General features: G+C 33.4%; 18 protein-coding genes, 1 long non-coding RNA gene and 1 pseudogene across 31 annotated transcripts; 8 read left to right on the forward strand and 12 right to left on the reverse strand.

Annotated features, from left to right (window-relative positions):
• Positions 1–12266: 12266 nt before the first annotated feature.
• Positions 12267–14493, reverse strand: LOC107911243 (homeobox-leucine zipper protein ATHB-40). Its single transcript, XM_016839116.2, has 3 exons — positions 14326–14493; positions 13873–14183; positions 12267–12574 (listed from the first exon to the last, which is right to left on the reverse strand). Exons 1-3 carry the CDS (start codon positions 14402–14404, stop codon positions 12344–12346), a joined length of 621 nt encoding a protein of 206 aa, XP_016694605.1. The 5' UTR covers positions 14405–14493; the 3' UTR covers positions 12267–12343.
• Positions 14494–25738: 11245 nt separating this feature from the next.
• LOC107912004 (NEDD8-conjugating enzyme Ubc12) lies at positions 25739–28035 on the reverse strand. Of its 3 annotated transcripts, none has more exons than XM_016840033.2 (6): positions 27593–28035; positions 26880–26993; positions 26570–26678; positions 26376–26454; positions 26168–26284; positions 25739–26087 (listed from the first exon to the last, which is right to left on the reverse strand). In XM_016840033.2, exons 2-6 carry the CDS (start codon positions 26986–26988, stop codon positions 25950–25952), a joined length of 552 nt encoding a protein of 183 aa, XP_016695522.1. In that variant the 5' UTR covers positions 26989–26993; positions 27593–28035; the 3' UTR covers positions 25739–25949. The 3 variants fall into 3 exon arrangements, with proteins under 3 accessions (XP_016695522.1, XP_040961510.1, XP_040961511.1); XM_041105576.1 differs by having other exon boundaries at positions 27583–27887; XM_041105577.1 differs by lacking the exon at positions 27593–28035 and adding an exon at positions 27093–27588.
• A 15395-nt stretch (positions 28036–43430) lies between these two features.
• On the forward strand, positions 43431–45179 carry LOC107912003 (geranylgeranyl pyrophosphate synthase, chloroplastic). The gene has a single exon (XM_016840032.2). It carries the CDS (start codon positions 43794–43796, stop codon positions 44910–44912), a length of 1119 nt encoding a protein of 372 aa, XP_016695521.1. The 5' UTR covers positions 43431–43793; the 3' UTR covers positions 44913–45179.
• Positions 45180–47427: 2248 nt separating this feature from the next.
• LOC107912002 (pentatricopeptide repeat-containing protein At2g01390) lies at positions 47428–50487 on the forward strand. Its single transcript, XM_016840030.2, has 2 exons — positions 47428–48358; positions 49103–50487. Exons 1-2 carry the CDS (start codon positions 47629–47631, stop codon positions 50107–50109), a joined length of 1737 nt encoding a protein of 578 aa, XP_016695519.2. The 5' UTR covers positions 47428–47628; the 3' UTR covers positions 50110–50487.
• A 959-nt stretch (positions 50488–51446) lies between these two features.
• On the forward strand, positions 51447–53418 carry LOC107912001 (cold-regulated 413 plasma membrane protein 1). 2 transcript variants are annotated; one of them, XM_016840026.2, is made up of 4 exons: positions 51447–51987; positions 52723–52830; positions 52916–52986; positions 53072–53418. In XM_016840026.2, exons 1-4 carry the CDS (start codon positions 51896–51898, stop codon positions 53296–53298), a joined length of 498 nt encoding a protein of 165 aa, XP_016695515.1. In that variant the 5' UTR covers positions 51447–51895; the 3' UTR covers positions 53299–53418. The 2 variants fall into 2 exon arrangements, with proteins under 2 accessions (XP_016695515.1, XP_016695518.1); XM_016840029.2 differs by having other exon boundaries at positions 51456–51987; positions 52723–52825; positions 53072–53396.
• Positions 53419–53551: 133 nt separating this feature from the next.
• Positions 53552–56014, forward strand: LOC107912000 (lysM domain receptor-like kinase 4; annotated as a pseudogene).
• A 600-nt stretch (positions 56015–56614) lies between these two features.
• Positions 56615–59285, forward strand: LOC107911995 (lysM domain receptor-like kinase 4). The gene has a single exon (XM_041105578.1). It carries the CDS (start codon positions 57155–57157, stop codon positions 59045–59047), a length of 1893 nt encoding a protein of 630 aa, XP_040961512.1. The 5' UTR covers positions 56615–57154; the 3' UTR covers positions 59048–59285.
• Positions 59261–61765, reverse strand: LOC121223643 (serine/threonine receptor-like kinase NFP). Its single transcript, XM_041105579.1, has one exon. The coding sequence runs from the start codon at positions 61253–61255 to the stop codon at positions 59408–59410; it is 1848 nt and encodes a 615-aa protein (XP_040961513.1). The 5' UTR covers positions 61256–61765; the 3' UTR covers positions 59261–59407.
• Positions 61766–61899: 134 nt separating this feature from the next.
• On the reverse strand, positions 61900–64313 carry LOC107911998 (cold-regulated 413 plasma membrane protein 2). The gene is made up of 4 exons (XM_016840023.2): positions 63845–64313; positions 62785–62892; positions 62632–62702; positions 61900–62511 (listed from the first exon to the last, which is right to left on the reverse strand). The coding sequence occupies exons 1-4, from the start codon at positions 64021–64023 to the stop codon at positions 62258–62260; spliced, it is 612 nt and encodes a 203-aa protein (XP_016695512.2). The 5' UTR covers positions 64024–64313; the 3' UTR covers positions 61900–62257.
• A 2561-nt stretch (positions 64314–66874) lies between these two features.
• LOC121223644 (nuclear autoantigenic sperm protein) lies at positions 66875–69845 on the reverse strand. The gene is made up of 6 exons (XM_041105580.1): positions 69370–69845; positions 68723–68943; positions 68280–68477; positions 68045–68135; positions 67574–67847; positions 66875–67493 (listed from the first exon to the last, which is right to left on the reverse strand). The coding sequence occupies exons 1-6, from the start codon at positions 69693–69695 to the stop codon at positions 67158–67160; spliced, it is 1446 nt and encodes a 481-aa protein (XP_040961514.1). The 5' UTR covers positions 69696–69845; the 3' UTR covers positions 66875–67157.
• A 116-nt stretch (positions 69846–69961) lies between these two features.
• LOC121223645 (uncharacterized) lies at positions 69962–70548 on the forward strand. The gene has a single exon (XM_041105581.1). It carries the CDS (start codon positions 69962–69964, stop codon positions 70466–70468), a length of 507 nt encoding a protein of 168 aa, XP_040961515.1. The 3' UTR covers positions 70469–70548.
• A 2322-nt stretch (positions 70549–72870) lies between these two features.
• Positions 72871–73476, reverse strand: LOC107911994 (uncharacterized). The gene has a single exon (XM_016840018.2). The coding sequence runs from the start codon at positions 73312–73314 to the stop codon at positions 73012–73014; it is 303 nt and encodes a 100-aa protein (XP_016695507.1). The 5' UTR covers positions 73315–73476; the 3' UTR covers positions 72871–73011.
• Positions 73477–77046: 3570 nt separating this feature from the next.
• Positions 77047–81697, forward strand: LOC121223646 (dipeptidyl aminopeptidase BI). The gene is made up of 11 exons (XM_041105582.1): positions 77047–77480; positions 77726–77904; positions 77991–78213; positions 78320–78461; positions 78551–78751; positions 78942–79073; positions 79199–79327; positions 79881–80296; positions 80432–80648; positions 80951–81141; positions 81454–81697. Exons 1-11 carry the CDS (start codon positions 77101–77103, stop codon positions 81629–81631), a joined length of 2388 nt encoding a protein of 795 aa, XP_040961516.1. The 5' UTR covers positions 77047–77100; the 3' UTR covers positions 81632–81697.
• Positions 81698–82161: 464 nt separating this feature from the next.
• Positions 82162–83571, reverse strand: LOC121223647 (methylesterase 10). Its single transcript, XM_041105583.1, has 3 exons — positions 82923–83571; positions 82675–82812; positions 82162–82584 (listed from the first exon to the last, which is right to left on the reverse strand). The coding sequence occupies exons 1-3, from the start codon at positions 83274–83276 to the stop codon at positions 82303–82305; spliced, it is 774 nt and encodes a 257-aa protein (XP_040961517.1). The 5' UTR covers positions 83277–83571; the 3' UTR covers positions 82162–82302.
• A 459-nt stretch (positions 83572–84030) lies between these two features.
• On the reverse strand, positions 84031–85685 carry LOC107911993 (methylesterase 10). Of its 2 annotated transcripts, XM_041105584.1 has the most exons (4): positions 85524–85685; positions 85008–85451; positions 84781–84918; positions 84031–84441 (listed from the first exon to the last, which is right to left on the reverse strand). In XM_041105584.1, the coding sequence occupies exons 2-4, from the start codon at positions 85359–85361 to the stop codon at positions 84160–84162; spliced, it is 774 nt and encodes a 257-aa protein (XP_040961518.1). In that variant the 5' UTR covers positions 85362–85451; positions 85524–85685; the 3' UTR covers positions 84031–84159. The 2 variants fall into 2 exon arrangements, with proteins under 2 accessions (XP_040961518.1, XP_016695506.1); XM_016840017.2 differs by having other exon boundaries at positions 85008–85684.
• A 7796-nt stretch (positions 85686–93481) lies between these two features.
• Positions 93482–94852, reverse strand: LOC107911990 (methylesterase 10). The gene is made up of 3 exons (XM_016840014.2): positions 94200–94852; positions 93952–94089; positions 93482–93861 (listed from the first exon to the last, which is right to left on the reverse strand). The coding sequence occupies exons 1-3, from the start codon at positions 94551–94553 to the stop codon at positions 93580–93582; spliced, it is 774 nt and encodes a 257-aa protein (XP_016695503.1). The 5' UTR covers positions 94554–94852; the 3' UTR covers positions 93482–93579.
• A 9403-nt stretch (positions 94853–104255) lies between these two features.
• LOC121223648 (serine/threonine-protein kinase SRK2I) lies at positions 104256–107940 on the reverse strand. 2 transcript variants are annotated; one of them, XM_041105585.1, is made up of 9 exons: positions 107305–107940; positions 106953–107027; positions 106764–106865; positions 106623–106676; positions 106043–106135; positions 105665–105757; positions 105094–105198; positions 104907–105005; positions 104256–104827 (listed from the first exon to the last, which is right to left on the reverse strand). In XM_041105585.1, the coding sequence occupies exons 1-9, from the start codon at positions 107479–107481 to the stop codon at positions 104543–104545; spliced, it is 1083 nt and encodes a 360-aa protein (XP_040961519.1). In that variant the 5' UTR covers positions 107482–107940; the 3' UTR covers positions 104256–104542. The 2 variants fall into 2 exon arrangements, with proteins under 2 accessions (XP_040961519.1, XP_040961520.1); XM_041105586.1 differs by lacking the exon at positions 105094–105198.
• Positions 107941–112907: 4967 nt separating this feature from the next.
• Positions 112908–118658, reverse strand: LOC121223649 (uncharacterized). Of its 8 annotated transcripts, none has more exons than XR_005920939.1 (6): positions 117919–118658; positions 117704–117810; positions 117260–117621; positions 113670–113728; positions 113302–113536; positions 112908–113192 (listed from the first exon to the last, which is right to left on the reverse strand). It is a non-coding gene; the product is annotated as an uncharacterized lncRNA (long non-coding RNA). The 8 variants fall into 8 exon arrangements; XR_005920940.1 differs by having other exon boundaries at positions 113666–113728; XR_005920942.1 differs by having other exon boundaries at positions 113302–113728; positions 117919–118092; positions 118332–118559.
• Positions 118659–120655: 1997 nt separating this feature from the next.
• On the forward strand, positions 120656–122567 carry LOC107911988 (transcription factor HHO5). The gene is made up of 5 exons (XM_016840010.2): positions 120656–121092; positions 121171–121349; positions 121446–121791; positions 121902–121978; positions 122075–122567. The coding sequence occupies exons 1-5, from the start codon at positions 120894–120896 to the stop codon at positions 122309–122311; spliced, it is 1038 nt and encodes a 345-aa protein (XP_016695499.1). The 5' UTR covers positions 120656–120893; the 3' UTR covers positions 122312–122567.
• Positions 122568–123790: 1223 nt separating this feature from the next.
• Positions 123791–125650, reverse strand: LOC107910899 (uncharacterized). Its single transcript, XM_016838823.2, has 2 exons — positions 125283–125650; positions 123791–124646 (listed from the first exon to the last, which is right to left on the reverse strand). The coding sequence occupies exons 1-2, from the start codon at positions 125648–125650 to the stop codon at positions 123791–123793; spliced, it is 1224 nt and encodes a 407-aa protein (XP_016694312.2).
• Between the last annotated feature and the right edge of the window lie 4672 nt (positions 125651–130322).

Below are 130322 nucleotides of genomic sequence, written 5' to 3' on the forward strand. Positions count from 1 at the left end.
TCTCCAATGGATGTATTTTCTAAAGTTGTAAAAGAACCTATTTATAGGCTAAATTAGTAAGTCAAATAAACTATGCTAATAAATGCTAAATATATTATACTTATAAATACTAAATCTTTTAGAAAGAAAATATATTTTATTTAACTTGACTTGCAAGCAATCTCTTAGAATTTGGGTCACACAACTCTAACAATCTCCACCTTAACATGAATTTTTACAATTCCATCTTTGCCAAAGCCCGCCATGGGCCTATCTTGAACTATGCAGGGAATTAACTAAGTCGAATATGTGCTTAGAAGTCGGAAGACTTCTAGCCTTCAACTTGTGCACTACTAAATCAAAACTAACTCGGGTCTGATTTTCACGAACACAGTGCCCTAACTTTTCAAAACCTGCATCCAAAAGAGAATCCCTCTTCAACGAAAACGGTCATACATTTTTCCCTCCTATGACCAAGTAGCCTCCGCTCCAAACGAGTTGATTTCGACTCCATAACGGATGAGGGACGTCCAATTTCATCGGTTACTATAGAACCTTTCAGAATATAAAGATTGCCAGTTATGTTACCTTTTAACAAAACGAGAGCTCTACGAGATACTTTAATATCGCTCGACTCGATAGTGATTCCGCATCCTTTCAAGTCTAAAATACTCAAGGAGATGAGATTCTTTCGTAAATCAAGTACATACCTAACATCTGAGAGTGTCTTAATCATCCCATCGTGTATCCTAATTTTAACTGTATCAATACCAATTACCTTACAAGATGAATCATTTCTCATGCGCACAACTCCACCTTCAACCGAACTGTATGTGGAGAACCGTTCTCTATTGGGACACATGTGGAAAGAACATCCTGAATCTAGGATCCATTCGGACGTGAGCTTGGAGTTATCGCTCGTGACACTAACAAGAAATCATCAACGCTTTCATTCGACCAAATTAGCACCAGCAATGTAACACCCCTTACCCACATTTGGGTCACACAACTCTAACAATCTCCACCTTAACATGAATTCTTACAATTCCATCTTTGCCAAAGCCCGCCATGGACCTATCTTGAACTATGCAGGGAGTTAACTAAGTCGAATATGTGCTTAGAAGTCGGAAGACTTCTAGCCTTCAACTTGTGCACTACTAAATCAAAACTAACTCGGGTCTGATTTTCACGAACACAGTGCCCTAACTTTTCAAAACCTGCATCCAAAAGAAAATCCCTCTTCAACGAAAACGGTCATACATTTTTTCCTCCTATGACCAAGTAGCCTCCGCTCCAAACGAGTTGATTTCGACTCCGTAACGGATGAGGGACGTCCAATTTCATCGGTCACTATAGAACCTTTCAGAATATAAAGATTGCCAGTTATGTTACCTTTTAACAAAACGAGAGCTCTACGAGATACTTTAATATCGCTCGACTCGATATTGATTCCGCATCCTTTCAAGTCTAAAATACTCAAGGAGATGAGATTCTTTCGTAAATCAAGTACATACCTAACATCTGAGAGTGTCTTAATCATCCCATCGTGTATCCTAATTTTAACTGTATCAATACCAATTACCTTACAAGATGAATCATTTCTCATGCACACAACTCCACCTTCAACCGAACTGTATGTGGAGAACCGTTCTCTATTGGGACACATGTGGAAAGAACATCCTGAATCTAGGATCCATTCGGACGTGAGCTTGGAGTTATCGCTCGTGACACTAACAAGAAATCATCAACGCTTTCATTCGACCAAATTAGCACCAGCAATGTAACACCCCTTACCCGCATTTGGGTCACACAACTCTAACAATCTCTACCTTAACATGAATTCTTACAATTCCATCTTTGCCAAAGCCCGCCATGGGCCTATCTTGAACTATGCAGGGAATTAACTAAGTCGAATATGTGCTTAGAAGTCGGAAGACTTCTAGCCTTCAACTTGTGCACTACTAAATCAAAACTAACTCGGGTCTGATTTTCACGAACACAGTGCCCTAACTTTTCAAAACCTGCATCCAAAAGAGAATCCCTCTTCAACGAAAACGGTCATACATTTTTCCCTCCTATGACCAATTAGCCTCCGCTCCAAACGAGTTGATTTCGACTCCGTAACGGATGAGGGACGTACAATTTCATCGGTCACTATAGAACCTTTCAGAATATAAAGATTGCCAGTTATGTTACCTTTTAACAAAACGAGAGCTCTACGAGATACTTTAATATCGCTCGACTCGATATTGATTCCGCATCCTTTCAAGTCTAAAATACTCAAGAAGATGAGATTCTTTCGTAAATCAAGTACATACCTAACATCTGAGAGTGTTTTAATCATCCCATCGTGTATCCTAATTTTAACTGTATCAATACCAATTACCTTACAAGATGAATCATTTCTCATGTGCACAACTCCACCTTCAACCGAACTGTATGTGGAGAACCGTTCTCTATTGGGACACATGTGGAAAGAACATCCTGAATCTAGGATCCATTCGGACGTGAGCTTGGAGTTATCGCTCGTGACACTAACAAGAAATCATCAACGCTTTCATTCGACCAAATTAGCACCAGCTATGTAACACCCCTTACCCGCATTCCCGATCGGAACAGGGTATGAGGTATTACTAAATTTTTAAAAATTTCGACAACATTTCTGCTTATTTTTGCTTAAACCTGCTGCAAGTTTTCAAACACAATTCAATATTCCAACCAAGTTCAGTTGTATAAACATATACAATTTAACCATTAATAAACACTACATTTTAAATCGAACCATAACATATATTTACATGGTCACGCTCCATTACATAAGTCGTCTATACATGCCATAATTTCCGAAATACTAGTAGCAAAATACCCAAACGTGGATGATAGTGTAGATGATTGTCTGACTCCGTCCCAATTCCGAGTTGATGGAAATCACTATAATCAAGGGAAAAATAAAAACGATTAAGCATATAGCTTAGTAAGTAAACATATGACAAATAAATAAATTTCTCACATGACTACACCATAGTATAAATTTATTCACAAATAAATTTCATTGTTTGTGTAATTTCCAGCAAGCTAGTTTTCTGCATCATGACCACTAATTTATTTTTATCCGGAGCTACAAGGCTCCAAATTGAATTCCGTAAAATTTCCCTGAAACTAGACCCATATATCTTTCTATCATAAAATTTTCAGAATTTTTGGTTGAGCCAATTAGTACAGTTTATTCTTTAAATCTTCCCCTGTTTCACTGCCCGATAGTCCTGACCTCCCCTTACAAAAATTCACATAACTCTTTGTAAAAGTTTCAAAAAATGTTCTAGTTTGTTTCTATTAAAAATAGACTCAAAAAGGAATCCAGGAATATAGATTTCAAGCCATAATTATTTTTTTATAATTTTTGGTGATTTTCCAAAGTTGGAATAGGGGATTTCGAAATCAATCCATCCCTGTCTCAGTAAAATTCAAATATCTCCAAAAATACAACTCTTTTGCTTGCTCTATTTCTTTCATATGAAAATAGACTCATTCAGATTCAATTTCATATATTATTTAACCTCTAATTCATTTTCCACCATTTATGGTGATTTTTCATAGTTGCCCAACTGCTGCCATTCAAAACATTTTTGCATTCAAATTGTCTCTTTTTGTATTTTTTATTTTCCTCCCATCTTATACATGGGTTGATTAAGTATCAAACCCAATATTCCTCCCATAAACTTATCCACCACATATATGACTATTCACCTTCCCAATTTACTCGTTGAACACTCGGAATGTTAACCGTTATCGGTGGATTCCGCACTTAGCAACCACCAATAAATCGGGGAATCAGCACACAGCAACCCCTTGGGGGAATCAGCACTTAGCAACCCCCTTCACATTTCAGATGCGGTGGAATCAGCACTTGGCAACCACCAATTAATAGGGGAATCAGCACTTAGCAACCCCTCGGGGGAATCAGCACTTAGCAACCCCCTTTCACATTTAAAATACGGTGGAATCAGCACTTAGCAACCACCAATAAATCGGGGAATCAGCACATAGCAATCCCTTGGAGGAATCAGCACTTAGCAACCCCCTTTCACATTTAAAATACGGTGGAATCAACACTTAGCAACCACCAATGAATCGGGGAATCAGCACACAGCAACCCCTTTATATGCAATATGCTCCGGCCTATTCCGAGTGTTCAACCAAAAACCGTGTTTTGCAACCCCTTACCACCTTTCCCAATTTAACAACATTTTTGGAATCTTGCCAAACATTTATTTTATATTCAAATAAATCTCAACACATATCAAATAATATCAAAATAATACATTAAGTCACATGTTTACTTACCTCGGTGCAAAATATTGTAATTTTGCAATTCACTCCACTATCTTTTCTTTTCCTCGTTTGAGATAATCTTCCCATCTCTCTTGATCTATAATAGGAAATTTAACTCGTTTAATGTTCACATTTATTAAAATAATCCTCCACCCAACTTTTTGAAAATTTACAATTTTGCCCCCAAACTTTACATATTTACACTTTTGTCCCTAAGCTCGGAAATTAAACTTCATCACTTATTCTTAGGTTTTATGACATGCTGAACATTTTTCCCTTCTATGGCAACATCAAATTCTCACTCTAACACATACTTTTGAACATTAACTATTTTTACCGATTATGTTAATTTACCTGTTTTCGTTTAAAATCGCTTAGCAAAAGTTGTTTAACATAATTTCTAGCTTCATATTCCACCATAAAGCAGAAAAATAAACACATTTCACCTATGAGTATTTTTCCAAATATGAACCCTAACACGAATTATTGATAGAATAAGCTAAATTAAGTTACCGGGACTCCAAAAATGTAAAGAACATTAAAAACGGGGCTTGGAATCACTTACTATTGAGCTTGGAAGCTTAAAAACCCTAACTATGGCTTCCCCCTTGCTGATTTCGTTCACCATGAAGAAGATGAGCACATTTTGCCATCTTTTTCCCTTTTTAATTCTTTTTATTACTAAATGACTAAAATGCCCCCATTTAAAAAAATCTATTTCACCCATTTCTTATGTCTATTTTTGTCCATCAATTAACTAATGGTCTAATTACCATATAAGGACCCCCAATTTATAATTTCATAACAATTAGACACTTCTAACATGTAGAACTCAACTTTTGCACTTTTTACAATTTAGTCCTTTTGACTAAATTGAGTGCCCAAACGTCGAAATTTTCGAACGAAATTTTTACGAAATTTGTCTGTAAAATTGTAGACCATGAAAATATAATAATAATCATATTTTCTCTCGTCAGATTTGTGGTCCCAAAACCACTATTCCGACTAGACCCAGAATCGGGCTGTTACAAGCTACATCTTCCGCGTTACTCTCAACAACTCTTTTATTTCGCAGTTTATAACAATCTGCTTTGACATGACCTAAATTTTTACAATAGCGACATATTTTGTCTCGTTTCTTTGATGCTACCAAAATGAAAGCTTGCCTATCTGCCTTACTATCCAAACCAAACTCATTGTCGAGTTTGTCTCTATTCAACAAATGACCCTTCACATCTTCAAACGAAAGTTTGTATCTGCCATAAATCAAGATCTCCCTAAAAGACTTGTATGAATAGGGTAAAGAGCACAATAATAGCATAGCCTGATCTTCATCGTAAATATGAACCTCAACGCTATTTAAATTATTTAAAAGAGTAATGAATTGACTGATGTGATCTCTAAGAAGCTCACCTTCGTTCATGCGAAATGTAAATAGATGTTGTTTTAACACTAAATGGTTAGTCAAAGATTTAGTCGCATAAAGAGTTTCTAACATTTTCCACAAGGCAAATGAGGTCTTTCTCCATCAATACCTTTTGCAATACCGTATTCACGAGGCACAACTAGATTGCAGACAATGTCTTTTCATCAAGCTCTTCCTATTCTGTTTAATTTAAATTCTCAAGCTTTTTCCTGGTAACAACCTTTTCAAGCCGGTTTGAACTAGAATTGTCATTATCCGAATTTGCCACAAATTAAAATTTGTCTCACCATCGAACTTCTCAATTTCAAACATTGTTGTTGTCATCTCTGAACGGGCTGATCTATGAAAATTGAACTAGCTCTGATACCACTTGTTAATATCAACCCTTCAAAAAGGATAAAAAAACCACGAGCAAAGATAATTTTACTATAATGCCAAAAGATGGAGATAAAAACTAAACCCCAAAAATCCGAAAATAAAGAACTCTCAAAACGTAAACACAAAATTTTCTAAATGTGTTATGAGTTCTAATATCTAATGGGTGTATTTTCTAAGGTTGTAAAAGAACCTATTTATAGGCTAAATTAGTAAGTCAAAATAAACTATGTTAATAAATGCTAAATATATTATACTAATAAATACTAAATCTTCTAGATAAAAATTATATTTTGTTTAACTTGACTTGCAAGCAATCTCTTAAAATTTGGATCACACAACTTTAACATTATATATTTTAATTTTAAGTGTCACATCATCATATTTTTACACGATTCAAGTTCAAGTATTAAAGTAGATTTTATTGTCAAATTACGTATGTCAAAGTAAATCTAGTTGTTGAGTTCATCATAGTTGATCCAATGAGGTTTTTGGTCCTAGAATACTTCTAGGGGTGAATCCAAAATTTTTTTTAGCAAAGATTGGAATTTAATTATAATTTTTTTTATAGTTCAAAATAAAAGATTACATATTAATTTATGTTTTCATCACTTTTTAATAGACTAAACATAAATTATGTTAGTTTTATGAGGTTAAAGTGTAATTTTACTATATATTAATTTATAATTTCCTTATTTATAAGAGGAATGAATTGAAAGTTTTTCATTTTGAGGGGTCAAAGTGCAATTTTTCTATATTAATTTATAGTTTCTTTGTTTATAATAAGACTAAATTGAAAATTTTCATTTTTGGGGGCTAAAAGTCTCTACCTGCCTCCTTCATATTCGTCTTTGAGTACTTCCATTCCCACCAAGTGATGTTGTCATGTGTGTTAGTCTGATCGGTCGGTTTTAGTTCAGATTGTCCTAATTCTTAATTTGTTTGTGGTTAATATTGGTTTGATTTTCTACTTGTAATTGCACATATAGGTTTTTGTGATTGTACTATATATAATTGTATTGTATCTGTACTTATGATTTTTGAAAAAAAAAATCAATTATGTTTTTTTAAGTTTTATAATATATATTTCAAATTTTTATATCAAATTTTTATAATATAAAACACTAACTTTTTTTAATAGAGAAAGGGTCATTTGAGGCCACAGTAATGGATTTCAATGGGTCAATTTCATCCCATTTTCACTTAAATACTGCGGCACTGAGTGAAACAAATTAAGAAGCAGGCAGGGATTATTGTGGACCTTCGAGAATGGTTAAATAATAAAAGTGTTTTATTACACATGAGCTCTATTTTGACCTTATTAATTAATTTTAAAACACGATTGTCCCCTTAATATGATTTATTATTTCGTCTTCTTTATGATATTTCTGGTTTCAACTCTTTCATGGGACTACTGGTTTTGTTTGCTTTAAAGTGTCTCAATTGATATCACCTCTCATATGATCCAAAGGACAAATAGTAGAAGTTAAGCCAAATCTAAAAGCAATTAGCAAGCTACGTTGTCTGTCTTTCCAATGTGCCAACTTGCTTATTTGGTTCCACTACATCATATCTTTCTTACTTTACATCAGATAATTAACGATAAGACACCCAAAACACCTACTGGTATTTCACAATCTCTCCTACCATTATTTTAGATGATAATTTAATTAAAATTGCATGAAAATATCAGAGACCAGAACAGGCTCTACCAATATGGTGCGAGAAATATGTCTCGGTTTGTTTTTTTGTTGGTCAACATGAGTGTACGAAGTAGGCAACAAAAGACCTAAACTTATCTGAAAAAGACATGGTAAATTGTACCTTTCAACATTCAAGTAGTACGGGCAAGATTTAGCGTATTTTGCCAATATTTGCCAATAAGATTTACAGTCACAATCTTAGCTGATCTTCTGAATGTTTTGTAGCGTAAAATGAGTACCAAGTACCAACTCCGATACCAGCCTGCAATCTGATAACTTTTTTGGTGAAGGTAACATGAAGGTTTCTCTATGTTAAAAAAAGTTGTAAATTGATCAATCTGTTAAAAATTTACTGTTAAAAATAATGATGTGGAAGATAATATCATTTAAATTTGGACAATTATTTGTCGATATTCAAATCCAGGTTTATCATGGACACTTGCTAACATTGGTATTTGCCATGTCAGTATAAGATACTTGTAGCACATTTTGTACCAGTATTTAGTTACTCCGTCAATCACATTATCACTTGGCAGTAGATATGGATGAAATATTTAACCGAATGATCAATTTGCTATTTGATCTAATGTATAATGACTAATTTACCCATTTTTTAAGTAGGGGATAAAATACAATTCGACTTCTACTATAAGAGCATCCATAGTACTTTTAACTGATCGGCTCATCCTTTAACTCCAGTCACTAGCATTTAAAAATTTTGAAAAAGTCAAATAACTACTTAAGAACACAAATTGATAAAATTTTTAAAAGAAGAATCAATTTGCACTTTTTTTTAATATACAAGGATTAATTTACTCATTTTTTAGTAGAATGAGAAAAATATAATTAAACTTCTAATATGGAGACCTCCATGATACGTTTACCTTACTTCTTTAAATTTTGATTATTTGACTAAGAACTCAATTAAAGAACTTTAATATCGGTTAAATTATGATGCCTCTCGTTAGTGCTCATAAATCATAAAAGCAGAATAACTTATTTGGCTCTCCAATTTTATAAAAAAAATCATTTTAGCTATTTATTTGATTTTTTATCTTTTTTATCTCTTAAACCTGTGTTTTTTTATCAAATCTCCCAAAAATGGATGGAAAAGATAATATTTTTTTTATTTTTTTTGACGTGACATATACATAGATGTCACGTGGATGACACATCATCATTTAATTAATTTTAAAAAATTATAAAATATTTAAAAACATATTTTTTATATTTTATAAAATTTTAATTAAATGTTGACATGTAATTTACGTGGCAATCCACGTGTATGTCACATCAACAAAGTTAAAATACATTAATGTTTCCATCCATTTTGGGAGTAATTTAACCAAAATAAATAAATTTAAGGGTTAAAAAAAACCAAAAATTAAATAAAAATATAAAATAACTTCTTCTTTTTTAAATTAAAAGGTAAAATAAACCATTATACCAACCATAAAAATTTCTTTTTTTTGGGTAGAATCACGAACTACCTTCATTGTTTGAGAAAAATCATCCCACTCATTCAGAATGAATTACGGTACAATTGATAATCAAATTGAAGTGCAATCTATTTATGGAGCCTGAAGTTGCCAGTTTCTAGTAAAGAAGAAATGGATGGATCAAACAGTGTAGCATCGGCAGAAAAGATCAGCCCATGTGTAGGAAACTATCGCACAATCTGGAGCGGACCCAATGATCACTCGAACCCAGTGTTGGTGAGACTTGAAGCCTTTGGACCATTCAAACTATTAGACCTGCTGCAAATGGCAACCCCGTGCTTGCCATCAGAAAATTATTACATTGAACTATAAATTTATAAAGTAGGTAATATAATTAAGTTCATTTCAGTGTTTATATTTTTTTCGGTTCACTTTGACGCATGAACTTGGTTATTCGATCCATTTTAATCACTAAACTTGGATTTTGTTTAGATATAATAATGTGTTCAGTGTTATTGACATAAGATTGAATTAGACGATTTGACCAATTGAACTAAGAATTTATCAATATAACAGTCCAAACAAAGAGATTGAATTGAAAACTACTAGAAAATGATAAAAATCCTAAATTAGGATAAAAATCTACTGTTGAATCGATTTAATATTTTTTTAGATTTTTATGATTTTTTAATTAATTAATTATTGTTAGTTTAGCGGTCAAACTGATGGCCTAATTGATTAAACCATCAATCCGGTTATTAAAACATTAAATAAGACACTTGGAGACTATACTATATTATTACCTGAAAATTTTTACAATTTTTTTATATTTCAATCAATGATGTGAGATAATCTCATAATATTACATCATCAAATTTTTATATTTTTTAAGTTTGGGACAGCGATGAAGAGGAGTCCAAAAAACGTTAAAATATCAAAATAAATCTAATTGTAAATTTAAAAGACAATAAATATATTATTATTTTTATATTAATTTATAATCTCATAAATTCTTTAAAAAAATCACAAATTTATATTTTTGGGTGGAAGTATCTCCGCCGTGGCGCTCATGTTTGTAGGCCATCTCGGCGCCTGACCAGCAACCTTAAATATGCAAATCCTGGTGTGCCACGTAACTTCATTATGGGCAATACAAAGCATAGGTCCATAATCAGGGTTCACGTATTCCCTTACGACATGAATATTTGCGTCACTTCCGTGGTGACATGGACAAAGTTGGATCGTTCACCCAACTTTATCGATTGTTCTAATTTGATGTTGTGCTTCATCCTAAATATCTTTGGTCTTTTCTTTCCTTTTTGTCACCAAACAAATCATGATCTTAACGGTCATCCTCATTATCTTTCTATAAACGTTTCATTTTATCGTCCTTTTTTTTTTCTTTTTGGTGTTATCAAGATTAGGAAAGGGGAATTAATGTTCCTCCCATACCCTCTTAATTAGGCATTGCAGAATCTTCTTTATATAACCCTAAATTAATTGGAGTCTTAAAAGAAAGAAAATACAATAAATCACTGTAAAAGTCATCTCTTCTACTGTCGACACGTTGAAAGGTTTTTTAATGTATATATATATTATCTTAATTTTAATTTTAAGTAATATATTTAAAGTTATGAGTTCAAATATTAACTTTAAGATTCACATTTGATCATATATATATTTTTTATACAATGTTTAGAATTATCAATAGTCCCTCCTCAACCTATAAATTAGAGGATAATGCGTTTCAGTAAACTCGAACTCACATCCTCCTAATTTTGAATGATGTATTTAAATGATCTACTTGCTTAATTAACAATCTCTCTCTCAATATATTATTTTAAGGGTAAATTATCAAAATAGTCAATTTTGTTTACTTCATATTACATATTAATTAGTCACTGATGTTTGAAATGTTACATTTTAGTCACTGAGTCGTTAATTACCATTAACGGTGTAACAATTAGTTGACATAGCACGTTAAATCATCATTTCAAACAAAATTTTTTAGGTTAAATTATACAATTGATCCCCATATTCTTTTGTTTTGAACAATTTAATTTTTTCTTTTATGTTCTTTTTACCCTTTTTTTCTTTATTTTCTATTCTCTTCTACTTCTCCCTTTGTTTTCCTTCCTTCTCCATCTCTTTTAACATAGTTTTTTTATGTTTTTCATTTGTTAAAACTAGTCTCTATACTTTTATTTTTTTTGAACAATTTAATTTTTTTCTTTTTTTCCTTTATTTTCCTTTTCTTATTTCCTTTTAGTTTTAACAAATGAAAAATATAAAAAAATTACGTTAAAAAGAGATGGAGAAGGGAGGAAACAAGAGGAAGAAGCATAAGAGAATGAAAAAGAAAAAGAAAAAAAAGTTAAAAGAACATAAAAGCAAAAAATTAAATTGCTCAAAAAAATATGGGGATCAATTGTATAATTTAACCTAAAATTTTTGGTTGAAATGATGATTTAACGTGTTACATCAACTTACCGTTACACCGTTAACGGAAACTAACGGCTTAGTAACTAAAATATTACAATACGTTAACGCAAGTGACTAAAACATAATATTTTAAACAAAAGTGATTAAAAGATAACCCGAGGTAAATAAAACTGACTATTTTGATAGTTTACTCTTATTTTAAACTATTCATATAAAATGGACGTTCCATAAAATAATTTATTGTATAGGTAGTCAATATTATCTAATAAAATTTTATTTTTCAAGCAAAAAAGAATGTAGTCTATATTAAACTATTATATAAAAAACAAAATAATTTGTCATCATGTTGGACACAAATTCAAACTGTGTTACCTTTTCTCCTACTCTAATATTATATAAAAAATAATGAAACACAAAAATATAGCTATGGAAAATTATGAAACTGTAGGACCAAAACGGGTAAGGTCTTAGGTTTGAGTTAATTTACCTGACTCAACCCTCGTAATAGTTACTGATTAGTAATTAATAACAATTTAAAAAAGAAAATTGGGGTCAACAATAAAGCATGAGTTGAGAAAGAGAAAGGAGTAATTTGCACTAGATGTCATAATTATGTACAAATACTAAAGATGAACCTGCTACTTAATTTACATATACATATTCATCCACTCCATGCCAGGGATATTATTGTAACTATTCTCTGCTATGTAGAAAACATTATCATATCCTTCTAATCCAAATTCACCTAAAAAAGGTGTATCCATGGCTTCCATTGTCAGAGATGAGCTTGGGCTATTACTCGAACCCCTATCTACTCGCTCCCCTAGCCGTTGGATTTCCTTCTTTGCTTCACAAAGTTTCTCTTTAAGCTTCGTAACCTACAATTAAATATATACATACATATGTGACATTATGAATTTATATTCTATAGAACTAAATTAAAATTATTAAAAACTCGTAACGAGTCTCCAAGTGGGCCTTGGCTAAGCCCAACCTCAGCCACCTCAAACATGGCCGTACGGACCCTTGTCGTCTTACGAGGTGGCAGTTTTCTGTTCACTGTTCATTGGCAAGATTTTGACGCCTAACAACATGGCATGGATTTCTTCGAGCCCAGAGCTCATGCACGTTCTAAAATGGATCACTTTTTTTTTTTTCAAAAGGATGAAGGTTTAAAAAAAGGGCAGACATTTGCTTCATTAATTTTATTTTTTTTCAGACCAACAATTAATCAGTTTATTTAAAAAAATTAACTAAGTTTTAAAAATGTTAATCTATACTTCTTATAAAAAAATAGTGAATCTACATATATATATTTATATATAAGGAAGGAAGGTCTGCATGATACTTTTCTAAGTTTTATTTTGTTCTCTTTCTAACCATGATAAAATAATGGTTAAATTTAAATGTTAATCTCTTTGTCATATTTTTGAGATTTAATTATTATATTTTAATTTAATATAATTTAATTATCTACTTTTACAATGCACTGGATAGTTTAAATAATATTCATCTTTAACTATTCCAATTAAAATGATGACATGAATTTTTATTAAAAAAAGATTGTTAACACAAAAGAATAAGTCAGAATAGATATTTAAAAAAAAATCAGCCCAACATTACTACTTAGGGTAATGATAATATTTCAAAAGTGCAAGATTGAAATTATGTTAAATCGAATTATAAATAATAAAACCTAAATTTAAATCTAATAGAGATACCATCACTGTGAATTTAACTTAAAACAATGTAAGCCGAAGCATGTGGGGATAAAAAAAAAAAAAGCTCTCACCGTAATTTTTTTAAAATAAAATAAAACGGTTCCATGTTGAATAAAATATTACTTTTTTACTGTAAAAAGAAACAATACTAACAATAAAAAACGAAAACATATTATTTCCAAAAAAAAAAAAAAAGAAAACATATTTGTCGACCCCATGAGACCCTGAGGAAAAGAATGTGCAGAAGACAACACCCTGATAATATAATTAGCTTCTGTTTGGTTCCCGGGAAACCAGAATAGAAAATTAAAAAAAAAAAAAGGGGATGAATTTGTATTTCAAGTTTAGACATCCAACTAAACTTAATCAATTAATCACGTAACCTTAAACATGGTCTTTTTAGATGACTTTGAATTATTTTCCTTAGTGAAACTAAAAGAGAGAGAGATTTATACCTCGGATTCAAGGCGACATTTCTCAAGAACAACTTCGTCATGGTCAGACTTCAACTTGCTAAACCCTTCCTCGAGCTTCTTGTTCTTCCAACGAGCTCGTCTGTTTTGGAACCAAACAGCAACCTGACGAGGATCCAGTCCCAGTTCGGAAGCAAGCCTGTCTTTCCTTTCAGACTCAAGTTTATGTTCATTGCCAAAATGATGTTCAAGAAGATCAACTTGTTCTTGGCTGAGCTTCCTTTTTTTAGTCATTGAAAGGTTGTTTTCTCCTCCTTTGTTCTTATTCCGCCGCCGTCGAGGCTTTGATTCCGCTGCTCATCACCAAAAGAAACTCCGGTTAACTTAACCTACAACTTTCAATTACGTATCGTACACAAATATTTTCAAACTTTTTACGTGCATAATGCATTTGAGTATAAAATATAATTATTTCAAAAGAAGTAAACAAAATACCTTGTTGTGGTGCAACTTGAGGGTATCCACCAAGATATATTTGGGAGATAAGAGCCATTTGATCTTCAAGTTTATTCATTTGATCTCTTTGTTTTGTTTTTGTTTTTGAATTTAGTAATGGGTGATGAATGCAAGGAAGTAAGGCTGTTTATTTATAGGGTTGAGTAGGAGTTAAGCAGTTTGTTTTAGTTTACTTTTAAAAGACCTTTAATAAAAAATTGGACTTACTTGTGCAATGAAATAACATCAATGCCCTTCATGTGTTACAATTTGGTATAATTAATGGGAGACAAAATATAATAATAACAATAATAAAATGAAATGTGACATCTAAATTATATGATAGAACTAACCCATCTTGTTCACATATTCGACTTCCTTTTTGATATTTTAATAGTAAAGTTTTTAAACCTCATAACACTGTTACAGCGCACATCTCGCAGTACTATTAAAGCACATGTCTCCTTGTCATTTTCAAATTATACTGTAAGAGAGTTTTTGCACTTAATATAATAATTTTTTTATTGAATTAAATATATAGAATGAAATTAAAAAGACCGAAATTAACATACAATTTTTTTTTTATAAAGAAAATGACAGTAACCTAACCCTATTTTTGCTTCTTTCAAATTCCAGTAGATTCTTTTAATTGATTGTGATCCCCCAGATGAAACTAGGTTTTGGGGGTAGGGTTTCCTAGGTAATTAATTAAGACAAAAGTTGAAGCTTGATGATGCTGGTGGAGATGGTGACTGGTGAGTTGGAAATTGAATTTTTTTTTTTAAGTGTTTAGGGATCAGAACCTGACCCACCTTGAAGTCAATACACAATGAATGGCCTTGGATTTTTTGATGCAAGTCACCTTTGTTGTCCAATTAGGTAGGGGTATTTTCATCCATGCCTGTTATATCAGCCGAGCCATATTCTCCTTGCCTTAGCCAATAACCATAGTTATTCACTAGATGTTCCCAAAAAAATATTATCCCTTCGTTAACATTGTTGATGTTACATATGTGGATGTCACATAATTATATAATGAATTTTTTAAATTTTAAAAAATTCAAAAAAAATTAAAAATTAAAAAAATTAAATAATTGTTAATGTGACATACACATAAATTGTCATGTGAATGTCATATAAGCAAAGTTAACAAATGTTGACTTTTCCATCAATTTTGAGGTGATTTAATAAATATTGCAAGTTCAAAGGCTAAAATAAGCGAAAAAATAAATGGAGGACTAAAAGGACTTTTTTTTGTAAAGTTGGAGTTGCCAAATAAGACATTTTCCCAAAAAGAGATATCATTTTGATTCTTGAGTTTGATTTAATGTTTAATTTGATATATGAGTTTTTTTTGTCTTAATTTGTTATCTATATTTAACTTCAATGTTCAATTTAATATCAAAACCATATATAAAAATATGAATTATCAATATGTAGGGTGTGTGAAATATTCTCATACTTGATTAATCTATGTTTTTTTTGTCGATGAATTCTATTAATCTATCATCGATCACGTTTCCATATATCGTCATTGATGACGTCTTCAAGTGATTACTATTGCAATGCATTTCCATGTGGTTTTCTGTTTTTTTTTCTTATTAGTTTATATAAAAAATTTGAGATGTTTATAAATATAAATTTTGTGATATTCGAGCATGTAATATGAAAAAGATGAAAAGGCATTACATGCAAGAGTTTTTGGACAATTTAGGAAAAAAATAAAAAATATTGATGGTTTGAAGACCACTTCACTTAAAAGATGTAATATGTTTGTTATCTCTGTTGTTTTATATTTGACTTTGAGCTTAATTACACTTAATTCTGTAATGAAAAATAACGCCGCATTTCTAAAATCTATTAAAATCGAAATATTTGGATTTTTTATATTTTATTTTATTTTATATGATGTAAAATAAATCGAATATATTTTAAATAAATTGATTTTTATTTATATGTTTGAAAATAGTCTATTTTCTTAAAATAAATCAAAAAATTTAAACCCAAAATTAATATAAAAAACTAAATTATTATTAAAGGTTCAAAAAATGCAGATATATGATTGAATTAAACTAAAATTTCTTAAGAAATAGTTATTAAATATATTTATATAAAAAATTATTTTATGATATAATTATCATTTTTCTTTTCACGTCATTTATACATAATAAAATTTCTAAGTCATCATCTTTACAGCTCCATCAAACTTTTTCCATCGTTATATTCCCTACAAACCCAACATCAAATTTATCTAACATTTCCGAGTAAAAATTATATCTAGCACTTTTATTTTAATGGGGCTGAAAATTTGAAATGAAAAATATTTTAATTTTTTATTTTATTCGATAATGTTGGATAAATTTGATGGTAGATTTACAATAAATATTGGGATGGAAACAGCATAATAAATTACTTTGAAATTGTATAAATAAGATGAAAAGAATAATAATATGGTTTTTTTTAATTGGTAAGTATCATAAATGATATGGAGGAATATCCATAAAAAGGGGTGTGTGGAATGTGGAGTGTGTAGATGAGAGAGGAGTGGTGGTGGGAATCTAATATGGGTCACTCACACTGTAGCCATTCAAGTTAATAAGAAAAGACCCAATATCAGACAAACCAAGATAAAGTGTTTTTGAGAGAGGCAAAGGGTGACAAAGTCTGCTTTACGTGGCTTTGGAACGCACATGGGTGCCTCTCTTACATTTAAATTCGTGTCACCACCCCAACTAAAGCACCTCTTCTCGAGAGGGACCACCTCTCTTTTATATTATCTTATTTAAAATAAAAACATGCATATATAAAAATTTATATTTAATTTATCTAATATTCGAAAGATACTTAAAATGATGAATTGATATGAGTTATTTATTAGATACAGACGTAGGCAGTTTTCTAACCTGCCACCAATGAGGACTTTCATCTGTTTTACATTTTCATATTCGCCATGCACCCGAGCCGCCATACCCATAGCTCAATTGTCAATAGCTATCGATTTAATCAATATAGCCCTCCTCTCATTCATGCATTATAAAGCAGAAGCTTGATTTTGATTCTCTAAAACCTCATCACCCAGAAACGCCATTACAATAAATGGAATTTTCGGGAAAAAAAAGGAAGATAACTTTAGGTGCATGTTGCTCATTTATCTTTTTTCATTATATACCTTATCTAAACGAATCCCCTTACACATTTCATAAGGAAAATGCTTTCGGCTTTGTATCCATTAAAGCAAATTCAGAAACAACTTAGGTGTCGACCATTGATGCACAACTACTAATGTTTGTCGAAATAAAGTATGTGTATGTATATATATGTCAGTATTGGGTCCCTTTGGAGCGCAAATGGGATTAGATTTGTCGATGTTGGAAAGGGTATGTCGATGAATGATAAGGTTGTCTGTCGAGAAAGCATTGATTGGGGGATTTTGATATTCACGAGTTAAGTCATTGGATCAGATAAAGCCCTTCTGTTTTTTATTTTTACTATATACATTGGTTTCTTATTTGTTAAGTGAAAAAAAAGGGTTTCTTCATCTTAAAACAAGCTGGTGATTATTTTAAGCAATATATATAATATGTATATAATTTGCAAACCAAGGTTAAACTTGGATTAAGCAAAGCCGAAAGATGGTCAGAATAGGATAAGGATGAAACATTGTCATAATAAGAGAGAAGGTGAGGTTACATGTACGGATTTAAAATTTTATATTATTAGATTATGAATTTATAAATTATTCTAAAAGTAGATCATGTGATATTTTTAAAAGTAAAAGAAAAAGTATTTATATATTTTTTAAAAAATTGTAATTATGTGGCATGATTTGGTTCCCTCAATATCTTAATTTACTCATACTTTCTAGAGTTTATATATTTAATACACTGGAACTATATAATTATACATTCAACCAGATCATGCCTCTTCAAATAATAATTCAAAAATCTATATTATTATTTAAGTTTTTAACTGAATTAATATCACGAGTTAATTGGACACCAGTTTAATTAGGGAATAATTAAAATAAGTTATATTATTTAGATGTACTTTAGTAATTTTACTAAAAAAAATTAATATATATACAGTAGGATTTGAACTCACATAAATTGTATTAGTAAAGACTTTAATTTACCACTAAACTAGAGATGAATACCAAAAGTATACATGAATTATGGTTTAATGTGCAACTGTATAGTGAATTTTGATTTGATCCAATTCTTGTAAATTATTAACACAATTATTGATATAACATCATTTTATATTTATATATTGCATACGTAAATAATTATATTTACCTAATATAAAAATAAATTGATGTACTTATTTCTTTAAATGTGTATGATTAAATCAAACTTAAAGTTTCAAGTATACATTTGAGCCACAATTAGAGTTTCATGTGTATAATTGCACCAAATTAAAGTTCATGTATGCAATTTCACATTAAATCAAAGTTCATGTATAATTTTTAGATTTATCCCATAAAACTTTATCTTGATAGTTTTCTACATTTTAATTTTATTACTCACACTTTATTACCTTAATCAACTGGATATATATGTAATATTGTTGATTGAATTGATATCATAAGTTAACTCGACACCGACTCAAGATTGATTACAACACCATGATAAACAATTGTATTCATTTAATATTCTTAACTTGATGTATTTATGTGTCTTAATTTTTTTCTCATTTTAATATCGTACGTATTTCATGTATCTTTACTAATTAGTTTCAAACCATATGTGTCATTTTATTTAGATTTTTTTTAATTGGGGGGATGTGGTTGCTTGGGATCGAACCCATTTGGATGTTATTTTTAAACACACATTTATATTATAAATTGATGGTTTTCGCACTCATATGCATGTGATAGGATTTATAGTAAATATTAAGAATTTTATTTATATTAATTTCTAGTACATCAAATACAAATATATTTTTCAAATGGATTAGCTTATTATTATCTACGAAAATAGATTATTTAAGAAAAATTATTGAATAAACAAAATTAAAATATTTAAAAGAAAAAAGAAAGGTTAGGCTAATGAAGGGCGATGCGCATGGGATGGGAAGGGAAGGATTCCATTGTATGCTTTTTGAGTTGTTTAATAATCATTTAAACCCTAAATAATGAAGTGAAACTGTTTACATTAATGCTTGTCATGTTTCTCCCGACATTTCCAACTCTTGTTTCCCCATATTCCAACTTTCATTACATGCTAACCAGCTATGGGCAACTAGATTTTACAATCTTTTTTTTCCATTTCTTAACTAATTAAACCTTAGTTTATAATAACCCTAAAGAATTAGATCTTATAGTTTCAAAACTTGAAGAGAATATGCAGTGGTCCATTCCCTCTGGTCTCTTGTTTTCATACAGGTATATATTTTACTCTCTTTTTTCCAGGCTTAAATGTATTAAAGCTCCATCAATATTTTACTCTTAACACTTTTTCAACTGTACATTCTCTTTTGTTTTCAACAAATGTTTAGAAAAAATAATAGATTTCCTTCTTCCCATCCAATATTTTAAGCTATTATTTAATAGTAAAATAGTTTTGTTTATACATTTCCTTCCTCGCTCTTTCCTTTGGTATATTGACAATTTTGGATTAGTTTTTAGAGACCGTGGTGCCATCGGATTAGTGTGAGCGCTTATCAATGTCCATCTTTTGTTTTTGTTTTAATAAAGTCAAATTTGTTTGTGTTGTATATGACAGAAACAGTACACTTCCATGTTTCCCTCTTCCCATACTAGAAATCCCCTTAACGCCTTGTCTTATAAGGTCTCTTGCACATGTCTCAGTTCAATGCACCAAATTAAATAAAATTCAGGCCATTAGATTCCTTTTTAATTTACCCTACGTTTTCAAACAAACCCTTGAATCGTGCCTACATTTAAGCCATCATCTAAGTAGGGTTATGAATTTTTTTAAAACTTGTACAACATAGTAATTTTATTGTAAAAACGTAGTACAATGCCTTTGTCCCTCATTGGGTTCGTGGTGTCAAGACGAGAGCGCGTGTGGCATGTTAAAAAGAAAAAAAAAGGAGAGAAGATAATTAACCCATTAACTAAAGAAACCTAAACCACAAAATACACATATATAATGAAAGCTAAGGCAAACCCTTGGCCTGTCATTTTCACTTTCTTTAAAGTCTACACAAAAAAACATTAGATAAAGTAAGGATTATATTCCCCATGTTTAAAAGCAACAAATCTTTAAAAACAGCTAGGTTTATATCTTTTGGAGGGGGGTATTTAATAATGATTAAAAGATTCCACATTACTCGATTCACTCCTTAATTAAATCCCATAATTTATTACCCAACATTTAAAATAAAATCGTACAAAAATGAAACGTGTATGGAGGACAAGTGGATTTGTGGCAACGTTTGGTCCATGTTAGTGAATATATATATTTTGTTCCCAAACTTTTACGAATCCCAAGCTGTCTTTGTTTCCCTTGATCAATGGATGCCCCCCTCCCCCTCTCTCTTGCTTGGTCACATGATAACCATTTATTCACTTAGACTCAAATATAAAGGTAAATTATTTTACATATTTAAATCATATTCTCATATTCATCGTGATAGTAAGGAATGGTTTTCCTGGTTTTAAGTTCGATTATGTTTGGTTAGTACGTGTTGGGCAAGGTGTGTGGTGTGGGATCGGGTAGGGAATCTGGGTATATAGTAAGAGCTAAAAGGCTGCCTTGCCTAGATTGCTCTTATCAGATGGTCCTAGATCCGAAGACAATGGTATATGGCGACCATTTTTTGTTTCAGAAATTTTGGAGCATCATTTTTGGTTGGCAAGCCCTTCACCATGGCATTGCCACCTACTTGTTATCTTTATAAGAAATTTATTTGTTTCTGATTTATGAAAAAAAAAAGAAGTTTCCCTTATATTGTGTAATTTTTTTACACCTCAAAGTTGAAAAGTTCGTATGATGTTGGGATTGAAGTGTGTTGGGGATAAAACTGTATAAGTAACGAATAAGTAAAATAATGAGAAAATTGAAAAGATTAAACATACAAATTTTACATGAAAAAAACTCTTCCGAATAAGATAAAAAACCACAGGTAAAAGGAAATTGAACTAATAAGATAAAAATACAATATGGAGAGAATCAAAACAAACAAAACTCATAACCTCAAAAAAATTCCCTTCAAATTGAAACACAAAATTATCTTTTAACTGCGTTAGTTTCTGTATTTAGGTCTAACTCACACACTAATCCTGATGGTTCTAGGGTGACTTATATAGGCTGTTACTTGGAGCCCACTTACTCTAGATACACTTTAGATACTAATTGATACAATATAATATTAAATGCTTAGGGTCTAATTAGAAAATAATCCCAAAATTGTCGTCCAAGAAATTAGTTGCATATTTTCATATCGCATCGTGACATTAGCTACTCTTCACGATGTCGTGTTATCCGACGTTGCGACGTCACTCTCTGTCTTAACTTGAAATACGAAGCATATACTTCACAAAATATTAAAATTTTATGGTTAAGTTGAACATAAAACAATATTGATATATGATGGTGATCAAAACATCAAGTAAAGAATTTTCTAAGAAAGACATTATTTTATGAGAGCATTGCACCAAAACTTGTGTATTTTATAGACCCATGTTCTAGAAAATTTACGACATTTTATAGTATTAATCTTTAAAAACTCAATAAGTTTTGCACATGAATGATTAACAGGTTGCCACAAAATGTGGATATGGTTCTTGCCTAACCAAAGAGATTAGTGGAGTAATCAATTGGATTCTTATGTCATGATTATATTATGATATTCTGATGGATTTAATCAATTTCATATATGTTATTTATGGGACGACCAACTATAGTCTCATTACAAGAAACTATGAGAACGACAAACATGCCATATCCATGGCTTACATGTTAGAACCAACAAAATCAGTGGTTAAAGGAAATTAATTAAAATTGTTTAACTTGTTGAAATACTAAACTATTAAGTTTTGGTCAAATTATCTTTAGTAGATTCGATTCAATATAAGTTGAACTTAAATTGATCCAACCTATAATACAATTGATATTTTTTATTTAAATTTTATTATAAAAATATTAATATGAAATAATTTTAAACAGTAAGTTAGTAACCATGACCTCGCCTAACCTAAATACTTTGATCCTTATAACTTTGGATATTCGATTGAGGAAAGGAAAATCTTGTGACAGACAGTATTAACGCAAATGATAGGGGCCATTTGTCTTACAGGTCTTATCATTTTTCCTACCAACATGGTTTTGGAGGCCCATTCCTCACTTTATTATGATTCAAACTCGATCCGCTGGACCCTTTCCTCTGCCCCACTCCAGCATTCAAGAAGCAAAATTCTTTTACCTGTATCATAGGCCAAGCCCAATTTAACATGCTTTGACCGACAACACTTACGTGTTTTCCAAGCTAAATCATGATTTCAAGTACGGATGAACAATACCCAAGATTTTAACTTAAATTTGTAACTTCTCACTTTTCTATGATTAATTTAGATGTCAAATTTTAAATTTTCTCTTCATTTATATAAATTTTAAATATAATTTGCATATTAAAATTAATATATACAAATAGTTTATATTATTAACTTAAATGCATTTTATGTATTATAATATTAACAAATTATCGTAAGTTATTTTATTATTTTATATTACAATTTAAAATAAACATTTATTAATATCAAAATCATAAGAATAGCATGACATCACGATAATAATGACATGAAAAAAATTTTATATGTAATTTTAATATCTAAAATATAATTTATATTCAAAAAATAATTTATATTAATTACTTAAAAAATATTTAAATTTTATATTTCATATATATATTAATAATATTAACAAATTTAAAAATCTTTTAAAATATCTTATTTTTTACTTTAGCAAGCTTATATGCAAAAAAAACACCTTAAGAAAATACCAAAATAATAATAATAATTAAGCTCTTATATTAAATTTGCAACCAATTAACTCCCTGCTAGACCTGTCCATGGGCCGGGCAGCCCGGCCCGACCCGACGGCCCGCCCGAAATATAGGAGGGTTCGGATAAAAATATAGACTCGAAATATGGGCTTGGACAAAAAAATAAGGCTCGTTTAAAAAAATGGGTCGGGCCTCGGGCACCACTTTTTTTGCCTGGGCCCAGCCCGACCAGAATATAATAAATATATATTTTTATTTTTATTTTTATTTTTTAATTTTAAAATACTTTTAAAATATTTTTATTTATTTTTAAAATAATTTTTTAATATTTATTAAAAAATAGGCCGGACCGGACCGGGCTCGGGCTTATGATATTTTTCCCGGGCCGGGCATGGGCAAAATTTCAGGCCCATATTTTGGGCCGGGCTCGCGGGCCAAAAATTTTTCTCGGGCCCGGCCCATGGACAGGTCTACTCCCTGCCGTTAATTTAAATAACCAATTATGCCTCTCTGTTAATGATTTTCGTCATTGACCACGTTCACCATTAAAATAAATTGGGAAACTAATCAATGGTAACATGTGATAGCTTATACTTTAATCTAATATTTTCTCCCCTAAAAAATTTTTAAAAAATCATTAAAAAATCAAATATTAAAAAATACTAAAAATGAAAAAATGATTTAAACTTAAAAATTTATTAAAAAAATAACATCTAATAAATTATAAAATCTAATAAATTAATAAAATAATCAGTTGGACCGATTAGATAGAAATTGGTAAGGCTATCGATCCGGAGAGCCATCGGACCAATTGACTTAGGAATCGGATGGTTTAACCGATCTTTTTTAATTTTAAATGTTTTATTTAATTGAATAGAATGAATCAATTGAATTGGCAAACTGGTGACCTGACCAGTTCGACCACCGGTCTAGTTTTGAAAATCTTGGTTAGAGTATTTCATTCTAATATATGTAAATAGTTGAATAATGGAATTTTGGTTTGATAAAAATATTTTTTTAAAAATCAGTTCAACCGCTCGATTCTCAGGTCAACTGGTTTAATGGCTTTCTCCAGACTTGTACCCTTGCCAATCTCAAGCTAATAAGTGCAGTTAAAGTTTTTATGAACTTTCTTTTGTAATTTTTAAAAATTTATAGCAATTTTAATATTTTAATTATATTTTAATTTATTATTATTTTTAAAGAATTCTAATACTTTTTTATTTTAAATGAGTTTTCTTAATTATATATATTTATAATGTATTAGATTTTTTTATGTTCGTATAATATTTATAAGTTTTATAATTTTTAATACCTTTTTATAAGTTTAATAAGATTATATAAATTTTAATATTTTTTAAATATATATTTTAATTTTCTATTTTTATGATTTTTAATATTTTTATGAAAAAAATTAGATTAAACCATAAGCTGTCACGTGTCACTATATGATTGATCCATCAAGTTATTTCAACAATGAATGTGGTCAATGACAGAAATCATTAGCGAAATGGTTTAATTGGTTATTTTAACTAATTGCAGGAGCTTAACTGGATGAGCATTTAATACAAAGGCTTAATTGTCTTTCTTTTTTTTTTTGCATTTTCTTAATTTTTTTGATTAAACACATAAATTCTTAAATCAAACTTTCAAATAGGAATGGCAACGAGGTGGATTTTTTCCTGTCCCGACTCCGACCCGAAGCTTGACCAATCCGCCTCAACTCCACCCAACCTTGATTCTTAAGAAAAAAATTCGTTTTGAACTCAAACTCGAAATTTTATAGAGGATCTAATTCCGCCCAATCTGATCCGACCCAAATTTATTTGTTTATTTTTTTAATTTTGAAGCAAATAAGATTATATATTTTAACTATTTTATTTTTATTTTGAAGCAAGTTCAATTTTTTTGAGTTTAAACTTAAAAGTTTAATATATTTATTTATATATGAAATTGAAAGAAAAAATTAATATATGTACATATATTAAGAGCATTTTTATAAATATCTCAAAACGAGATAGATTTACTTCAAACCCGATCTCGACCGAATTATTTTTCTAATTTCATCCAACCCGATCTACCCCGAACTAAATTTTTCAAAAAAAAAAATCCGATCCACACAGATCAGGTAGAGGCTGAACCCATCGGATTCAAAATTTTTTGTCATCCTTACTTCCAAAAAAACACTTTTAGCCTTAAATCGCCCAATCCAAACCAGAAATAACTTTATCCCGAAAAAACTAAAACATGAAATTACCTGAACTCAAAAAAAATCCCAATCCATTGTTCAACAAGCACATCGGATATCATATCATAAATAAAGATAGGTGCAAGAAACAAAGACAACATCTTGATTTTCAGATTGAGAGGCATTAAGGAAGAATATTATATTCTAAGCCGGTGCATAAAATTCAGTCTATCCTAATTCCACATTTAAGATGATAAATGCCATGCCAACATACAATATAGCATTAGGAAAGCTAAAGTAAAACACAAATAGAATTTCAGCTGCTTGGTCTTGCAGAAAATATTTCCCTCAGGTTCACTGAGAAAATCAAAGGGGATGACAAAGGGTAATTTCCAGACAAATTATACAACCCACAGAAACCAACTGTCCATAACATAGTGAGTTTGCGCTTTCAGCTACATCGTAAAAGCTACATACACCGCGGGAAATAGGTTTGCCCCACATACCCACCATACATAGCCCTTTTCACATTTGATTCAAACATCTTTGGATTATCCCTCAACACTGCAGCAGCATCATGATTGAGGGGATCCTCATAATTTGGCTCCTGCACACAATATGGAAAGATTCGAGTATCAGATAGCTGAGAAATCATAGAATTGTTGCCATAAATTCACTAGGCATTACCGTGAAAAGATGGTATAATCCGTAGATTACAGTGTTTATATTTAGCACTGGTTTCCAGTCTTCACGCAAGATGTTTAAGCAAACATTTCCTTCCAAGTCAATATTTGGATGGTAGACCTTGGTTTATAACCAAAAAGCAAATAAGACCATAACATGAATGCAGTAAAGGAAAAAGAGGACTAGAAGTGAATAAGATGAGCCAGTCTACCTTGGTCTTGCATTTAACTTTTGGTGCCTCGTGCGGATAGATGGGAGAAACTTGGAAGGAGAACAAAAATGTGCCACCGCTACAAAAACGGAAGCCAGTCAGTTGAATACTTGTTTGTGTTATTAGGAAGAGAAATGAATGTATATAGAATAGCATCTCTTTCCCTGTAATTTGGAATGAAAAAAGTTCCTTACAAATAATATCCTTCATCAGGTCGAATTGAAACCTCGAAATTCATCAGGTCTTCCTTTCCATTTGGAAATGATATGGAACATGATTTAGGCAGGTTCAGCTCAGAAATGTCTGCAAGTAACATGAAGCTCACATTTACTAAGTACTAATTCAATCCTAGATCAAACACGGATCTTCTTAAACCCAGTAAAATTTCAGTGCTTGAGCAAACTACATTAACCTCATTTAACATCTCTCTCCTTCATAAAGGTAAATCAACTAGCAATACATATTTATAAACTGAATCAAATTCATTAAACAGGGCATGCAAACCTTTGTGTAAACGCAACTCCCCTGCAGATTGCTTTTTGATAGGTGATCCGCCATTTGCGTTTTCAGCAAGTTCTCTCTGCTTTTCCTTTACTTTGAACAGCCGTATCATAGCTCCTGCACAAGTATTTTAAAATTGCAAAACACACCCATTAATTTCAATAGTGGACAGCAGAATTTAAAACAAAGCCATTAATTACATCACCAAAGTATTACCATTTCAAAATCTAAAATAAACCACAAAAAACGAGATCTTGTTCTTCATAAACCCTAACTGAAAATTTTGATTAGTACCAAGTCAAAATCTAAAATAAACCCTAATAGAAAAACCTTGTTTTTGTTATATAATTTGATTTCATACTTTTTCAACTGTTGTATGCAAAAAGGAACAAAACAGAGCACTCTTTTAACCGATTTCAGAAATGGAATCAGTATCACTCAATAGAATTCGAGCAGACCACTTCTAATCTACTTTATATATAAAAAAAATCTTTTTTCTTCATCTTTGCAATATAAATTTGGAAGGGCAAAAAAGATTCAGAATTGAATTAATTTGAAACAGATCGTATTTCAAGATAAAGCTAAATGGAAACAAATAAATCTTAAAATATTAGAGCAACTTAACAGATTTAAGTAAATAAACTTAACAAACAGATGAAAATCGATTAATAGAAATGTGAAAAATAGTGTTTTGGTTTTATCAGACCGTGACGAACCTGCTCGATGAAAAGCCTGAGAGAAATTTGATGATTGTAGAATCCAAAAGAAAAAATGGAAATGAATTATGAGAGAGAGGGGGCTGCTTTGGATTTTATGGATGTGGCAATGAAAGTAGAAGAAAGAGTTGCTTTTTTTCAACGCTATATTGTGGAATGAATGAACCCTTTTTGTTTAAGAATAAAAAATCAAATTTCAAATCTATTTTTTGTTAATCCAAGTAATTTTCTTTGATATTCTCAATTTTTTGTACTTGATTTGAAGATTTTTTAATTTTTTGGGGTTCTTTTCTAAAGAATGATGAAGAATACTAAGTACCAACTAATTGCATATAAAGGTCTAATCCGAGTTTTATCTAAACCGTGTGCAGCAGCGTAGTAATAACCTTATGTCTATAGCTTCATTTATCAAGAGATGGACAATACAAGATCCTGAACAGTCACCTTCAAAAGACAAATCTTGAAAAAGTAAAAACCCATCTTTTTTTTAACTATTTAAAGTGCACAAATAGCTGCCCTGGCTTCCACATGAAAAAGGGTCCTACATTCTCTACTTCAATCAGCTTGCCGGCTAGCCCTCAATGGCTCCTTTAGATTCCCTTGTACACCTATTGCTGCTATTTTTGTATTGACGTTAAGAAAAATCGAATTTGAAAAATGTAATTAAAAATAAATTTAGAGAAAAATTAGAGTTTTATTTTTTTTAAATAAATATTTAATTGTGATATCTAAGAGTTTTTTTACAGAAATAGGTTTAAAAAATTTAGTACTGAAATAGGTTGACAGATAGATTATTTACAAAAATGATACATTTTTTGTAATGGCGCCTATCTCAGAAGTGCCAATGAATTAAAAAATATTAAATTTTTTTAATAGCGTCTATCTAATAGGCGCCAATTTATATTTTATATTAAAATTTTTTAATAAAATATAATTAATTTTTTCCCGGGTCAATGTATGACCCGGTATAATACAAAGTAGTGGTGCCTATCTTAGAGGCGCCAATGGTGGTGCCTATCTGGCAGGCGCCATTAGTTGTGCCATGTTGAGAGGCGACAATGGTCTTATTTTCCCCTATATATACCCTCGAAACACAAACATAACTTTTAGTAGAAGAACGAAAATAAGAAGGAAGGGAGAAGGAAAAAAGGAAGGAAAAAAAGAAGAAGGATAATGTATTTTGGTTTATTTCTTTTTAAATAAAATGTAGAGTCTTGTTAGTAATTTTATTATTTGAAAGTTATTTTGTTAGGTTATTAATTTTGTTAGCTTCTGAGTGAAAAATTTTGCATTAAAAATTTTATGTAATTTTTTTACATTTCGAAACTATTTTAAAAAATTTGAAATTTTTTTAACAGATTTAGTGTTGAAGATGGAGAATCAGTTTTTTGTATGCGTTTATTTCGATGGAAAAATTTTGACAACAATCGTGGAATGTATATTTGAATGTCGCAAACAAGTAGCAATAATATTTAATAGAAATATCTCGTTTGATGATATGAAGGAAAAAATTAGTGAAAAAATTTATAGACGTTGTGGGAGAATGATATCAAAAGTTTTCTACAAGTTTCCAGTTTTGACAGATCCAGTAAAATTTACCGAAATGGAACTTGTAGACAATGAAGATATGGAGACAATGGTCGCTCTTTATTGTGGGACTCGGAGCAACCAAAATGCACCGATTCAATTATTTATTGAGTTAGCTGGTGTGGAGGCAACTGAAGATCCCACTCCATTAGGTGAAGAAGATGGAGTTCAAACGTCGTGTATGGTGATTCCGGTATCGTATGTTGATAGTCAATCAACTATACACGGGATCGATATTTATCTTAATGCTGCACCCGAGACTAATGTGATTGGTGATGATGTATACTATAGTAGTGATCCTGTTGATTACGAAGTTGATAGTGAGAGTGATCCCGACGTGGATGAGGTCCCAGATGATATTGACGACGAATGCGTGAATGAGGATGGAAACGTTAACGCGTATTCAGTCGGAAACCAGATTCGTCGTATTGTGATACATAATAATCCTAGGGCACACATGTCTCGGATAGACCCCGATGCGGCACAGGCAGCTGAGTTTCCGGTGTAATGGCCCAAATTTAAGATTATCGGAACAGTGGTTTCGGGACCACAAATTCGATGAGGAAATTTTTATTTTTCTTATATTTTTATGGTCTACAATTTCACAAAATGATTTCATGAAAATTTCGTTCGAAAATTTTGACGTTTGGGCACTCAATTTAGTCAAAATGACTAAATTGTAAAAAGTGCAAAAATTGAGTTCTACATGTTAGAGGTGCCCAATTGTTATGAAACTTTAAATTGGAGGTCCTTATGTGGTAATTAGACCATTGGTAACTTGGTAGACAAAAATGGACATGAGATAAGTGAAATAGAAAATTTTTAAGTTAGGGGCAATTTGGTAATCTAGTAATAAAAGAATTAAAAAGGGAAAAAGATGGCAAAAATCACCATCTTCTTCATTAGGACGAAATCAGCAAAGGGGGAAGCCATAGTTAGGGTTTTCAAGCTTCCGAGCTCCATAGTAAGTGATCCCAAGCCCCGTTTTTAATGTTCTTTACGTTTTTGAGATCTCGGTAGCTTAATTTAGCTTATTTTAGCAATAATTTAACCTAGGGTTTTTATTTGGTGAAATACCCATAGGTGAAAAGTGTTTATTTTGATGTTTTATGATAGAATATGAAGCTAGAAATTATGTTAAACAACTTTTGCTAGCCGATTTTAAGCGAAAACGAGTAAAATGACATAATCGGTAAAAATACCTAATGTTCATAAGTACATGTTAATGTGTGAAATTGTAGACCATAAAAATATAAGAAAAATAAAATTTTCCTCATCGGATTTGTGGTCCCGAAACCACTGTTCCGATAATATTAAATTTGGGCCATTACAACTCTCCCCCATTTTAGGATTTTCGTCCTCGAAAATCTTACTAGTAAAGAGGTTTGGGTACTGTTTTCTCATTGCCTCTTCCGGTTCCCATGTCGCTTCCTCAATCCCGTGCTTTTGCCATGATACTTTCACCAAATTTATCTTTTTGTTTCTAAGCTCCTTAGTTTCTTGTGCTAATATCTTAACTGGTTCTTCATTATAAGTCATATCCGGCTAAATCTCCACTTCTGTCGAAGTAATAACATGTGAAGGATCTGACCGATATCGTCGTAGCATAGATACATGAAAAACATTATGGATTCTATCGAGTTCCGGTGGTAAAGCCAATCGATAAGCAACCGGTCCAATTCTTTCTATTATTTCATATGGTCCGATAAAATCTTGGACTCAATTTACCTTTTCGACCGAACCAGAGAACTTTCTTCCTAGGAGACACTTTTAAGAATACTTTATCACCCACCTGAAATTCAATCTCCCTTCGTTTAAGATCGGCATATGACTTCTGACGATCGGAAGCTACTTTTAGACTATCTCGAATCAGCCTTACTTTTTCGTCTGTTTCCCGGATCAAATCAACCCCGTGTATCTTCTTTTCACTGAGCTCTGTCCAATATAACGGTGTTCTACATTTTCTACCATATAAAGCTTCATATGGAGCCATTTTAATACTGGACTGATAACTGTTATTGTAAGCAAATTCAATCAAAGGTAGATACCTTTCCCAATTACCTTGAAACTCTAATAGAAAACATCGTAGCATATCTTCCAATACTTGAATTACACGCTCAGATTGGCCATCTGTCTGAGGATGAAATGCAGTACTGAAATACAACTGAGTACCCAAAGCTTCTTGCAATTTGTCCTAGAAACGAGATGTAAATCGGGGATCTCTATCTGATATAATGGAGACAGGCACTCCATGTAGTCTAACAATCTCAGATATGTACAATTCAGCCAATTTATCTAAAGAATAATCCATACGTACCGGGATAAAGTGTGCGAACTTCGTCAATCGGTCGGAAATTACCCAAATGGTATCTTTCTTCCTCGGAGATAATGGTAATCCAGATACAAAGTCCATAGTAATTCTTTCTCATTTCCATTCCGGTATAGTGATTGGCTGAAGTAACCCTGAAGGTACCTGATGTTCTGCTTTAACCTGCTGACATACTAAACATTTTGATACAAACTCGGAGATATCACGTTTCATACCTGGCCACCAATACATCTTTTTCATATCATTATACATTTTATTACTCCCTGGATGTACAGACATAGTACCACTATGGGCTTCATGTAGGATCTTCTGTATAAGCTCAGAATTCTTCGGTACACATACTCTGCCTCTGAATAATAAACAACCATCAGTCTCAATCTGAAATTCTGAATCATTACCGGACTCATAATATGCCCGTTTAGCCTGTAACTTCTCATCATTTTTCTGAGCTTCACAAATTTGTTCACGAAATATTGATTTAGCTCTCATTTCAGCTATGATTGAACCATCATCAGTCAGTGACAACCGGACATTCATATCTCGTAAAGCAAATAGAGATTTTCGGCTCAACGCATCAGCTACTACGTTAGCCTTACCCGGATGGTAATCAATAACCAAATCATAATCATTTATCAATTTAAGCCACCTACGTTGTCTCAAATTCAAATCTTTCTGTGTCATCAAATATTTTAAGCTTTTGTGACCAGTATAAATATGACATTTTTCACCATACAAATAATGCCGCCATATTTTCAATGCAAATACAATAGCAGCTAGTTCGAGATCATGTACCGGGTAGTTTCTTTCATGTGGCTTAAGTTGTCTTGAAGCATAGGCTATTACTTTATCTTCTTGCATCAAGAGACAACCTAAACCATTTAATGATGCATCACTATAAATAATAAATTCCTTACCCGATTCAGGTTGTACTAACACAGGTGCTTTCGTCAACAACTCCTTCAATCGATCAAAACTTTGCTGGCATTTATCTGTCCATTCAAATTTAACATCTTTCTGTAATAAACGAGTCATCGGAGAAGCTATCATAGAAAACCCCTGTACAAATCTCCGATAATAACCCGCTAAACCCAAGAAACTTCTAACTTCAGATACATTATTCGGTGGACTCCAATTGACAATAGCTGAAATTTTACTCGGATCTACCCTAATGCCTTCTGCGGATACAATATGTCCGAGAAAACCTACCTCTCGAAGCCAAAATTCACATTTACTGAATTTAGCATAAAGTTTCTTTTCACGCAAAATTTGCAACACCATTCTCAAATGTTCTGCATGCTCGTTTTCATCTCGGGAATAAACTAGAATGTCATCAATGAAAACTACTACAAACCTGTCTAGATACGATCTGAATATCTGGTTCATCAAATCCATGAATACTGCAGGTGTATTAGTCAACCCAAACGGCATAACCAGAAACTCATAATGCTCATACCTGGTTCTGAAAGCTGTCTTTGGCACATCTGGCTCTTTTACCCGTAACTGGTAATAACCCGATCGGAGATCAATCTTCGAAAATACTGTGGCACCTTTCAGCTGATCAAATAAGTCATCAATTTGAGGCAACGGGTACTTATTCTTTATAGTTACCTTATTAAGCTGCCGATAGTCAATACACAATCTCAAAGACCCGTATTTCTTTTTCACAAATAGAACTGGAGCACCCCAAGGTGAATGACTTGGACGAACAAAACCTCTGTCAACAAGTTCCTGTAACTGTGCCTTTAACTCTTTTAATTCTGTAGGAGCCATACGATACGGAGCTATGGAAATTGGGGCAGTTCCCGGAATCAGATCTATAGAAAATTCCACTTCTCTTTCAGGTGGCAACCCTGGTAACTCTTCTGGAAACACATTAGAAAATTCACATACAACTGGCACTGCCTGTATCTTTGACTCAGATACCTTAGTATCCAACACATACGCCAAATAAACATCACACCCTTTTCTGACACACCTCTGAGCTGTCATAACTGAAATCATATCGGATAATCCTTCTGTCTGAGCAGATTTAACCCGAAGTAATTCTCCATTCTGGCATTTCAACACAACATATTTTTGTCTACAGTTTACTACTGCATCATGCTGAGTTAACCAATCCATGCCCAATATCACATCAAACTCATCAAAAGGCAATAACATCAAGTCAACCGGGAAACAAATACCTTTTACCATCAGTGGACAATTTTTACAAACTTTATCCACTATCACAAACTGGCCCAGGGGGTTCGAGACTTTAACCATAAATTCAGTAGGTTCAACAGACAAATTTTTAACAAATGCTAATTTTGTGCATATATATGAATGTGTAGAGCCAGGATCAATTAATGCAATAACATTAGTATCATAAAGAGAAAATGTACCCGTAATTATATCAGGAGAGGACGCCTCTTCACGAGCTCGAATAGCATATGTTCTAGCGGGTGCTCTAACATCTGATCTCGCTGCTGAATCTTTGGATGCACTCCTATTACTCGCTCCCACTCTTGGGTTTCTCTGTAGTCTACCTCTGGTAGGAACATTTCCTGATCTCACACTCGTTATCTCTTCTCTTTTAGCTGTTTCAGGACAATCCCGAATAAAGTGATCATACGCTCTACATCTAAAACAAACATTTTCACCTGCTCTACACTCTCCGGGATGGCGTCTCCCACATTGAGGACATTCCGGCCTAGGAGGTCGAGTACTGCCAGTACTTGCAACTGTAGTGGTTTGAGCTCTAGAACCCTCGAATCTTCTACCCCTGCTTTGGCCAGAATATCTAGCTGGTAAATTTGATCCGCTAGAGAACTCTCTAGGCCTCTTAGACGTAGACTGAAATGATTTACTCATTTGCCTTTTCTTTGTATCCTGTGCTCCAGCTTCAGCTTTGCTCTTCTCTTTTTCTTTTAACAAGTCATCTACTTTACAAGCTCTTTCTACCAAAACAACAAACTCTCTGATTTCTAATACACCCACTGATAGTCGAATGTCATCATTAAGCCCATATTCAAATCTCTTGCACATGTTGGCTTCGGTGGATACAAATTCCCGGGCATACTTACTAAGTCTGACAAATTCGCGTTCATATTCAGTCACGGACATCTTACCTTGTTTTAGCTCAAGAAACTCTTTCCTTTTTTGATCTATAAATCTCTGGCTGATATACTTCTTTCGGAACTCCTCTTGAAAGAAATCCCAAGTAACCTTCTCACTCGGTACTACTGACACGAGGGTCTTCCACCAATGATAAGCTGAATCTCGAAGAAGTGAAACAACACACTTTATACATTCTTCCGGTGTACAAGATAATTCTTCAAAAACTCTGATGGTATTCTCAAGCCAGAATTCTACTTTTTCTGCATCATCATCTTTGGTAGCCCGAAATTCTTCAGCCTTTTGCTTCCTAATCTTGTCAACAGGTGGTCTCTCCCTGATAACTATACCTGCAGCTGGGGAAGCTACATGGGGAACCTGTGAATCATGAGGGGGTGGAGGTCTTACAGCCAGATTCATACGAACGAACTCGGCAAACCAATCATTCATGGCTTGGAAGAAGGCTTCTCTAGCTCTTCCTCCCTGTCTAACTGATGTAGGCCTTTCACTAACATTAACATCTAGATGCGCCATCCCTTCTGCAGAAGCAGGCGCATTACTCTCTACTTCATTTGTACCAGCTCGTTCAGTATCCATAACTATAAAAGAAAATATTTTAAAATCGTCAGGAGTCGTCACACTATCAAAATATATAAGTATGGCATGTATAGGTAGACTCTTATTCATACTGCATATTTCTGAGAACCGACTAAACCTGCTCTGATACCAATAAAATGTATAATGATCTGAAAAAGATGTATTGGTGGCTAGGTATGAAACATGATATCTCTGAGTTTGTATCAAAATGTTTAGTATGTCAGTAGGTTAAAGCAGAACATCAAGTACCTTCGGGGTTACTTCAGCCAATCACTATACCGGAATAGAAATGGGAAAGAATCATTTTGTGGAATTAGTATTGTTATTTTCCAGCAATTATGCATTTATTTTATGAATTTATTTAATGTTGATCCAAGCATGAAATGATAGAGAATTAAAATTAAAAAGTCTCATTGGTACATAAGGATGGTACTGGATACAAATATCATGACATTTGGGTAAAGAGGTCCCATGTAAGACCATGTCTGGGACATGGCATTGGCACCGAGATGAGAGGTCCCATGTAAGACCATGTCTGGGACATGGCGTTGGTATCGAGATGAGAGGTCCCATATAAGACCATGTCTGGGACATGTCGTTGGCACCGAGATGAGAGGTCCCCTATAAGACCATGTTTGGGACATGGCATGGGCACCGAGATGAGAACATCCCATGTAAGACCATGTCTGGAACATGGCTTTGGCATGTTATTATCAGAAGAGACCCGAGTATCCTTATTGTTCCAATGTAGCTCAACAGGCTAATAAGCGAATCATATTCATGAAAGTTCAGTTTAAAGCATAAATGGCAAGCTCAGGTAAGTTATAAGAGTTAAGAACTTATTATACTATCAATTGATGTTCAACGATGCAACAAGAGATGAGTAAGTTATGCACACAAGTATTCTAAGTAAATAAGCAAGAGAACTAGAATGAGATTAACTAAAGAGTAAAGTAGAGATATAGTCATTTGAGTTTAATTATTTGTATTAAAATATTGTATTTATTTACCGTAAACTTACCTCGGTATCAAATATAGCCCAATTCACCAACTTAGTCTTCAACTTTATTCTTCCCTTTGTCTAACCTCGAGTTTCGTTTCACAAAATGATTTTATGAAAATTTCATTCGAAAATTTTGACGTTTGGGCACTCAATTTAGTCAAAAGGACTAAATTGTAAAAAGTGCAAAAGTTGAGTTCTACATGTTAAAGGTGCCCAATTGTTATGAAACTTTAAATTGGAGGTCCTTATGTGGTAATTAGACCATTGGTAACTTGGTAGACAAAAATAGACATGAGATAAGTGAAATAGAAAATTTTTAAGTTAGGGGCAATTTGGTAATCTAGTAATAAAAGAATAAAAAAGGGAAAAAGATGGCAAAAATCATCATCTTCTTCATTAGGACGAAATCAGCAAAGGGGGAAGCCATAGTTAGGGTTTTCAAGATTCCAAGCTCCATAGTAAGTGATCCCAAGCCCCATTTTTAATGTTCTTTACGTTTTTGAGATCTCGGTAGCTTAATTTAGCTTATTTTAGCAATAATTTAACCTAGGGTTTTTATTTGGTGAAATACCCATAGGTGAAAAGTGTTTATTTTGATGTTTTATGATAGAATTTGAAGCTAGAAATTATGTTAAACAACTTTTGCTAGCCGATTTTAAGCGAAAACGAGTAAAATGACATAATCGGTAAAAATTCATAATGTTCATAAGTACATGTTAGTGTGGGAATTTGATGTTGCCATAGAAGGGAAAATTTTCAGCATGTCATAAAACATAAGAATAAGGGATGAAGTTTAATTTCCGAGCCTTGGGGAAAAATGTAATTATGTAAAAGTTTAGGGGCAAAATCATAATTTTGAAAAAGTTAGAGTCGAGGGCTGTTTTGATGAATGTGAGTATTAAATAAGTTAAATTTGCTATTTTAGATCAAGAAGAACGAAACTCGAGGTTAGACAAAGGGAAGAATAAAGTTGAAGACTAAGTTGGTGAATTGGACTATATTTGATACCGAGGTAAGTTTACAGTAAATAAATACAATATTTTAATAATTATTATTAATATTTTTATTTTCCAGCAATTATGCATTTATTTTATGAATTTATTTAATGTTGATCCAAGCATGAAATGATAGAGAATTAAAATTAAAAAGTCTCATTGATACATAAGGATGGTACTGGATACAAATGTCATGACATTTGGGTAAAGAGGTCCCATGTAAGACCATGTCTGGGACATGGCATTGGCACCGAGATGAGAGGTCCCATGTAAGACCATGTCTGGAACATGGCGTTTGCATCGACATGGCGTTGGCATCGAGATGAGAGGTCCCATGTAAGACCATGTCTGGGATATGGCGTTGGCACCGAGATGAGAGGTCCCCTATAAGACCATGTCTGGGACATGGCATGGGCACCGAGATGAGAACATCCCATGTAAGACCATGTTTGGGACATGGCTTTGGCATGTTATTATCAGAAGAGACCCGAGTATCCTTATTGTTCCAATGTAGCTCAACGGGCTAATAAGCGAATCATATTCATGAAAGTTCAGTTTAAAGCATAAATGGCAAGCTCAGGTAAGTTATAAGAGTTAATAACTTATTATACTATCAATTGATATTCAACGATGCAGCAAGAGATGAGTAAGTTATGCACACAAGTATTCTAAGTAAATAAGCAAGAGAACTAGAATGAGATTAACTAAAGAGTAAACTAGAGATAGAGTCACTTGAGTTTAATTATTTGTGTTTAATGTTGTTATTTATTTGCTAGTAAACTTACTAAGCTTTATGCTTACTTATTTTATTTCTCTTTCTCTTATAGTATTGCAAAACTACTTCAAGGATCCTAAAGAAGTCGGAGATCGTCCACACTATCAACCACAACTGCTCGGTTTTTTATGTCAAAACACGTTTGAGTTATGGCATGTATAGGGATTTAGTTATTTTTTATGTTTGTAATGATGTTTTTGCTAATGAATGATGTGTAAGCATTTGATGATGTATGGTCATTAAAATGGTTAAGTATGAAGGTGTTTGTTGTTATGAAAGATTAGGTGATAAATTATGCATGGAAATCATGAAAGGATAAAATTTTGCAAAGAAACAGAATTCAGGCAGCACAGTGACGTGAATTTGAAAAATCACCTAGGATGGTATAAAATGAATTAGAGGGTGAATGATATATGGAATTAAATTTTGTTGAGTCTATTTTCATGGAAAAATAACAGTGTAGCAAAAGAAAATTTATATTTTAAGATATGTGAATTTTAGTGAGACAAGGTCAGAACTATTTTTAGAGTCCCCTATTCTGAGTTTAGAAAATAATTAAAAATTGTATAAAAATGCTTATGAGTTAGAGTTTATATGTATAGATTCCTTATTGAGTCTATTTTCTGTAAAAACAAGTAAGAACTTCATATGAAAATCCTACAGTGAGAAAATTTATTTTTAGTGACAAGAGGTCAGGGCAGTTGATTGGTGAAACAGGGGAGACTTTAACTAATAAACTGTATTAATTGGCTAAGCCAAAAATTCTAAAAATTTTATGGTATGAATATATATGAGTCTGGTTTCAGGGAAAATTTACGGAATTAAATTTTGAGTCCCGTATCTCGAGTTATAATTAATTTAGTAACTTATGTGCGATTGGACAAGTTTGCTGTAAATAGTGAAATTAATTTTCAAAGTAAATTTTTAAGCTCCGAATTAGTAAGATAAGCTAAGTAATGCCTCGTGCTTGACTCCGGCAACGGTCTCGAGTAAGGGGTGTTACATCCGGAGTACCCTGAAATACTACCTGCTCACCGAATGGCCGTATATTCTGATCAAGAGGAGTTGTTCATGGGCTAGAGATTTGAAAGTAAGGAAGAATGCATATTTGCCATTAAACGGTATAGCATGAATATATCAGTAGATTACAAAGTTATCGTGTCTAAACTAACATTATATATTGGAAAGTGTTGGAGGTCGGCAGAAGGCTGCAATTGGCGGATACGAGCTGCATTTATCCAGAAGTCGCAGATGTGGGAGATACGAAAATTTGTTGGGCCTCACACATGCACTTCAACACGTATGACAAAAGATCATCGAAAACTTGACTCCAAAACTATCTGTATGTGCATCATGCCAATGGTGAAAGACATGCAGACCATTAAGGTTTCGGTACTGATTTTCGAAATACAAGCACGATTCCAGTATCGAGTATTATATCGGAAGGCATGGATAGCTAAACAGATGACAATGGAGCAATTGTACGGAGATTTCGATACATTGTACAATGAGTTACAGGGATGGATAGTCGCTATGAGAGAACACATGCCGAGTATTGTCATTGAGTTGCAGACACAATCTTATTGCGGGCTGGATGACCAACTACAATCGAGAAAAAGAATTTTCCATCGGATGTTTCTGGACGTTTGATCAATGTGTGCTCGCATTTCCCCATTGCAAACCGTTTGTGCAAGTAGATGGAACCTGGCTATATGGAAAATACACACAGATCCTACTTCTTGCGATTGCTCAAGACGGCAACAGGAACGTGCTCCCGATAGCATTTGCCATCGTCGATAAAGAGAACATGGAATCGTGGCAGTTCTTCCTTACCAATCTACGGAGGTATGTTATTAGCAACGATAATATTTGCATCATCTCTGATAGAGGGAAATGATTAATTGTAGCCATTAGGCGTTCTGGTGTACCATGGAGATCTGTTTACTGCATTCGGCATATCGCGGCTAACTTCCAGCGAGATTATAAGAATGCAGACTGGAATAGACAAGTTGTGAGAATGGGTAAAGAATTACCTTATCTTTTCAATATAAGTTTTAATGTTTTAGAGCAATATTGTAACTTATATTTTCTTAATAAATATGCAATGTACGAGCTAGAGCCACACATTTTTCGTCAAAGAATGACCCGACTTGAGAGTGACATGGAGAGTTTAACTAACACATCTTTTCGACAGTGGTTGGGTACCATGGAGCCGTGGCAATAGACTCAAAGTTTTGACGAAGGCTTTCGTTATGGTGAAATGACCACAAACTTGGTGGAGGGGATCAACGCTGTGTTATTAAAAACACGGCATATTCCAATTTCATCTGTCTTCTCTGCTATGTTCTACAGGTTGGCTACCTTGATGCCAAGAATGGGTTAGCAACAAGTGAACCAGATGGAGGCGGGACACGTCTTTGTCGAAGATGTTAGGGATGCAATGGTTGCAAATCATCGGATGGCGAGGTCGATGACAGTGGAAGTATATTCACAACATAATGAAACGTTTCGAGTTACAGAGACCATCGGTCGTGACCGTGACCGCATTTCCGTCTATTCATCGGCCTAGAGATTGAACTTACGCCCGTGACCGCATTCCTAACATCTTCGACAAAGACGTGTACACTCTCCGCACGGCAAATAAAATGTGTGGGTCTCCGGACGCCATCGCTCGACTAAGGCGAAAATCAAGTCGTATCGCAGATCAAAAGTCCAGATCAATGCCGCTGATCCGAACTCGACTAACTCTAAGTATGGTATTAGGCGTTCATCTGGCAAAAACCCTAAACTATTAACACAGCCCCTCAATACGCGGTACGGACCCTGACATTATTAAAAATTAGCAAAATAGTTAATACAATATAATTTAATTCAGCAAATAACATGAGTATCAAATAAAAATTTTATTACCATCTCATTAATAGTACTTGATATGTGATTATTATTAATCAGAGAACCCATTTCCTACAAATCTGCAATTAAAAAAATGAATTCATTTAATTTGTTTCAAAAAATCAATAAATACTGTTAAATAAATAAAAAATCAAATAAAATTACATTATATAAAAATAAAATGAGTTAACAACAACTATATGATTAAAAAAGTCAGTTATAATTAAACTTTTAATAAAATGATTTTTATTTTTATTTTATAAACTTACATGTTAAACTCACCAAATACTAAACTAAACACAACAATTTATAAATTAATCCTAAATTACTAATAAATTAATTTTAAAATAATTACAAACACAAAAATTTATAACATAATCCTAAATTACTAACAAATTAATTATAAGATAATTACAATATTCATACAAAAAATTACAATATTCATACAAAATACTAATCCAAAACTATAAACACTAAACATAAATAATTTATAATTAATAATTAATAACAAAAAATTCACAATATCTTAATTAAACTCTTTAAATTATAAACAAAATTATTTACTAAAATAATACATTACATTTTTTCTTTCTTTCTTTCTTTCTTTCTTTCTTCTTCTTCTTCTTCTCATATTCTCCTTTCTCTCTTTTTTTTTCTCTCTACCGTCCATGCAAGGACTTGGGGACCATTTACTTATAGGCTGGAAAATTGTGGTTTTGAAGAGACAACACCATGCTACTTTTGCAGCGGTGCAGCGGTAGGCAGAAGGCGGTGCTGCCATGCCATTGGCGCCTCCCTATGAGGCTCAATTAGTGGCGCCTACCTGACAGGCGCCACCCGAAAACCCATTTTCCTCCCGTATTTTGACTCGATGACCGTATTTTAACCCGTATTTATATTTAAATATTTTTTAAAAAAATAAAAAAATAATATTTTATTAAAAATTTTAATATTTTTTAATTCATTGGCGCCTCTGAGATAGGCACCATTACAAAAAAATGTACTATTTCCGTAAATAATATATCTGACAACCTATTTCAATACTAATTTTTTAACCTATTTCAGTAAAAAACTTGATATCTAAAGTAATAAACACTTAATCAAAATTGTACCTTTTTCGATTTGTTTAGGATAAACGTTTCGACCAAGTAATCTTTTTCGTTATCCTCAAGCTCACATGTACAGAGTGTGGATTCATTTGGAATCAAAAAACATTTAACAAAAATTACCAGTGAGGTAATTTTACAATTTCTCTAAACTTTTAAACTGAGTTGTAAATAAGAAAAATATCTCTAAAAAGAGAATTTTGTCTGACCTGGCACTGTCTTTTATATAGGGAGAGTTAAATTATTATTAAACTTAATTACTTTAATATTAAATATTATTAAATTAATAAAATACTATTAACATAGATATTAAATTAAATTAAATATTAAATCTATTAAAATAATATCATTTTTGAAATAATTAATTTAAAATCAAATTTTCTGATAGAGTCTTAATATGAGTGTAATTCTTCCACTGGTCAACCATCGAAAACTCACCGTTGTGACTATTTTCCGGCCATTGGAATGCCGCAGTCGCGGTCGCCGGTATCTTGAGCTGGTACGATTTTTGCTGATTCGGTCCGGTCCAGCCATCAGTTGGACCGTTCGACTGATTTCACATACTATGCCCGGTTCGATTAGTTTTTGAGTTTTGCTCTCGATTTTTGGACTCTTGCGTCCTTTCCGGTAAATAATTAAAAAATTAATCCATTTCCATAAATAAAGTTGGAAACGGGCCTTTATTGATAAAATGTTATGATTTTAGTCTTAAAATCCAAAAAATTTAATCTAAAACATTAAATTAAAATTTACAATGCATTAAAAAAAATTGTTCCGATGCTAAAGAGACTATTAATATGGAGCTTTCAGTAGATTTATCCTTAAAGCATTAAAATTTTATAAATTTAGATAAAGGGCCACAACAATAAATTTAATTTAAGCGAGAATATAAAAATAGGGTAAATTAAGAAAAAAAAGAAGCAAATTTCTTTTAGTAAAATATGTCATTTTTTTAATATATAGGAAACTAAGTCAATTTTAAAAATAGAAATAAAAAATATTTTCTGTTGATGTATTTAAAAACACGTTTTATAAAACACATTTTCTTTAATAACTCGACAAATCAATTCATTTATTCAAATGATTAAATGTTTGTGATTTTCTCTTTTAATCATATTTTTATTTTTCGTTTCAAGTTATTTTAAACTTTTTTTTTTAATTTTTAATTAATGTTTAACATAATGTTAAATATAAAAAATATAATTTTATATTTAAAATCAACTTATTTCTTTAAATAGGAGAAAAAACTACTTACTCTGCTAAATATTTTTAAAAATTTACCTTTTTATCTAATTTACTCTTAAAAAATATGCAATATTATAAATTTTTTAAAAGAATCTGTTAAGAAACAATAAGAATCCTCGGAGTTGCAAGGGATAAAAGAACTCCCATTTATGTACGGCTGGGATTGCAAAAGAAGCCAACGTTACACGAAGCTTTAAAACCTAATCTCCATATCCTATATTTGTCGGCTTCTCTTTCCACCTCCATTTCCATATAATGCTCAATACTCATCCGTTTCCATTCACGTATACTGCTCATCCACTTCCCCCACTTCCCCCACTTCCCCCCACATATCCTTCATTTCCCAGATCTGTGCCACTTTTTACTTCTTTTTATTATTATTCGTTTTATGCTATTTTCCAATGTCCCAACTCCCCATACCCATTGCTTGACTTCATGATCGGTTTTTGTGTTTTCATAGTGGAATTTGCATTGCAAAGATTTTGGTTTTTTTAGCTTTCATTGTAATTAGCTTGTTTTTGCTTCTACATCAAACAAAGATCCCATCTTTTAAATACCCAAAGAGAGGAAAAGAAAAATATGGCTTCGGTGAATCTGTGTTCTTGGGTTCAATCTTACTCCATTTTCAACCAAGCTTCTAGATCCAAATATTCTCTTTTGCCCAGATCCCTTCCATTCAACCCCCTCATGAATCTGTCATCTTCAACCTCCAAAACACGCGGCTTTGCATCTATTCCTTCAATTTGCTCGGTCATTACCAAAGGAGACGCGGTCAAGGAAGAAGAAGAACAACAGCAGCCTCAAAACCCAAGCTTTGATTTCAAAACTTACATGGTTCAAAAGGCCACTATGATTAACCAAGCCCTGGACTCTGCTGTTTCACTCCGTGAACCTGTTAAAATCCATGAAGCAATGCGTTACTCTCTTTTGGCAGGTGGCAAAAGGGTACGACCGGTGCTTTGTTTAGCTGCTTGTGAGCTTGTTGGTGGCCAAGAATCCATGGCTATGCCAGCAGCTTGTGCTGTTGAAATGATTCATACTATGTCTTTAATCCACGATGATCTTCCTTGCATGGACAACGATGATCTTCGGAGAGGGAAACCAACTAATCACAAAGTTTTTGGTGAGGATATCGCTGTCTTAGCTGGGGATGCTCTTTTAGCTTTTGCTTTTGAACATGTAGCTGTTTCTACAGTTGGTGTTACGCCTGGTAGGATTGTAAGGGCAATTGGAGAATTAGCTAAATCTATTGGGGCTGAAGGGTTGGTGGCTGGTCAAGTTGTGGATATAAATAGTGAGGGACTAACAGATGTGGGGTTGGATCATTTAGAATTCATTCATGTTCATAAAACTGCTGCTTTGCTTGAAGCTGCTGTAGTTTTGGGGGCAATTCTTGGAGGTGGATGTGATGAAGATGTGGAAAGGTTGAGGAAATTTGCAAGGTATATTGGGCTTTTGTTTCAGGTTGTGGATGACATTCTCGATGTGACAAAATCATCTAAGGAATTAGGGAAGACTGCAGGAAAAGATTTGTTGGCTGATAAAGTCACTTATCCAAAGTTGATTGGAATAGAGAAGTCAAAGGAGTTTGCAGAGAAATTGAGAAGTGATTCATTAGAGTTGCTCCAAGGATTTGATTCTGAGAAAGCTGCCCCTTTGATTGCTTTGGCTAATTACATAGCTTACAGGCAAAACTAACTCTTTTGTTTTTGTTGGTGTATAATTCTTATTCTTGTTGGTTTAGATGAGGTTGAATTGTCTAAAACATTTGTTTAGACGAAAAGGCCTTGATTTGATGCTTCTTGTTATGTTTGATACAAAAGGCTTTGTGAAAGAAGCAGGAGAAATAGTTCTAATGTTGGATATATTCTTCTACGAGGATGATAATGATAGAATTTCGTTTTTCTCTTTGTTGCCGTAATTTATATTATATAAAATTCCCATTAAATTGGGATTTAATTGTTAGTTCTTCCTCAATTGATGGTCTTATGAGTTCTTACATGTATGGTGATCTCTATAAAGAATAGTTGTATGGAATTGGGTGTTTGAATTTGGAAAATTTTCATTACTATCCACGGCTTATGTATGGTACTGCAGATTTTAGTTTATCAAGGGACAGATTAGGCATATTTTGTGACAAATTGCCTGCTGTAACACTGCCTCTGCTGATCCTTCCCCATTTATTTGTAGGATACTATCAAGTTAACAAATGCACATCTTGATCGATGCAGTTCAATGAAATGAAAATTTTCAGGACAAAGCTTGTACTGCTCTAATGTTATATTCAAATTACTTATTGGATATATTTTTGAAATGTTTATTACCTGGTAATGGTATTTTCTGGCTTGTATGCATATATAAGCTAGAACATGATCCGTGTAGGTTAAAGTGGAATCTCGAGGTAAGCAATGGAAAACGAGATGTTTGTGAATCAACTGAAGCCAAGTGGTTGGAAGCTGCAGAATCAAGCTGCAGTAAAGTTGAAACTTGATGCTAATATGGTATTTATGTTCAGTATGGTAGTTTTGCTTGGTTACTTGATGCTGTATTGCTTAATTTGAGGGCCAAAAGTGCTCTGATCCTTGGCAGCTATGTTACTTGGATTTAGGTGCACGTGTCGTAAACAGGTATGTTCAATGTTTTAAAGTTCGTTTCTGTTAAATTTAAAGGGTTCTTGGAAGATCATATCCCATACTTATATGCTGGGTATCGGACTAGGACATTTTCAAGAAAAATAAAGAGACAGAGCAACATAGTATGGCAGATACTAGCTAGTTGTAATTGTAATCTGCAACTTTTGGGTATAAGGATTTCATTTTCTGCAGGTATTTGATTTCTGGGATTTGTCTGCTGCTATTAAAGTAGTAATACATGTGCATTTATCTATCCCAAGAGTCCTAGCAGTTGGTTCTTTGACTCCATTTTCACCAATGCTTCTTGCCTGTGCAATTCAAATATCGGATCTACTTGCCCTCCAGGGTCAGCTGACTTGTAAATTTGAATGACCATCAGATGTCTCCCCCACATCATTGCACGTTTGGTCATCATTCCCGCGTACTCTAACATCCCCTTGAGACTTTGTCATCCAAAAATGATTTCTCCTTTAAGAGAGTTCTTTTGCTCTCACAAGGATTCTCTTAATCTGGTGGTGTTTGTTTCGATCTGAGAGAAGCTCCCTTTTGGATGACTAAGCCCCGAGACTTGTGAGTGTCCAAAATGGACAATATGTTGAGTGCTGTCCAAATTTCAGTATGTGCAACAATTGGGAGAGTTGTCCGAATCCCGATCACCACATAAATAACATGATGATCGGTGTGGTTCTTGCTCTTAGTTGAGATGTTAGCAGTTGAGTCTTTCAAGAATAACTCTTGGAAGGATTTTGTTAAAAACGTGGCATCGTTGATCAATGGATGGAGATCAGAGTATGAAAGGGAGCATTAGGCAATTCTATTTTGATTCCTCCTGGCAAACTATTATTACCATAACTAGCAAGATGTCTCTGGTTTTCCCCACGGAAATTTAATAGCGTTTGTAAGTTGTAACATGATGTTATGATTGAAATTTTCTGTTTTTACTTCTTTTTTTCCCCCTTAATATCTTTGACATATGCAGCTTAAGGATAATTCAAGGGCTTACATGCTATGAGGATTTAAGATAGTATAGATATAACAATAGGAAATGAGAAATTGTTAATAGCTTGAGGAAAAAAAAAACAGAAAACCCAACAAAAATAAGAAGAGGAAGAAGCTCGAAACTTGAAAGTTGTCTATCAAGAAAAGAAAAAATAAATGTATACTCTGAAGCTTAAAACTTATTGACAATTAATCTGGATTGGAAATTTTAAATTCATTGGTTGCCATTTTTTAAATTTTATTATCAATGTCAAATTTATGGACGAATATTATTTTAAAAACGTGTATTTTTTGCTCAATAATATATTTTGTCTGAAATTTAATCAAGCTTTAATAATATTGTCGGATTAAAATAATTATTCAATACCTAAATTTGATTTTAATGTTCAATTTAGTATTTAAATTCTTTTTATTTCAATTTAGTATTTAAGTTTATTTCAATATTTAATTTGGTATTTAATTTTTTAATTTATTATTTATGTTTTTCTTTTTTCTTAGATAAGTATATAAGTTTCGATTTAAGTTCAATTTAATATTTAAATTTTTTTTATCTCAAAAAATAAAGTATAAATATTCATTGTGGACTTAAAAAGGTACCAAATTCAAGTACCAAATTCAAAATCTTCTCAAGCTTTTCGACATTTTGTATTGGCCTCAAGCCTTTCCAGGTTAAATAAATCAGCAGTCTCCCAGCGGTCGTCAACTCCTCTCGGCTCCTCAGCCATTGGGATTAAAAAGCAGAAGCTTTTCCATGAAAAACCTCTCATCTGTGATCTCACTACATGTTGAGAATAAATTATCTCCATGGACTTGCTGCAAATTTCAGAAATTGGAATCGTCCCCTCAAATTTTTACATTCCCTTCATCAAAACAAACGCAGAAAACCACGCACCAAACATAAGTTTACCAAAGCCTTGAAAACTCCAATGAAACCATTTGATGTTGAGCCAAAAGTTTACATGAGAGACACGATCTCAAACATTTACAAAATCCTCAAGTACTCAACTTGGGAATCGGCTGAAACCCAACTGAAACAGTTACCCATCAGATGGGACTCTTTTACAGTCAACCAAGTCCTCAAAACCCACCCACCAATGGAAAAAGCTTGGCTTTTTTTCAACTGGGTTGGTAAAGTTCAAAGCTTTAAGCATGACCAGTTCACTTACACAACAATGCTTGACATTTTTGGAGAAGCTGGGAGGGTTTCATCAATGAAGTATTTATTTCAGCAAATGCAAGAAAAAGGCTTAAAAATTGATGCTGTTACTTATACTTCGATTTTGCATTGGCTTTCAAAGAGTGGAGATGTTGATGGGGCCGTGGAAACGTGGGAGGAAATGAGAGGAAAAGGATGTTTTCCCACTGTTGTTTCATATACAGCTTATATGAAAGTTTTGTTTGATAATCAAAGAGTTAAGGAAGGTACTGCTGTTTATAAGGAGATGCTTCAGTCTGGTATTTCTCCAAATTGTCACACTTATACAGTGCTAATGGAGTATCTCTTTGGGGCTGGTAAGTTGATGAAGGACTATTTTGAGTATTGCTGGCTTCCTGTTTGTTGATATGTCTAAATGAGATGCACAATTGCTCTGTTGCCTATAATGATGTAGCTAGTTGTAATTTAATGACTGTATATGTAATTAAAACGTTGACAGTGCATCAAATATAAAGTTAGGATGTTCATATGCATAGGTAACACCGCTTTCATGGCATTGTATGTTTTAATTAATGAGGAATGAATGTTCTGTTCATGATACTCCCTTTGGTTCATTTGAGAGATTTTAAGGTAATGAGAAACACCAATGTCAAGGGAGGGGAGGAGAGCCCAAGAGAACATGGTTGGATCTTTTTGTTCAAACAAGGCCTAGTTTGAATGCTTGATGTAATTTTCTTGAATCTTTTTGTGCATCTGATTTCATGCTTCATATCCGAGCATGCTATCTATTGAAAACTCAGATTATCTAAAACTCTTGAAAACTTCAGCATTATGGTAAAGGCCCAAACGGTGTGATGACTCGCATTCATAGGCTCTTCATCTTGTTTATTTTAAGATCATATTTTTAAGTGGTCACAATAGTACAATTAATGTGAAAGCTTATATCTGAGTTTGTCAATAGTTTTCTTTGATCAAGAAATGTACTTGTACATTTTTTTGTGGTTTGGCATTATAAGAGATGAATAAATTTGCTTTGGCTATATCTAGCTGTCTTTGCTGGAGTATAATGCTTACAAGGATGATGTTGGTGGTGGATCCAGGCAAGTACGAAGAAGCCCTTGAGATTTTCAGCAAAATGCAAGAAGCCGGAGTTAAGCCTGACAAAGCTGCATGCAATATTTTGGTTGAGAAATGTTGCAAAGCAGGGGAGACATGGCCAATTATCCAAATCCTTCAGTACATGAAAGAAAATCATCTTGTCCTCCGGTACCCCATATTTCTATTAGCTCTTGAAACTTTTAAAGCTGCTGGCGAGAGAGATGCCCTCCTCAGGCAAGTTCATCCTCATATCTCTGTTGAATGCATTGACAATGAAAGGGTAGTTGAGTATAAAGGAAATGATTTTGAAGATCCTTCAAGTTTAGACAGAGGACTAGTGTGGGTTCTCTTGAAAAAGCAAAATCTTCAAGCTGTTGACAGTTTACTTACTGAATTGATGGATAAGACTATAAAGTTGGACTCTGAACTGATGTCAGCCATCGTACACGTAAATTGTGGTCACTGTAGGGTGGATGGTGCTTTATTGACCTTCAAATACAGTGTGAAAACAGGTATAAAACTTGAGAGAACTGCGTATCTTGCTTTGATAGGCTGTTTAATACGATCGAACACGTTTACTGATATAGTTGAGATAGTTGTGGAAATGACTAGCACTGGACATTCTCTTGGAGTTTATCTAGCTTCACTACTAATTTATAGGCTTGGTTGTGCTAGAAGGCCAACTTGTGCCGCAAAGATTTTTGATTCACTGCCTGATGATCAGAAATGTGTTGCTACCTACACTGCTTTGGTTGGCGTCTACTTTGCTGCTGGCACTGCTGATAAAGGACTTAAAATATACAAAACAATGCGAAAGAAAGGGATTTATCCTTCTTTAGGCACATATTGTGTTCTAGTAGCTGGTCTTGAGAAACTCAGTAGAGTCTCAAATGCGGAAACATATAGGAAGGAAAAGAAAAGCCTATGGAAGGATGCTTATTTCCGCGAATCCATTCCTATGGAGGAAAAGATCTGTGACCTCCTATTTGCTAGAGATGTGGTATCTTGATGAACTCGTCAGATTCTATTCGGAGATTAAATATCAATCACAAGACAAAGTTACCGCTACTATTTTAAGGTGTTCATGACTCAAAATCTGGATTTTATTTGCAGACTCGTTTTAATGGAAGTGTTTCCAATGGAAGATTACTGAAAATCTAGAGGGAAAAAGTGTGGTTGATTTAGTCCACAGATTCAATCTATTTTCTGTTGATCATACTGATAGGACTTGTTGATGACATGTTGAACAAATGTGTGTTACATTTTGAATGTGATCCCAAGTGCCAGCGATTTACAAAGGCTTCTATGGTCTGTGAATCACACAACATTGGCTAATCTTCTTGTAAATCTTTTTAACTGCAATGGCTGAAACATGGTTAAACTTCAATTATCATTTTGAACACTTACATTTTTTAACATTTTTTTTTCTATTATCATTTCAAATTAGAATGATTTATTTTATATTTCTTATTTTGTTTTTCTCCCACTTTTCTCTGCTATCAAATATGTTAAGAATTAATTTTCTTTTCATTTTTTCGGTCTCTATCTATTTCCCTACATTTTGACTGGATAAGCATATCCTAAATATGCATCTTTATATTTTTCATATATATATATATTTATAATTTAATCTTTCTACTATTATTTTAAAGTATTTATACTTTTTTAAATTCAAAATTTAAGGTTCAATTTTAATATATTAATTTTTTTTGTTAAATTCATTAAGGTGACATTTTGCAATTAAAATAATACACTTAGTAATTATGTAATAAAAATAATTGTGTTATAATGAAACTGAATTTAACATAAGAATTTTAATAGTTTTAGTAATTGTAAAGGACTAAATTCTAAATATACAAAGAGTATAAGAACTTGAAGGATATTTTACCCTTAAATGTTTCAAGTTATATTTATTACATTGGTTTTCATGTTTATAATAAAAAAAATTATCATAAAATTGAGTTCGAACTCTTAGTTTTACAAATTTACTTGGACAATAATAACATGTTCTTTTTTGGACTTTGGATAATACTTTTAATTTAATAGATGTAGACCCTAAATCTTTCCCACTGAATTTTTATTCTCAATCTTGTTTTCAACTCCATAGCTTTTAACATAAAAAAATAATATACTATTAATTTAATATTTGAGTTTAGTATTCAAATTAAACAACATCCCAATAAAAATTTGGCATGGTCTAGTAAAGAAAAATATAGGTTCTTAATTGGAAAAAAAAAACGTAAGTACCAAATTGAATATTAAATTTAAACTCAGGTACTAAATAGTATATTAAACCAGAAAAAGCTATTGCTTTTGCATGTTTAACAGATAGTCTCACCATAGGCAAGATAGTGACTGAAATGTTAATGGCTAAAGTTTTATGAATGTATCATTAGTTTCCTTTGTACCTTTCCCTTTGTTTGATGCTGTGGACTATCCGTAGGCCTTAATTTTGGAGTTTGGGATAGAGATTCAGCTTCTTCTCCTACAAAGCTTTTAACTGAATTTTCGTTTCCATTTTTTCGTTTTTCTCCTACGAAGAACAGGGAATAATCATATATCAAGATCCTGATCTCAAATATGCAAGGGCTACATATCTGCCACGTGGCACATATTGTGGGTAGACAAAACACTTCGGGTTCTAGATATCCCGACCATGAAACCAATCAGGCGACAGAAGCCAACATCGTATTTCCAAAGCTCTGTTGAATGACAAGACTAGACTTTTAACTGGAAGAGTCTTTTAAAGTTTTGATAAACATTACTTAAAAAAAAAAAGGAAAAAAAAGAGGAATATGGGGATGAAAGTGAACAGTTTTTCTGATTTGAATTTTGGATCTACTGGGGCACGATCCGCTTTTCAATGGGGTGGCACCATTTTTGCTTTGTGAGTTAACCCACTTCTTGCTTGCTTTATTTAACTTTCTTCTCCATATTGTTGCATTGATTATCTTCTCTTTCTTTTTTGATCAATTTTGGGTTGGCAAAGTTAGGGTTCTTTTTTTTTTGGGGGGGTGGGGGGTGGGGTTTCTACAATGGTTCAAAGATGATGATTTGGTTGTATGATCAAGTAAAATATTAGTTTCTTTTCCTTTAATTTTAGATGAAAACTAGTGATATTCTCCTTAACCAGAAATGCTGGCAATCTGTTGATGCCAACTGGGGTACTCTTCTTGCATAGGATTTCAATAATTCAGCTACTTTTGCTGTATTCTAGGATTAAAGTTTGAGGATGCTTTGGGGTTTAAAATTCTTAGAAGGATATGATAAAGGATTAAGTTTTGAAGGCTTTTGGGATGCTGAAATTCTAACAAGGATTGTCATATCGTCATACTCGTCCGAAGATAGAAATGGTGGTTCCTCATATGCATCGATATAAATGGTTTAGGATCAGAACCAGATCTGCTGGAAAAGAAAGAGTAAAGAGATACAAGAGACACAATTCATCAAAAATAGATTGACCAAACTACACAATACTAAAAAAATAGAGAAGAGTTTGTTTGATCTCTTGACTTCATTATTTAATTATTGTCAAGCATGCCTTGAACATGCTTGGATAAGCAAGTAGTACTATGTGATATATGAACAGATTATTTTTGTATATTATTTGCTTTCTCTACAGATTTTTATTACTCATGAACCGTATAGGACAGAGATCGCACATGCTGACTAACCTCCTAGTATTATTTCTCCTCGCCAGTTTCCCAACTGTACTCTTCAAAATCGTAAGGTGCTTGTCGATATACAATATTGGTCTCAGTTGATTAGTATCGGTTTCAGTGTTTTATAGTGTCATATTTACTAAAATGATGCAGAGGCCAATTTGGTTGCTGGGTTGCGTTTCTTGCTGTTGCTTTGCACCTGTTTTTTCCAGATACCTTTCCAGGTTTGAAACAACATTTTAAACGTATGCATACACCTGTTTTACATCTCACTTCGGATAATGATATTCTGTTTGTTGAATGTAACAGTTTCGCGTTTCATCCTTTTTGTCATTACGCCAGATTGGTTGGCCGATAGATTTCGAGATGACATTGTACCTGGCATCCTGTGTCTTGTAATCACGATTTTAGTTACCCTACTTGAAATCCGCGGAGTAGGAGGATTAGAGAATTGTGAATGCAGTTGTTATTGTTTTAGTTATTGGTTCGGTATAGCTTGCTTAGTATGCATTACGATATCGTATCTTGCCACTTAGAAGTATTGAGAAGTTCAGTGGGAGAACATTGTTTTCATTTTTACTTTTGCTTGGGCTTTTCTTATAGCTTCTCAATGTGAATGAACTTTTTCAACAAATTAGAATGTCTTCTTGCTTGAATTTTTCTTCACTTCATATATTTTCGGAACATCCATATCCATAAAATTAATTAAAAACCTGTAGATATTTGAATCTATTTTTCATCCCGAAACCTCTCTGCTTCATTTGCCCTTGATATAGTTATAAAAATCTAGATCCAAATTTGAAATGATCTAAACTAAAAGCGATCAAAACTTGAAATTATTGAACACACTTGAAAACTTGAACTTTTCTGACGGTTTCGACAGTCGGATTTGACCAACCAGGCAACCAACTAGCACCCATAGCAATAAAGTTTTCAACTTTGGCTTGTCTGCAAGTTGGAACAGAAGGGGAAGAAAGAGAGAGATTCGGAAGTGGTAAACCACATAAAGAGAATACTTATTATACGCGTATATCGTGTTTTTCTTATCCCACCAAACTGCTTTATTACAAAATCCAATATGTTGACTATTCTTCAGTTTCACGTAGTTTTCCAAAAAACCAATATATTCACCCATCTCCGAACAATTCTCCACAATCTAATATTCGGCCATGGATTCTTTGTCTCTCGTCTCTCTTTTAACCCTCTGCTTATTTTGCTGCTGTTCCTTGATTCAAGCTCAGCAGCCTTATGTCGGAAAAAAGACAACAGATTGTCGAAATCCAGACACTTCAGATTCTGTTCTTGGGTACACCTGTAACGGCGTAAACAGGAGTTGCCAAAGTTACCTGGTTTTCAGATCCCAACCCTTGTTTAACAACGTTACATCAATCTCGAATCTCTTATCTTCTGATCCATCTCAAATCGCCGCCATAAATGAAGTTTCTGAGACAGCAACATTCCAAACAAACCAGATGGTTATAGTTCCAGTCAACTGTTATGTTCTGGTGACCATTATCAGAGAAACACAAGTTACATACTTCAGAGTGGAGATGGGTATTTTTTAATTGCAAATAGCACTTTCCAAGCCCTTTCAACTTGTCAAGCTATACAAAACCAACAGCCTGTGATTCCATCTGAAAGTTTGACCCCTGGAATGAGAATTACAGTTCCTGTTAGATGTGCTTGTCCCACAAGGAATCAAACAGATGTTGGAATTAACTATTTGTTGAGTTATCCAGTTGCTGAAGGTGAGACTGTTTCAAGTATTAGTGCATTGTTTGGGGAGGATCCTGAGAGGACCCTTGAAGCTAATCAGCTTCCTGATCCCAGTTCCACCATTTTTTTCGAGACTTCACTTTTGGTTCCTCTCCGTAACCCTCCGTCTAGAATCACAGTGCCTTCTCCACCTCCACCGCCACCACCGTCACCATCACCACCAAATTCCACCCCGAGTGGAAGCTCAGACAGAACATGGATTTATATACTTGCTGGTGTTCTTGGGGGAGTTGGTCTCATATTGGTTGTTTGCATGGTGATTTTCTGTATGTTCTTCAGCAAAACAAAGAAGAAAACCGATCCGATCATTAGCTTGGAAAGCTTCGAGGCTTGTGAAAAACCATTGGAGAAAAGCTTGGAGGATGGATCTCAGGCCTTCTTGGATAGTATGTTAAGTATAGCTCAATCAATCAATCTCAAAGTATACAAATTCAAAGAATTGCAGGTTGCGACAGATAACTTCAGCACCAGCAATCATATCAAAGGATCGGTTTACCGCGGTGTAATCAATGGTGATTTTGCAGCCATCAAGAAAGTTCATGGAGATGTCTCAAAGGAGATACAACTGTTAAACAAGGTCTACCATTCGAATCTTATTCGCCTTTCCGGAGTTTGTATCAATGACGGGAACTGGTACCTGGTTTATGAGTATGCTGCCAACGGCACATTGAGCGACTGGATCTTTAACAGAGACGACAGTGGGAAATACTTAAGCTGGAAAGACCGAATTCGGATTGCATTAGATGTAGCAACAGGACTTAACTACCTGCATAGCTTCACCAATCCTCCTCATGTCCACAAGGACCTAAAAACCAGCAATGTTCTTCTTGATGGTGATTTCAGGGCTAAGATTACCAACTTTGCTATGGCGACGTCAACCGAAGGGCGAGAAGGCGAATTTGCATTGACAAGGCACATTGTTGGAACAAAGGGTTATATGGCTCCCGAGTATTTGGAAAATGGTTTAGTCTCCACAAAGCTTGATGTTTATGCATTTGGGGTTCTCTTGCTCGAAGTAATAACGGGAAAAGAGGCGACAGCATTTTATAGCGATGAACATAATAACTTATCAGACAGATTGAGCAATGTGGTAGAGAATGGAAAGGAGGGTTTGAAGCACTTGATTGAACCCTCTATGCTAGAGAACTATCCTGCAGAACTTGCCGTGGTTGTTGTCCAATTGATAAATAGTTGCTTGAAGCAGAATCCAACAGCTAGGCCTGCTATGGATGAAATCGTGCAGTCGTTCTCCAGAATTCTGACTAGTTCATCGACATGGGATTTGTCAAGCAACATGTCATGGTCTCAAACATCTACTGGGAGCTCTTGATGACACTGTGACTGAAATGGAATATCATGTTAGTTTTAGTGAGTTTTTTAGCTTTTATTTATTCATCAAATGTTTGCAAGTTTTTTCATGCATATTACCAAAACTCTGTTGGACCTCTTAATCATACGACTTTCTATATCCTCGTACACTCAATCTCCATGTTAACCATCAGTTTCTGCTTTTTGTATTTGCTCCTAAATAATTTTTTTTCCGTTCTTTTTGATAAAAAGTCTGAACTTATCCATAGCCCCTCTTAACCCATAAATAGAAGTATAATGCATTTCAGTATTCTCGAACTCATATCCTCCTACATTGACAACAATAATCATATTAATCGAACTAAAACTCAAATCTCATTTGGCTAAACAATTTGTTTTCTTCCTTTAACATAATAGAGCTCGTCGGCTGAGTCAAAGGTCCCCGACAATGACAGTTGAATAATTACATTTTTGTAATATCTAATTTGAACTACTAATTATGAATTAAAAAAAATTGAGATTTTAGTTTTTTTATTTTAATTTGCAATAATTTAATATCCATATTTTACAAAACTAAAAAGATAATTCAATTATTAGTAAAATTTAGAAGTTCTGATTAAAATTTTAAAAATTTTGAGAAAATTAAACTAATTAAAACTTAAAAGTTCTGATTAAAATTTTTGAAGATAGTAAAAATTTTCGAGGCAAAGGCCTCTTCCATTCCTGATAGCATGTAAAGACAAGTTAACTTTACTGGCGGCTTTGACAGTCTCATTTGACCAAGCAATAATGTTTATCTTCATATCGTCTGCAAATTGCGACAGAAGGGGAAGAAACAGACAGATGCGGTCAACCCTTGGATGGGTTACTGAATTTAATCATTTTTTAATTATAAAACCAATCAAACCCAAAGTCAACTTTGTAATTCAATATTATAATTTTCACTTCGATGTTACGTATCTGAAGACTTCTTTTAAGTTTCAAGCTTGGAAATGGTAAGCCAACCTACACAAAACACCTGTCATTACGCGTACTTTATACTTCCTTTCTCTATCACATATTATAATTATTTTTCCTATTCTGTAATCGTTTAGCATTGATTGATTGATTATTATCAAAAAGTAAAAAAGTTTAGCATTGATTAATGTTTCAGTCGCCCACCAATCTCCCTGTGTAATTCTCCATTACAAATTCAACATGATGCAGGCTTGTTAGACTATTCTTCAGTTCCACATGGTTTACTAAAAACCAACATATTATATATTCACCCATCGAGAAAACATATTCTCTGTAATCTAATATTCGGCCATGGATTCTTTGTCTCTTATTTCTCTTTTAACCCTCTGTTTATTTTGCTGTAGTTTCTTGATTCAAGCTCAGCAGCCTTATGTCGGACGAAAGACAACAGATTGTGAAAATCCAGACACTTCGGATTCTGTTCTTGGATACACCTGTAATGGCGTAAGCATGAGTTGCCAAAGTTACCTGGTTTTCAGATCCCAACCCTTGTTTAACAACGTTACGTCAATCTCCAATCTCTTATCTTCTGATCCATCTCAAGTCGCCACCATAAATGAAGTTTCTGAGACAGCAACATTCCGAACAAACCAGATGGTTATAGTTCCAGTCAACTGTTCATGTTCTGGTGACCATTATCAGAAGAACACAAGCTACACGGTTGGGGGTGGAGAAGGGTATTTTTTGATTGCAAATAACACTTTTCAAGCGCTTTCAACTTGTCAAGCTATACAAAATCAGCAGCCTGGGATTTCAACTCGAAATTTGACCGCTGGAACGAGGATTACAGTTCCTCTTAGATGTGCTTGTCCTACAAAGAATCAAACTGATGTTGGAATTAACTATTTGTTGAGTTATCCAATTGCTGAAGGTGATAGTATTCAAGGTATTAGTGAATTGTTTGGGGCGGATCCTGAGAGGACCCTTGAAGCTAATCAGCTTCCTGATCTCCGTTCCACCATTTTTTTCTTCACTTCACTTTTGGTTCCCCTCCGGGATCCACCGTCTAGAGTCACAGCACCTTCTCCGCCTCCGCCGCGGGCTTCACCACCACCACCAAATTCTCCCCCGGGTGGAAGCTCAAACAGAACATGGATTTATATACTCGTTGGTGTTCTTGGGGGAGTTGGTCTCATATCGGTTGTTTGCATGGTGATTTTCTGTATGTTCTTCCGTAAAACAAAGAAGAAAACAGATCCGATCATTAGCTCGGAAAGCTTCGAGGCTTATGAAAAACCATTGGAGAAAAGCTTGGATGATGGATCTCAGGACTTCATAGATAGCATGTCAAGTATAGCTCAATCGATCAATCTCAAAATCTACAAATTCGAAGAATTACAGGTTGCAACAGATGACTTCAGCACCAGCAATCATATTAAAGGATCGGTTTACCGTGGTGTGATCAATGGTGATTTTGCAGCCATCAAGAAAGTTCATGGAGATGTCTCAAAGGAGATACAACTGTTAAACAAGGTCTACCATTCGAATCTTATTCGCCTTTCCGGAGTTTGCATCAACCGGGGGAACTGGTACCTGGTTTACGAGTACGCTGCCAACGGTGCATTGAGCGACTGGATCTTTAACAGAGACGACAATGGGAAATACTTTAGTTGGAAAGACCAAATTCAGGTTGCATTAGATGTAGCAACAGGACTTAACTACCTGCATAGCTTCACCAATCCTCCTCATGTCCACAAGGACTTAAAAACCAGTAATGTTCTTCTTGATGGTGATTTCAGGGCTAAGATTACCAACTTTGCTCTGGCGAGGTCGACCGGAGGAGGAGAGGGCGAATTTGCATTGACAAAGCACATTGTTGGAACAAAAGGCTATATGGCTCCTGAGTATTTGGAAAATGGTCTGGTCTCCACAAAGCTTGATGTTTATGCATTCGGGGTTCTCTTGCTCGAAGTGATAACGGGAAAAGAGGTGACTGCATTCTATAGCGATGAACATATGAACTTATCAGACATATTAAGCAATGTGGTTGACAATGGAAGGGAGGGTTTGAAGGACTTGATTGAGCCCTCCATGCTAGAGAATTATCCTTCAGAACTTGTTCTAGTTGTCGTCCAATTGATAAATAGTTGCTTGAAGCAGAATCCAACAGTTCGACCTGCTATGGATGAGATCGTGAAGTCGTTGTCCAGAATTCAGACTGCTTCATCAGCGTTGGATTCATGAAGCAACATGTCATGGTCTTAAGCATCTACTGGGAGCTATTGATGACACTGTGACTGAAAGCGAACATCGAGTTGGTTTACTGAGCTTTTTAGCTTTTATTTATTCATCAAATGTTTGCATGTTTCCATAGGCCCCTCTTGAGTTAATTCATATCTTCAATGGCTGCAGTTGCAGTTTTTTGTTTTTCCACTTTCCATAATTGAATATGAAAAATAACTAATTGCAGGATTCATATTCACATTAATAAAACTTAGTCCAAAACATCTTCAAAACTGAAGACCAAGTTCAAACTGTATATTACAAAGTAGAACTATACATTGGTTACTACATAAACGGGAACCTACAGATTTTCTGCAACACCTAACGAGCAACGACTGGAACAATCATCTGGTCGAGTTCTGTTTCTATCCCCGAACCCCAAGAGCCTTCCGATATCTCGAAAGATGACTGAATAAGAACTGAAAGGCTAAAGACGATTTCAGCCATGCTTGGCCTAGCCAGAGGATTCTCTTGAGTGCAGGCCATTGCAAGTACTGCTAAGCTTAGAGCACTATCAAGGGGATAAAAGCTCTCCAAATTCGGGTCCATCCATTTTCTCAGCCTTTTTTCCCTTTTCTCTTCGATTTCCAAAACTTGCCTTATCTGCTTCCACAACATGAAAATCTCACCATTTTCTTTTGTTGTCATTGCTTTCTTTCCTGAAAGCAGCTCTAAAAGCACAACCCCAAAGGCAAAAACATCCACTTTTGGCATTATAGCATTTGCAATTGTTTCAGTCACAGAGAAATTAGAAATCTTGGCTTTAAACGTGGAATCAAGAAGTATATTACTTGTTCTGATATCTCGGTGGACGATGTTCGGTTGAGTGTGCTCATGCATGTATTGCAGGCCATTGGCAACATCCAGTGCTACTTGTAACCTCTGGCTCCAGGTGAGAACTGCAGCACGGCTCGAAGAACATGAACTTTTCGGATGCAACCACTTATCGAGGGATCCATTTTCAGCATATTCATAAACCAAGTAGCAATTTCCATCTGAATCAGCTGAGACACCCATTAACTTCACCAGATTTGCATGATTCACTTTCTGCAAAATCTTCAATTCCTTTGTAATATCATCCTTTGTTTTCTTTATGGCTAGCAGTTTCCCATCAATGGTGGCCCTATAGACTGTTCCTCCAATTCTGCAATGTTCATTGAGGTTCATGGTTGCCCCCATAATCACATGAGCCTCATACATGATTGGCTTGCCTAAGTAGCCTGAAACTCCAGGAAGCAGCTTATCTTGTATTATCTTTGGCTGGAAACTTTCGCTTTTAGTAAGATCCTTCACTGGAATCAAACCGACCGTCTCCGGAGACCAACCATTGCGCCTAAAGACCTTCTTTCTCTTATGTATTACCACACCTGCTAAAACAAGCAAACAGCCTACTATGCTTAAAACAACTATGAGGACCCCCCGGTGTTTAGATTTGCTTCCTCCAGAGAACTGAGTTTGCAAAAGCACTGGCAAGTCCGACACAGGGATCATCAATGGGGGAATCACAGCCAAGCTAATATCCTGGTAATCATTTAACTTATTTTCATCAATGATAGCTGGTGCTGATGCATTGAACTTGGCACTTACACTCCAAATATCGTCATTTGGTTGCCAGACATAGCTAATGAAATATTCAGTTTCATTCTTCAATTCAGCTTTTGAAGGGCACTTGCAGAACAAAGGAAACACAACTTTGTCACCAACCTGCAAACTTTTTGGATCTAGAGAAGGATTCATGTCTCCCACTGCAGTAAAATTGGTGAGATGCTCAAAAACAGTGGTTGAAACTATGTAATAAGTGTCACCAAACTTGATATCATACGTAATATTAGCAAAATAATGGTTCCTGGTGCAGCCACAAATTATAGGGACCAGCAACAGTTGGCCTGGGAATAACCGAGTATCTTCAGAAACCAAGTTGCTAGCTCTTGCAATCTCTTGAGGGCTAGTTCCGAACAGTTTGGCAATGTTTTGCAGGTCCAAATAGTCCGGTTCTTGAGCAAAATATGCTGTGTATGTCGGGCATGGGGCCGATGATCTCGAGCACCAAAAGTCAGCACCATTGCTGGATGATGGTTGAGCTCTGATATAGGAAGCAAAAACATAGTTAAGTACGAAAAACACAACTTGTAAGGATTGCCATTGATGAGAAAGGAACGAAATTGCCATAGCTTTTACGTTTCGAAAGATGAAAAAGGGCCTTAAGATGCTATAATGCTCCCTATACCCTTGTCTGGATATGCAATAAATTTAAACGTGTCACTTAAAAGTTAATGGAAAAGCTAAAAGTCGTTGCTAGTAGTGAATATGTGAGTTTATTTGGGGATAAAAATCTAAGCGGGCATTGTCTTTAGCTTTGAACTTAAATGATTACTTCGTTTTCATCTCCTGTCCCCAACACAGGAGAAAATTGAAAAGATGACAAAACTTCTATTAACCTGACTAGTTTCTGGATTATACTTCAATTTCTATTAGGAATCTTTTATTAGCATCGGATTAGTTTAATGCAACAACCCAAACCAGGACGGCACGCAGTTTTAGTCTCATATAAAATCTAAACTCATACATCAGCATTCACTCACGCTATAGGTTTAATTTGGGCAAATATTATGCTAAAATAATCATATCATCGCCGGACATTGAATATCTCGTTGGTTTTTATCGAAATATATTTCTCTAGAGACATCATTTGCTGGTTTTTTAATTAATCTCTATATCTTTTGACTTCGTATCTTAGATTACAAGCATTCAACTCAAGATTGTAGGAAGCTTTGAACAATGTTCTAAGAAACCAATATATATACACCAGAACGAAGATAAATAATCTGGGTGATTCACATTGGATTACAGCAAAGTGTTTAATTATCAACATCATAACATTGAGAATTATGAAATACATATATATTAACAAACAACGATTTCGAATTTGGATGCCACCCTAAACATTGAACTTCTCTGCCATTTGGAAAATATACTAAACAAATAAATTTATGGGCATTTTATTCGTTCATACATTCACTGGCTTACTAAACACTAACTATGAATCACAATTCAGGCTCTTGGTGAAGGCTTCAACATATGAAATACAATAAAAACAGCAAAAGTTTTTTATTTAAGTTTTTGCCTGCAACAATTCAGCACCACACTGCATTGAGTGCGTTTGTGCACCAACTAGACGAAGTGGAGCACAAGTGCCCAGACGGGGTAGACTAACAGAAGGATAATGCCGATGGTGTTTGATATTCCATTACTCTGAGTGAAGGAATTCCGGAATCCACCCGATGCTCGGATGTGTTCCTGTAATAGGTAACATCCAATGAGGAGGCATATGAAAACACCAACCAAGCTGTCCTTCAAGGTGACTGCAAAGAAATTTGGAGCCACCACCAGTAAAAGAATCAATGATCCTGGCATCTCCAGCCAGTCTGCAACTCACCCAATTTTTACAGGATCAGAAAAGGGAACTAAGTAACACAGACAAGTGTTCGAGTTCAAATTTGGAAACATTTAGCCTACAAATACCAGAACTGCAGTTACGATTATACCTGGAAAGTGTCTGGGGAAGAACAGTCTTAGAACGACAGCAATGAAGGCAATCCATTTTCCAACATCCCCCCTGAATGTATTTCAAAAGATATTTCAGGAAATAATACTAAAGCAAAACAAAAGTTGAGGAAAGAAATGGTAAAGATTGTTACCTTAGAAATCTGAACAATCCTGAAGGAAGACTAAAGAAGATGTAAGGTACCAAAAGTGAGGTCAACATGTTTGTTCTCCAGTTTGTTCGGTCCAGGATTAATAAATAACTGCAGAGGCCATGTAGATTAAGTATTTATTGTGAATTTACCATCCGTGATGTCTGATACTGTACTGCATGCATATGTATGTAATCATTTTGAACAAGTAATTACCAGATTACTATCAAATTAAGAAGAGAAGATTATTTATGTCCATGGCCTCATGCGTGATTGCCACCAATTTTAAACAATGTCAATTATGATTTTTTTTTTTTGCTTAATAAGTACTTATTAAATTTTATACAATTCACCATTGAATCTGTAGGCCAGGTCTTTCTACTTAAGGGCAGCTAGCCCTAGTATTGGATATAGGCTACTTTAAGGGAGCTCATGAAGTTCAATTCCCATGGAAAAAATGGACAAAAAAGCTAGAATGAATCGGAGTCATTTATGGAACTCATAGGAGAAGACTAGGATAGTCACAATTGTGTGAATTTGAGCAATGCATAGGGCTAATGGCTCGGAAACATAGCCAATCTGAACTGCAATTCCCACTTTCTGCATTGAAAACAAAGTTGTCAAATCATCTGTGAACATTTTGGCATTCCCACAATGCATCTGCTGATTGAATCTTCATACTAGCATTTAAAAGCTTTTCTGGTTGCTAGCATAGGCAGAAGCCAGTAGCCCTTGGTGCTTGTTCACTCAGACTGATACATAGTATGAAGGAAATTGCCGATTAAGTTCCCTATGTTCTAGAGTTCCTCCATACATATTGAGGGGGACACTTTCTTGTTTGACTAATTCTCTTTAGAAAATGAGAAAAAAAGCACGAAAATCGAACATAGGGCTTTCCACATAGGGCTCCATTTCCACCCGTGGTGGAGAACCAGATATACAGACAAACAAATACATGCAAACCCAACTAATCCAAACCATCATAAAATCTTGGGAAATTTAACAACCCAGCAAAGAAAAAACAAAACCCAGTGTTATATAAAGGTGAAAGATGAGAACTTACATAGCAGAAAATGAGGCGACCCATTTAAGAAAAGAAGTTCCAAAACCAAGACCTCCAAGTTTAGTTGCATCATCCATCAATTTAATCGCAGCCAGCTTGAGTTCTTTGATATCGGAACTGATCAATTCTTGAGCAACAGGATCCGTTTTCATTGCCAAATACTGTCGCATTCTCCCCATTTCTCGCTCTCTTTTTTTCTCTCGCAGATCTAACCTAAACAAATGAGAGTTATTGGAAAAGAAAGGGAAAATAAAAGAAGAAGAAAAGGTTCTGATCTATTTCAAGATATTGTAATAATAAGGGACAGACAAGAATGGAGACAGACTGTTTACTTATGTTTATTAATTGCTTTGGTCAATCTTATCTGAATCTGGTTGCTTAAAAAGGATGCAATTTTTTTACGTTTCAGATTAATCTCAAGTGTTAAAATGGATGTGAAAGAGGATCCGAGGTTTCGGATCCATAACTGTATTCTCGGATTCGAGTCTTTGACTATGTTGGATATGAGGGACGAGCTTGCACGTGGCGTTTGTTCGTTGGAAATTTGTTGAACATTGACAAGCCAATAGGCGGGCCAGTCTTCACTCTTCAATCTTCGCGTTGTGAACTTGAAGATCAATAATTGATGGGGATGACGACAAATAAATAGAGAATTGATGGACATAATTTAACAGCTGGGAATATGGTGCAAAATGAGGGTTTAGATTTGATGGTAGAGATATTTCATTACACATTGATGAATCGGTAAAATTCTGTAATTGCACGCCAAAAATTGATTTTTTTTTAATTTTATATCAAGGATTTTTTTATTATATTCAAATAATCGGAAATAACTAATATATCTATTTTATCACCGGTGTTGTTAGAGACAAATGCACAAAGGCACAATATTCGGCATCGGAATTTGGGCATCGAGGATCCACATTTAGCCATACCTTATTGATGTCGGGTTTTACAATGTGACTCTTGCGCAATATGAGAAATGGATTCCTACATTGTTTACAGTGTTGGTTGAACATCAAATTTCAATCTCATGTATCTCATGCCTCCATCTGTATAAACTATAGTATTATCAAATAAAAATATTAGCTATTTAATTAGAAAATAACTACAACGGTTTATGCAATTAAATAGTAAAAAAAAGGGTACGAAATGGTAATCTATTCCTAGCTCAAGACTACAACATTGTCATACAACCCATCTCATCTACCCATCTAAGGCACCTCGACTAAGAACGCAACACTCGTCCAGATCAATTATCAATGGGAGATATGCCACGTGAACTAAATTACTGAATTTATCTGACATCAACATCCCTCCTATCAAGTGCAAAACATATGCTCTTCCAGCTAGTATTATTTCGGTTGAGCCCGAATTGTCATTTATTGTACAATTTTGTTCCAATCATGTCAACTTCAAATGGAGACGTTTTGTGTATTTGCTCTCCGGAACCATGCCCAAAAACATTTGGCAAATCTGATAAATGTTGCGCTCGACAACATAGTTTCCAATCATAAGCTGACCGTCAATCGGGAAGCTAAGTTGTAGTGTTATATCCTCTGACGTTATCATGCATTCTTCGCATGAAAAGTGAAATGTGTGCATCTTACGCTCCCAATGTTCAACCAACATTGTAAAACCCAACATCAATAAAATATTATTCAATGGCTGGATGCAGATCCTCGATAACTAAATTCTGATGTCAAATGTTACACCTTTGTGCATTTACCTCCAACTGTGACTAATAAAATAGATATATTAATTACCATTTCCGATTATTTGAATGTAATAAAGAAAACTTCTTGGTATAAAATTTAAAAAAAATCAATTTTTAGCATAAGAAGAAAATTTTAATCACGATTTTACCAATTTATCAATATGTCTACCATCAAATCTCAACTAAATTCCATAAATTAATCTATGATTCTATAAAACATAAATCTATAGCCAAATTTGTAATTAAAATACAAATAATTTTCAAATACTTAATAAAAAAACCTTACTATAAACTTAAAACAAAGAAAAGAATACATAAAATAAAAATATAATAATATTTAAACAATTAGTAATAAATTATATATTTTTCAAACACTTAATAATATATATATATCAATATATCAATAACCTAATATTCAAACTAACAATAATCTTAAAACAATAACTAACATTTAAATAAAATTTTCTCACTTTAAAAATCTCTTTATATTTCCTGATAAAAACCATTAAAAACATAAAAGAAATACAAAATATAAAAATATCTTAACATTTAAACAAAAAAAAAACCAAATATTCTACAAACACTTAATAATATATACCAATATTAACTTTCAATCAACCAATACACTATTAACTAATAATAAACTATAATATATCAATATACCAATATTTTCCCAAACAGTAAACTTAAATTTTAAACAAATTTAACAATGATAATTATTAATCTTTAAACAAACAATATACTAAAATATAACAAATACTAACATCTAAAATAACAAAAATATCAAATATAACAATAAACATTCAATTAATCTCTAAATTTCACATTTTACAACTAAAAAGAATTAAAAAATAATAACTTACTTGAATATGTTTAAAGTTAGGGATGGATTTGTAGAAATTATGTTACAAATATGTTGTGCTTGAGAAGAAAGTGAGAAGAAAAATATGTTAGGGAAAAAAAATGAGAGAACAGTAGGTTTGCATTTATATACACAAAATTTAAAGGACTAAAATCGCATAACATTTAAAACTATTATTCAGAAATAATAATATACCCATACTTACCTACCTCGATTATTTACCCGCATTTCAAGACTCTGCATGTTTCAATTATTTCGCTGCTTGCTGCAGTTTTCTGCTTCCTGCATGCTTGTATTATTTTTCTGCACTCTACACTTTGCTCTTCTCTATCTGCTGTCTCTTCTCTCAATTATTATTCTACAACACCTCGAAAGATTAAATAATCACTATAAATTTTACAATTTTAAATTCACAGCCAAACAATTGATATGGAATTTGGTTCATCGCAACTGTATCAATAATTTTCACAAGATCTACCATTGATACTGTGATTACATATTGGATACATTAGTAGATAATGAATTTGCCAAGAGGAGGCAAAATGTCAAGCCAAATGCTCTAAGAGATAAGAGTTTGTTCTTCAGATGCATGTCAATTAAGAATACAGATAACAGTTATAATAAGCATAAGTTTAGCGGCTACGGAAGAATCTGTTAACATCAAGCATTAGCGAGCTATGATTAAATAGCATACTCCGGTGACTACCAATTCCTGGAATCTAAGATCCAAAACATCAAGACGTACTGCTGCTATCTCCTTTGTCAGATGAAGGTTCAATTGCAGGTTTCTTTATCGGGTTTGATTCTACCATTGCTGTACTTGTCAAAACGCGCTTTACTCCTCTTCCTACAATGCCGAGATGTGTGACCGCCGGAACCCCATTTGTATTAGCAGTTGAAACAGTAGGAGAATCAAAATGACCATCACTGTTAGCAGGAGCCATCTGTGAAGAGCTAAGCACAGAAGGTGATGCACTCTTCTCACTACCCCTTGCCCTGGCAGATGCCATTCCCAGGATCTCTGCAACAATTGACTTTGGATTGGAGACCAGCTGTTGTAGATCTTCAAGCTGAAAACACAGAAATAGAAGGAATCTTAAAGTTATACGCTAAGGTTTTAATTCATAGAAGTGATCAAAATTGTACTTGCCTTCTTTTCCAGGTCTTCAGCAAGACCAGCAAGTGTTTTGATTTCTGCTTCTTTATCTTTGACAGATGAAACAGTCTGATAGCCATTTGAGGACTGTTGTACACCATCATCCAATTCAGAAGCAGCTACAGATGATGCTGATTCTGAAGAATTGTTTACTTCATTTCTGAGCCTCTCCAGCCGAGACTTGCAAACTGAGATGGCTTTCTGACAGTATGGAACTGCTTCTTGGGGCTTTGAGCCAATTTCCAAACACATACATATTCGAAAATTTCTAAATTAAAGGGTTAAGTAGCATATATAGAATCTGAACGAAATTGAAGGGTGGAATCAGGAGGATCCACGTTTACTTTTTGACCAGTATGCATTCGTTAACCAATATACCACACTATTTATTTCAACCTAGTATCGAGTGCTACATAAAGAGTAATAATCCCAATAATATAGATATTTCAACCCTATCAAGGATACAGTTCAGCTATTTGACGGTGATCTGGTTCAACCAGCCGTAGCAAAATGGATAGAGCTTTCTGGTAGTCACCAAGTGAAGATTCAATGTCCTCTAAAGAAGCATACCAGAAACAAAAACTGATGTTTTAGATGCTTAAAGAAAAAGCTATTATCAAATCGGTAGAGAGGGTTCCTCCCCCCACCTATTCCCAACAAGCATACACAACTAAAAGTAATGAGTCATTTAAGTACTGACCTCTTTCCAAGGCAACTTCAGCCAAAGCTGATAAAATATCCACTATCTCCATGGTATCGCCCAACTGTTGTTTTTCAGCAATTGCCCGGGCAACATCTAGCATTTTCCATGCCAAATCCAAATCAGACTCATCTGCGTCCTCAGCTTCAGCCGCATCATTGTTGTCACTATCTTCTTCTTCCTCCCCACCTTTTATACCTGAAACACAACGAAATAAAAAACAGTTGACATATCAGCTTATGGGCAGCATTTGCAACAAATATTGATCATAAAGCAGCTACGATCTACAATTGACAACACTCTTGAATGAAATTTTGACAGATAAACTGATGCTTTTATGTAAGCAATAGCAAAAATATCAAGACATTGGAAAATATTCAACTACACTCAAGTATCCATGCTCAATTCAACTAGAATACAAATATCCTTTTTGGAATGCATACTGCCATCTTGTTCAGAAGTGCTTGATACAGAAGCAACTGAAGTTTCACGAGTTAAAGCATTTTTAAATGACCCTTCTTTCTTCGCATCTTGCTGAGCCTCACCCTCCTTTGGTACAGAACCCAAAGGATCAGCCTCCTCTTGAGCCTTGTGCAGCAGTGCACGCCCATAGAGATAGTAAGCCTTGATACATTCAGTTGCAAGTTCACCATGATGTGCAACCCTAGAGCAAAATAAACATAATATTGAAAGAAAAAATCTTGAAACATAAAATGTAAATTGAGCTACTAATTGAAATTCTATAAACCTCCCTTAGGTTGTTGCATGTTCCAATTGCATTTTACTTCATCAAAAGACGTTAATCAAACATAATTACCTCACATCTTAAAAGATAATAGTACACGTCCATGAAAAAAGTTAAATATCTAAAGCTTAAAAAAGTTTCAAAGAAAAAAAGAACGTAAAATCCAGCCCTAGCTCTAAATTCAAGGCATAGTCCCTCCTTGCAAGGTATTATCTGTTTTCACCCGAGGGTCTCACGGTTTTGTTCTGCACCTCCGGTTATAGGTTTAAGTTTCTCAATCTAAATTTACTGGGAAATATTTATGAAAACAAAAAGAGATGAAATGAACAGAAGCGAAAGTTTAACCTGATTTCAAGGGCGCGACTAAAGCAATCAGCGGCTTCGGCAAAATCATCTTCTTTGAAAGCCTGGGATCCTCTCTCTGTCAACTCATCGGCAGACTCCAGCGTCTTCTCTCGATCAACATGCGGAGCAACTACACAGCTTTCAGGATTACTGTTATTGTTGCACGTCGACTCGCTGCCTCCTTGAACCGCACACTCAATAGTGGCTTCGACTGAGCCTTGTGTTTCTAGGGTTTCCGCCATTCTCGGGCCTGGAGTTTGCTCCGTCATTGTCACCGACGCTTCTGATGCCACCGCCACCGCCTCCGCAGTAACTTCTTCAGCCATCACTTCTTTGCTTCAGTAATTTAGAGAAAATTTAAAATAAAGGGAGATAGAAAAGAAGTTTTGGCGTTTCCCTATTAAGATTTCTTCGAAAAACCATTTCTAGCGGAAAATTACGTAAATTAGGGGTTGTAAGACGAAAGACCGAACATAAACGGCGACGTTTCGTAAAAGAAAGCGATGGAGGGTATTTCCGTATTTTAGAGAAACAATAAAATCTTTTAAATTTATTGGGTGTCACACATTTTGATTTCCAAAGGATAGCAAAAATGGCTTCCACAATTTCGCCACCTATGTTCCACGCTCTCTCAGTCCACGGTGTGCACACTTCGCACCGTGGACGATCTGTCAAGGTGCATGTTAGTAAACCTGCGCCGGTAGTTTCTCTCTCGAACCGGAGGCAGCTTCTGTTCTTTCTGACTACAACGACGGCACTGGCAGTTAGAGAGCGGGAATCGAATGCGGAGGATATTCCGTTGTTCGGTTTTAGAAAGAAGTTGAAGAGCGCGGAGGAAGAAGCGGTGGAGATCGTGAAAGAAGGATTGGAGACGGCGGAGAAAGGGCTGGAGACGGCGGAGAGAGGGATCTTTACAGTGGAGAAAGGGTTGAAGACGGCAGAGAAGAAGATAGAAACAGCTGAAAAGGAGATTGAAAGTGCCGTTGGTTTTGGCGCGTTGGCTCAGGCTGGTGCTGTGGCGGGAGCCGAGTTTCTCGGTGTTGTGGTGGCTACTTCTATTGTTAATGGAGTTTTAGCGGCTGAGGCCCCAAAATCATGATTTTGTTAACGAAATGTAGTTATTTATTTTATTTTAATTAAGTTTAATTAAATAATACAGTATCCTAATTTTTTTCCTAATCATATATTTAAATTATAATTCCGTCCAATTATTGTTTTTGTTCAATCGATTAATAATATTTTCTAATTGAAACGTCATGAGAGGATTTGATTTTTTTTATTGAGTTGAAAATGACAAAATAATAATATTTTCTAATTGAAATAAAACATGGTAAAAAAAATTTACTTTAACTTAATAAAAATAGAATAATATAATTATTTTGTAATAATTCGATTTTAGTCTGTGTTGAAAATTTTGATTTTGAAATCAAACTCTGTAAAATGAGTTGATTGGAAATTTAGTTAAAATAATTATGTGTTTGGTAATAAATAATAATATTAATATATTGAGTGATTAATTGATTAAATTATTAAAAATAATATAGAGACTAAATTATATGGTAATTAAAATTAGTAAAATTTAATTGAAAAGAATTAAAAGGTTTTAATGTGCAAAATTTTATCAAGGACTATGAAAATTTTGAACCAATTATAATTCATGAAAATGTTTTAGAATGGGTTTAGATGGGCAATTGAGTTCGGTGCGATGCGTTTAACTTACTTTTTATCCTACGCTATAGTATCGTTATAGTATATAATCTCACTGCCACCGCTATTTTTACACCAATCGCAAATAAACGTACCGTCCACTTAAACCCATCCTTAATATAATTATATCATCAAAGTTTTCCAAGCTTTTGTCGATCCAAAATTCACAAGGTAAAAATGATATTTTTGTAAATTTTTTTATGGATTTTATATCACGAGAGCTTGGTTTATATGACCCAACTTTTACATTTCTCAATTAGGATGACTTGTTAAAATTGTCATCAATGGATTTTAGAGATTTTGAAGCTTGATAATGATGAATTTATTAATTATAGGCTTGGTATATATTAAGGCTATATTTGAAGGTAATAGAAAGTGTTAGATTAAGTTAGAATTTAATTTAAGCTTGTTAGTTATTAATTTTATGACATTAGAGACTAAATTGAATAAAATGAAAGTTGTTGGAAATTTTGGTTATAACTTGAAAATATAAGATCCTTAGTGAATGAATGTAAAGTTGGATTTTAATTCGATCGGAGAAATTTAGAGATACGAGCATTTTGAATATTATCATTTAAAAGGGGACTTAATTGTAAATAATACAAATATACTTGGTTGTTGGTATATCTCTGTATTAAACGAGGAATTAATGTTAATTCTGTAATTGAATTTGTAGTACGTAGTCAGCGACGAGATTGAGATGTCGAGATCAAAGGCGGAAATGGGAGATGGGCTACAAACTCAATTTGGGCTTAATTGAGTGTAAAAAAAAAAAGGGTTTAATTACTTTCTTTGACAAAGTTTGACAGCTTTATACACTCGTAAGCCAATTTTTTTTAAAAAAGGAAAAATCATCTTCATGTATATTCGATAAATTTATAAATATCTTGCTGCAGCTTAGTTAGGATTTAATATTTATTTTTAATAATTTTAAGCGAGTTAGAGCAAACTTGTCAGATCTGTTTTATGATCGACTTTGAAACCCAAAAGAAAAACTGCTACACATTCACTATTCAAGAACAAAAAGAATCTCGATTCAATATAAACTTTATGTGATAATTCGGATTTCACCATCTTTACATTATTTAGGGATATTGCGACTCTGACGCACCCGAAGAACTTACAAACGAGCAGGGAGAAGAAATAAGAGAAATACAGAAAAGAAAACGAAGGCCAGGTTAATCATTAATTATTTAAAATTGATTTTTTAATATATTGAGTTAAGGTTTTTTTTTTAGAGGATTGTTTGCATTTTTTTTTTGTGTAAAAGAAAGTCGCCAGGCCCAGAGGAGATTTTTGCTCCTCGTTATTGTAGCTAAAGCTGCTTAAGATTTAATGAATTGAAAAGAGTATTGAATCTCGAGACGAAAATATTGAGAGCTCCAGTGCTGGATCCATTTGAAGCCCCAATTTTGAAAGGTCCCTTGTTTTGGTAGGTGGGATTTTATTATACTCGTATTTCTTTTTGTAATTTATAATATGGTTTCAACACAGAGATCCAATCAACATTCACTTTACAGTTTTATTAAATTATTAGCTCCACCTTTCTCAGGTTACTTGCTCTCAATAGGATTAAAGACGAAATCCATTTTGAGTTTGATCAACTTTCCATTATTAATTTGAGTTAAAAATCTCAGAGTAAGACGAGCTTTCCTTAAATTACGTTGGATGAAATTGAACTTTTTTTAATACTAATTAAAAAACTATTCCAGTCAGATAATCAAACCTGAATTCGTTTAATCTAAATAGGAACATAAACTATACTGTTATTCTTCATATGCTCCTAGATTCGTGTGAACGAGAAACCATGCATTCCAAATTAAACAGCTCTTCTAAAACAAGAGTGTTACAGTCAAAATCTTTCATCATCATCCATGATCAATAACATTCAAGCCATTTACAGATCCCATGAATTTCTGGGTTTTTACAGAATGTTTAAGGACAAGTGAAAGCATCGCCCAGTTCCATCCATTTTTCTTGAGCTTGTCCGTCGCCGCCAACCAAAGCCTGAAAAGCACGTTTGACTCTGTTTTTGCACTTGTGATGGCGGATTCGTCTAAGAACAGCCTCTTTCTCCAGCGCTTCAGGGGATGACCGAGGTGAGGATCTTATCTGGAGTTGGCTGGTGACGATGTTGTTTGGTTGTTGACCATGTTCACTTTCTGGGTTATTCGTATTCATCATCTTCTCATCAGTGACTGCGAAATATGGCTGAGCTTTGTGAATCATGAAATCCATAATTTTCTTCCTTCTGAGAGGTGAGGGAATGGAGGAAGTAATGAAAAATGGAGAATAGAGATACCAGATATGAAGGAGGCGAAATAAGAGGCAAAGGGGGCATCCATTTATAGAAGAAAGGTTTGCCCATTAATTAATTAAAATTCAGTGGGGAAGTTGGGTTATCTGCCGGTTTTTTTTTTCTTTATGGGTATTATTTCAATGTTCCACTCAAACCAGGGGCGAGTGCGGAGTGGGATACTCTTTTAATATAAAATACTGTGGATTTTTCCATTGAATACCTAAGATCCAACGTTGAAGCTGTGGACTGACACAGAATGTTATTTGGTTGGCCCAGTCAAAGCAGCCATGTCACCATGGTACGTGCCATTAGATCCTTTTGTATTTCGTTTTATTCGACATTTAGCTATCAGATAAACTGATAAATATAAAAAGAGAAAAAAGAAAAAATACGACCCCCCCCCCCAAAAAAAAGCATGGCAAACATGTAACTGCATCACCTCACAGGTAAATTCTGGTTATATTTTTCAAGAATATTAAGCAAAGGTTTAGACTTCAAATCATACCAATGATAAGCTCAATCATCGGCAGCTTGTAAATACAGTAAATGAGAAGAAGAAAAAGCAGCAATGTGTAGCCGATAAAACCAACTCACCAAAGGAAGCTATGAAAATCTATAAAGCTTCAGACAACAAAAAAAATAACATTATTTAGGGTGAGTTTGAATGTGCGGTGCGATTACCTGCGGTTAGTGTAAAAATAGCAGTAGTGGTGAGATTAGATACTATAGCGATATTGTAGCGTGAGACAAAGAGTAAGCTAAACACACCACAACGCACCAATCGCCCATCCAAACCCACCCTTAGTATCTAAAGCCTCGTACCCATAACTGAGGTGGCTTTCATCGGAACCCATGCTCATCACGTTCGCTATCAGCACCTAAAAGTTTTCTTTTTATTGCATATTGAGTTAAAAAAAAAAAGAATCCCAAACTTGATAGTTAAAAACAAGAAGATTGGTTTCCAGAAAAAAAAAAACAAGAGGGATCTTTATTAGAAAAAAAAAGAATAAGGATAACAAAGAACATGCGAAAAAATAAGAGAAGAAGATGAAATGGTAGGAATAGAAGCCTACAAAGAATATTGATTCACACATTATGTGGATAAGTGTGTTTTGTATTGATTGATTTTAGCAGTTAACAATTTAACTCTTATTATGTCCTTAATCAATTCCAACAACTCCAGTTCGGATCTTTGTTGGTTCCTAAATTGTCAACAATTCCTTTTTCGCCATATCCAAGCCAGCCTAAGAAGCACTGTAATGAAGGCTTTTCCTTTTAGCTTTGCTTGCAACCATTGTTGCTCACTTGCTCCTGTCTCCAAGTCCCAGGTTCCCTGTTTAATTTGCCAAGTTTTAGTATCTCTTGCCAAATTCTTCTAGAGTAAACACTTTCCTCAAACAAGTGGTCTCTAGTCTCTTGACCTAATTTACAAATTATACCACTTTCATCTATGTTCATTCCTCAAGCCCTTATTTTATTTTTTGTAAGCAACCTGTCTAATGTAGCCAACCAAGATATAATTAAATGCTTAGGAGTATAAATAGGGCACCGGATGACCCTACTCCAAGGCACCTTGCTAGCCTTTGGCCTTATTTCTTGCCAAACCTTACTTGATATCTCTGTCCTTGCAATGGCCAACCTCTTGCTTGGTTTATTAAGCACATCAATTTCTTCCAACCCCAGCTACTATTATGAACTAAAGGCAATTGCATAACATGTCTTCCCCTTAGCATGTAAGTATTGATCCAAGCAATCCACAATGAACCAACTTGGATAAGAATGGGCCAAAGGTGTTGAATTACGGATGCCTTGTTCCAACTGGCAAGATCTTTAAGACTCAAACCACCTTCATTTTTCGGCTTACGAATTTGCTCCCAAGTCACTCTAGCTACTTTAACTTTTTCATTTTGTCCTTTCCATAAAAATCTCATACACATTTGATTCACCAACTTAACTACTTGCTTAGGCAAAAGAAAATGCCATGCCCAATAGTTCTTAATGTGAAACAACATAGCTTGAACCAATTGAGCCTTTCCTGCATAAGACGAAGTTTTAGCTGCCCACCCATTAACCTTCATGGCAACCTTTTCTAGCAAAGGAGAACAATCTTTTACTGTCAATTTCCCCAAATATCTTACTGGTAAACAAGCCAATGTAAATCCAGTAATCTTATGCACCTCCTCCAACTCAACTTGAGACTGAGTAAACCTCACTCTTTGAAGGATTCAACTTCAACCCATGATGCACTGAACTCCAACAATAGACTCAAGCTCTCCTTTGACAAAAATGAGAAGATCATTTGCAAAACATAAGTTCTATCTTTCGGGCCCTAGCTGGTAATGAAACCCTTGGCTAGCTGCTAATTCATCAAGTAACCTTGATAGCACATTCATAGCCATCACAAAATAAGAGCGCTTACTCCACAAATAATTTTAAAAATTTACTATGTGTCTTTTTTTTAGATACTTATTTAGATTAATTATTACAAAATTGAGTTTAAATATTTAACAAATCAGATTTAAATATTTTGATAAAATATGTCAATTTTAATACAAATTGGAAAAATTAAATTCAATCACTTAAATTTAAAGTCAATTTAATTTTAAAAGTCATTAATTCAAACTTAATGAACCTAAATCACCTAAACCAATCTGAGTGGTTTAATATATACTTTTTATCCGTAATTAATAAAAAATATTAATTTAAACTCAAATTGAAATATAAATAATTAACTTTGTTCCTTAAAAAAAGAAGTTTGTAGCTAAGGTGCTAAGGATAGAGATCAAATTTATTTTTTATGCCAATAACTACATAACTGTGTGCTCACTGTGCAATTGTGAGGTTGAAGTCAATCTTTAGCATCCTTATCCCATGCCCTAATCATGTTTACTTCTTATTAATTTAACAAGTTTTAATGCATTTAAACTCTATCAAATTCGAGTTTTAAAAAACTTGAACTCAGCGGGTTTACTCCGAGAGTATCGGTTTGTGGTGGTGAAGGATAGGATTATAGGACACAACTGATGTGCTGACTGTTATTGGGAAAATGCAGCTATCCAATAACTCACTCGCTTAAATTTTACACAAAAAGTAAAAGCAAAGGACAGATTTATAGGGCATTATTTGGAACTTTGCTCGATGCAGTAGATCAGAAATGACGATTGCTAAATAGGAAAACAATGGGCAAATTCAGTAGTTTATCACCAAAACTGGGGGCTTCATAAATCTCGATGCAAATCTGTCACTTTCAATCATTTTCTCGGAAATCAAACAGAAAAATAGTAAAAAAGAAATCCACATATCCCAATTTAACCCGTCTTTGATGGTTGCATGGAATTTATAACAGCAGGACACGAGAAGCACTGAAGCAATGAAGTTCAACATTCGTCTCTGATGTGTATATATATGATCATTATTATAATAATTCTAATATATAGAAAATTATCAAGAAACTGATTGTAGAGAGACTAAATTTCCAGAGTCCAAAGAGTGTAGGGACTGAGGGAAAATTAGACCCAACTCTTAATAATAATAATTTTGTATATTTTCGGAGATCCATTTAGGATTTGGACAAAATGGATTTATTTAGTTTTGGGCTTTCTTTGAAATAGGAAGAAAATGTCAACTTATTCAAATCCAACCCAATTATAAAAAAGGCCCAAAGCCGAACTACTAAAAAGCTTCCCAATTTCTTCAAAAACCCTTCACTAAACCCCATCAGTAAAATGTTACGCCACCTCCGAACCACCGTCCGTCACCGTTCCACCATCATCCTTTGGCACCACCACAACCACTATCACCGCTCAGCCAAGTACAACCCCCCCAAAACCGCAAATCCACCCTCCCCACCGAAGCCTCCAAAAGCCCCTCAAAAACCACAAACATTCACTTTCCATGATGTCACTTGGGAAGATCCTTACTCCTGGATGTCTTCTCTCCAAGACAAAGTCGCCATGCGACATATGGACATGTATATGGAACAGGAAGAGAAGTATACTGAAGCTGTCATGTCGGACACTGAGCGACTCCAAACTAAGCTCCAGTCTGAGATGGCCTCTCGCTTGAACTTTGATCTCTCTACACCTCCACTCCGTTGGGGTCCATGGTACGTCCTTCAATTTTTCCTTTTTTTGGTTAAGAAAATAGGAGCTGTCAAATGTGGTGTTTTGGAAAATAATGGGACGATTAGACGAGCAAGTAAAACAAAAAAAAGAAGAAGAAGCAAATACCCTGTTTTATGTTTCATAGGAGATAATCTTGATGCAAATTCAATGTTTTCAAGTTGCTTATGTTAATGGATGTATGAGAACGATAATTGCTATTTTAGTTGGAATCTGAATAAGTTTGCAGGTTGTATTATAGAAGGGTGGAAGAAGGGAAGCAATATCCAGTGCTATGTAGGAGGTTGGCAAGCTTGAACGAGGAGTTCATTTCGCATAATTCTCCAAGTTCTGGATTTGATTTTACTTCTGGGAAGAGGATTGAACAGAAGCTGCTTGATTACAATCAAGAAGCTGAGAGATTTGGAGGTACTGCAGAGAATGTAAGATTACCCCTCTTCGTTTATTTGCTTCTGAGACTGCCTTTTGACATTACTTTCTGAATGTATTTAAAGGTTATGCTTATGAAGAATTATCTGAGATATCGCCGGACCATAAGTTTCTTGCATACACCATGTATGATAAGGACAATGACTACTTCAAGTTATCTGTGAGAAATTTGAATTCTGGTGCATTATGCAGCAAGCCTCATGCAAATCGTGTTTCGAATTTGGCATGGGTCAAGGACGGGCAGGCGTTGCTCTATGTCGTTACTGATGAAAATAAGAGGCCATATAGGTGAAAACTGCTGGCTTCGTAATCAATTCACTTATCTATTCATTAGTTTTTTGGTTGTCAAATGAATTTAACAGAGTCCACTTGGAAATTTGATGTTTTGTTTTAGGATATACTGTAGCATGATTGGATCAACTGATGAAGATGTTTTGCTGCTGGAAGAACAAGATGAAAATGTCTATGTAAACATAAGACACACAAAAGATTTCCATTTTGTGACAGTTAATACATTTTCTCCTATATTTTCTAAGGTAAGAATGCAAATATGGCATGTAATCGGCTTGGATTGTTGTAAATGATTATGCTCAAATGGTGTTAACACTTTCTTACCATATTTTAGGTCTTTCTGATAAATGCAGCTGACCCCTTTTCCGGCATGAACTTAGTTTGGGAGAGTGAAGGTATTGTTCACTGTGTTCTCGAGCATCATCAAGGATACCTTTATTTATTCACTGATGCACCCAAGGATGGACAAATAGTTGATAGTCATTATCTTCTTCGAAGCCCTGTTGATTCTTCATCCAATCCTAGAATTTGGGAGGTTGGTGAATCTAATATGACTTCCTTCATATCTTTTTCTTTCGTCCCCTAGTTCATAAATGCACCTTTTTTTTCCCTTTTGCACTGAGGTTGAATGCTATGTGCTCACGCCCATAGACATTTCTTGCTCTGTTAAATTCTACCCATGCTCGCTTTGTTATTTAAGTAATCTTATGTCTTATGGACCACAGAATGTATTCATTGGTGATCAAAACTTGGTCATAGAGGATGTTGATTTCTGCAACTCGCACTTGGTTCTTATTACAAGGGAAGGTCGAAAATATGGAATCTGCTCTGTTGCTCTACCATTACCTGGTTGGAAGGTAGGAAATATATATTTTTGTGCTTACTGCTCATACTCCATCTCCCTTCCTTTCACCCCTTTGTTACCCTTCTTCTTTATGGCATTCTTACATATACTCTCTTCCTGTCTTCTGTTTTATTGCAGCAAGCCGTTCATCTGAGAGAGCTTCAGCCTCATTTTCTTCCTCTTCCAAAACATGTTTGTAACATTTCTCCTGGGCCAAACTATGACTACTACTCCAAAACTATGCGCTTCACAATATCATCACCTGTGGTATGTAGATGACTACCTTCTGAACAGTATTTAGCTCTTAATGTAGAACGGCTATTCCCTTATCATCTCTACTTATTAGTAATTTTATAGGAGTTTGATGCATGGATCCTACATATGCATTGGTTAGAAAACAAAGAAAGCTTAATGGAGCTATAAATGTCTGGTGTCAATGATGGAAGATATGTTTCCTCTATTGTTTGTAATTTAGGTTTTTTGTTTTGAATATTAGCTGCTTAAACCAACTTGTTTCCTGGCTGGCTTCTAGAGATAAACAATTTTTGTTATGATTTGGATTGATACTTACTTGATTTGAATACGGTCAAGCAACTGTTCATGTTTCTCCTCTAGGATGAGTAAAATATGACATTGAGTAGCTCATATGGCAGCATTTTCATTCATGATTTTAAGTAATATTGTTAGTTATGTGTCTATATTTTTTCACATCATGTTTATTACTTTATCCATGTTTATTTTCATGGTTTTCCTGCCATATATGTTAAAATTAGTCAATTTTTCATCAATATTGATATTCCTAATTTTTAATTATTGACAGATGCCTGATGCTGTGGTTGATTATGACTTATCAAATGGCAAGTGGAATATTGTTCAACAGCAAAATATGCTTCATGAAAGAACCCGGATTTTGTATGGTACAGCGTTGTCTTCAGCCATTGCTGAGAAGACAACAAATGTGAAATTTTCTTCTATGAATGATGTCAAATCTGAAGACAGAAACTTGTGGAATGACCTCTCTGAATTTTATGCTTGCGAACATCACGATGTCTCTTCTTATGATGGGGCTATGGTTCCTTTAACTATTGTTTACTCCCGCAAAAATAGAAAGGATAACCAAAGCCCTGGATTGCTTCACGGACATGGAGCTTATGGTGAAATACTTGATAAAAGGTGGCTTAGTGAGTTGAAAAGTCTTCTTGATCGCGGTTGGATTGTTGCTTATGCTGATGTAAGGTTTGTTTTCCATTATGATTATAGTAGTTCTTCCTGGCTATCACTGCCTTAAGTTTTCTATAGCTAATTTATGTCAAAAAAAAAAAAAGCATACATAACAATTTTTTCTTGGTTTATGGGTGGTATGTCTTGCAGAGGTGGTGGTGGTGGTGGTAAGAAATGGCATCATGATGGCCGACGCACAAAGAAACAGAATTCAATCAAAGATTACATCTCTTGTGCAAAGTACCTTGTTGAAAAAGAGATTGTGCAAGAAAACAAGCTTGCTGGTTGGGGATATAGTGTCGGAGGACTCCTGGTTGCCTCAGCCATCAATTGCTGCCCGGATTTATTCCGTGCTGCAGTTTTGAAGGTTTGAAAAATCTTCTCTTTTGCTTTTGTGTCTGTTCCCGTATGCTTGCTGCATAGTCTTAATTTGCTTGTGTTGACTAGACACATTTGTTTTTAGCATTCTTATGAGTCTTTCCGCTATTATTAATCCTTTGTTGTATTTTATGGGTAAGAAAAGGTAAAACAGACTGTAACATTTTTCACTATTTGTCTTCTAGGATATATGGTACAAGGTAATTTAGAATATCATATGGAAATAAGCTGGTTTTGTTATTTTATTTTATAGTTCTATGTAAACTTATTTCATCCTTTGATCTGTTTCAGGTTCCTTTTTTAGATGCAACCAACACTCTGCTATACCCCATTTTACCTCTGACGGCTGCCGATTATGAAGAGTTTGGTTACCCTGGGGATATTGATGAGTTTCATGCCATAAGGAAATTTTCTCCCTATGACAATATTCAGAAGGATGCTCTTTATCCAGCTGTATTAGTCTCCTCATCCTTCAACACACGGTAAGTAGCCCTTCTTGTAGCTGTGTCGTGTTTTGTTCAGTTATCTGAACTTACAATTTTTCGACACTGATAAACTAAAAGATATGCCATCCAGAGAAAAAGAGATGCATGAACTTGTGAGTTTAACTGATGACTGAATAGCAGCATATAGATACACTTGGGACTTCAGAAATTCATTCTTGATCAAATCTGTTTGTGCATGTAAACGGAAGTGCTGACTATTAGTACTACATTGAGCCTTCTAGTTGATGATATATTTTTCCCTTGTAATTGAAGTAGGCAATAATCCCTTTCTGTTCAATATTTTTTCAGATTTGGAGTTTGGGAAGCGGCAAAATGGGTCGCTCGAGTTCGTGAACAAACTATTTATGACCCCAAACACCCCATACTACTTAATCTAACGATAGATATTGTAGAGGAAAATAGATATCTTCAATGCAAAGAGTCAGCTCTGGAGACTGCATTTCTTTTAAAGACAGTGGATTCATAGATTGGCTTTTAGAATTCCATCCCATGATTCTGCCACTATCTTCTGCAATGCAAGGAAGCTACAAGGTTGGGGTATATATATCTGCTTTGCCGTGGCTGAACTAAGATAATACCAATCACCTTTTACTCAACATGCTCGTTCCCATTTCTGAGAAAAACGATTGGAATTTGTCTGGTCGCTTTGGGTTTATATGGATTTGGACTCTGCTTTCTTTATGTCCTGGTAATAGCCCCTTATTCAAGTGGTTCATCATGCTAAAGCAGCCATTGATTTTTTGGCCATATGTTGCTTTCATTCATTGAGATCATTACCTTGTTATCTGTAAATGTCAGTGTACCTTATCCCTTACGTAACATCAATGCTAAAACACTAGTCCTTGAAGAACTTTGATTATGTGTGTATTTGTATTAGACCTAAATAAGCTTTTGATTTTTAATTAAATAATCTTTTATTTTATGCAAAAGATTGCATATGTTAAGGACTTAAATAGGTATATAAATAAAAAGCTTAAAACTTTATTTCGACAGGAATTTAAAGAACCATTTTTATTGATAGATAATTATTTTAAGTTGCTTATAAAAGTTACAAGTATTAAAATTTGATTCCGTACATCATAACTTGTTTTATTTATTGATTGCAAAGTTGGCTAAGTGAAATATTTGATGGTAGAATCAATTATATTTCTCAGCAACTTCTTGGAGACATTTGCAGACCTCCTGGGGTTTGGAAAACATGGCCATATGATCGGCACCAGCTATGACTTTCACATCATCTGTAGGGCTGTTTTCGATGTACCATTTCTGCAAGCTTTCTTTTATCAGCAAATCATCTTCGCAAACTATATAAACCCGATCAACGGATCCGAATTTCTCTTTTGATAGCAGAGATTCCTTGGACAAATCTTTCATGAACCACTTTCCTTGTCTCAGCAACGTGTTGGCCAATTCTATATCCTACAAATTCCAACAAAACATTATACCATCAGCACCCACAAACCACGTTCATCTAATAACCATTTATTTATAGAGATGAAATAAACTAACCTCTTTTGGTGAGAGTTGATAAACCATTGCCTCCATGTATTTTGGTCCAAATAAGGCATGAGTTGGTGGATTTTCCGACCCATCTTCAAACAATAACTGGAAATCCATGAGCGGCTCCGCCATAACTCTTCTGAAGTACTATCTTCCACACAAAAACTCAACCCAAGTTCAAATCCGAACAAAAGATAACTAAAACATAGACATACATAAACATACAAACGCATAGCCTTCTTCATATATATAATTACCTCAGCTACTCCAGTTGCAATAGGAGAATCATGATTCGGCATAAAAGCTGTGAGATAAACAGCGGCCAATACTTTCATGGGGAAGCTTTCCATGGCTAAGGAAATGATAACCCCACCGTAACTATGACCCACTAGTATCACTTTCTCGTCTTGAGGCAAAGAGGCCATTAATGCCATCAATGGCTCCGCATAATCGGACAAGGAAGCCAAGTCAGTGATGGTCTTGGGGTTGATTCCACTGGCACCAAGATCCAAGGGAGTAACACGGTGACCGCCTGATTTGAGCAGCGACACAATCTTGTACCAACACCAAGCTCCATGACACATACCATGAACTAGAACGAAGTGTGTCATAGTTTCCCTTTCCTCTTTTTTTTCTATCTCAATATTTCCTGTTAGCTGCTTCAATTATTTGCAAGGGAGCTTTATCTAATGCTGGTCAACCTGTTGAACAGGCTGCTCAATATTAAAATGATTTCTTCAACTTTTGATGATGAGTTAACCCAAGCAATGAAACCCAAATGAAACAAAGTTGCAATAAAATATCTGCTATTAGGACCTACCCACTTTCTTAACAGGTTGTCTTACCTGATGAATTAGAACAAAATGTTTCATGGTTATTAGCCGCTCCAATTATTTGCAAGGGAGCTTTATCTAATGTCGGCTAGCTTCGTGCCATCTCAAATCAATAGGTTGAACCAAAAATCAGTGATTTGTTAACCTTGATTAACATGGTTAAAAAAATTGCTATTATTGGATGTTTGACTAGGTCGTACTGCTTCTCTTCCTTGTTTTTGCTATTATTGGATGTGCTTGCTTTGTGTGACCTTTCTTCACTTACCCTTTTTTCTACTTTCTTTAGAAATGTGATTGATATATTATTATTTATAAATTTATAGATAATTCTTTTTTGTATAAGTGACTCTATATATTCCTCCAATGTCATGATGACCTATAGGAAAAATGATTAATTGTGATATCAAAATCTTAAAAATTTAACAATTTTTTATACTTTTTTGAACACTTGCATACAATTTTGAGTTGTTGATGATGATTTTTTAAATTTTATTGTTGGATCGTAGATTTTATTTTTTGAAATTCTACTGTATTTTTATTGAATTAAACTTCAAAATTATTATTTTCAGTGATTACATAATTCAGATCATGTTTGGGTGGTGAACACACTAACTATTAAGCTAACACACGGAGTAAATTATCAAGATAAATTCTTTAATTATCAATTATATTGGTGAGCAACTTCTTGGAGGCATTTGCAGAGCTCATGAGGCTTGGAGAACATGGGCATATGATCCGCACCAGCTATGAATTTCACATCCTCTGTTGGGCTGTTTTCAATGTACCATTTCTGCATACTTTCTTCCACCAACAAATCATCTTTGCAAACTATATAAACCCGATGGATGGATCCGAATTTCTCTTTGCTTAGCAGCGATTCGTTTGCTAAATCTTTGAGGAATAATTTTCCTTGTCTCATCAACGTCAAACCCAATTCTATATCCTACAAATTCCAACAAAACATCACCACTCAACAACCAATCATTTATGCAGATCAAACTGGTTTTTCTTTAAATGACATTAGGATCACAAGAACTCCGTTTAGTTTGATTTTGACAATATACAATTTCTTTCTAAAAAAAAGTTAAAATTAATACCATAAAATTTGAACTTTGAAAAATAAAGGGTAAATTACATATAAACTATTTTAAATTTATATTTTGATAATTCAATTTCAAAAAATTAGAAAACCATCATTGAACTCGTTTTAAGTCAAATAAAACTTTCAAATATAAAAATAAAATCAAGCTAAATGCACAATTTTCTGAGAGGCTAAACTGACCGCTTTTGGTGAGAGGTGGTAAACCTTTGTCTCCGTGTATTTTGGTCCAAATAAGGCGCGAGTTGGTGGACTTTCTGATCCATCATCAAAACATACCTGGAAATCCAAGAGCGGCTCCGCCATAATACGTTTCAAGAGCTTCCACAAAACATTTAATCCAAGTTTAAACCCCCGATAAAAAGATAACTAAAACACAACATACAAACACACAGTGTTGATATATTTACCTCCATTAATCCGGTTACAATAGGATAATCATGATTCGGCATCAAAGCTGCCACATAAACAGCGGCCAATACTTTCTTGGGGAAGCTTTCCATGGCTAAAGAAATGAAAACCCCTCCATAACTATGACCCACTAATATCACCTTCTCGTCTTCAGGCAAAGAGGCCATTAATTCCATCAATGGCTCCGCATAATCGGACAAGGAAGCCAGGTCAGTGATGGTCTTGGGATTGATTCCACAGGCACCAAGATCCAAGGGAGTGACACGGTGGCCGCCTGATTTGAGCAGCGACACAATCTTGTACCAACACCAAGCTCCATGACACATACCATGAACTAGAACGAAGTGTGTCATAGTTTCCCTTTCCTTTTTCTTTTCTATCTCAATATTTTCTGTTAGCTGCTTCAATTATTTGCAAGGGAGCTTTATCTAATGCCGGCCAACCTGTTGAACAGGCTGCTCAATATTAAACTTCTGCTATTGGGACCTACCCGTTTTGGTAACAATTTCTCTTACCTGATGATCTTTTGTAATTTTCTGTGATGAATGAATATCTTTTAACAAAAAATGAGAAAAATAGGATAAGATTTTGAGAAGGAGTCGTTTCCGACTAACAGAAAATTGTTCATTACACTCGTTTTCATTTGAAATGATAAAAAATTGAAAGGTATAATTGAAAATCAAAAAGAAAAAATAAAATATTTTAAATATATATCATTTTTAACTAAAATAATTTTTTTTCTCATTTTCTCTCTTTCCAAATAATCATTTTTTTCTCTTATTTTTCTTTATTATCAAATGCAGTTAAAATTTATTTATTTTTCTTAAGTTGATTTCTAAAAATGAATTGATTTTCTGGAAAAATTAACATTTTTTGATGTTATGCATACAATATTTTCTGTTGTTAAGTAAAATTTCTCGAAATCATTTTGTAAAATTTTTTCTTAGTAAAATGCATAACATAGTATAATCTTCTTTTGACAATCAAAATTTATTTTATAATAAAATAAAATATTTTAATATCAATATCATATATAAATTTAACAATAAATAATATCTAATTAAACTTTATTTAAATTATATAAGAGTGCATATTGAATACTTTAGAATTCCTTGATACTTCTTCTTCATGAAATCCCAAATCTCCTTGGAAGTGTCTTTTGCTACTACAATTTTCGTTTCTCACTCATAAGAATTTGAACTAAGCTCGGATATCACTGTTAAATTAAGTAGATGGATAAAAGGAGGAAATAGAAGTTTGAAATACTCTGATTATATGAATTTTGATGTACATTATTGAATGAATAATGAAACCTTTGTATAGGTTGAATTATAACTGAAAAATCACTAAAAATAAGAACAAACTTAATACGCAAATCACTAAAAAATATTAACTAATATGATACTCCTAAAGTCTAGTAACAATAAATTTTGACTAAATCAATAACTTTATTCCTACAAGTCAACTAACAAATTCAACTCTAACAATTTTTTTTTGGCCATATGTTGCTTTCATTCATTGAGATCATTACTTTGTTATCTGTAAATGTCACTGTACCTTATCCCTTACGTAACATCAATGCTAAAACACTAAAAAAGTCCTTGAAGAACTCTGATTATGTGTGTATTTGTACTAGACCTTTAATTTTTAATTAAATAATCTTTTATTTTATGCAAAAGATTGCTTATGTTAAGGACTTAAATAGGTATATAAATAAAAAGGGGTTTTTCACCAAAATAAATTAAAAAAAATTTAAATACCGAAATAGATTGTCAGATAGATTAATTACCGAAATGGTATTTTTTTTAATGGCGCCTATCTAACAGGCGCCAATGAATTTTTTATATTAAATTTTTTTTTTGGTTTAAATAAAATATTATTTTTTATTTTTATTAAAAATATTTAAATATAAATACGGGTCAAAATACGATTTACGGGTCAAAATAGGAGTAAAAAATAGATTTTCGGGTGGCGCCTGTCAGATAGGCGCCACTAATTGCGCCTCAGAGGTAGGCGCCAATGACCATCCCCCTTGTTGGCAGGTGTTGCTGCACTGCTGCCTCTGCTGCTGCAACACCACCATGGTGTTGTCCCTTCAATGGGAAAAATTACAATTTTGTGGCCTATAAGTATGGTCCTCAATCTGATCCCCAGCCCCTTGTATCATCAGAAGAGAGAAAGAAAAGAGAGAAAGGAGAAGAAGAAGAAAAAAAAAGAAAGAAAAAGATAATATATTATTTTAGTAAATAATTTTGTTTATAATTTAAAGATTGATTAGTATTTTGTATGAATATTGTAATTTTTTTGTTTTTATAATTATTTTAAAATTAATTTGTTAGTAATTTAGGATTATGTTATAAATTTTTGTGTTTGTAATTATTTTAAAATTAATTTATTAGTAATTTAGGATTAAGTTATAAATTGTTGTGTTGTGTTTAGTTTAGTATTTGGTGAGTTTAATATATAAGTTTATAAAAAATTAAAAATCATTTTATTAAAAGTTTAATCATAACTTACTCTTTTAATCATGTAGTTGCTGTTAACTCATTTAATTTTATATAATATGAACATAGTTGCTGTTAACTTATCTAATTTTTTTTATATCAACTTGGGGGTTTTTTACCCCAATATATTAGAGAAAAAATTAAATACTGAAATAGGTTGTCAGATAGATTAATTACCGAAATGGTATTTTTTTGTAATCGTGTCTATCTGACTGGCGCGATTCAATTTAAAAAAAATTTTAATTGCGCCTATTTGACAGACGCGAATCAATTTTTTATATTAAAAAATATTTTTTAATCGCGCCTATCTAATAGGCGCGAATCAATTTTTTATATTAAAAATATTTTTTGTTTAAATAAAATATTAATTTTTTATTTTTATTAAAAATATTTAAATATATATACAGCTAAAAATACGGTCAACGGGTAAAAAACGGATCACGCCTGTCAGATAGGATTAAGTTATAAATTGTTGTGTTTAGTTTAGTATTTGGTGAGTTTAACATATAAGTTTATAAAAAAAATTAAAAATTATTTAATTAAAAGTTTAATCGTAACTGACTCTTTTAATCATATAGTTGCTGTCAACTCATTTAATTTTTATATAATGTAATTTTATTTGATTATTTATTTATTTAACAGTTTTTATTATTTTTTGAAACAAATTAAATGAATTTATTTTTTTAATTGCATATTTCCAGCAAATGGGTTCTTTGATTAATAATAATCACATATCAAGTACTATTAATGAGATCGTAATAAAATTTTTATTTGATACTCATGTTATTTGCTGAATTAAATTATATTGTATTAACTATTTTGCTAATTTAATAATGTCAGGGTCCATATCGCGTATTGAGGGGCCGTGTTAATAGTGTAGGGTTTCTGCCAGATGAACGCCTAATACCATACTTAAAGTTAGCCGGGCTCAGATCAGTGGCATTGATCCGGACTTTTGATCTGCGATACGACTTGATTTTTGCTTTAGTCGAACGATAGCGTCCGGAGACTCACACATTTCATTTGCCGTACAGAGAGTGTATCGTTACTCTAGAGGATGTTGCACTACAGCTTGGGCTTCCCATCGACGGGAATGTAGTCATGGGCGTAAGTTCAATCTCTAGGCCGGCTACCCTTTGCTATGAATTACTTAGACACTCGCCAAGTGAGGGAAAATTTACCAGTTTGAGATTTTCATGGCTAAAGGCCAATTTTGAGCATTTGCCGAGTACTGCCAATGAATGGGAGGTGATGCAGGCCGTTCGAGCTTACATTATGCACCTTATACGGGGTGTACTCATGCCGGATGCAAACGGCAGTAAAGTCCACTTGATGTACTTACCCCTATTATCCAATTTGCATAACACTCATTTATACAGTTAGGGGTCCGCAGTTTTAGCCATGTTGTATCGCGAACTTTGTCGAATGACAGATCCTTCTGCGATGGGCATAGGTGATGAATTTTTACTCGTTATATTAATTAGTTGACTTTTTTTAGATTATATTATTCTAACAAATTGTTTTCGTAGATGGAGTACTAATCTGGGTACCGGAAGGTCATATACGGTTCCGATATACCGTCTAATGATTGAGAATCATGCTGGAGAGGGGGCAAGTTTTTCCAATATAAACTTTATTTTATTATTTTATCTCACTCGACTCGCGTTAATATAACAATGTTATTAACTGTGCAGTTCATTTGGATGTCGTATTCTGTTCCAGAAATTATGGCAGTTATCCCCTCATCTGCCCACGTCCACTCAAACCTATGGTGCATTAGCGCACCCGTTATCAATTTTCAAGTAGTGGAGTGGTATCATGACAATCGAGTACCCGGCAGTTCGGTTGCATACAGTATATCCTGACACTGCCAGTATAATTGGGGGAGATCCATAGGATGAACAAGAGGGGGAGGTATGAACATGATTGGGGAGAAGTGCATGAAGAATATATTACAATGTGGAACAATTGGTTGGGGAGGGTACCTCAGATAGATCGTGCTTTGGATCTGCAGCCCTCGTTAGAGTACATACAGTGGTATTGTGAGATAGGGAAACTATTTCTGTTTGGTGGACAGTCGATGGTAGTCCCTTCACATACGACACGAATTGGGCAACCCCTTCCAGATCTGAATCATACACCAGACCCAGAGCTAGAGCCGAAGGCAGAGCTAGAGCGGAGCCAGAGTCAAAGACGAAACTACATTCTAGGGATAATTCTTATCATCCAGATTTAAAGGGCGATGACTATTTCGCGGGCTCGTATCCACCGCCGTACTCCACTTCTCTCAGCTCAAGTTCATCGATGGCATTTGAGATATATGATTTTTCATCTATGTTTCTCACACCCCTATATACGGATGATGAGAACGTTGATCACCATAATCGCCCGCAACGTGAACGTCGAGCTCCACAAAAATATACCCCTAGAACCACACCATCAAACCATCAATTTTAGGGGGTTTTGTAATATAAATAACTTCATATTTATGTAATAAATTTTTTTTGGTATTTTATTTATCAATTTAATTTTTTTGCCTTTGCAATTTAAATAGTCAACTGTGTATTTATATAATGACTTTTTTGCCTTTTTTGTAAATAAAATTTTATGGTTTTTTTTATTTTGTAATTTCAAATTAGATTAACTACAACAAATTGTAGACAAATTTGTGATTCAATCCTCTCAACATGTAATGAACTACATCTCAATTTCTACCCGATTGAGACGATTGTCCAACATGGTAGTTTCGGAGTGGACATTTACTCCAATTATGATCGGCTAATCTGTATACGCCACACAGCTTCCTGTCAGATTTCTCCCTAATGTCCATTTCGTTATAAATTCTGGATGATTGCGAACGACCTTTCGGGTTCCTATGCAACCTTTTGTCTGGGACAAGCTCGAAGGTCGTCGGAGGTACCTCCTAAGTAGATGGGTCAGGAAGCACGGGGAACTCGTTTTTCTATACACGCAATGTGCTTTCGATGGTGTACACTTTATCGATAAATTTTTCTACATTGAGCCCAACTTTAGCACAAGCTGCCACGACATGTGCAAATGGATAATGAAGTGTTTGAAACCTCCTGCAGTCGCACCGTCTATTTCAGATATCAACTCCGTAGAACCTAGGTGGTATACCGGGTCGACGACCGATGGTCTCTGTAACTTGAAACATTTTATTATGTCGTAAATATACTTCTATTGCCATCGACCTCACCATCCGACGGTTTGCAACCATTGCATCCCTAACATCTTCGACAAAGACGTGTCCCGCCTCCATCTGGTTGACTTGTTGCTGACCCATTCTTGGCATTAAGGTAGCCAACTTGTAGAATGTAGCCGAGAAGACAAATGAAATCGAAAGATGTCGTGTTTTTAATAACACAGCGTTGATCCCCTCCACCAAGTTTGTGGTAATTTGACCATAACGAAAGCCCTCGTCAAAATCTTGAGCTCATTATCACTGCTCCATGGTACCCAACCACTGTCGAAAAGATGTGTTGGTTTGACCCTCCATGTCACTCTCAAGTCAGGCCATTCTTTGACGAAAAATGTGTGGCTCTAGCTCGTGCGCTGCATATGTATTAAGAAAATATAAGTTACAGTATTGCTCTAAAACATTAAAACTTATATTGAAAAGATAAGGTAATTCTTTACCCATTCTTACAACTTGTCTCTTCTAGTCTGCATTCTTATAATCTCGCTAGAAGTTAGCCGCGATGTGCCGGATGCAGTAAACAGATCTCCATGGTACACCGGAACGCCTAATGGCTGCAATTAATCATTTTCTTCTATCAGAGATGATACAAATATTACCATTGCTAATAACATACCTCCGCAGGTTGGTAAGGAAGAACTCTCACGATTCCAGGTTTTCCTTATCAACGATGGCAAATGCTATCGGGAGCACATTCCTGTTGCCATCTTGAGCAACCGCAAGAAGTAGGATCTGTGTGTATTTTTCATATAGCCAGGTTCGATCTACTTGCACAAACGGTTTGTAGTGGGGAAATGCATACACACATTAATTAAACGTTCAGAACATCTGATGAAAAATTCTTTCTCTCGATTGTAGTTGGTTATCCGACCCATAATAAGGTCGTGTCTCCAACTCAATGACAGTCCCAGGCATGTGTTCCCTCATAGCGGCTATCCATCCCTGTAACTCATTGTACGATGCATCAAAATCTCCATACAATTACTCCATTACCATCTATTTAGCTACCCATGTCTTCCGGTATGATACTCGATACTGGAACCGTGCTTGTATTTCGACAATCAGTACCAAAACTTTAATGGTCGGCATGTCTTTCACCATTGGCATGATACACGTACACATAGTTTTGGAGTCAAGTTTTTGATGATCTCCTGTCATACGTGTTGAACTGCATGTGTGAGGCCCAACAAATTTTCGTATCTCCCACATCTGCGACTTCTAGATAAATACAGCTCATATCCACCAATTGCAGCCTTTTGTCGACCTCCAACACTCTCCAATATATAATGTTGGTTTAGACACGACGACTTTGTAGTCTACTGATATATTCATGCTATACCGCTTAATGGCAAATATGCATTATTCCTTACTTTCAAATCTCTGGCCCACGAATAACTCCTCTGGATCAGAATATACGGTCATCCGATAAACAGGTAGTATTTCAGGGTACTCCAGAAACTCGGCTGCCCGCACCGCATCGGGGTCTATCCGAGACATGTATACCCCAGGATTATTGTGTATCACAATACGACGAATCTGATTTCCGACTGAAAACGCGTTAATGTTTCCATCCTCATTCACGCCTTCGTCGTCAATATCATCTGGGACCTCGTCTATGTGGGGATCACTCTCACTACTAACTTCGTGATCAACAGGATCACTACTATAGTATACATCAATACCAACCACACCAGTCTCGGGTGCAGCATTAAGATCAATATCGATCCCGTGTATAGTTGATTGCCTATCAACATACGACACTGGAACCACCATACACAAAGCTTGAACTCCATCTTCTTCACCTAATGGAGTGGGATCTTCAATTGCCTCCACACCAGCTAACTCAGTAAATAACTGAATTGGTGCATTTTGGTTGCTCCGAGTCCCACAATAAAGAGCGACAATTGTCTCCACGTCTTCATCGTCTACAAGTTCTATTTCGATATTTTTTATTAGATCTGTCGAAACTGGAAACTTGTAGAAAAGTTTTGATATCCTTCTCCCATAACGTCTATAAATTTTTTCACTTATTTTTTCCTTCATATCATCAAACGAGATATTTCTATTAAATCTCATTGCTACTTGTTTGCGACATTCAAATATACATCCCACGGTTGTCAAAATTTCTCCATCGAAATAAACACATATAAAAAATTGATTCTCCATCTTTAATACTAGATCTGTTAAAAAAATTTCAAAATTCTTAAAACAGTTTCGAAATGCAAAAAAATTACATAAAATTTTTAATGCAAAATTTTTCATTCAGAAGCTAATAAAATTAATAACCTAACAAAATAACTTTCAAATAATAAAATTACTAACAATACTCTACATTCTATTCTAAAAAAAAACCAAAATACCTTATCCTTCTTCTTGTTTTCCTTTTTTTTTTCTTCTCCCTATCTTCTTATTTCCTTTCCTCTGCTAAATTTTGTATCTGTGCTCATTTGATTTTCGGGGGTATATATAGGGAAAAAATAAGCAACAATGGCGCCTCTGAGATAGGCGCAACTAGTCACGTCTCGTATCTATGCCCTAGTCATATACTGATCCGAGAATAAAATTAATAATATTTTATTAAAAGAAAAAAATTAAATATAAAAAATTCATTGGCGCCTGTCAAATAGGCGCCATTAAAAAAAATATCATTTCGGTAATTAATCTATCTGACAACATATTTCGGTATTTAATTTTTTTTAATTTATTTCGATAAAAAACCCATAAAAAGGTTAAAACTTTATTTCGACAGGAATTTAAAGAACCATTTTTTTTATAGATTCCGTACATCGTAGAACACCTGTTTTATTTATTGATTACAAAGTTGGCTAAGTGAAATATTTGATGGTAGAATCAATTATATTTCTCAGCAACTTCTTGGAAACATTTGCAGACCTCCTGGGGTTTGGAAAGCATGGCCATATGATCGGCACCAGCTATGACTTTCACATCATCTGTAGGGCTATTTTCGACGTACCATTTCTGCAAGCTTTCTTTTATCAGCAAATCATCTTTGCAAACTATATAAGCCCGATCAACGGATCCGAATTTCTCTTTTGATAGCAGAGATTCCTTGGATAAATCTTTCATGAACCACTTTCCTTTTCTCAGCAACGTGTTGGCCAATTCTATATCCTACAAATTCCAACAAAACATTATACCATCAGCACCCACAAACCACGTTCATCTAATAACCATTTATTTATAGAAATGAAATAAACTAACCTCTTTTGGTGAGAGTTGATAAACCATTGCCTCCATGTATTTTGGTCCAAATAAGGCATGAGTTGGTGGATTTTCCGACCCATCTTCAAACAATAACTGGAAATCCATGAGCGGCTCCGCCATAGCTCTTCTGAAGGACTATCTTCCACACAAAAATTCAACCCAAGTTCAAATCCAAACAAAAGATAACTAAAACACAGACATACGTGAACATAAAAACGCATAGCCTTCTTCATATTTATTATTACCTCAGCTACTGCAGTCGCAATAGGAGAATCATGATTCGGCATAAAAGCTGTGAGATAAACAGCGGCCAATACTTTCATGGGGAAGCTTTCCATGGCTAAGGAAATGATAACCCCACCGTAACTATGACCCACTAGTATCACTTTCTCGTCTTGAGGCAAAGAGGCCATTAATGCCATCAATGGCTGCGCATAATCGGACAAGGAAGCCAAGTCAGTGATAGTCTTGGGGTTGATTCCACTGGCACCAAGATCCAAGGGAGTAACACGGTGACCGCCTGATTTGAGCAGCGACACAATCTTGTACCAACACCAAGCTCCATGACACATACCATGAATTAGAACAAAGTGTGTCATAGTTTCCCTATCCTTTTTCTTTTCTATCTCAATATTTCCTGTTAGCTGCTTCAACTATTTGCAAGGGAGTTCTATCTAATGCCAGCCAACCTGTTGAACAGGCTGCTCAATACTAAAATTCTGCTATTGGGACCTGCCCGTTCTGGTAACAGTTTCTCTTACCTGATGATCTTTTGTAATTTTCTGTGATGAATGAATATCTTTTAACAAAAAAAATGTTTAAATGAGAAAAATAGGATAAGATTTTTGAGGAGGAGTCGTTTCCGATTAACAGACAAAATTGTTCATTACACTCTTTTTCATTTGAAATGATAAAAAATTGAAAGGTATAATTGAAAATCAAAAAGAAAAAAGAAATTTTTTTTAAAAATATATCATTTTTAACTAAAATAAATTTTTTTTCTCATTCTCTCTCTTTCCAAATAATCATTTTTTCTCTTATTTTTCTTTATTATCAAATGCAGTTAAAATTTATTTATTTTTCTTACTTTCACTCCTTTATAAAAATATACTTATGTTGATTCCTGAAAAATGAATTGAATTTCTGAAAAAATAACATTTTCTGATGTTTGAATAATCATGCGTAAAATATTTTCCGTTGTTAAGTAAAATTTCCCGAAATCATTTTGTAAAAGTTTTTCTTAGTAGAATGCATAACATAGTATAATCTCCTTTTGATAATCAAAATTTATTTTATAATAAAATAATATATTGTAATATCAATATCATATATAAATTTAACAATAAATAATATATAATTAAACTTTGTTTAAATGATATAAGAGTGCAAATTGATACTTTAGAGTTGTAAGGGATAGCTGAAGCTAGTAAACAAATATTCATATTTTATACTAAGTTAAAATATGTTATAAGTCTCTACACTCTTTGTAAATTTAAAATTTAATCCCTATACTTTTATTTTTGAGAATTTAGTCCTACTTTTTAGATTTTAAAATTCAGGTCCAATTGTTAACACCATTAAAAATATTTTGTTAAATTCAGGTTTTTTTACAACATCATTATTTTAACTACGTGGCTACCAAGCGAGTATTTTTTATTTAAAAATATTACATCAACAAAATTGACAAAAAATTAATAGTATTAACAATTAGACCTAAATTTTGAAATCTGAAATGTAGGGGACTAATTTCTTAAAAAGAAAAGTACAATTATTAACTTCCAAATTTATGAAGAGTAGATGAACTTATGGCATACTTTAACCTTGATATTATAAAACATTTATTATTAATATATTTATAATTGTAATGCATATTTATTATTAAATTATTACTATAAATATTTTTCAATAATATATGAAGAATATTGTTTAAATTTAAATTTTTTATTTTAAAATTTTTATTAAAATAAAATTTTAATATTAAATAAATATTAATGTAATAAATTATATAAATTATATTGATAATTTATTGTATTATTAAATATAAATAATTTAAATATGTATATTCAATAATATTGGAAATTATAATATTTTATATTAATATTTTAAATATTTTTAAATTTAAAATTTAAAATTTATTATTAATATAATATTATTAGGCATGATTTAAGTTAAATTTTAGATAAAAATAAAATTACGAGTTCTTTTTCACAAATTAACTTATATTTTTCAAAAATAATAATTTTACAGGAAAAAAATATTTTTTTGTAAATAATTTTCGGTGAAACAAACGCACTATATAACTTATTGCATTTATGAGAAGGTGCTTGCACCCACAACTTCATCAATGTTACCAGCCTTTTCCCCCTAATTTCTTTGTTACAAAATATTTGCATTATGGTTCACAATTTATATTTGCATTATGGTCCACAATTGCATTTATTATTTTATAGGGTGATGTGATTGAATATTAGCACATATATTTCACAATTTTATATCAATTAAATTAAAAAATGAACTTTTTTTTAGTTTTTAAAATTTAAGTTTAATTTTAACATTATTTAAAATGTATTTGGTTGAGTGAAAAATGAAAGGATGAAAACGATTGAAAAGGTGAAAAGAAAATAAATTTGGGGTGTACTTGGTAAAGAGGAAAAGTGAGAAAAAAAATATGACAAATTACTATTTTGCATCCTAATACATAAAAACCAATCCTTCTAAATTGGAATAATAAGATGAGAGAAAATGAGATACGAATGAATGGCCGTATGTTAGTTCAAAATTATGTATTTTTCAAAAGTTTAATTTTTTTCCCTCTCATTTTTTAACTCTGCCAAGGAAGGGTAGAAAAGAAAATATATTTTCTTTTAAATTTTTTTATCTTTTTTACCAAGCATACATAATTAATTTCTTTTATTTTTCTATTAAGTTATAAAATAGTCATCTAATTATTCAATTGTCTTTTTTTTATCACCATTCATTAAATGGCTAATAGAAAAATGATGTGACAATTTTTAAAATTGGCACAGCATACATTATGACAATTTAGTCTTAATTCTAAAAAAAATTTAATCTTTGACATTTACATTGTAACAACCCAATTTTTTGTTGATGTAGGAAAAGGTAGTGTTAAGCTTAAATTGTTAAATGAGTCGTTTAAAAAATTGAAACGAGAAAGTTACAAATCAAATACAGGATTAAGAAATAGAATTACAAATAGTACATGGTGAACAAAATGAAAAGAAAATTTAGTATAAATTTCACAAGTCCTTATTAAGCTATTAACCAAGTCCTTGGTATTAATTATTTCTTAATTCAATAAATGGTAGTGTGATTCCATGCTTTCTCCATCATTACCCATTAATTATCATTACAAAACATTATTAGTATATATTAATAATATGTTTAATCTAATTAATTTACTAATAATATCTCTCTCTCTATATATAAAAGGCATAGTGGGGAAGATAAAAACAAATTTTAGATCATTCCTTTCTTCCACCACCGTCCATGGCTAAGAAAAAGAGAAAGAAAATATCCCCGTTTCCTTTGTCTTGCTGTGAGCTTGCTAAGGAGATTAGTAAGCTTCTTTCTTCAGTTTTTGTTGAAATAATTCAAGCTGAAGAGTTAGATTCGTTAATTGCTGATATTTGCGTTAGGTTCCATTAAAAGAACCATACATGAAGTATTTATTAGTGGTACGGCTTAAAACTTTAGTATAACAAATCATTACTGATTTTGAATCATGAACCGTAACACTAAAATATGTTTAATTTTGTAATAAAATTTTTATTTTACATTTTCAGATTATTTTCAATGAAATTAACTCAAATAATTAATATTTAATTAAAAAAACATAAATTTCTTTTTATTATATAATCTTGAATATTTCATATTAAGCTAAAAGCAAAGAAACATTAATTAATTTAATTTGTAACTTTTAACTTAGTATGAAAGAGTTAAAATTATAATAAAAAAATAGGTTTCATAAACAATTAATAAATATTAATTATATATGTTAATTAATCACCGATTGGACAATTAAATTAAAATAAAAACGTTTAAAAATTGATCAACAAAATTCCAAAGGTTTCACTTTGGATGGCTAAAACAAAAACAAACAAAAAAGAACCGTGATGAATTGAATAGTTCACCCAAAAATTGAAGTTTTTTTTTTAAAGAGCAATTGGAAAAATAAATATTAAACCTAAAATTCAAATTTAAACAAAAATGGTGGAATTAGTTAAATAAAAATATTAAACTAAAAAATGACTCATCATCCCATTCATGATTTGCTTGGGCATCTAAAAGTACATGTGTATACCCAAATGCTAGATCTTTATATGGTTTAAAATTTATAAAACCTCAGTTCTTTTCATAACATATAATTCAGGCTCTTGGAGCTAATATAGTAATCCAAATATCCAATGAATGCATAATTTATCTAATGCTTCTAAAGATACACAAATGAAAGAACAATGATTTCGATCCATTCTCTTTTCTATCATCTATTTTTCTCCGCCAGTCAAACTCTCATGACCCTAGAAAAAGTTGGTTTTCAATGGTTTAATCGAACTACGGGTGACGCCCGACGGCTTGGCCGCAGAGTAGGACATTAGAGGGAATGTCATATTCGTTAGCAAGGCTGCGAACCGGATTCCAGACTCTGAGGTAGAATTGTTGTCCGAGATATTGCCTGTCCCATAACGTAGATCGCACATTCCACATACCTTGGTTGTCCAAGGAAACCAATATGGCGGTCCAAGAATTCGGATACACCTGCCAGAAAAGAACAAAAACCGTTGGCAACCGGAAAAGGAAAATATTATATATGTATAAAGATGACGTAAAAGTATGGACTGAAATAGGTAATACTATCTTTCAAACATTACAATTAAATGGAGATTGATGAAATTTTTGGTGAATTGCTACAATGCTAATGAGACTAAAGGGGAAGCATCAATTCTGTTTTCAAGAAACTGAAACTGAAAACATGAAAACCATGGCTCCTAGAGAACATGACAACAGATCAAAGAGAGTAATTATATTCAATATAAAGGCATGTGTTAGGATCGTCCCGATTAAGCAACGAACAAGTAAAAATAGTAGAAGAAATTGAGAAGATGAACACACAAATTTAACGTGGAAAAACCCCTCAAAAGAGGATAAAAAACCACGGGCAAAGATAATTTTACTATAATGGCAAAAGAATGAAGAGTACAAAAGATGGAGATAAAAACTAAACCCCGAAAACCCGAAAAACAAAGAACCCTCAAACGTAAACACAAAATTCTCTGAATGTGTTATGAGTTCTAATCTAATGGGTGTCTCTTAATTCTAAGATTGTAAAGGAGCCTATTTATAGGCTAAATTAGTAAGTCAAATAAACTATACTAATAAATGCTAAATATATTATACTAATAAATACTAAATCTTCTAGAAAGAAAATATATTTTTGTTTAACTTGACTTGCAAGCAATCTCTTAGAATTTGGGTCACATAATTCTAACAATCTCCACCTTGACACGAATTCTTTCAATGCCATCTTTGCCAAAACCCGCCACGGGCCTATCTTGAACTATGCAGGGAATTAACTGAGTCGAATCTATGCTTAGAAGCTGGAAGACTTCTAGCCTTCGACTTGTGCACTGCCAAATCAAAACTAACCCGAGTCTGATTTTCACGAATACAGTGCCCTAACTTTTCAAAACCTGCATCCAAAAGAGAACCTCTCTTCAACGAAACGGTCATACATTTTTCCCTCCTATGACCAAGTTGCCTCCGCTTCAAATGAGTTGACTTTGACTCCGTAACGGACGAGGGACGTCCGATTTCACCGGTCACTGTAGAACCTTCCAGAATATAAAGACTGCCGGTTCTTTTACCTTTTAACAAAACGAGAGCTCCACGAGATACTTTAATGTTGCTCGACTCGATGTTGATTCTGCATCCTTTCAAGTCTAAAATACTCAAGGAGATGAGATTCTTTCGTAAATCAGGTACATACCTGACATCTGAGAGTGTCCTAATCGTCCCATCGTGTATCCTAATTTTAACAGTACCAATACCGATTATTTTACTAGATGAATCGTTTCCCATGTGCACAACTCCACCTTCAACTGAACTGTATGTGGAGAACCATTCTCTATTGGGACACATGTGAAAAGAACATCCTGAATCTAGGATCCACTCAGACGTAAGCTTGGAGTTATCGCTCGTTGACACTAACAAGAAATCATCACTGCCTTCATCGACCAAATTAGCACCAACTACATCTTCCTCGTTACTCTCAGCAGCTCTTTTATTTCGCAGTTTATAACAATCTGCTTTGACGTGACCTAACTTTTTGCAATAGCGACACCTTTTTTCTCGTTTCTTTGATGCTACCAAAACGGAAGCTTGTCTATCTGCTTTGCTATTCAAATCAAACTCATTGTCGAGTTTGTCTCTACTCAACAAATGACCCTTCACATCTTCGAACGAGAGTTTGTCTTTGCCATAAATCAGGGTCTCTCTGAAAGACTTGTATGAAGAGGGTAAAGAGCACAATAATAGCATAGCTTGATCTTCATCGTCAATATGAACCTCAACGTTCTTTAAATCATTTAAAAGAGTAATGAATTGACTGATGTGATCTTTAAGAAGCTCACCATCGTTCATGCGAAACGTAAATAGACGTTGTTTCAACACTAAACGGTTAGCCAGAGACTTAGTCGCATAAAGAGTTTCTAACCTTTTCCACAAGGCGAATGAGGTCTTCTCCATCAATACCTCCTGCAATACTGTATTCGTGAGGCACAACTGGATTGCAGACAAGGCCTTTTCATCAAGCTCTTCCCATTCTGTTTGATTTAGATTCTCTGGCTTTTTCCCTGTAACAACCTTTTTCAAGCCATTTTGAACTAGAATTGCCATCATCTGAACTTGTCACAGATTGAAATTTGTCTCACCATCGAACTTCTCAATTTCAAACCTTGTTGCTGCCATCTCTAACCGGGCTGATCTATGAAAGTTAAACTAGCTCTGATACCACTTGTTAGAATCGTCCCGATTAAGCAACGAACAAGTAAAAATAGTAGAAGAAATTGAGATGGCCATTAAAAACATTTTCCTCTTATACCCTGAAAGCCAACCAATCAAACACTATTAAAAACAAAAACCTGGCAGAAATGGGTTTATCAGAAGACAATTATTGGCTGAAACAGACACTCACCTGCTGGTTTGAAACTCCCTGGAAAGTGAACTGTTTTAAGAACAAAACAGGGAAAAATATGTATACACTAGATCTTGGTGGAAGTAGAGTGGCCTTTTTAAAGCAAGTTGTAAGCTTGCATTTAAACTAACAATCGGCGCAACGCGTTTCCGCGTTATGATAATTGCTTCCAGCTTATGTTTATTTTCACTTTTGGCTTTTTTCTTTTTTACAAACAAAATGAGCTTAGATTCTATAAACATGATTTAAAAAATAAAAGATAATGTCACGATAAATGTATTAAAAAAACCACTATAATTTGAAAATATAAATGTTTCAGATATATATAATTTATTAAATATAATAATTCGATATATTAGTGATATAATTTTTTTTGAAGTTAAAAACAATTTTTTAAAATTGAATCGATAATCAAATTAGTAAAAACTATTGATTTTCAATACAACTTATTTGAATAATAATTACCTAAATAATTAAAAATCATAAAAATTATTTTAAAAAATTATAAATTAGTTTAATGGTCTATTTTTGTTCTAGTTTTAATTTTTTTTGTTGATTGTTATTGGTTCAATTAAAAGTCAATTCAATCTCTTTGTATAGACCAATATATGAACCAATTTCTAGTTCAACCGATTCGATTTGGATCCAAGAACATTGGTTAAAATCAATGGTGGATCCTAAAACTAAGTTTTTGGGGGCTAATACAAGTTTCAAAAATTGTAAGAGTTCAATGAGAATTTTTTTAAAAAAAATTGGGGATCTAATTAAAAATCTTAAAATCCTTGTAAGATTAATGAGAATTTAAAATATTTTAAGTGAATTTAATTAAGATTTTCAAATGAGAATTTTTAAAAGTTTGAGGGATTTTATTAATATGTTCTAAAAAAAGCTTGAAAAGAGAACAGAAAATTGTTCAAATATTTTGGGCTAAAAGATTTTATAGGGAGTTTATTAGGGAAAAATGCAATTATTAATAGTATAAAAACAAGATCATATATGTGTTTAGGAAATAGGAACAAAGACTGCAGCTTGGGTGTTTTATGGCTTTGTACTTTGTTTTTTCTTCCCATTTCTTGGAAAATGGTATTCCGAACAACTTCCTTCGATTAGCAGAGTTTTTAATGAAAATAGAAAGATGCTTTAATTAATTAGTATAAAAAAAATAGTTGATGTTGGAATCTTTCTAACCTAACCTTTTTTGCCTTTATTAATATATTAGGAAAATAAAATAATGGTTAGTTTTATGAATCAAACCTCACATGGAAGGATATCCAAAAATAAAAACATTGGTCTCCTATTTCATAGCTTTGGACCCAAAAGCTTAAATTTTTAAAGCTTCTTTTTCTAATTTTATCCAAATATATAGGACGAACAAAATCACAGACCACTTTTGTCTGCAGTCCTTATTTTTTCATCCCTGTTTATTATTAATAGTTATGATTATTTTTTTAAAAAAATAAATTATTATTTAAACCTAACTTTGTCTTAAAGTTTATTTGCTGTCCACAATGAATTATTTGGGAGTGTCAATAGCTGTTTGGGCATTGGGAGCCGAGCAATCCAATGGAGGTGGGAACCGCTGCAATTTCCACCGACGCACCGCTCCTGCAATGCACTGGATTGGTGGGTGCCTACTTGGATTCTCCACTATGTTTCACTTCATCTAATCTGTTAACCAATTACAATTGAAATTTCTATTTTTGAGATATTTTTATTTTCATCCTTTAAAATGAAATTCTTGTAATTTCATCCATCAATTTTTAGGATATTTTCATTTTAGTTATTCAATCTTTAAATCTCTAATGACGATAATTAACTTGTATATGTTGCCTCATATTCACACTTTTATTTTGATCACCCAATTTTTAGGTTGCTTTTATTTTAGTCACTCAAAAATCATTTCCTTTTTTTTATATATATAAAATTGATTTGAGTAAAAAAAACATTAAGGATTAAAGTGAAAAATGGTAGAAACTAAAATAATACTTTAAAAATTGTCAAATTGTGTTTGTTTATCCTCTTATCCAAAGTTCTAAATTTCTTTTTTTCTTTAATTTTGAGAATTTAAAATTAAAATTAATTAAATTAATTAATCTAGTCTCCTTTTAAATCTTAAAATTTTATTTTATATTTCTAAATTAAAAATCAACTCAAATAAATCATCTTTAATATATACATGAAACACATTTTTTTATTTTATTTCTTTCATATTAAGCTAAAAACAAAGAAAATTCCTTCCAATTAGTTAAAATTAATTAATTTTATATTCCATGCCAAATTAAACCCATAAGGTTTTGTCACTTCCATACCCAAATGAAGAACAAGCAATTAATTTAATTAACTGCAATGACTTTTCTTTACTTTTAACTTAGTTTTGAAGTTTGGAGAATAAATAATCAAAAGAAATTTAATTTTGTAATAATTATTAAATACGAGTTATCAAGTTGATTTTGTTAAGAATATAATACAAAAGCATAAAATAAAATTTTAAAATTTAGAAAAAAAATAATTTAATTAATTTCAATATTATCATAACAAATCGGTTAACATTATCCAAAGATAAATAATTTATTTATTTATTTTTATATTTTGAATTTAAAATTTCAATATTAGAAAAAAAATTTAAAATTTTCAACAAATTGATAAATATGTACAATTTAACAAATTTTAATGCATTATTTTAATTTCTACCCATTTTTCATTTTGAGCTTTAATTTTTTACCCCAATTAATACTTTAAGAAAAGAATTTTTGGAGGTGATCAAAATAAAAATAACCTAAAAATTAAGTGACCAAAATAAGTAACAACATGATATAACATGTACAATTAACGTTGGAAATTTAATGATTGAGTGATTATAATAAAAACACATTAAAAATTAAAATTAAAAAAAAACACCCGACTAAGTAATTTAGCATTTTTTATATATGAAAACATTAAAAGATACAATGTTGGAGCTAATTTATATATTAAGCTTAATTATTGAGTATATGTGGAAAGTCAACTGCATGCATGGCTTTTAATTCCAGCTCCAACCTCATTTTTTTATGAAATTTTGTTAAAAAGAACAAAGAAAAACTGCTAAACGACAGAAGCAATAAAAAACCTAAACCATCAATGTCAAAATACAGATGAACAGATTGAGCTGTGAAAGTGGGAGAGAGACCATGAGAATCTTCTTCTAATCATCCTCCCTTCTAAACTAGTATTAAATATCGATTCATTCGACCGACTCGCATAACAGACTCAAATCGAAACTAGCATCGTGGACTTCCATATTATAGTTTTAATCTCTGATACCAGGCACTCGGGAATACATTCTCTGCAGCCATGTCTTTATCACCTCTCAATATGATGACCCAAACTGTTTTCTTCCTATTACATTGCATAGATTATCTCCCCGCTGCTGTCGATGTCGAGCTCGGATTCAGAATCAAGGTCATCCATGTCTTCATCATCAAGGATGTCTGACATGTGACTTAGGTCACGGGCACCCGCTGCTGGAATGGTGGCCTCGGCAATTATCTGCCTGATCGTATCCATGCTCTGCATAGGTTGATCAGGCTCCTCAAAGTGGTTACCCATTGTGTTTTCATCCATCAGATCAGCAGGTAGATTCTTCAAGAACCACTCGTGATTTCTGATTTCCGGAATCGTAATCCTCTGTTAAACAAAATAGTCCACTTCAGAATCATGGCAGTTGCCAAAAGTTACCTGGGAATTCTCTGCAGAAAATACTCACAGCTGTAGGATCAGCAACAAAAATCCTTGAAATCAGATGTCGACATTCGGGAGATATTTGGACAAAATCTGGAATGGAGTACTGGATACTGAGAATTCTCTGTATGAATCAATGAGAGACATGAGAGAATAGATCTTTTTTGAGGGAAGAAATGAGACTAATGCAATAACAATATCCAGTGATATACTTGTATCGTCTTCCGAAAGTCTTTTGGCTCATCGGGATCCTCGAAAGGATATGCCCCGACCAGCATTACATACAAGGTAACCCCGCATGACCATACATCTGCAATCTGATATCACAACACAATATCATCAACTCATTTCTTTACTAATTTTCATATTCTAACATCAACTTGCAGGGACGTATGACTCGCTTGATGTTCTTTCGTGTGCATTTGAATATCAAACCCAGTATAGCCATCAACACTTGACTGATAAGAACCAGCCAAAAGACTAAACCAGATCCATTCAACAAATACTCGCATTACACATAAGCGAAGCAACGACATACCATTCCAGGCCTTCTTCATTGGAGGACTGCAGCAACTGTCAGTTCACAGAGTATGAATACTAAACCGAAGTTTTAAATCAACTAAGGGGCAAAAACCATCAATTTGGTGCCATTTCACTCAAATATACAACTAGAACACGGTGACTAACCCATATAACATCTAGTTCTTTACGTCTTAACCAGGAATTTGCATGTGGATTGTAAACTGGAAACCAAAACTGATTTGAACTAGCTCACGATTATACCTTGCCATCGTATTCTTGCCTTTGGAGTACCTCGGGGGCAATGTATGCAGGAGTTCCAACAGTGGACTTCGGTTGCGAATGAAGAACTGAAGACTGAGAAAAACAATCACAAACAAACAGATAAGTATGATACCGGTCTTACGTAACCGATAAAATCACATGCTATTTCACCTGAAATGTACAAAAGTAAAAAGAAGCTAGTTCTTCCAAGGTAAGCAAACGACGACAAGATCTTTTAAACGAAGAACAATTATCATAATTCAATATAGATTAAGTAAAACCTCACCAAAGAACATGAATGTTTCACATTTTACAACGTAGAACCATTAACCTCATCGAATGATAAGAGAAACAACAGAGGATTCAAACAAACTATACCTTTGAATACCCAAAATCGCATATCTTAAGCCGAGGAGCTGGACTACCATCCAACAAAGTGTTTTCCAACTTCAAATCACGGTGGCATACTTGCTTCATTAAGAGAAAGAAATCATATCAATGAGCAAACTAATTTTATCGCATTATATGTAACACCAATGTTACATAGATTCAAGTGTGTGCCGGATATGGATATGTGTTTTCTTATAAGATTACTATCCCATCCCTGCTTTTTAACTCTACAAGCAGAGTTAAAAAGTTGAACATATCCTTAAACTATATTAAAAAGAACAACAAATACAACATCTATTTTGCCTTGCTTGTGGAGTTAGGAAACTCCATTACTAGTGTATAGAATAATAATCCCATACTCGTATTCGAAAATGTCCGATTATGAATATTTTGAGGGGGAGGAATGGAAGAGTTTGAGCAACATAGCATAGCATATATGCATATCCGGACAAGAGTATGGGACATGACACTCATAGGAACACATACTCCCAAACTGGTATCCACATCCGACACTTGCACATGAAAAAAATGGAATTCAGAAATAAGGAAATGGATAAACTAAAACTACCATTGCATGACAATAACTAACACCGGATAAAAGTTGTTGGAAGAAGAAGCGAGCCTGTAACAAAACAAATGAATGTAGAAACAAAAGAAAAATAATAATAATAATAATGGACATCAAAATGAATGTAAAATAAAATGAAACCTCATCCTCGTTGAATCGACCAGCAGCACAAATTCTCCCGAAAAGCTCACCTCCCGATGCATATTCCATTACGATGGCAAGATGAGTAGGTGTTAAAATAACCTAAAATGAACATCTTCCATAATTATTACTTAATTAAAACACCGAAAATACTTTAATTTTTAATTAAAATTAAGCAACTAACCTTACCTCTTTAAATCTAACAATATTAGGATGCCTCAATGATCTATGATTAATAATCTCTCTTCGAACATTTTCATCTATCTGTAAAACACAACAGATATTTATTTTTTTAATTATACAATACTTTCATTAAAAAGGATAAATAATACATTTGATACAATGCTAAAAAATTTTAAAAAAAAGGGTTAGTTACGTAGTTGAAATGAAATTTCATAAACAGAAGGAAAACTTATTTTATAACTACTGTAACTATTCCAACAGAATTTTATTTCCATAAATAGACCAGAAGCAAATAAAATTTTAGAAAAAGGAAAGTTACAGTTGACGAATTTGGAAATAAAAAAGAAAACTAACCTACCTTATCGCCTCTCTCGATGTACTTAACAGCAACGAGGTCTTTGGTAATCTTATCCCTCATAAGCCGGGCGACTCCGAAATTACCCGACCCGATATCTTTAACGAAATCGTATCGATCACTGTCGTGCATGATCGGCATATCCATACCCGGCCCTACCATCATGTCTGCCCGATCCATTTTTCTCTCTTTTTTTAAGTTTCTTGAATCTTATCACTTGAAAAAGAAAATAAACTCACGAAGCATCACCGATATCAAACCGCACCACTTGACTCGGTTTTGTAGATAGAGACCACTGAGTTAAACAAGTCGGTTAATAAAAAAGAAAGCGTTTTTTTATTAGGACGGCGTTTAATTGAGTGTTCTGCCAGTGCCACAGTGAAGAGGATGACTTTTTGGGGAAGAGGAAGTGATGATTCCAAGAAATTATGTGATTGGAGGAAGGAGGAGGAGAGAAAATGCGGCGTCGTTTTAAGGTGGTTGCTCCGCGGATCAACCAATAAGATTGGCTCCTTTATTTGGCTACATTCTTTTTTTAATTAGGACTAGGAAATTCGAATGACTTAAATATCCCCAAGTCACGTGATCTGGTTATGCTGGGAGGATTTATTCGATACCATGTCTTTTACATGTTGAACTGATCTGACGGTTTTAGGGTTCAGTCATTTGTTAATATAGCACGATGCGATAACATGTTACGACTTTCTTAAATATAAATTTAGTATAATAAATATCCCTTAAAAAACTCCTCATAAATAAATAATCTAAGGGTGGGTTTGGATGGGCGATTAGGTGCGGTGCGGTGCGTTTAACTTACTTTTTGTTTCACGCTACAGTATCGCTACAATATTTAATCTCACCACCATTGCTATTTTTACACTAACTGCAGGTAAATGCACCATCCATCCAAACTCACTCTAAGAATGAGTGTGCTGGGGTCATACGGTATAATTACCTTGAAAGGACGTTATAGTAAATTCAAGTGGTAGAGATTGACCATTTGTGACAAAGACTTCGGAACAAAGTATAAAGTTCCAAGCATTAATTATTTTTATTTTTATTTTTATACAAAAAGGAAATTAGCATAACAAAAGAATAGATTTCCTGCAGTGCTTGCAAGGAATAAGAACTAGGATAATCTGCACCGTTGATCGACTAGACATTGGAAAAGTCCAACAACCGAACGGTAAAGAAACGTTAAAAGACGGAAGCGATGTATTAGAATAAAACATTTTGGAGCTTTCTTATTGAGAATTAAAGTATAGTTGGATAGAAATGAGAATCTATTTTAGCAATAGGTTGCTTTATAGTTGAAAATAAACATCATAACTACAATGGTTCATTTACCAAATTGGGTTGTGAACTTGTGATTTGATTTTCTGAAGTTCTTTTATCAACCCTAACTAATTTAGGGACAAAATGGTGTGATTTATATTGGTGCTAGGCTACGCAGGTTTGATTATGGGCTTGGCCAGATCGATACAAATTTTTGGGTATTGAATTTCGTCCGATTTAAAAAATAGACTTAATATTTTATTCAAGCTCAATCTAGATTAAAATTGTTAAATTCGAGCTCGACTCGATCCACTCATGTTAATATTTTTTATAAAAAAAATAATTTTAAGAAATATAATACATCAAATACACTAAAAACATTAAAATAAATGTTTTCCAACAATAACAACAAAATAATAAAATAAGAGTTATATAATATCTAAATAAAAACAAAATGAAATTTATATAATATCTAAACAATAATGACAAAATATTAACAATATAATAACAAAATGACAGTAAATAACAATAGAAAATAATGTTTAGATTTATTCGAGCTGAGCTCAGACCAAAATATTATACTCAAAGCTTAATTCATTTAAAAATATTTATTTTTTGAGTTTATATTTTTATCTAAATTTTTTTATTTTTAGATGGGTCTTTGAATCTGAACAAATGACCCGGTTATGATACTTCTACTTAGAAGTCTAGTAAATATGGGTGATGAATCAAACGAAATAAAAAATATATATTCTGTTCCATGAATCAAACAAAAATAAATTTAAAAAGGAAATTTTGGACGGTGACCCAAAACACAAAATCCAAAATTCCTTCACAAACTCGATAATGCAAATAATAGAACACACCATTGATGGTCAGAAAATGTTGTCGTTTTGCATAAAATCTAGGAGCATCTTCTTCATATCTAGTTTCAGCCGACCAATGAAAACCAATTACCCACATCACCAACAAATGGCGTTCATCCTTATCTCCACCAAACATTTTTATATTACACCAAATTAATTATTGTCCTTTTTTTTAATTTTTGTTTTCAAATTTTTTAAGTCCGATAAATGCATCATTTAAGAAACATTTTACAATCAATGCCCATTTCTCAACCAAAAGCTTTGTTGTAAAATATTATTTTCTTACATATTAGCTTAACTAATGTTATTAAAAAAATTATATTTCGAGAAAAAGGTTTTGGAAAAATTTTGAAATTAGTTTTTTTTTAGAGTTCTACAAATAGAAATATTATACAATTAAAATTCAATTATGTTACATGAATGAAAAAAAAATTATAATTAATAAATTAGTATTTCATTACAAATGCTTGAAATATATTTTTCCTATTATATATATATAAAATGATAAAATACCCTCAGAATAATATGTTTTATTTTGTCAAGTAAAGGTATTTTTGTCATTATTCAACTAAGTTGGTGACCTGGTTAATAAATGAAGTAAGGATCTTAAATTTTTGTAAATGTATTTGTTCAAACAACTATAAAATAAAGTCAAACCAATACAAAGCATACAAACGGATGAACAACTAAAATACAACGAACCCTCTCTCTATTTGTCTGTCAAAATTTTTTATGTTACAAATTTTTATACACTTATAATGATATTTGAGACGCTTATAACAATATTTGGAACTGAAATCATATTTAAAATTTAAAAGAAACAAATTTTAGAAAAACTACAATATATTTAAAATATCATTAATTCTTAAAAATATTATTAATTAGTGTGATTAAAATCACATCTATAATAAAATTTACAAAAATAATTCTTTTTTCTAAATTGTTTTCATTTGATAAAATATTATTAATATATTTTTATATAAGATTTAAACTTTTTTTTTGAAATAATATTTTAACTAAAACTTATTTTTTTAATGTACGATTAATTTTACTAAAATTCAAAAGTTGTTGTAGAGATCCAATTTAGTACAGAGTAAACCTGTCCATGGGCCAGGCCGAGTTCGAAAATTTTTTTGGCCCAGCCCGAAATATGGGTCTAAAATTTTGCCCAAGCCCGGCCCGGGAAAAATATCATAAGCCCGAGCCCGACCCGGCCCATTTTTAAAATAAACATTAAAAAATTATTTTAAAAATAAAAAATAAAAAAAATTATTTTAAAAGTATTTTAAAATTAAAAAATAAAAATAAAAAATATATATTTATTATATTCGGGCCGGGCCGGACCCGGGCCAAAAAAGTGGTGCTCGAGGCCTGGCCCGTTTTTTAAACGGGCCTCATTTTTTTCCAAAGCCCATATTTCGAGCCTATATTTTTACCCCGACGGCCCGCCCGACCCATGGACAGGTCTAGTACAGAGTATATTTTATAGTTGTTGATGTTATAGATGAAAAGTTGTTATATAAAATAATATATATAATTAATTTTTACAACAAACTTAAATGTTATAATAAAGAATGATCTTTATAACAAAAAACTACTTGTATGATCAATTAAAATCCATACATCACAATTACTAATGATAATAATTCAACATCAATAGGTTAAAACTCAAGGATTAACTTTATCAGTTAATGTTGATTGAGTCTTAATTTGATTGGTATGGGTATGGTAACGTTGTCAATGTAAAAAAACATGAGTTTAATTGTGTTGAAGCGCATTATCCTCCAATTTATAAATTAGAGAGGAACTATAAATAGTTATACACATTATGTCAAAAACCTTATCAATTAATAAATGTCATTTGGTCAAATTTTAGTGTGTAAATATTAAATCTCAGTGTGATAAAAAATTGTTTTTTGTGGTCCTATTTCCCAAACAGGGGGACTGAAATCAATTACTCAATTTCCACCTATAGCCAACTTTGGGTACAATGTTATTTCCATAATTTATTTCCATCCCAAATGAAATCATGTAAGATTACTAATTTCGTCCAATCCGCTTTTGTTAAAGCTCCGATTAGCCGATGCTTACAATAAAGGGTTAGTTGTTTAATATATGCTCGGTTCATCCATCAAGACTTAAAGTTTTATTTGAAAATTGATAGAGTTTGGATAAAAATATAAATTTGACAAAACGAGTTTGAATAAAAAATAAGTTTGGTAATATTTTTTTGGTTTGGGCACGGTTCAACCCGAATATACCTAAATATTTTTTATTGTTGTTTTTTTATTATTTTGTTGTAATTTTGTTATTATATTGTTATTATTCTATTGTTATTGTTTAGATATTGTATAACTATTATTTTATTGTTAATTTTACTATCATTTTAAAGGTATTTATTTGTTAAGTTGTAACTATCTTAATATTATTTAAGTATAAAGATTTTATTCTTAATGTATTTTCAAATTATTAGGAAACATTTTTTTAATGTATTTGATGTATAGTTTTTTAATTTGTTTTTATATAAAAATTATATAAAAAAAGTGATATGGGTGGACTGGGTCGTGCTCAGGTTTAGTATTTTTTATCTAAGCTGGACTTGAGTAAAATTTTAGGCCTATTTTTTGGAGCGAATATTGCTAAATTTGCTACCGCTCTACAATTAAAACTAGACCTGCTCATGGGTCAGGCCGCCCAAAAAGTGGGAGGGTTTGGGCAAAAATATAGGCCTGAAAAATGAACTTGGGAAGAAAAAATAAGGCCCATTTAAAAAATGGGTTGGGCGTCGGGTAAGGCATTTTTGGCTTAGCTCGGCCTTAATTCACGAAAGGACAAAAAAGGCTGCTATTTTTTTTTTGTTTTTTAATGCTATTTTCTTGTTATTTTCTCCCTATTTTGCTACCATTTCACTATTATATTACTGTTATTTTGTTGTTATTGTTTGGATGTTGTATAACACTTGTTTTATTGTTAATTTGTTATTATTTTAGAGATATTTACTTGTTAAGTTGCATCTATCTTAGTGTTATTTACGTATACATATTTTTTAAAATTTATTTTTAATTTGTTGGGAATTCTTTATTTTAATGTTTTTTAGTATTTTTGATGTATTATATATTTAAAATTTTATAAAAATTAATATGGCCAGGCCGACTTAGGTTTTAGCATTTTTATTCGGACTGAGCTTAGGCAAAATTTTATGCACATTTTTTTAGGCTAGGTCGGGCCTGGGCCTAACAAATGGGTCTAAAAAATTTGTTGGGTCCAACCTGGCTCACCCCGTGAGCACCTCTAACTAGAACACTCTGCTCCATCACCCACCCCGCTTCAATATGGTTGTATAAATTCAAAATCCACTATCACCTCAATGGATGTTGGATGCAACCATCTTCATCCCACCTCTCTACTTCAATTTAATTATTACTACTTATCTTTAATTTTTTCAATCTTTTAAAGTCAAGTAGATATTTAAACATATTTCTTTTAAAAATATTTAAACGTAAAAATGTCCTCTCAAAAGTGCATTTTCCTTGGAAACCAATAAGGAATATAAAAAACCCTAGCTACTTCTTTTCCAAGAGTGCTTCGCCGAGAGTCCTAGTAGAGGCAGTCACTTCTGCAACTTGGGATGGGGGAAAGCGGTGGAGATGATAGAGAGCAGAGGGATGAGATTTCACTCTTAACTGAAGAGCTTATCCAATTATCTGTCAAAGGTTCGAAGGTAGTACCGACTGATAAACCAACCCTGATCTGCACAATATGGACAGAGAAGTTTTACAATCCGGAAAGTTTTAAGGCACAGATGAAGAGTTTGTGGAAAATAAAAAATAAGTTCGAGATTCAAACAGCAGGACAAAACCTATATTTGATAGCGTTCGAGACGGAAGAGGATTTAAAATTGATTATGGAAGGTAGACCATGGCTATTTCAGAAGAGTCTAATCCTTTTCGACAGGATTACTCAATCGGTGGAAAGATCTCAGATTCGACTCAACTCCTCACCGGTCTGGCTAAAGGTAGGACCATGTCTACCAGAATTTGACAAAAAAGACTTGCTACATGCCATAGGTGTCACTTTTGGCGGGATAATCAGATCTGAAATAAACGGAGAATGGTGTCGTCTAAAAATAAATCTCGATGTGCAGAAACCCCTTCGAAGGGGTATTTTTGTCTCAGTGAATAATAAGAACAAATGGTGGATTTCATTTAAATATGAAAAACTACCGACTTTTTGCTTCAGATGCGGTAAGCTGGGGCACGGTCTCTTAGGTTGTAACTCACTGAATCCTGCAGAAAAAACAAAAATTCAAGAAAATCCCCCATACACAATGGCACTAAGAGCAGAATCAAACTTACTTGGAAAAGAGTGTATTAAATTAAATAACTCTTTAAATCAGAATAGGGTTCAATGTTTCTATACAGGTGGCTCTGACCCAGATTTGATTGATGATGGAAAAGCTGAAGAAGCAAATAATTGGTTGGGGATGACGCACGGGGAACTACTAGTGAATGAAAACAAGGAGGAGATGAAGAAGCAAGAAAAAGAAGATTCTGTTATGAGCAATGAGCGGGTGGTTGATAAGAGGAGAAGTCAAGACAATAATCCACATTCAGTAAAGAAGTCAACTTGGAGAAGAGTCAATCCAGCCCTAACAGTGGCAAAGCAAAAGGATGAAAACTGCAACAAGAAGAGGAAAGCTACTGAAGAAATAGCAGAGACTTATTGTATAGAAGCTGAATATGAAGTTGGAACAAAGAGGCTAAAAAAAGATAGAGAACAGGAACAAGGAGAAACGCTGGGAAACGTTATGCAACAGAGTGATACTAATTTACTCATAGGATCGGTGGCTGCCAAGAGGCAAGCCGACCGAACGCAATGAAAATCATTACTTGGAATATTCGTGGATTGGGGAGTCCACGAACAGTTAGAAGGCTGCGATACTTTCTAAAGCAGCAAAACCCCCAATTGGTCTTCTTAATGGAGACAAAATTAAGCAAGCAATGCATGGAGAAAGTTAGAAGAAAATGTGGTTTTCATAATGGAATTGATGTTGATGCAGAAGGTTTCCGATGTGGTTTATGCTTAGCATGGAAAGAAGAGATTACGGTTACCTTAAGAAGTTTTTCTAAGAATCACATTGATGCAATGGTTATGGAAGAAACTGACAATGAAGAAAGGAGATTTACAGGTTTCTATGGCTCCCCTTATGTCAATCTGAAGAATGATTCGTGGAATTTGTTACGAAAATTGGGACAAGACCAGACACATCCATGGGTTGTGAGTGGGGACTTTAATGAAATCATGTATTCTTTTGAGAAAAAAAGAGGTTTACTAAGAGATGAAAGACGGATGGAGGTTTTTAGAGAAACTCTTGAAGAATGCAAATTGGAAGATCTAGGGTACATAGGGCCTTGGTTAACATGGGAAATGGGAAATATGCCAGAAAAAAATGTTAAAGAGAGACTTGATAGAGGAGTAGCCAATGATAAGTGGAGGAATCTATTTCCAATGGGTAACATTCATCACTTGCCCCATTCAATATCTGATCATTGTCCTCTGCTGCTTATTACAAAAATAGATAATGATAATTTTGGCAAGCCAAGTTTTAAGTTTGAGGCATGGTGGACCATGGAAGAGTCTCTCGAAGGAAAAATTAAAGCATCTTGGGATTAAACTACAAACAATGTTCTGGAGAAACTGGAAAAATTATAGTCGGACTTAAAAAAATGGGCAGGGGAAATTAAAAAAGGACGAGAAGGGCTGAAGAAAAGGCTGACAAAGAAACTGGAGATGCTGATGGAGAAGGAAAGTACTGATGACATAATGGCAGAAATCATTGATATTAAGGTGCACCTAAACCTAGAAATTGATAAAGACGAAAGATATTGGGAACAAAGGGCAAGGGTAAACTGGATAAAAGCTGGGGATAAAAATACGGCTTTCTTTCACAGGCACGCCACATCTCGACGGAAGAAGAACACGATATCAAGGCTGAAACTTGTCGGAGGAGGAGAAGTGACGGAAGAATGCAAGATCAGTGAAGAAGTTACTTTTTTCTTCCAGAAGCTATTTACATCAAAAGGAGTGGGTGAGCTATTCTACCTCCTAACAGGCATTGAAGAGAAAATCACACCAGAAATAAATGAAGACTTAATGGGGAAATTTACGGAGGAGGAAGTGCATCTTGCCTTGAAAGGAATGGGGCCAACTAAAGCGCCAGGACCTGATGGATTCCCAGCACTTTTCTTTCAACATTATTGGCATATCGTAGGTAAAGAAGTCACCACTTTTTGTTTGGAAATTTTAAACAGTGACAAAAATTTGGGCCATTCAAATTTTACTAGAATTGTTTTGATCCCAAAAGCACAGAATCCCAAAAACTTAACAAGTTTTAGACCTATCAGTCTATGTACTGTTATATGCAAAATTGTGGCAAAAGCAATAGCCAACAGACTTCAAGGAGTTATTGGGCAGTGTATTGATCTATCGCAGAGTGCTTTCATCCCAGGAAGGTTAATTTCTGATAACATATTGCTAGCCTATGAGATCTTACACACTCTTATACGAAAACGAACAGGCAAGAAAGGCTTTATGACAGTTAAACTTGATATGAGCAAAGCCTTTGATAGGGTCGAGTGGAGTTTCCTTAAGGAAGTCATGTTGAGAATGGGTTTTGCAAAAGAATGGGTCGGTTTGATTATGAAATGCATTACTACAGCTTCTTTTGCAATCAACAGTAATGGAAAAGGGAGAAGAATCTTTCAATCTTCTAGAGGACTACGACAAGGTGACCCACTTAGTCCTTTCCTTTTTCTACTATGCAGCGAGGGGCTTTCGGCACTAATGAGATTAGCATTAAAAGGACGGATAAGAGGAGTCAAGGCAAGCAGGAAAGGTCCAGCGATTTCACATCTGCTTTTTGCTGATAATTGCATTCTGTTTGGAGAAGCAAATAACAAGGGTGTAAGGGCGCTAAAAGAAATCCTTAAGGAATATGAAGAATGTTCGGGCCAATGTGTTAATTTTGAAAAATCTACAATTTATTTTAGCTCGAACACGTCAATCAGAGATAGAGAGGAAGTTTCAGTAAGCCTAGGTATAAGAGGGTCAACAGATATGGAGAAGTATTTGGGCCTTCCTAATGTAGTTGGAAGACGAAAAAATGAGGCTTTTCAATATCTCAAAGATAAAGTTAACGCTAGAATTGTGGAGTACCAGACTATTATCACAAGGTGGCAAGGAAGTTTTCATTAAATCCATACTTCAGGCAATTCTGACTTATGCCATGTCATGCTTTCTTCTCCCTAATTCTCTATGTGATGAATTGGAAAAGTTATTCGACACCTTTTGGTGGCAAAAGAAGGAAAAAGAGGAATTCACTGGTGTAAATGGCAAAATATGTGCCGGGCAAAAGAACAATGAGGTATAGGTTTCAGGAGTATGGCTAAATTTAATATCTCCCTATTAGCTAAACAAGGCTGTCGAATCCTAAATAATCCAAACTCGTTAGTGTCAAGGGTGTTAAAGGCTAAATATTTTCCAGAAACGGATTTCCTTAATTCGTATCTTGGGAATAATAGTTCTTTTGCGTGGAAAAGCATATGGGCAGCGAGAGGTGTTCTACTCGATGGAAGCTGTTGGAAAGTAGGGAGGGGTACTGCAATTTCGGCCATTCATGATAGTTGGTTACCGGATTATCCAAAATTATCATCTCATTTTACCAATTATCCCAGGTTATCGCATTTGCAGGAATTTAAAGTTGCAGATCTAATTGAAGACAGAATCAGAGAATGGAAAAAAGAACTAATCGAAGCTACCTTTCCTGTGGAGATATCTGAGAAAATCTTCTGTATCCCACTTGCAAAAGAGCCTCACGATGACTTCCTGGTCTGGCGGGAAGAATCTTCAGGAGAATTCACAGTAAGAAGTGCCTATAAACTATTACAGAGCTCTGAAAATGACCCTAGTGCTTATGCTTTACAAAATGATTCTAGAAATTTCTACAGAAATCTATGGCTCCTTAATCTACCTCTTAAGGTAAAAATTTTAGTCTGGAAAATATCTTGGAATTATATCCCGACTCGAGTCAACTTGAACTACAGAAGGCTGTTAAACAATGTGACATGCGTTGGGTATGGCAGTGCAGCAGAATCCGCAAATCATATATTCCGTGAATGTCCTGTGACAAGAACAGTATGGGAAGAGTTATTATTCCCAGAATTACTACAAGTTTCTCATATGGATTTTGTACAATGGCTTACCTGGGTTTTTGAACAAAATTCCACCAATCGGCGACGAATCTTTTGTTGCGCTCTTTGGGCAATATGGGGAGAAAGGAATAGGAGAGTGCATGAAAAGACTAATAGATCTGGGAAAGAGACAGCATCTTTTGTTAAGAGATATATTAGTGAACTGAATGAGATTGGAGCAAAAACACCTCAGGTTAGACTGAGAGGCAAGGAATGGAAGTACCCACCGGTCCAGTTTGTGAAGGTTAACTTCGATGCAGCATTTGATGGGAACTCACGGCAATCAGCAGCGGGTATCGTGGCCAGGGATAGTGACGGAAACACACTTTTATCATGTACAAAGATTCATCATCATGTGGCATCAGCCTTTGCCGCAGAAGCAATAGCGTGTCGAACAACAACTCAAATAGGCAGGGACATGCAATGGTCAAACATTATTATTGAAGGGGATGCATTATCTATTATAAAGAAGTGCAAACTGAAAAGCCATGATAAATCCAGAATCGGAGCATATATCCAAGATATTCATCAGCTATTAAAAAATTTTGGAAACTACTATCTTGAGTATATTCCCAGAGAAGCGAACAGCCTGGCACACAAACTAGCGACGGTGACATTAAAGGAAAAAGAAGAGCTTTACTTGATTGGAAGAGTCCCGGAGTATGCTGTGAATCTGGAAGAAACCGAAAGAAAGGCAGGGAAAATGTGCTGAGAAGAAATGAATGGTTACAAGGAAAAGGAAGCTGTATTATAAAAATTCAAAGGAGTGGCAGACAAGGCTTCATTGAAATCTGGAAACGTCTCTGTGAAGTAATGAATAGAAGATTTTGAAAAGACGGAAATGGATTTTTTTCTGATTGGGCAAGATACGACAGCATTTATTAGGTTTTAGAAGATTTTTAAAGACTGTTTTTCTTTCTTTTTTTAATTTCTTTTCTGATTTGGTCCAAAATTTTGATTTGTCTACGGGCCAGAACTTGCATTTAGTTTAGCTTGAACCTTATGTTTTTTTTTCTTAAGTTATAAAGCCCAATCTGAATTTGTTTCAAAAAAAAATATTTAAACGTAAAATATATGATTTTTTCTATATCACGTTATAACATTTTTACCCTTTTAATAATTTTTATATATAAGGATAAAATTAAGTGTATATAGTGGAGCGGGCAAACAATTACCATAACCGCTCCATACCCACTATCTAAAAGAAAAATCCACCCCACCCTGCTCTGCATCTACTTTTCAAACAAAAAAAACTCGCTCCGTTCGGAGCGGATCGATTCGAAACCCATGGGCGGTTCAAGTTTTACCATCCCTAACTTCACTAGTAGACTTTCTTTTAAAATATTTTTCCATTCCTCTTAAACATTTAGAATAAATAAATCTAAATCTAAACACAAAAAGATTTTAATAAAGTCAACATACAACTAGTAATTTCTTTGTACAAAAATAAAAAATCAATTGAGTGTTTTTTTGATACCATGAGAATATAAGAATTTTCAAATAGGAATACTAAATAAGAATACATGAGATTATATAAATACAAGTCAATCCTAATTAATTTATTGAAGGGTTTATATTAATCAAACTTCTAAAAATTATTATTCAATCAAGATATTATTAATCCCATATAAAATTAATATCCCCAAATTATTTAATAAATAAAAAAATATTGCATAAAAATCTTAATCTACCACAAGAAAAACTACAATCTTAATATATACGTAAAAGGATTGAGATTTTTTTTTGAGGTTTTAATAGATAAAAGAATTATTTATTTTTATACAAAATAATTCATTTTATAAAACAGTTATTTTTCAAAATTTTGGTGGGTATTTTTTTTTTGTGGAGGTAAATTTCTTTTGGGTCAATTAATATAATTAAAATATATATGTAAAAGTAAAATCTTTATTTCAATTTTTTGTGAGGTCAATTAACCCATAATCCTTTTAAGGAGCTCTACCACAGTCACCAAATATAATAAATTTCTTATTTAAATTATCGTTTAATTAATTGTTTATTATTATATTATTATATAATCAATAATATTATTGTTAATGTGTTTATTTTGTTTATTTATAACATAATTAATATTATTTATGTTTGATTATTTTAAATAAAAAGTAAGATATATATTTATTTATTATTTTTTATTATTCAATTACATCTTGTTGACAAATATATTCACTTAATATTTGTGGATATATTTGTTTAACTTAAATGATTGAATATCAACATAAATAATTTTAAATGTAGATATAATTTTTTTTAACAATCTCATTATAAGTTCTGGTTATTTTTTACATAATATTTAGAATCATTTATAACTCATTCTCAACTTATAAATATAAGAATAATACACTTTAATGCACTCGAATTTATATTCTTCTATATTAACAATAATATTTAATTCAATCGAGCTAACACTCGATTAGCCATGATTTTAAAATTGACAAAATGAGAAATCTGCTACTTCAAACCTGGTAAACTATTTATGGTCTACTCTTTCTACGGTGTTCAGTAGAGGTGTCCATGGGCCGGGCGGCTCGGCCCGACGGCCCGTTCGAAATACGGGAGGGTTCGGGTAAAAATATAAGCCCGAAATATGAGTTTGGGCAAAAAAACGATGCTCGTTTAGAAAATGGGCTGGGCCTCGAACACCATTTTTTTTGCCCGAGCCCAACCCGAATATAATAAATATATATTTTTTAATTTTAAAATATTTTTAAAATAATTTTTTATTTTTATTTTTAAAATATTTTTTTGGTGTTTATTAAAAATGGGCCGAGCTCAGGCTTAAAAATTTTTCTGGGTCAGGTCTAGATAAAATTTCAGGCCCATATTCAGGTCGGGCCTGAGCCTAGAAAGCGGGACAAAAAATTTTTTGGGCCTGGCCCGGCCATGGACACCTCTAGTGTTCAGTCCATACCTACCAAACAAAATTGATACAGTTATAATGAAAAAATTGATACAGTTATTCCTTCATACTTTCGCCGCGTGGTCTGTACGGAATCTAAAATGATTCTTTATCGAGTTACTCAACTGAGTCACAGAATTGTAAGCTAATTGAAAATACGCGACGACCCGTTCGGGACGCAGGCAGCGAATCTTGAATCTCCGCCCCACGTCTATATATACATGAGAAACATGACTGACCTGTTGTTCTCCTATCATTTTTTTATCTGGGTAATGTTAGAGAAACATAATGGAATTGAGCTTGGATTTGAGTTCGGTTTTTGTTCCAAAAACCATAACCGAGTTTCTCAAAGAAGCTTTGAAAATCAAAGATGGGTTCCAAAGATCATCAAAGATTAGTGATTATGTTAAAAGATTGGAAGATGAGATGAAGAAAATTGATGGTTTTAAACGTGAACTTCCTCTTTGCATGCTTCTCTTGAAAGATGGTACCTTTTTATTTATACTTTTTGTTTATTTTTTTCCTTATTTTTGTGGGATTTAATTTAATTTTCTTGGGTTTTTAGGGATTGAGAGATTGAAGGTGGAAGAAGTGCAGTGTAAAGAAACGAACGACGGATTGCCATTGAAGGAAAATGATGACAGTGACAAGACAAACTGGTTGAGTTCAGTACAACTGTGGAACTCTGATTTCAACATCGTTGATCATAACAAGAAACCGAACACAGTTTCAGAGCTGAAACCGGTAAAATTTCCAAACTAACTAGGTTTTCTTCAGTCTTAATTTTTTTAGGGGAACAAAAAAGGTAATATTAATCTTTCTGGGGTTTGAATTTGACAGAGAAGTGGCAGAGAAGAAGAAGAAGATATGTCTGAAAACCCAATTAAAGTTTGTAACAGTAAAAGCAGGGGAGGGGCTTTTGTTCCATTTAAGGATATTTCAGGAATTCCTCTTATGAACCCAAGTTTTGAATTGGTATCTTGTAATGGAATCTTGAGAAACAATGGCGGCTGCACAATTGGTTCCGGTTCTTCCTTAACCGCAGAAAAAACGCATATTAAGTTTCAGACAGAATCACAAGATCAACAAAAACAGCAGCAGAGTTCGAGGAAACAAAGGCGATGCTGGTCACCTGAGCTTCATAGACTATTTGTTGATGCCCTTCAGCAGCTTGGAGGTTCTCAAGGTTAGACCTTTGGAGTTATTTATTTACTTTGAAAGCAGTGCTTGTCTAGTTGAATTAAAAAACCAAGCTTTTAAGCCTCACCATGTTTTTGGTTTATTGGTGATTCACAGTGGCAACTCCTAAACAGATTAAAGAAGTGATGCAAGTTGATGATCTCACCAATGATGAAGTGAAAAGCCATTTGCAGGTTAGTCTTTTAGCATGTCAAGTTGGTTTCTTTCTATCCTCTTATGCCCTTTTTCTGATTACTTATATTATGCGTGAATTTTGGTTTATTTTGCAGAAATATAGACTCCATATCCGAAAACTTCCGCCTTCTTCAGCTCGAAACCAGTGCAGTGAGAACATGAAATCACAGTCTGGTTCTCCACAATGTCCCCTCACCGTGAGTGCTTTGGCTAAAGGAATGTCGAGTACCGGCGGTGACAGTATGGACGGCGAAGACGACGAAAAATCGGATGGCCTTAGTTGGAGAAGTGGAGTTCACAAGCCAGGAGAGATTGAATGTATAGTAAGATAGCTTAATCCCATCAATTTTTACAAAAAAAAGAAAAACATGGGGAAAATTGAAGATAATTATAGTGAGTTAGTGAGAATAATTTAGTCAACAAGTAGAGCAATTCGAAATTGATATCCTGTTTTAGGCACTAGCAGAGGGCGATTATTCGAAGAGATTTTTGCAGATATCATGGACTGGTTTAGTTTATGCTCTAATATGGAATCAGTTTGTGCTATTCTATTGATGGATTATAGGAAGAGAATGACAAGTTCCTTTATAGTTTTTTTTTTTGGTTCTGAGGACGGCTAGTTTTAGAGTCCATATACTTCATATGGATTGATAATATTTGATTTGTGCAGTACCATCCGAACTCCAGTAACATAGATATTTTAGCAATGAGATATCAGATAGTGAAAAAAGAGTGGCATGCACTACTCTTTTTCTCACTCTCAACAAAAAGCAAAAATCAGTGCTTTGTAATTTCAATTGCCTTCACAAAACATCAAAATCTTTGAAATCCTTCATTGCAATACCAAGTCCAATCTTATCATCTTTTCCTAGTTCACTTTTACGATTAGCCAATTCAGTCCTTTCAACCCGAAACTTGATCTTTATTTCAGACTTCCTTTTAAGGTACATTTAATCTTGAGTGCACCTTTTAATATTAATCAAATTTAAGAGTTGGAGTTGGAATCTGGAAAATATAATTATTCTTTTCTCAAATTGCAGCCTCTTAAATCAGTCCTTTCGACATCAATAAATTGGGACCAATCAACTGGCTTCAGCTTTGCATCTGCATATGTTCTTTACATCTGAACTCCCTCGCTTTTTGTTTTTTTTCTTAGACGATAGAATCAGTGAAGATAATAAATATCACGTTTAATGATTTACATTTGATTATCCTTTTTGATAAAATACTATATATTATTATTTTACTTCCAGATTTGAAAAAGGAGTTGGCTAAAAAATCATCCCCAACACCTTCACTATAATTAATAATTAGTTATTAATTAATGTTCTTTTACTTTATTGATTGGTTAGTAATTAACATCTTTCTACTGTAATGATTAAAAATTAATTATCACCTCCCCACTCACTTTTTTATCTCATTTAATTGTTAAACATTTTTATTATTGTATTATTATTAAATATTATAAGTATTATTATTATTATTCAACATATTTTTTTTATTATAGGATTATTGTTAAACATATATATGAATACATAAATACAAAAATATGAGCAAAATGCTAAAATATAATAAATTAATATTATTCAACAATAATTCTCTATAGTTATAACAGGTGTTTTGAGATTACAAGGTTTCAGTTGTCTATAAAATTCCAGACGTGACATATACATGGTTTGCCATCCAGCTGTAGACGGGGCTCTATGGCTGATCCAACAAGCCGAAATGGTAGACATTGGGTAATCTCCTTCTAATTGTACCATCACATTATGATTATCATATACATGTGCAATTGTAATAGCACGATGGTATTAAAAATGTTCCGGACCTCTCCAAAGAGGAAAGAAAGTTATGTCACCTCGCTTGGTTAAATAATTGAGGACTACCCCAAACTTGTTAGCAATCAGGACACCTGTCATAAGCATAACCATCCAGTGTTCTGCTGGTGCAGGCGATTGTGAGAAACACAGTGAATTACGTAATTCATCGATTCCATCAATGAAAACTCTAGCATAGACATCATATGAACTCAATAACTCGTCTAGCAGTTGATGTCGAACATAGAGCCATTGATCTTCGCCATAACCAAGACAAACAGATATTGCTTCGAATCCGCAATTTCCATCACCCTTGATATCTTGTACATGTGTGATGTAAGGGTGGAACATATCTAGAATTTCTTTCATTAGTGGATGAGTGTCACATGATTTAGGCATCTGGCTTAAGTCTATGAAGTCTGAAACTTGCTCTGATGGCTCCGGGTTTAAGTCTGGAATTTCGATTACGTATGAACTATGTTTTGCAGGTTCTTTGTTCAACTCTACCAGATCCAACCCAACAGATTTTGACGTGGTTGAATGGCTACGTCTTCTGGGAGCTTGACTTATAGAATCGACTCGTTTTTGTTGTTGTTTCTTCAAGGTTGGTCGTCCATGTGTATTTTTTTGAATTGTAGGTTCTTTAATGAGTGTTTTACTCGGCTGGAATATATCTCTTAACTTTCTTAACAGACTTTTTTTCCCGGCTTTTGACTGCTTAGTGAAGTTTTCTTTGAACATTTCTAACTCACCGTCACAACAAATATCCTCATTTTCCACAGAAGTTGACGGTGATAAGTCAAGCTTCCTCCAGAATACATCTATTGAATCCAACGGAATACACTCACCTCTATTGAAATGCCATTAGTTTATAAAAATTCAATATATAAATAAAATTTAGAAAATAATTGTTAAATATACCACTGAATTCAAGTAGACTGATAGCATGCAAGCGTATGGTAACCCACAACTATGACGTAGTTTACAACCACAGTTTGAAGAGTCAAGTTGATGTCTATTCGACCGCTGAAGTTCTCCTTCTAGGATATCTAGAGCTTCAAGTGCCACAAAACCCCTCAATAATCTGAAACACGGTAAGTTGTGTCTGTGTTTGAGGACAATTATACTCTTTTCAAAACTTTCATATATTGATGTAAGTTGAGACTTCACATTCTGATAGATACAACAAACAAATTTATCTAGAGAAGAATTTTTTTCACAAAAGTATTTCTTTAGCTTTGCATGCTGGCTCTCAACTCTATTCGTAGTTCGTTCTCCAAAGTTGAGATGCCGATCAATCCAGACCAACACAAACATTTCTTTATATTTGCTTAACCACACTTGATTTAGATATTTTAAAACACCTGAATTTATATAAATGTTAGTTATGTATAAAAAGTCTTCTAAAACTATAAACAATTATTTATAGAATAACGAGGCTTGTACCTGGATATTTGCTCAATATTGATTGGAGTTTTCTGTGTACAATATCCACGTTGGAGATTCAACGAGTACATTCCACATAGCACGAAAGGAGTCCCAATCATGTTGCAACTTGATAGACTGCCTACAATGCTTTTTAATATTTTCAGTAATGTGCCATCTGCATAGTAACCGAGTGGCATCAGGGAAAACTTGTTGGCATGCATTCATCAGAGCCAACTCTCTGTCCGTCACAATAACACGTTGGTACATGCACTCTTCTAGTGTCAACTTTAGACATGTTAATGCCCAATTATAGTTCTCCTCCTTTTCGTTAATGATAAAGAAAAAAGCTATACTAAATGTCTTGTTGGTTGAAGTCACGCCAACAATTTGAACAAAAGGCAGATCATATTTGTTCGTTTTGTACATTGCGTCTACAATCAAAACGTGCGGAAATGCACGCCATATATCCAATGATCGTGGATGAATGAAGAATAGATTTTCCAATTCGTTTGAAATATTATTTATTGAAAACTCAGTAAAAAATTGTTTATCATTCAAAAGCAACATAAGAACCTGTATTGAAGTTTTACCGACATTCTGGGATGAGTGAAGCTTTTGCCGTGCATTGTATATGGTTTTTAGTGTAGAAACATTATTCTCATCTTGCTCCTTCAGTGTTGATAATATGTCACGTGGTGTAACATTCTTACTCGTCAAATCAACCAACAATTTTTTTCATTTTCTTTCAACTGCCTTGCATAAGCATGTCCCTCCATATGTTGTGCAGGTGGATGGTTATGTTAATCACATATCACCCTCAACGTCCATCCATCATATTGTTTTAAATACGAACCTACCAATAGGAATTTACAATTGGTCTTTTTGGTGCCAGACTTTTTACTTGATTCTTTAAATTTGTATTCACCGCCACGGTCACAAGTAAGTGTGACGTAAGACACCACACCATTTTCCTTTGCTTTTGATCTTCTCGTGACGATCATATAACCAGGAGAGAATGTTGTGCTTTGCACCCACTACATCAGCTCTTCGCGAGACTCGAACACCTAAAATTTAAATAATTTTGTTAACAAATATTAAATGTTATGAAGATAAAAAAAATATTAACATCATGATAAATATTATACCCGATCGGTAAAAAATGGTGATGTCGCCATAGAGATCTCATTGCCTTCATTTAAGTTACTTCCGTAAAAATTGGACATATTTTGTTGAACACTACAAATTATGACGAAAAATCAATAGTTATAAAAATTTAAAACAAATTTTAATTTATACAAGAATTAATAAATAAAAAAGAAAAAATTAGAAAAATAGATTTTTATAAAAAACAATTTAGAATAAATTTATAAAAAATAAAATTACAAATAATAGAGTGTAGTGAGAATGACTTACTTAATTTTGTTAATAATAATATGAGTTTACGTTAGGGTGTTGTTAATGTTCATCAAAATAAACATATATATATAACTCTGTTTATTTATTGTATTAATTACAACAAAATTAAATTTTCCCGTTTTTTAAGATGTTGACTCTAATTTTTTGGATTAAATTGATTACACTAATTAATTTAAGATGTTGAAAATGAAGATATTTGGAAAATGTACTAATTAATTTTTTGGACCACATTAATTTCTTTGGACGACATTAATTTAAGATCTTGACTCTAATCATTGTATTAATAAAAAGACTCATTGGGAAAGACACGCATCCAATAAAATAAGAAATGCTGTAATCAATTACATGGAAAAGGAGAATGAGGGTGTTTTTAAAATATGTTGGGGGTGTTTTTTTAGCAATACCCTTTGAAAAAATATATATTTGTTTATATTAGCTGACTCGGGATTTAAAAAAACAAAAAAATTAGACCGTACAAATATGATTGTTTCATGACTTGTGTTCAATTTAAATATTGTAAACAAATGAATATACTGCACAATAACATTATTGCGAGGAAAAAATTTGTCTAACCACGATGACTTTTTGTAGTCTATGATTTATAATATGAGAAAAGTTAATATTATTGCCAACCATATAAAATCTTATAGGGTTGCACCATATAGTCGAAATAATTGGAACTAGAAAAAAATTGGATTGCATTTAATTTATTACTTAAGTTAAATTAATTATATTAAAATGTTCATATAATTAATTTAATGTGATAATATTATATATATGTGTACGTGTGAGGAACAAATTTTAAATGCACCGTTTAATTATTGATATGCTTACTAAGCTCTCGTGAGCTTAGCGCATTTCTTTTAAATGTGTGGGTAAAGATCATTTTGAATCTAGAAGGTGGAGGGCATCTCCAACTCATCTCATCAGAAAACAAGCCTTGAAGAGGGTATGAATTTAATTTTGGGCATTAGTTTGGCATGTACGTTAGGAATATGTTGGATGTATTATGAATGAATTTGATGGAAGCATCGGTGCCTTGGTTCATTTTGTTAATTTTGCAAATCGAATTGGAATGATTTGGAATTAAACTGAAAAAAAAAAGTTATTCAAGGTTGAAAATTTGTATGTTTGAATGGTTTATTGATTTATTAGGATTACTATGAATCATATGGATGCTATTATAGGTGCTAGAGAGCAAAGTGTGTAGGTTTTTGAGGTGTACGATTTGAGGTCACGACGTCGGGTTGTTGAAGTTGCGACGTGAAAGATCGTGTAATCGAGACAAGCTCCTAATGGTTTGGATTTTTACCCTTTGGTCTCGAATCAATTTTTGGCCACTTAGAAAGCTTTCGAAAGCTTGTTTTAAGCTCGGTTAAGTTAGTGAATCATGTTCTACATGCATTATAAATGATTAATTGATATGTTATTATCGTAGTTGTCTCAACAACACATCTCAGTTCCTTAACCTGGTGATTGGGTCGGGTAAGGGTTGTTATAATTTCGGGATTACTTCTACTTCTAGTTTGGTAAATTGGTACCATAAACATTGTTTGTGGAATATCTCTTGAAATGCAACGTGAAGGTTGTTCTTGAACAAGGGTAATTCTAACTTTTCCAAACATGAGTTAATTCAATGTAGTAGTTCCTAATAGAATGGTTATTCCAAATAAAGTTGTTCTTTGATGGTGCTTTCCTTGGAAGAGTCTATTTTGAATAATGTCTTTAAAAAAATAATTATTATAAATAGAAGTTATTCCAAAGTGCGATTGTTTTAAAGGTAGTTATTCTTGAAACACAATTATTGTTTAGAATAATTATTCTGAACTTTAATTGTTCTCAACAGCTATTGTTTTCAAATGACAACTACATTGGACGACAGATGTATCGGACGACAGATGTTCTAAATTGAAGCTCTGTTCTTAATATAATTGTTCTGAACGTGTTATTATCAAACAACTATAGTTCCAAACAACAATTATACTAAACAATAGTTGTTCTTTCGGAAGAGATACTAAGTGAAACAATGATGTTACTTGTTCCCCCACTTGATAGTATATTATTTATATCAATGAAGAGATAAAATTTTAGTAACCCAAAAAGAATATCTACAAATCTTTAAGAAGTGAATTTCGAATATATTATTTTTTATTCATTCCCTATATGTAAGATAGTTATAGCATATTTTGAATACACAAGTAACTTAGCTATTGATGTGTGGAAATTCATTATGCAAGTGCACTGTCGAATTAAGTAATAAAATGATAAGAAGATATCGTCCCACGATGACCAAATTCTAAGTTGATCAATACCAACTATCCAATTTTATCTAATTTGGATCAAGAAAAGAAATTCTAATTATTACTAAAATTAAACTAAAAGAATTGAAGATATTTTGTTAAACTAAAACAATCAAAATTACTAAGCTTTTCAATCAATTTTTAAAGATGACATTAATTGAATGAAAATTACTAGTGGTTTATATACGAGTGGCTCGTCCATAATGATGAGTGGTTTATCCACAATGTGGTGTAAAGGCAAATGAGTTCTGGGGAACTCCTATTATGGTGTGTAGCGGTGGGGTAGTAACATTTTCTGATAAATTGAAATTGTATTGCATTTTTAAGCATTTGCATTGCTGTGAATATTGAGATATTATGATAATGAGTGAATCTAAAATACTGAAATTTTGAGTTGTTATTCAAATTTTATTTATCCTTTGAACATTGAGATATTATATTAATGAAATTGATATGATTTACCGATTTTCTGAATTGTTAATTAATTGAAGTTTATACTTTGAAGTTCATATTCTGTATGTTTTGTCTACTGTTTGCACCGATTTTCTTGTGATTGACCTCACACTGAGCTTTCATAGCTTACCCCTGCTTATTTTTCCTTCTTTTCAGATAACTCATAATGTTAGGACGTGGGCGCGACATTCGGAAGGCTCAGCTCGGAATATTGATTTCTATACAAAAGTATTTTAGATTGATTATTTTATAATTCTGGTTATTTGAAACTATATTATTATTGCGGTATGAGATTTAGTTTACAATTTTTAATGAGGCATGCCTGACATTTAAATAATTTAGGCTATTAAAATATCTATTTTTATTTAATTACACATGAAACATGGTTTTTATTAAAATTACGTTAATATCACTTTTCCACAACTGAATTGTAAGTGTGTTTTGTAAACATTATTATAATGAAGATATTAAACTGAATCGGTTTTGATAACTCATAAGTTTTTCCGTAAATTGATTAAGTTTTCTTCTAAGAATAAATCAATGTTTTAATTAACTATTTTAAAACTCTGATAATCTGCCAAGCCATTTCGGTGACCAATGTAATCTCCCTAATTCGAGTCTAACGTCTAGATCAGGTTGGGGATGTTATATTTAGTGGATTAAACTCTAACTTCACCTAATTCAATTAATCAATTATCTCTCATTCAATTGTTCAATCTAAGTAATTATTAACATAGGATTCAATGGCATTAACTGGACATTTTCAGTATCTAGCTAAGTTAATCTCTCTTCCCCACTAGCTATATTCCTATGCTAGGCAAGTTGGACAAAGTCACTAAGAAAAAACCTAGTAGGTTGATTAGGACATCAGGTATATTCCAATCATAATTGCAAATTAACTTGTTTGTCAATACTACTAAAGTTAATCT

The sequence above is a fragment of the Gossypium hirsutum genome, chromosome D11 (assembly GCF_007990345.1).
Source record: "Gossypium hirsutum isolate 1008001.06 chromosome D11, Gossypium_hirsutum_v2.1, whole genome shotgun sequence".
Classification (NCBI taxonomy): Eukaryota; Viridiplantae; Streptophyta; class Magnoliopsida; order Malvales; family Malvaceae; genus Gossypium; species Gossypium hirsutum.

Coding starts and splice junctions, on each gene's coding strand:
- LOC107911243 (XM_016839116.2), bottom strand. CDS start 14,404: ATGAATAAACTTGAAGATCAAATGGCTCTTATCTCCCAAATATATCTT. Junction 14,184..14,325: donor TCAAGTTGCACCACAACAAG/GTATTTTGTTTA, acceptor GGTGATGAGCAG/CGGAATCAAAGCCTCGACGG. Junction 12,575..13,872: donor AATGTCGCCTTGAATCCGAG/GTATAAATCTCT, acceptor ATTTAATTGTAG/GTTACGAAGCTTAAAGAGAA.
- LOC107912004 (XM_016840033.2), bottom strand. CDS start 26,988: ATGATACGGCTGTTCAAAGTAAAGGAAAAGCAGAGAGAACTTGCTGAA. Junction 26,679..26,879: donor GGAGTTGCGTTTACACAAAG/GTTTGCATGCCC, acceptor TGTTACTTGCAG/ACATTTCTGAGCTGAACCTG. Junction 26,455..26,569: donor CCTGATGAAGGATATTATTT/GTAAGGAACTTT, acceptor CCGTTTTTGTAG/CGGTGGCACATTTTTGTTCT.
- LOC107912003 (XM_016840032.2), top strand. CDS start 43,794: ATGGCTTCGGTGAATCTGTGTTCTTGGGTTCAATCTTACTCCATTTTC.
- LOC107912002 (XM_016840030.2), top strand. CDS start 47,629: ATGTTGAGAATAAATTATCTCCATGGACTTGCTGCAAATTTCAGAAAT. Junction 48,359..49,102: donor GGAGTATCTCTTTGGGGCTG/GTAAGTTGATGA, acceptor TGGTGGATCCAG/GCAAGTACGAAGAAGCCCTT.
- LOC107912001 (XM_016840026.2), top strand. CDS start 51,896: ATGGGGATGAAAGTGAACAGTTTTTCTGATTTGAATTTTGGATCTACT. Junction 51,988..52,722: donor GGTGGCACCATTTTTGCTTT/GTGAGTTAACCC, acceptor CTTTCTCTACAG/ATTTTTATTACTCATGAACC. Junction 52,831..52,915: donor GTACTCTTCAAAATCGTAAG/GTGCTTGTCGAT, acceptor AAAATGATGCAG/AGGCCAATTTGGTTGCTGGG.
- LOC107911995 (XM_041105578.1), top strand. CDS start 57,155: ATGGATTCTTTGTCTCTTATTTCTCTTTTAACCCTCTGTTTATTTTGC.
- LOC121223643 (XM_041105579.1), bottom strand. CDS start 61,255: ATGGCAATTTCGTTCCTTTCTCATCAATGGCAATCCTTACAAGTTGTG.
- LOC107911998 (XM_016840023.2), bottom strand. CDS start 64,023: ATGGGGAGAATGCGACAGTATTTGGCAATGAAAACGGATCCTGTTGCT. Junction 62,703..62,784: donor GGATTGTTCAGATTTCTAAG/GTAACAATCTTT, acceptor AAATACATTCAG/GGGGGATGTTGGAAAATGGA. Junction 62,512..62,631: donor CTTCCCCAGACACTTTCCAG/GTATAATCGTAA, acceptor GGTGAGTTGCAG/ACTGGCTGGAGATGCCAGGA.
- LOC121223644 (XM_041105580.1), bottom strand. CDS start 69,695: ATGGCTGAAGAAGTTACTGCGGAGGCGGTGGCGGTGGCATCAGAAGCG. Junction 68,944..69,369: donor AGTCGCGCCCTTGAAATCAG/GTTAAACTTTCG, acceptor ATTTTGCTCTAG/GGTTGCACATCATGGTGAAC. Junction 67,848..68,044: donor CACCGTCAAATAGCTGAACT/GTATCCTTGATA, acceptor CCTTTAATTTAG/AAATTTTCGAATATGTATGT.
- LOC121223645 (XM_041105581.1), top strand. CDS start 69,962: ATGGCTTCCACAATTTCGCCACCTATGTTCCACGCTCTCTCAGTCCAC.
- LOC107911994 (XM_016840018.2), bottom strand. CDS start 73,314: ATGGATTTCATGATTCACAAAGCTCAGCCATATTTCGCAGTCACTGAT.
- LOC121223646 (XM_041105582.1), top strand. CDS start 77,101: ATGTTACGCCACCTCCGAACCACCGTCCGTCACCGTTCCACCATCATC. Junction 78,214..78,319: donor GAAAATAAGAGGCCATATAG/GTGAAAACTGCT, acceptor GTTTTGTTTTAG/GATATACTGTAGCATGATTG. Junction 80,649..80,950: donor TCCGTGCTGCAGTTTTGAAG/GTTTGAAAAATC, acceptor GATCTGTTTCAG/GTTCCTTTTTTAGATGCAAC.
- LOC121223647 (XM_041105583.1), bottom strand. CDS start 83,276: ATGACACACTTCGTTCTAGTTCATGGTATGTGTCATGGAGCTTGGTGT. Junction 82,813..82,922: donor TTGCAACTGGAGTAGCTGAG/GTAATTATATAT, acceptor TGTGGAAGATAG/TACTTCAGAAGAGTTATGGC. Junction 82,585..82,674: donor ATCAACTCTCACCAAAAGAG/GTTAGTTTATTT, acceptor TGGAATTTGTAG/GATATAGAATTGGCCAACAC.
- LOC107911993 (XM_041105584.1), bottom strand. CDS start 85,361: ATGACACACTTCGTTCTAGTTCATGGTATGTGTCATGGAGCTTGGTGT. Junction 84,919..85,007: donor TTGTAACCGGATTAATGGAG/GTAAATATATCA, acceptor GTTTTGTGGAAG/CTCTTGAAACGTATTATGGC. Junction 84,442..84,780: donor ACCACCTCTCACCAAAAGCG/GTCAGTTTAGCC, acceptor TGGAATTTGTAG/GATATAGAATTGGGTTTGAC.
- LOC107911990 (XM_016840014.2), bottom strand. CDS start 94,553: ATGACACACTTTGTTCTAATTCATGGTATGTGTCATGGAGCTTGGTGT. Junction 94,090..94,199: donor TTGCGACTGCAGTAGCTGAG/GTAATAATAAAT, acceptor TGTGGAAGATAG/TCCTTCAGAAGAGCTATGGC. Junction 93,862..93,951: donor ATCAACTCTCACCAAAAGAG/GTTAGTTTATTT, acceptor TGGAATTTGTAG/GATATAGAATTGGCCAACAC.
- LOC121223648 (XM_041105585.1), bottom strand. CDS start 107,481: ATGGATCGGGCAGACATGATGGTAGGGCCGGGTATGGATATGCCGATC. Junction 106,136..106,622: donor TTAGTTATTGTCATGCAATG/GTAGTTTTAGTT, acceptor CTCTTAATGAAG/CAAGTATGCCACCGTGATTT. Junction 105,758..106,042: donor GCGATTTTGGGTATTCAAAG/GTATAGTTTGTT, acceptor TGTTTTTCTCAG/TCTTCAGTTCTTCATTCGCA.
- LOC107911988 (XM_016840010.2), top strand. CDS start 120,894: ATGGAATTGAGCTTGGATTTGAGTTCGGTTTTTGTTCCAAAAACCATA. Junction 121,792..121,901: donor GCAGCTTGGAGGTTCTCAAG/GTTAGACCTTTG, acceptor GGTGATTCACAG/TGGCAACTCCTAAACAGATT. Junction 121,979..122,074: donor AAGTGAAAAGCCATTTGCAG/GTTAGTCTTTTA, acceptor TTTATTTTGCAG/AAATATAGACTCCATATCCG.
- LOC107910899 (XM_016838823.2), bottom strand. CDS start 125,650: ATGTACAAAACGAACAAATATGATCTGCCTTTTGTTCAAATTGTTGGC. Junction 124,647..125,282: donor GAATCTCCAACGTGGATATT/GTACACAGAAAA, acceptor GCATTTCAATAG/AGGTGAGTGTATTCCGTTGG.